This window comes from Numenius arquata, chromosome 3 (assembly GCF_964106895.1).
Source record: "Numenius arquata chromosome 3, bNumArq3.hap1.1, whole genome shotgun sequence".
Lineage (NCBI taxonomy): Eukaryota > Metazoa > Chordata > Aves > Charadriiformes > Scolopacidae > Numenius > Numenius arquata.
In genome coordinates this window covers 23,297,824-23,442,002 of record NC_133578.1, presented here as the reverse complement: position 1 = coordinate 23,442,002, position 144,179 = coordinate 23,297,824, and the positions used below count along the sequence as shown (strand labels likewise).

General features: G+C 42.6%; 4 protein-coding genes across 6 annotated transcripts; 1 reads left to right on the top strand and 3 right to left on the bottom strand.

Annotated features, from left to right (window-relative positions):
* Positions 1 to 46,924: 46,924 nt before the first annotated feature.
* DLX2 (distal-less homeobox 2) lies at positions 46,925 to 48,210 on the top strand. The gene is made up of 3 exons (XM_074145607.1): positions 46,925 to 47,249; positions 47,474 to 47,661; positions 47,917 to 48,210. Exons 1-3 carry the CDS (start codon positions 46,925 to 46,927, stop codon positions 48,208 to 48,210), a joined length of 807 nt encoding a protein of 268 aa, XP_074001708.1.
* Positions 48,211 to 56,724: 8,514 nt separating this feature from the next.
* Positions 56,725 to 58,412, bottom strand: DLX1 (distal-less homeobox 1). The gene is made up of 3 exons (XM_074145497.1): positions 58,051 to 58,412; positions 57,332 to 57,531; positions 56,725 to 57,021 (listed from the first exon to the last, which is right to left on the bottom strand). Exons 1-3 carry the CDS (start codon positions 58,361 to 58,363, stop codon positions 56,767 to 56,769), a joined length of 768 nt encoding a protein of 255 aa, XP_074001598.1. The 5' UTR covers positions 58,364 to 58,412; the 3' UTR covers positions 56,725 to 56,766.
* Positions 58,413 to 62,244: 3,832 nt separating this feature from the next.
* On the bottom strand, positions 62,245 to 113,281 carry METAP1D (methionyl aminopeptidase type 1D, mitochondrial). 2 transcript variants are annotated; one of them, XM_074145528.1, is made up of 10 exons: positions 113,241 to 113,281; positions 84,056 to 84,222; positions 81,363 to 81,512; positions 77,828 to 77,976; positions 77,121 to 77,163; positions 73,183 to 73,346; positions 64,366 to 64,463; positions 63,695 to 63,742; positions 62,675 to 62,753; positions 62,245 to 62,536 (listed from the first exon to the last, which is right to left on the bottom strand). In XM_074145528.1, the coding sequence occupies exons 1-10, from the start codon at positions 113,278 to 113,280 to the stop codon at positions 62,458 to 62,460; spliced, it is 1,017 nt and encodes a 338-aa protein (XP_074001629.1). In that variant the 5' UTR covers position 113,281; the 3' UTR covers positions 62,245 to 62,457. The 2 variants fall into 2 exon arrangements, with proteins under 2 accessions (XP_074001629.1, XP_074001628.1); XM_074145527.1 differs by lacking the exon at positions 113,241 to 113,281 and adding an exon at positions 89,491 to 89,554.
* An 8,425-nt stretch (positions 113,282 to 121,706) lies between these two features.
* Positions 121,707 to 143,570, bottom strand: HAT1 (histone acetyltransferase 1). Of its 2 annotated transcripts, XM_074145574.1 has the most exons (11): positions 143,478 to 143,570; positions 142,147 to 142,229; positions 139,432 to 139,507; positions 137,452 to 137,572; positions 131,477 to 131,656; positions 131,103 to 131,224; positions 130,498 to 130,602; positions 130,048 to 130,154; positions 127,416 to 127,567; positions 126,033 to 126,149; positions 121,707 to 122,117 (listed from the first exon to the last, which is right to left on the bottom strand). In XM_074145574.1, the coding sequence occupies exons 2-11, from the start codon at positions 142,205 to 142,207 to the stop codon at positions 121,950 to 121,952; spliced, it is 1,209 nt and encodes a 402-aa protein (XP_074001675.1). In that variant the 5' UTR covers positions 142,208 to 142,229; positions 143,478 to 143,570; the 3' UTR covers positions 121,707 to 121,949. The 2 variants fall into 2 exon arrangements, with proteins under 2 accessions (XP_074001675.1, XP_074001676.1); XM_074145575.1 differs by lacking the exon at positions 143,478 to 143,570 and having other exon boundaries at positions 142,147 to 142,565.
* Positions 143,571 to 144,179: the final 609 nt, after the last annotated feature.

Here is a 144,179-nt window from a genome sequence, read left to right as displayed (position 1 = left end):
CCATGTGACTCACATGGGGAATGGATGGGGCAATGAGGACATACACTAGTGCAAATAAATAAATCCATGAACTTTCTATCAATCTGGAGGGCGGGAGAACTGCAGTTTGACTTGGACATGCAAAGAAAGCTTTACATTGTTGAGATTTTTCTTTGGGATTGTAAATCATTGTCAAAATAACCTCAAATTGGGCCACTACCTACTACCTAGCATTGCTCCAGAGGTCAAGAACTCTGCAGTTTTGCTCTTCTGGCAAAAGCAACACTATGCAATAGGCTGAGCTGGGCAGAAGACAAAGTTATCTTGAGGACCATCTGGATTGTGAAATGTCACAAACCACACTGTTTCTTAGATCTTGACTTCTCAGCTTAAGTGCATAGCAACATGTGTAAGCCTGTATATACACACAGTTAAAAAAATCCCAAATAAAGCATCTCACTACATACACTTCTTTGCCTGCAAGCGAACAGTGAAAGAGCACACAGCAGATATTAGCCATATCACTTTATTTACTATTGCAGGATGATCAGACACAACAGTGATTAACATACAGTAGGAGTCTATACAATAGAAGAGACAACCTGAGTAAGTTTGTGTATTTTATAGCACTCAGAACAGCATCCTTTTACACAGATAGCAATGCTCAACTTCTCCAACAGCTGATCTGACACTTTGATACTATTAGGAGACACATCACTTTCTTAAGAGTCAAAATGCATGTTTTCCCCATTCATTCCCACCCAGAGCTGTGGTCTGAAAATACCAGTCTTTTAAGTAGCACAATGAGATTATTTAAAAAATGCATAGAAAGCAAAAAAGAACAAGATGGAAATTATATTTCCTGCATATTTATCATGTGGTTACATTCACCTTGTAGAAATGCAGCCTTAGCATTCAATACAGGTGCTTAGTGCCAAGGAAAGGCTTATAAAACCATGTCTGAGCATGTACCACACTCTTGTTCCTTCTAACAAGTCACCGAATCTTTATGACACCCTTTCAGAAAGGCATCCTCAATTCCCTTTGGTAATTTCCTACCTTACATTCAAAACATCGATTTCACCCAAGGACAGTCTGATGTTGAGTTTGGAGGACATAAAAAAAAAAACCCATTGTGGTTAGCATATTAGTACCTACACTTGCATCAGAAATTCACTTCCTTTTATATGCATATAATGTCAGTTAAAACTCCAGTTCTGTACATGGAAGGTGTAGATGAAATATGCACTGACACTGAAGAACAAAGCACCTCATTAGCTCTCCGAGCACAGTGCATTGCAGTTTGTCATTATCCAATGCATTCCTTGCAAGCCACTGGGCAGGGGATATGACAACCCCTGAGGCTGCATTGCAGAGAAATATTATTGACAGCCAAGCAATATCAGAAACAGGGTAATGCCAAAAATTATTTGCCATTGGCACCTCCTTTAATATTAGAGGTGGAGGGCAAATGGAACAAACAAACAAAAAAGCACTGGTGAAGTGTAGGAATATTACCTTTGAGTTAATTTATTGATAAAAGCCACCTATAAGACACCTCTCTGCCTCATCTAGGGCCACACATATAGTATATCCTAGCATGAGTTACACACCAACATGTTGCAATGTGAAATTCTCACTCTTAATAGGGAATTCAACAAAACAGTAATACCAAGAGAAATAAAAAAAGATACCATTGTACTTTATAAAGCATTTATAATATGACTTTTGCTCAAATATGACTGTTCTAAAAATGGTAAAGTTTTACCTGCTGTACAAGAGGGGTATCTGAAATGAGGCCCACAGAGTCTTCGTATATAGCTGCAAAGTGATGTCGGTAATTCCAGCACCGATCAGGATAGTCTCCAATGTATAGCACCAAGGATTAATTCCTCCTCTAGCCCTACCTACCACTGTGAACTTGATTAAACACCCTCTGTAGGGGTCATTCTAAATGTGCCACGTCACCCTCCAAAATCTGAAAACCTGCAAAGCTATTCTGCTATATATAAATTGTCTAGGAGTCAACATATAGAAGAATCCACCAGCACTGCAATAGAAGATCAATTCCAGTGCTTTTGCCACAGGAATTGAACAGTTGGACTTTCTGGGTAACCTTGAATAAACAACATTCTCCTGTCTCTCAGCTGTCATGCAGGATAGCACATCCTCCACTTGTAGGGGTGCCGAGAGGCATTAGTGCTCCTGATACTGACAGCTCCACATGGCCAAGCACAAATACCACGGGGGCACCACAGAATACCCTAGTCCTGTATGCACAACACCATACTTCTTTGTAAACTACCCTTCTTTCAAATACCACTATAATTATTTATTAATCCAGTCTCATTTTTGTCTATTTATTTTGCCACTTTCTGCTGTGCTACAGAGGGTTCTGTATATAACCAAGCCACAAACATGTTTTTCTTTGTTTTAAATTTTGTTTAAAAATTGTTTCCTGACTAGCTTTAAACAAAACTAATCTCATGTGCACAGACATATATACACAAAAAACCCCACTGTTAACTCTTTTTTTTTTTTTTTTTTTTTTTAAAAAAGGACCGTTCAGTTATTAAATGTTGTAAGTAAAATCATTGCAAAAAAAAAAAACAAACCCAAAACCCCAAGCATCACAGAAATGCAGAAATCATGGCTCTCCGGCCCAGAAAACATCCACCTTTGAACTAAATTTCCTACCAACAAGAGACAACGTATTTTCAAACAACGTATTTTTCCCCTCGCGCAACCTATTTGTAAAATCCTCCACCGTCTAGAAGTTCTAGAGATTGAGTGGAAAGAACAAGATAGAGTGAAAGAAGCAAAAAAACAAATCTATAACATGGTTGTTATCTGTCCCCTGACTCACCACGTAACAAGTCCTGCTTCCTGAGAGACTTACTCACATATTGTGCCTCAAAGCTGGCAAGGAGGGACAGCAGCCCAGCGCAGCAAGTACACAAGGACGAGCTACCTTAGGGCTGGATGTTACTGGTATCACAGACTGACAGGCAAGCTTGTGAGGACACAATTCATTCTCCTAAAGCTTGAACCATTCACAACACAAAATAAAAAGGATGGCTTCAGGACACTTTTTTCGAACATCCCACTGCTATAACAGTTCTTCCCTCTCTGTATTTTTGGGTCAGCCCCTCTCTTGAGCATTGTAACTAACTTGCTCTTTGCTGGTTGAAGTTAATACTGTTTCCATACACATCTGTGACCCCAAGATTTCTCCCCTTGCTCTTTCGTGACACTAGGGGCACAGGAAGAGGATCTCCTAGCAGTGAGCCAGAAAAACAGTTACAAACTGAAGTCAAACAGCAAATCAAACTCTGATCCCCCCTTCTCCATCGTTCACTTTTTAATTCTTCTTTAGTTAGTAAACACAGCCAAAATAGACCTTTTCCTTGTTTTAATTTGCTTATTTCTTTGTTTCTGACAGAAGAAATACATCCTTCCTGCAGGAGAACCAACTCGACTCTCCTATAAATAAAATCCACTTGGGTAGACGGAAGTTTCTTTGAGAGGCTTCCTAACACAACTAATTTTGAAAATGGAAGACTAGACGAGCCAGAAGCAGAACTTTTTTTGTCTCACAAAGGTATTGAGGAGCAAAGACATTATCTGGATAAGTTTTCAGTGGAACATTTAGGGAATGTGAAGCCACTACTTATTTTATGTGAAGCACAGCAGGTGACAAGCATAGGGTTAAACCTATCAGTAACCTAGCAAAACAGAGTAAAGATAAATTTACTAAAGGGCACAGTGAGACACTATTAACCAAACACTGTTAACCCTAAATAAATGCTCACATACAGAAATATATCACCTATTGCTGTGCTATGTAAGTAGGTTTCAATACTCAACAGCCCAGTGATTTACAGATGCCTGTGTTATAGTGAAGAGAGAGCACAGATGGCTCTTGTCAGCACTGTAGAAGGGTTTGCCAGAAGACCTGAAAAGACAGGGAAGCTACCAAGGATGAGCTGAACACACCTGTGGCCTTTTCATACCATACCTGAATTGTGAACTACAACTGTGAATTAGTCCAAGTCCATGTAAGTTCTTGAAGTCTTTAGCATCTTACCATTTTAACCATATAGTCTTGATTTTGAAATTTGACTTTTTCACACGGAAAAAAAAAAGAGAATAGTTAATTTACAATAACAAAGGTGCACAAAAAAAAAAAAATAATTTACACACGTCTCTTTCTGCTTTGTATGAAAGACTGATGTGTGAAATGTGACCATCCCTAACTCTGCTAAGAAATAACACAAACTAGACAACTGCAATCGTACATAAGTGGAGGGGGAAGAGAAAAAAAAAAAAAAAATCAGCGTCAGGCACATGGAATAGGTATTTACAGTGAAACAAAAAGAAAATGAATGTCCCTCAGTCTATGGACTGATGATAGGTTTGCCATGATTGTTTTTTCCCCCTGGGATATTATGTCTCTCAGGAGGTGACATCCACTTAAGGGACAATGAACCACTATTTATATAAATGTCCATCAAGCAAACTCTCTAAACAATTGCAAATATTGACCGACATGCAGCAGATTAATTTGGCTTCACTGTCACCAGGATATATTGTAGACAGCTATTGTGGAATGGCAGATCTTTTACATTCATACTTGACACATCACAATTGAACACAGAATTTCTGTCAACAACAAAAGGAGCATTTAATAGTCACTTTGCTTCCCTAACAGAGACATATGCCTTCCTAATAATATAAAGACAAGCAGGATTTTTTCTAACAAATACTGACAGATTTTTGTGTCATAATACTAGACATTACCTATGTAAACAGTACAATCCCATGCTAACAAAAGGTTCCTGCTTTGTCTCCACAAGGAGTATCTCCAGTAGATCCCGAAATACAAATCTGTGTTCTGCCATAATCATTTAAACGTGAGGTGACATCAAGGTCTGTAACACGCAGAAGCATTTCCCTCAGTTGCAAGAGCTACTTCAATGTGAGGTTTGTTTGTTTTTATTAATACATCAAGTCCTTGAACTCAACTGCAAAGCAATTAAAACAGTCTCAAATCTAAGTTAAGAAATTGACTGATGTCAAGCCTTGAAACAGGCCAAGACAGCACCGAGACAAGTATATGGCATCCTGCTGCTGCCTCTGAGCTAAAGATCACAAACTCTGTATCTCCTCATAGAATCGTCGAATTCAGACCTTGAAGATCATCTAGTTCCAACCCCCCTGCCATAGACAGGGACACCTCCCACTAGACCAGGTTGCTCAAAGCCCCATCCAGCCTGGCCTTGAACACCTCCAGGGATGGGGCATCCACAACTTCCCTGGGCAACCTGTTCCAGTGTCTCACCACCCTCACAGTAAAGAATTTCTTCCTAGTATCTAATCTAAATCTCCCCTCTTTCAGTTTAAAGCCATTACCCCTCATCCTATCCCTACACTTCCTGATTAAAGAGTCCCTCTCCATCTCTCCTGTAGGCCCCCTTTAAATACTGATAGGCTGCTATAAGGTCTCCCTGGACCCTTCTCTTCTCCAGGCTGAACAACCCCAACTCTCTCAGCCTGTCTTCACAGGAGAGGTGCTCCAGCCCTCTGATGATCTTTGTGGTCCTCCTCTGGACTTGCTCCAACAGGTCCACATCCTTCTTATGTTGGGGATCCCAGAGCTGGATGAGGTACTCCAGGTGGGGTCTCACCAGACTCGAGCATAGGGGCAAAATCGCCTCCCTCGACCTGCTGGCCACGCTTCTTTTGATGCAGCCCAGGATGCAGTTGGCTTTCTGGGTTGCCAGCGCACATTGCCAGGTCATGATAAGCTTCTCATCCACTACCACTCCCAAGTCCTTTTCCTCAGGGCTGCTCTTAATCCATTCTCTGCCCAGCCTGTATTTGTGCTTGGGATCGCCCCAACCCATGTGCAGGACCTTACACTTGGCCTTACTGAACTTCATGAGGTTTGCACGGGCCCACCTCTCAAGCCTGTCCCGGTCCCTCTGGATGGCATCCCTTCCCTCCAGCATGTCGACCGCACTGCACAGCTTGGTGTCATTGGCAAAATTCCTGAGGGTACACTCAATCCCACTGCCAATGCCACTGACAAAGATGTCAAATAGCACCAGTCTCAATCCCTGAAGAATGCCACTCATCACTGGTCACCACTTGGACATCAAGCCAGCCAATTCCTTATCCACTGAGATGTCCATCCATCAAACCCCTGTCTCTCCAATTTAGAGACAAAGATGTTGTTTGGGACAGCGTCAAATGCTTTCCACAAGTCCAGGCAGATGATGACTGATCCTCTTCTCTTATCCACCAATGCTGTAACACCATCATAGAAGGCCACCAAATTTGTCAGGCACTATTTGCCCTTAGTGAAGCCATGGTGGCTGTCACCAATCACCTCCTTATTTTCCATGTGCCTTAGAGTTTCCAGGAGGATCTGCTCCATGATCTTGCCAGGCACAGAGTTTAGACTGACCAGCCTGTAGTTCCCTCAACTTTGCAACTTTCATTATAGAACTGTAGCTTTACAATCCTGGGACAAACAGAAGTTTGTCAGACGCACTGCAAGACACTCATTGCTAAGACACAGGCAGGACATCAGTATTTGGATATAAGTTATTCTGCTGCATCCTATTCTAATTTTCAGAAACATCAAGTACGTACAGTTTCTTTGAACTCTGTACAGTTTTGGATGCTCAACACCTGAAAGCCAGACCACAAGAGGAACTCGGAAAACAAAGCCAGACAACCACTTTGTCTTGCTCCCACTTAGCCACACCCCTTTTGGGTCTAGTAGTTCTAGCATTATACTCTTAATTGGCATCATACTCATATTCCCATCTGAGATTTAAAGGAAGAGTTTGTGTGGTGTATCCTAGTGTTAAACAGGGGGATGTAGCAGCAGGAAACTGATAATCAAAACATTTCTCTTTTGTAATGCATTTTAGTTTGGCATCAGGACTTGATTTTGAATAAGTTTCAGAGATGTAAATCCTTGCTTTATTCTACTTACTTCACCCTTCCAAGCACTCCAGCAGGACAGAAGGAAAGTTGTTGTGAAGCAGGATAATTAGGGACTTATTCTGTAATTGTTAAGAGCACTAAGTACAAAGGCAATACTAAGACAAGCCGCCTGAAGCTTTTTTGGCCGTGGGAAGTGGCGTTACCAGGGTAATCACTTTCAAACTGTCCAGCAAGACTGCTGGGGAACTCTGTACCGAGAAGGATGTGTAAGCCAAAGCGTATTTCCTGAAAAAGAGAACACGGGCATTCACTGATGATTTGTAGGACTTCCATGTTTTGTCTTAAATACGTATTTCTAGCTTGCTGAAAGTTGGAAAGCTCAGTTCATTGTGAACATTTAAGATCCTTTCCTATCACATCCTGAGTCTTGCAGTTGATTTGAAAATCAGATGGGAGTAGAGGAAAGTAACTTGAGAATCACTGAGATGCTAACCAAATTAGAGACAGGTTGGGTATGGCCTATATATAAACGCTCAGGGATGAAAGTGCATGGAACCATGCTTTTCCCACACTACAGATCAATAAATCTGCAATACCTGTGCTTTCCTGCATTGGCCCCTTGCAGCAGCTCCTTAGGTGCCAGTCCTATTGTGTTTGGCTGCAGGAATGCAGCCCATCACTCAGCTGCACTGTCCCTCCACGTGACAAGGATAGGAGCCTGACAGCTACTGCACTTAACTCTCAGGATACGCGCAGAGGCTGTGCTTTTAATTCTGGAGATCCACAGCAAAGCATCTGGTCTTCACCAAGATAGCAGTTGTTACACTAATCTGAGGCCTCACTGTGCTAATTGCTGCATGAACAAGTCACGACAGAGCCAACTCCTGCCCCATGCTATCTAGCTGTTAGATTACCCTGCCATGGAAGGTGGCCGAAACCACACACATCATTTTCAGATGGAAGGTGGTGACATGAAAGGAATGGTGACAGCAACAATTAAAGGGCAGACACAAGTTTTCTGACCAGCTGCAAAAGAAAAGGGGTACAGTGTTGCAGCAGTGGCCCCCTGCTTTTCACATGGTGGCACGGCACCACCCCTGCCTGCTGGGGGATGTGCATCTGAACACTACAAGGGGGACACCAGAGCCTAGAAATTACTCTGCTGGCCCAACATCCCTGCAAGGAGCAGGAAGGGGTTTCAGCACACTGTGTTAATGTGCCTCCTCTTTGCTGTGTTTTCCACTTTCAGATAACTATCACACTCATTATCCCAAGGTATGAAAATAAACAAACAATGCACAGAGAGAAGATGCAGTCTCATTTTAGATGATGTCTAGATTCATCCATTTTACGTGAATCAAGCCATGCCACAAAATTATATAGGAGCCACTTAAAAGGTTTTCAGTTCATTAACAAAAGTTGCCACAGATCGCATTTGCACAGGACCTATGGATACAGTTCCACAAAGGTAGAAGGATCTCCAACATTTTTCCTCCTAATGCCCTGCACTCAAAGCTAGAAGTAACTATCTTTATGTACATGATTTCAACTGCATTTCTGTGTGCATGCTGCACAGGACATTTGTCACAGTATGTATTTCTCAAGCCTATGTATCCTAGCCTCAAGTTACCAATCAACCCTTTACCTCAACACTAGAAAGTATCTGGTAAACAGCTTCTTGGAATTTTCTCATCGTAACCAAATGCAAACCCCCATGAAAGGAGGGAAGCACATTTTACAGGTAAGAAACCTTTTTTAAGGACATAAAAGTTGCCATGACCTGTCTCTCCCTAAAATTATACAACTGTGAATTCAGCACCTCGAATTATCACAGCTGCCACGACATCCAACTCTGCATCAAGAGATATTCCTGTACTTCCAGCATTTTTTCTCTACTTCAGTTCTCTAGAAGTTTACATTTTTAAAAGACTCAGTAGAATGATCAGTCTTAAAGATACTTGAATGTCTTCTCTTCCCACCTTTAAAATTCTTTGTTGTATTTTTGGTGGGATTTTTTTGTTGTTTTATTTATTTATTTTATTAGTAGGAATGACTATTGAATACCATTCTTTTTCATACTTAAACGGTCCAACGCCATCAAATTTCAAGCATAGCAGAGACAAGACACACTGTAAAACTGTAAGCAGTTTCCATTCCATATTGACATCTTTCTTGAAAAATGGTAATCCTTTAACCTTGTAACATCATTTCTCAGGGGGCTGATTAAATGAAAAGTCTGTTTTGATCAATGGTAATTATAGCTGTAGTCCTCAAGGTAACCTTTAGTGTATACATTCTGCCTTGTACACAATGCCAATTAAATGGTTGACTGTCATTCCTTGGGTTCATCTAAAATTACATTCTCTTAGAAGATAAAATATTGTCAATACAATTTACAATATGTCTCTTCAAACTGCAATACCCAACTTAGATTTATTTCTTCCAGGTCAAGAAAGGTTGTAAATATATATACATATATATATAAAACTTAATTTGCACAATACCTTTAAAATAGAGGAAGCACACGTTTAAGACATAGGGTGGTTTGAGGTTTTTTTCCTTCCCTTCATAGAGCGGTTGTTTGGGTTAGAGGGGGGCTGTGTGCTTGGGGGGTCTGGGTGGGTTTGTTTCAGTTTGGTTTGTTTGTTTTTAGTTTCCTGCCATTTATCTCTCTCTGTGTGTAGCCAGCTCTTCCCCTGTTGCTCTTGTCTTAAGCTAAATCTCTCCAAAGTTCAGAGAAGTACTGACCTTTCAAATACACAGGATAAATAATATTTATAATATCTATTATGGATAATATTTATCCATAATACACAGTGTCTCAGGCCACATAATGTCCCTCTATCTTGTCATCAGTGTTGTTAAATATACTAACAATGTTCTAGGAAAACCTAATTTGCAAATTCGTACCAGAGACAAATCGAAGAACTTACTTATGCAAGGAAGTTGCCGAAGAGTAACCCAGGGCATCAGCTCACAGAGCATCAGTTTACTGACCTTTGCCTTCCCACACAGGAAAGCCTAGGAAGTTTGCATTTGCTTTGCTCTTCCCTATTAGTTCTACATGAGTGAAGCAGAGGTTGATAATGCATTTCTTCCAGCTGCTCCTAATGGGAAAACAAAGTGAGGCCCACAGTTTTCCTAACAGTTTCACTTGACAGTGATTTAAGAGCCAATTTCAAATTTCTTATTGAAAGTGTTTGTTCTTTACTATTTAATAACATTATTCTTCAAAAATAAAGCAGATTTTAAATAGCGTGTAGTTAATTTTGTTAGGCTCTGCTCGACTGTTAGGGATTTAAATACCATTACATTTTCACTCCATTCCCCACTACGCACAAAGAAATATAGTACTTTACAAAAGACAAACTTGTAAATCAAGACAGGAGTCAGAGCAAAGTGAGCATCATTTCAGAGCACAGCCCCTCTTTCAGTATCTCACCACAAACATCAAACACATTTGCCAGTCTCACACAGATTTTCTGTTGCTTTCAGTTAAACTTGTTCCTGCTGGCCTAATACAAAAAAATATCCTTTTCACATCCCTCTCTAATAATGTCCTTTGCCTGGCTGTTTTTCTGTCACTGTTTCCAATTAGGATAATTACATAGCATGACTTTTGTCAGCTTCGATCAGCTTCCACCCAGAACACTTTTATTCATATTCTTTTACCTCCACTTATTACTATAAGCTTATGTTTCAAGAATTTTAAAACCTATTAAGTAGCACAATATCACATAACCCTGGTTTGGGGCATCCTGGCTCAGCAAATGAGAAAATTTGTTAATGAAATTTATGGCGGTAATCAAAAACAAGAGTGTAAAACCTCAAAAACATTTAAAACACAAATACAGAAGATCTAATTGAATGAGACTAACAGGTACTTCTGTTAGCCAAACATGAGCATGATTATGAACATGAAGTCATCTTTTTTTATTGTTGAAAAATGCACTACATTGTCTTAAACTCAAGATTATGGTTTCTTCTTAACCCTCTCCCCCTAAAACCCATCTTCAATGTTTCAGCACCTTTATTTATCATTAATACAGAAAACAGTGCTATCAAGCAAATCTCCAAAACTTCCCAAAGTGCAGAGATGATGACACTCTACACATACTGTTTGCCTTTTGTTCATTTGCCTTACAAAAAGACCAGACACTCACTTATGGTGGATGTAAGTATAGAGTATTCATCACCAAATAACGGAAGGGCATTTTCTGTTCACTTTTACTGTACTACCATCCATCAATTTCTATTGATTGCTAAATGAATTTGAAAATTACAATGTAAAGATTCTGCTAAACAAACAATTCTTTGGTTTGCTACATGCTGTTTTTTCCAATAAAATAATAGGTAAACATAGGCAACTATAGCACTTGTAAGGTCAGACTTTTGCTTTCCATCATATGGCATTTTTCAAACACTCTCCAGGCTCAACTGTGAAAGACACAGCCATATCTCTAGAAGTGCTACAGATATCAAAGATACAGTATTTACACTGTAAAAATATTTGAGCTCCATCATTAACCAGTATACCCTACTGGTGCCAACATCCTGCAGAAATTGATGGTTTTAATTTTACAATCCTTTGTAGTTTGAAATACATCACTGCATGGCAAGTGCATGACAGCAAACCACCTCTCATCCACATTAAGTATGTTAATCATCAGTATGTTTAGTCCTGTTCACACATACCTGTGCAATTAAAATAAAGCATGCCTTCCAACATAAGACAAATTATCATAAAATCAACTGCATTTATATTTCATGTAATACTTAAACTTGTGTATATTTCAATGGAACTATCATCAATGAACCCGCAAGCCAGAGTAATCTCTTGTTCATAATCACACTAGTTTTAAAGGTATTTAAGGGAACAATTTCCCATGTATTTACACAGATATTCCCAAGTGCTTGGTAATAATCTCCTAACACCGCTGAGAAAAGCTGGCATCAATGGCATCATTTCCCAGATAGCATCACCACCCGAATGACCACAGCAGTAAGGATCACCATCAGCCATGTGATTATTATGAAGCCCCAAGGGAGAGCAGACTAATGAGCACTGTCCCCATAGCAGGGGGATGGGACGGGGGCAGGAGTCCCCACAGCCTCTGCAGTGATCACTAGGTTCCCTCCCTCTCTCCAGCACAGGACAAAGACTGCCAGATTCAACCCACGCAACAAAGACTGGAATGTGCACTACACCAATTTTAGAAACTGGCATTTTGGCACAAACACAGGAACATCACAGAGTGGAGATGTGCGTTGTATTAGAGCTGTCACCCCTGAACCAGAATGGCAGTGACAAAGGGGGCATCGCTTTGGAAGTCCTCACAGACTCTGGTTCCCTCCTGGTTCTTCAAAGAATTTATAGGTTTATTAGGGGGTTCCTCTCCACTCTCTTCATTAAAATCATCTTACCATCTCACCAATATACCTTTCTATTCGGAAAGGTTTATCTGGGTAAACTGAATAAAGAATAAGAAAGTACCTTGATGCCACAAAGAGTAGCTACAGAGAAAAGTTGCATCAGCGTAACTAAAATGGAAAGTGCATTTCCTCAAAAATATATTGGCTGAATTTCTTACTCCTTCATTCAAGTAAAGATGATTTAGCATACATTAGGAGTTTGAAAAATGAAATCTTAATAGAAGAACCCACTAAAAACATCTGAAGAAAATATACTATCAATCAAAAAAAAAAAAAAAAGTGCTAACAGCAATATTTACTGCATTTTTCTCCATTTCTGCATCTTTCCTTTGGCGGCATCGCCACAAAAAGATGGAGAAAATTTGGAAATGTTTCATATCACTTAATGTCTAGATAAATATAATTTTATTCTATGAAAAGTGAAATGCACATGCATCATGCATAAATTGGCTGACATTACTGCAATTAACAACACAGTGACAACTCCTCCTTCTTCAAACCAGAGCAGGAGCTCCAGCAGTACTTTCAGAGCCTCTTCCATCATGTGAGACTTGACTATGAAGTTCTCAAGATTACACATCTAGAAGCTTCTAAATGCACATTAGTTGAGAAGAGGTAAGACATCACATCTTGGTTACTACTAAAACAACACGTTGTTCCATGAGCCACTGGAAACATGATGCCTCGTAGACGTGTCCTAGATTTCTTAACCCGCTTATCCCCAAGCACTCTGTTCAACCAGACAAGTGACATACGGGCCACAACGTTTTCACAGCTACATGTGGGCTGGCTGACCGGCTGGTGCAGGATGCGCCTGCTCACTGACCAGCTGGCTGATGCCTGGCAGAGGTAACTGAGAGCCAAGACGTAGCTGCCTTTTCTCAGCAGGAAGCACTAATCAGGCTGTTCTCTTTCACCGAGCTGCTGATTTTCATTAAATTTATAGGAACTTAAATATATTTGAGATACCTCATTCCCTGTTAAATTTTGCAGCCAATAGGTTCAAGAGTTACAGTGGACTAAAAGGAAGAAAATGAGAAAGAATCTGACAGACATGCAGTACAAACGTATGTGTTTCTTTGCCATTGCAAACCTGGCTGCATACGTCATCAGTGTTCCCCACATACCTCTAGCTAATTTTCACTTTTTTTCCCCACTTGTATACTTTTTGCTTTCATTACTCTCTCACAAGTGCTATCCATCCTTACTAAATCTTGCCCTACTATTTTTCCCTTTTCCGAAACTCTCCTTCCTCTGTTTAGAAGCTATTTCTGTTTCCAGTTCAACCAGGCTTAATAGGTAGGTCGCAACTAGACAGCAGACACACATTAAAAATATACAGTTAACAGAGGTATAATAATATACCTCACATTTAAGTGTTTTAGATAGATTTGTATCTATAAGATTTATAGGTATTTTAGATAGAAGGAGAGAGAAATATCTGTTAATCATGGCATTTTTCAACCACGTAAAGTATACAAGTGGGGAAAAAAAGGGAAAATTAGCTAGAGATATGTGGTGAACACTGATGACATATATGCATCTAATTGTGTGTTTGTTATCCTCCGATGCTGATTACTCATACAGCTGCAGCTCCCTGGCCCTACAGCAGAGCAGTACCTGTACTGAATAGCAGCAACGCAGGAACAACCTTGTGCCCAGTTGCCGAGTGTCTTGAGGAAGAGTTGTCAGCATTTCAAGTTCTGAATATTCCTCAACATGACAGCCTGAGCACAGTCTGCCAATGCTGGAAGCTTCTTTCTAGCCCTTGTCCATCAAAGTGCTGTTTATATAGACTTTTAGAAATAAAAACCCTAGAGTTTAAGTCCATCAAATAAGCCTATAGAAAACACAACCCCAGGTTCACACCTACTACACAGTAAGTGTTTCCATAATATAAAATGGTGTTTCTAATATTTCCAGCAAATGCAGTCAAGCATAAGTGTCCAGGATTGTACAAATAAGGGTGATTCTATAGAGCTGATAATAAGCAAGAAGAGGCCTTGTGAATCTCACAGGGCTCACATCCACTGACATACAACAGTAACTTCTTTTGTTATTCAAATGTATAGCATAACTGAATGCAATTGCTAGAGTGTCTCTAACAACTTGGACAAGTGCAATAAAACTAAAAGTGCAGTTTTATAAACAAATCCACATGAAGATACATCCAAGATGTAGCAATGGCAGATTTGCATGGTATTGTTTATAGGAATATTACAAGCAAGCCACTTTAATAAGACTGCAGAAAGTCCAGATGATTGTTTTTAAATAACTAAGTCCAAACTTTCTTAAGAATAGGTATGACTTCAGTATTTCCACTGTACAAAAGACCAGATTCTTTCACTTCAGGAGGGGAAGAGAGTACTCCTAGCCATTACTTCCCTAAAACCTGGCCTGGGGTTATGATAGTTCCATCAAAACATCAGGTCAGTGCTTGGCCATCACCAAAACCCCATTGAGTTATTAAGAACAGAACAGTGAGCAAAAGAAAACAACGTTATGCTGCTGAACAAATCCATGCTTTTTCCAGACCTTGAGCACAGTTCAGACTAGTCCCCTTATCTCAGCAAGTTAAAGGTTCAGAGGAGACAACAGAGAAGAACAGAGGTGTGGATCAACTGGACAGGTTATGATCCTTCAGCCCAGGAAAGTGACGGCTTCAGAAGCAGGTGGCAAAAAAATGGAGAGGAGTAAGGCGAAGGTGGAGAGGGTTCATGGTTTTTCTGATATTGGAGATCGGCTTCATTTGCTGGACCCTTCAGGAGCCAGTTCAGAACAAACATGCACAGTATTTCCTCACACAGCTGACCAAACTGTAGCAATCTGAAACAAGTCATGCCCTGGAGACATTTAACTAGAGCCGGGGTGGTGTGTAGGAGCAAACACATACTTGGAAGGGAGCCTGCCTCATACTGCTAGATAGACAAAGCACATCAAGCTCAGGAAAACATCCTGGGCTGAGAACAGTCAGAGCTGCCAGCGGAGAAGAAGGGTGGTGTGGGGAAAAGGCAGTGCCATGTACATTCAACTATTTGCCTATGAGTTACAGTCACTGTTGGCCCAGACAGGCCGTGATAGCTGTTACTGCTTTCCCAGGTTCATACTCACAAGCTGGCTTGCAGCACAGCAAAGTCACTACTGATGCTTTCTAACATGGGTCCAGCCCTGTTGCTTTGGCTGAAGTAGTTAGAAATTGTCATGAATAGAAAATGTTGCCCTAAAACGGAGTCACCAAGGCCTGTCCTAGCAGTGTTCTCAGTGCTCGTAAAAAGCTAAGGCCACAGAGGAAAAAAAGAAAAAATAATACCAAACCAGACACAGTCCTGAATAAGCCGTGCCAGATAAAGTAATAATAACATTTTCCAAGGACCATGTTGGGTCAATGTGCTGTCAGCTAGAATGTGCTACCCAACCTTAAAACAAAAAAAAAATAGTTCACCATTTCAGTTTTCAGAAAGTCATAATGATACAAACCCACACTCAGACATCATCCACTAACCTATCAGGCCAGATTTGCCACTCTGCTGTTGCAGAGCAAAGTCGGAGTAACTCTGCTGTAGTCTTGGAAAGTGTAAAACAAAGTAGTAAAGTGGGGAAGCAGTCCTGGGAACTGCTATTTTGAAGGCACAGAGGAAGGGGAAAAAAAAAAAAAGAAAAAAGTCCAGGAGGTACTACAGCATTTCCATGTGTAACTAATACAACTGAAAGTGAAATATTCACACTGCCCACGGCTGCATCAGCAAATCTCCTGCCCCAAAAATTTCCAGCCAAAAAACCACCATAGCACCACTCAGCCATACTCCCTTTTGGCCCTGCATTATCATTCACTACGCACTGAGCCAGGCTGATGTGGAGTAGATTACCAAGACAATTCTTTACAATACAACTCAAATGCATCAAAATAATTTTGCTGGTTTACACAAGAAGATTTGTACAACCCTCCCTCCATGACCTGTTGCAGAAATAGAGTGCAGCTGTTTTGTCTTTCCAGCTGTAGGCTGTGTGTTTTCTATGATAAAATTGCACAGACAGTTTCTTTCAGGCAAAATCATGAAACCATATTAAGAAAGCTTATCACTATCCTAAACCCAGTGCATAACCTTTTTATATATATATATTTGTATATATATATAAATATGTATATAAATGTGTGTGTATATATATGTGTGTATATATATATTTTTTTTTTTTTTTTTTTTTATATATATATTCTCACACTCACGAGGCAAAAACATTACCAGACACAGGAGCAGACCCAGGAAAAACATGAGCTAACAAATCTGTGTTGTAAATTCATAAACTGAAATGACTTAAGCCTTGACAACCGATAGAGATCCTTTTGGGAAAGGCAGAGAGGGCCAGGTGCGGTCAGCACTTGCATGGGAGGAGTTCCAGCTTTCTGTGCCACCATCTGGGCAAGGCCCACTTCTGCTGCACTGCATTCATTACTCACTGTGTGATGACTATCACAGCAGCTGTGATGTTTGTGCAACATCCAGGGGAAAAAAAAAGGTGGGGGGGAGAGGGGACAGGCTATTATTGGAATAAGTCATTATAATGAGAATTTTATCAACTTTAAAGGATGTATGTGACTCTCAAAAATGTACCAGCTGTTACACTCAAACTCCTGCAAGTTACAATGCCTGCTACGCAGCTGACATCTTTGGAACATAAAATAAAATGTAGAAGCAGATTACTGCTGTGTCTTCCAATAATAATTTCAACTGATGTAGCATGATAGTCTTCATAGGAAGTAAGATCTTGGCTTTCAAATTAGAAGCCAGTTGAGAACATTGCCTTTTGAATACAGGAGGTTATTTGGCTCTTATCAACACCGATAAGGAAGTTGTTTCTCTATAGGGAAACACAATATAGTAGGATGTTGGATTTCAGACTCCACTGCAGATAAAGTGCAAGTTCACATTGGCTGGGGAGAAAAATAAAAGCCTTTTGTCTTATTTTTAAGATCTCCTAAACCCACAAAAAGCATTTCTAATACCATCAGTACTGCCCACTAGCCGTAAGATAAACACCTGCATTTCCTGGCAGAGAGTAGTTTCATATTGCTGGGCTGCACTATGCCAGTGCTCTATAACCCTATGTGCAAGCTCTACAACCCACTGCAGTCATATCCCATTTTGTAGGCCCACAAGACACCACACTATCTCCTAAGCACACTCACAGGATGTTACAGGACAACTTGTCCGTTTAGCCTTGCAATCGTAGGAAGAAACGGTCCAGGCCTGCAAAATCCATTTCCTGGCAACAGGCTACAGCTGCATGGTATAAACTGCTATGTGTTAGGGAAATCAATCCTACCCACCCTAATTACCAGAACCAAACACTGCTGCTTTTTATGAAGCCAGTATTTCTTTTTCCTCGCTTCTACACAACCAACTACCACATAAGGCTGACAAGCCTCAAATGCTAGTCTGAGGACAGAGATACAGCTTGTGTTCAGAGCAGCTGAGAGAGGATACAGAAGCAAGCTGTGCTAGTGCAACCACACTGCAAATGGACACACAGCAACATGCACTGTGCCCAAAACTTTCAAATAAGAGAAGACATTTTCATGAGGCTGTACAAGGGGTTTACCTCACATATGTTAGCAAAGATCAGAAGAGGATTGATAATGGCTCAGCAACTCTGTGACAACCAACAACCCATACTGTCAGAGATGTTAGCCATCTGTCCACATATGGTTAAAGTTTAGGGGTGGCCCAGATTTTCTGGATGTTTGCAAGGCCATTAGTCCACCACCTGTCAACACTGGAAGCGCTCCTGAATTAACTGCAAGGTTTGAAGGGCGAACTGCATGCCCTGCAGATGTATTAACAGGATGAGTACAACACTCCTATCCTTGCTGTATCCAGTAGGGCAGTAAGTTCCCTGTAGGGAACTTACAAGCAAGGTGAATCACCTCATGCACATTTTCACTGTATCAGGAGGTTGCTGGAGGAAACCATAAAAGTGGCTTAAAATACTTATTCCAGCCCTCTCCAATATTCTCCCCAGTTACATTCTCACATCAGCAGAAGTGATATGCTAGAGGGACATTTTAGCTGTTCAGAACTGGGGATCTGACTCTCCCCTCTTACTCCACTCACAGACACATGAACTTTAAATTCTGTTTAAGGAACTTATGCTTCTGGCAGTCACAGAAGCTGATCTCGCTTATTTCATGCTGCCTTTTGCTGAATAGTATTTTGTTGAAGGGAGCCTGACCTTGCTTGTGGGCAGTTTCTTCTATGTGAGCAGCTGCAACTACAGATGATTCCTAGCAGTACCTTATTCACAATTAAACAACTTTGTAAATGAAGATCTAAAAATTCACATGGATTTAGAACCAGCAAGTTTACCAAAAGCCTGGACATTCTCACATCCCAGTTCTCCTTTGAAAAAAATGCAGGCTCAGAAAAGGGGAAAAGGCAGAAGCAGTGAGACAGGTACCACTCCTGCTCCCAATGCTCAGAGGCTCAGGCACATACCCCAGCCAGTCTGCTGCAGCAGATCCACCGCTGCAACATCAGTCTCCTCTACCACTAAGTGCCTCCAAACTGGTGGCTGATAAAGAGACATTGCAAAGATGTAGTATTTTCCGAACTACCCCTGTACAGTTCATAGTACCTAACCAGGAACACAGTATCTGCGTTCAGGTCTTTGGCAGGTTTAAGACAGCTCTTTATACCATGTCCATAGCACAGAAATTGTATCATGATTTTCAAGAATTCCAAGTTATTGTACACTTGATAAATGTATATAAACCACTTATTCTAAGTCACCGGATTATTCCAGGTTATACGCCAAGGTAAATGCAGTATTTTAACTATGAATCAATCACTTCCATCTTTTAAGTATAAAAGCAGTGGAGTATACAAAAGCTACTTTCATTATGGAAATATAATATGGAATTCAGGACAGAACACCTTACTGGCAATTACATATTAATATAACAACATTTAAAAGCTTCAGTATGCATTACAACAAACAGAGAAACAGAAAATATTTCACTGTATCCAAGCAATTGTTTCAGGTTTATATACCAACAAGAACTAATTGTATTGCATAGTACACAGTGGCAGTGAAGGCCATTTCTTATTCATATTTCTACAGAATCCCAGAAGCTGAACCAGAGAATAATAATTTATGTTCATTTAGGTTATTATGTCTAATAAAGTGACTCATTGAAAAAAAAGTTGATTAGACTGCAGACACACCCAAAAAAAGTTATACGTGCAACCTCAGGTGACTCTCTTTGCATATTCATTAGGCTGTAAGTCTTTAATTACAGTATTAGAGCATTTTTTTCTCCATAACACTCCCTCATTTAGTATTTGAGTGTTCAGTATATATTTTTATTCTCTACAGTAAGTACATAGCCAATGTCTCTGTCACTCGCTCCATCTGAACTACAGAACCCAAGTTACTCAGGAAAATTTAATTCTGGTATTTCCAAAACATGCTTCACTCTGCATTTAACATATGTTCTTTTAACATGATTTCTTCAGATCTGATTTCCTAACTCGTAAAAAGTAAATTTAAAAAAAAAAAAATCTAAATCTCATTATATGGGATGAATACAAGTCACATGTTTTCCCTAAAATTTATGCACATAAATTTTCACTCTCAGATACAGATCAAACATAGAAAATATCAGTCCAAAAGATTAAAATTTGGTAGTTACAAGCATCTGAAAAGTAATCTTTTACAGAAGTGCCAGACAACCTTCATTTCAAGCAATACAATCAGCTCTATTATTAACACATTAAGTACATACATTACATCTAGTACTCCTGTATTTTGCACTCTTAGAAGACTAGTATTGCAGTTCTCATGCTTCATGACCAAAATCAAACACCCAAAAATCAAAGCACATGACATAATGAACATTAGTTAATTTATGCTTATATTGTATTTATTGTTAAGAACAAAGCACCTACAAAATTCTTGAGACCTAAAAAATTTACTTGTTCTCAACCAGAAAGGTAGGTATGCTTGACTTTACTTTCAAAAAAATAATGCCATTTTAATTTTTGTGTATGTTATTTAAGATACTTTATTGTTAAGAAACCACATCCTATCATAGTCACTATCAGTTTCAAGTGCATCTGCAAAGAGAAAATTGTGCCTAGTCCACATTTCACAAAAGGTCATCTGCCCATGGCCATTTTTCATAAGTGGCTTTTGTCACATATTGCCATAATGTCATTATTATAAGAATGAAATGTATAGCATATAGCTCAAGGCAAACAGCCGCAAATTCTCCTTGCACCAATGCAGAGAGAGGAAAAATCATTCTCAGTCTTCCAAACACACTAAGGTTAATGAAGTGTTAATGAAAATCTTTTAAGAGTCAAGTCAGTTTGATCTTAAGAAACCTCCCAGAATACGGGTAGCTTTTCCTAAGCTAAACTCTCCTGTTTCATTTCCACTTCATCCTACTATATTCAAGATGAAGCTTTAGAAAGTCTTACTTGTAGCATAACACCTTCCAGCTTGCAAATCTGTCCTTTGCAGAGCCATTCTGATGCAAGGACAAAGTTACCACTGAGGCGGGTAGTAGTAACATGTCACAAGGGAAAGAGTAAAACACCCTGAGGCTCTGTAAAAGCAGCCCAAGAATTTCTATTCATACAGTAAGTTGAACCAATGGCAAAATACTGTTTTTTCTGAAATGTTAATTTGCATAAACAGTAAGCCAATTTAGACAGTCTTAGTAATTGATGGGATGAACGCAGAACAAAAGAGACTAGGAACGTGTGCTTGCATGGTGTACCATGCCCAAAGAACATTCCTTTAGCAGAACATTTCTTTTAGCCTTCTTCCGCCAGGCCTAGGAAGCTGATTCATCATGATATACGTGAGTCAGGTGTCTGTTACAAAGGCATCATGAATCACTCCTGGACTCTGGATCATATTCAAAATGCACACACAGCACAGGAAAAGCATTCTTACACCATGAGTACGGTAAGCACTTTCAGCATGCAGTCACTATGACATTTTTATTTAAAAAAAAACAACCAGCCAAAATAAAAAAAAGAGAACCAAGGGAAAATTTCAAACAAACTCAGCAATTCTGATTCCTCCACATCAAAATAGTGCTAATATTGTGACATTTCTCATTAAAAACAAAAGCAGTTTCTCTGCAAGCTGGCTGGTTAGCCAATAAACCTAACTGTGCTGGCTCAGTGACCGCAGCCTTTGCTCAACTGAGACCACAGTCCCAGCCAAGCAGTGCTAGGGACATTTATCATTAGTCTCCAAAAGGCATCCTAGAAGACTTTCTATTTCTACAGGACTTATTCAAATATGACATCACCACTTCTTGGCTACATGAAGGCAAAAGAAATAGATATTGATATCCTATCGATATACCATACCATTGAAGTGCAAAACTCAAAGCCTTATATAAAGTACTCCCAAATTTTATAATGCTCACATCCATAGAAGGGACTCAACATTTTCATATATTATATCCTATCCTAAGGTCCATACTGTCATATAGTTGTCTCATAAAACATTAAGAGATTTTCGCTACATTAACCAGCAAGGAAGAGCAAGGGTCTGAAGGAACTACTACCAATTCTCTAGGTTCAGACAACACAAATGCAACAAACAAAGCAATATTATCTTTAGTAAAAAACGAGCTCCCATTTCATTTCAGGGCACACTCAAGCTATCCTAAATTTCTACCACTTTCACCCAGAATAGCAGGTTGTCCTCTTGTGCTACTCTCCCTGCCCACATGCCTAAATATGAGATGAGATGAAGTCCTGACACAGAGACCAAAGCCAAAGTGCAGAAGGTCTGCTTGTAGACTTCTGAGTGTGCCACAGTTGGAAACATAAAGGAAAAGCACAGCTCTTACAGCGTTGCAGATCAACAACCCAGACCAGCAAAAGACTTTACAACCCCCTAGATTTTTTTCCCCCTCTCAAACAAGGAAGTCAGCTCTTGGTGGATATCCCCAACAGCCTCCTCAGTAACCACCCCAAGGGGATCCAGGACTCAGAGGTATTATCACAGTGGGTAGGAATCAGCTGTGTTTACACAGGTGTGACAGCAGGCTATTGCTTCACAGGCTGTCACTGCACCTGGACCCCTTGCTGCAGGGCAGTGGCTCTAGGCAATGTAGGGCAACAAGAGCTCATGCAGAAGAGGGGAACTGGTGGGTACAGTAGTACTGCTATTCCCAGACTAGGAAGGTTGTTACTTAGAGAAAGAAGAAGTCTGACTCAGAAACTAAATAAAACCCCAGAGAAGTTTGATTGTGGCTGAAGTGTAAACCAGAAGAAAAAGCAGCTTAAGGAAAGGATTCCTTAAACTAATTTTACTGCTGACAAGCTAAGTTTGGCAGAAATGCTGAAACAACTACTTTGTGACAGTACTGTTCTCCTCCCTGTAGCTTTAAAAATAATTCTATGTACTAATGCCAGATTATGTTATGCCAAGGGCATCAGATTTCTTTACAGTGTGCCTGCTCCTCCTTCAAGCCATTCCCACTTGGGTTTACCATGCCAGGAGATAGCAGCAGTTGTGTCTCTCCTCTGTAAAGCTGGCCAAAAGATCTTCCCCTTCCCAGAGCGGAAAGGGCAACTGGCAGTTGCTAACTACGAGCCTCACAAACTAATTAAGTATGGTCTTCCTCATCTGAATTGTTAAGGACAAGCACAGCTTGTAGCAAGTGTTCTGCATCCCAGCCTGTGGAGAGTGGGCACCAGCCCCCAGATGCCCCGGGCTGAGGCAGCTTACTGAGAGTAGCAAGTTGCTCACCAAGTAATCCACTGCATTCTTCAAGTGGTGTAATTGAGGGAGGCAAATTGTTCTGCTTCACATGAAACAACCTCCAGAAGGCAAATGCTCACAGGACTTCACTTCCAGTGTCTTTTTTGATAAGGCTACAAGGGCATTATTTCATTCAATGCAGACAGGCTGGTGTCATTTATGAACAGTGGGAAAATGCTGAAGCAATTATTAAGACTTTTCTCTACAAGCTTCCCAATAACTGCTTCCATTCCTTCTAAATCCTGTCCTTCTCTTCTGAATCAAAATAGAGGGCAATGAGACAACCTGTGCTTTAAGACGTTCTCACAGAATATGACCACCACTTCCTTCTCTGAACCACAAAAGAAGTCCAAGTGCAAATTTTACTTAATCTCAAATAATAATTTTTTAAAATCTCTTATTTAATAAGAGTGTTCTTCTGCCACTGTTATTAGGAGTTCATGGTATCAAAGCCAAGTCAGGCATTCCATTTCTTCAGCAGTAAAAGCAGATGTCTCTGTACCTGAAACATTTTTTGTAAATATAGTCCAAAATATGTGCAAACATCCCTGTTCGCATAAAAGCAAATACCTGAAGGAATATTCTGTTTCCATGAGTTTGTTGATGAAGGGACTGTAATGATTAGGATGCAGGCATTGTGGGTCCTTTAGGGTTCCTCACCCTAATGGGTCAAGCTATGATTGTCCCATCAGTCTATGACTGTGAAACAGAGATAGTGACAGCTAGCATTCTTATGGCTGAGAAAATATAAGGCATCACTAATGTAGGGTATATCCTACACACAGGGTATGGTGTTATCCCTAATAACGCGTATGCTTACCAATAAATAGCTACTTTATGACTACCTTGTGTCCCTTGACCCTACATCTCTTGCATACAGAGGACCTTCTGGAGTGAAGTCAAATTGTTGGTATGCTCCAACAGTTACTTATCATAGCTATGTCATGCACAGAAAGCTGATTTTTTTTGGTGGCATACAGAGCTGAGGGCTATCTTTCCTTAGTCCTTGCCATCACTGCCGGTAGTACTAGAAGTAAAATTTGCCTCTCTTCTTTCAAAGATGAGCAGGGGACATAAAGGCAGTCTGTATAAGAGAAGCTGTGCAGGAAATAACTATTTGGTCTCTCATAAATGTTTTTACTCACCACTACTAATTCTCATCAAGTGGCAGAATTTAAACAAACAAAAAGGTTTTTTTCATGTAAAGAATATTTAAACCTCTAAGCTTTTAAGTTTCCATGGTATCCTGTGTCAACAGCATAAACGCTTTCAAAGAGTGATTAGACATGTTCTTGGAGGGTAAGTCGATCAGTGGCTAGTAAAACTTAGAAGTTCACATGCAATTTCTCACCCCGGCATCTCTTTCAGCTGCTGATGGCTTCAGACTGGAGAACACAGAAGGGGCAATTCGTAGTTCCCTTACTTTGTTTTAACATGCCTCCCCCAGTCTGCCACTGGCAATTGCTAGAGAAAGCACCCATGTAAGCCTTTTCCTCCCATGACCATTCCCACATTAGTGTTCAGCCTTCCTTTCAGCACATTTACCTTCAGCATTCATTGAAACTTACAGCTGTTCATACCTCTATTTCTACAGGCTACTTAGAGGTTTTCTAAATCTCATTATCCCATATCCACACAGCATATGTGAGAAGTATTTGTGCTTTGAGAGCAATTTTAAAAGTCTTCAGTGCCTTTAGCATGAAGAAAGCAGACATTAAATTGTTGACTGAGATAGCCAGTATTTCCTTACTAATAGCTGTACCATATTCACTGCTTGCATTTAATTTGCATTGTGCACTTCTGCAGTAACTTCTCCATCCAGGTAATAAAACAAGGCATGGCATCCCCTGGCCTTCTTCCCCACCACCAACTAAGCACTCTTCAACCACAAAACACTTAATCAGAAACTGTACTGACTGCTGGGGATGTGGGTCAGCTGGGAATGATGAACCCAGACTAACCCAGCTGGTAAGATGGAGCTGGCTGCTGGTGGCCTGGGCACACCGCACCAGCTGGGGCCTCCAGACAGGGCACCACTCAGCCAGTCCATGAGTAGCACCAGGCCAAGCATCATAAACATGCAACACAAAATGAACCAGAGAAAAAGGACCCAAAGACGGCATGTGCAGGAAGAGGTACTTTTAACCTCTGTAAAGCAGGCTCACACTTAAAGATAGCAGACACAAGTGAAGAGACATAGAAGACAGGGCTGTATATAGACATCAGTCTGACACTTTTCTCAATGCTGAGGTTGCAGAATCATGGAAACTGCACAAAATATAGAAGGCGAGGAACAAAAGCTGAGCTACCCAGGAAAAGAGAATGCTTGATACTTCCCCCAGGCTGGTCCCCAACACTCTCCTCCAGTCACTGTTCCTAATTCCTCTTTTAGACTAAATCAGATTAAGTGGCTGCAAAAGTGTGTCTGTTGTATTGCGTGGGCTGCTTCTGAACGACCTTAGTGTCCATACCAAAATGGTTTCTGATTCCCCCCCACCTCCCCTGTTAAACTAAACACTCTCAGTTGTACTGGAGAACACGATGATACTCCAGCTGATAACAGACTGTAGCACTCTTGTCTGAACAGACAAATGGTCAAGCATAAGATCCACCACATTTAGATTTTGGAGATTTGAGGCAAAGAAAGAGGAAATGGCTTTCTTCAGATTATACTAAATACTTGCCTAACTCAGGCAAAATGGACAATCGTAGTTCATCTACCCAGACCCCACCATGGCCTTAGCCACAAAATCATACTTCTTACACAATGGAAGTTTCTTGCAGTATTCACAGTTGTTCAGTAGGATGAATCCTATGCTATCACTACTAAATGTAGTTATGTTAAATATTATGAACATTTTAGTTATTAAAATTAAAAAAAAAACAAACAAACAGAAAACAGAAAGATGCTTAACATCATTATAAATCAAAGGTCTTTCAGTTGCAACTCACAGTATGGATACTGGGAAATGCAATTAATGTTAACATTGAAGGCCAAAGCAATGTACTTGTGCTAGAAACACTTTTATTTTTAAGTAAGCGCAGGTAAATAAGAATGCATTACATTAAATGGATTCTGTGAGATATCATAGTAAATAGAGTGGACTGAGTTCACACCATGTAGAGAATTAGGAAGTACTTTCCCTCCTTCTCCCAAACTACTCTTTGCCTCTACATTCAAAAGTAAACAGACATGAAAGCCAACTCTTACCCAGCTGGTGGTCTGTTGCTGTTATTCCTACATCAATTTCCACCTTAAGCCTGTGCAGCAGTTTTCTTTCAGTCTCAAGCTCTGCTTTGTCACTGGTCAGCAATACTGTTCTTTTAATGATTAACTTAATAAATTAGCATCAGAGTCACAGCTGAACATTGTGGAACAAGTCACTATCACAAAGGCTTTTAAACTATGAGAGCAAATAGTTCCTCACTGTTAGGTGAACAGTGGTTAAGAGATAAAAGTGCTTATGGTCCTTTTCTCTTTTTTAAAAGAAAAAAAAAAAAAAAGAGAGAACAAAACCCAGAACTTAAAAAGCTTTAATCAGCTTTGCTACTTAAAAATCAGTCTTCCAGGGAAGAGGCAACAAGAGATTAGAGCATATCTAAAAATCCACATAACAACTCTAAGGATAATCATCTGCTAATATACACTCCAACATCTTAAGGGCAGCTTATTGCTATGCACATCCATCGACATAGATTCTAAGTGAGACCAGCCTACACCAAAACAAGATCCACCAAGCAGCTTTTGAAATCAGAATAAATATTACTGGCTATTTAACATGAAACCTCTGATAAGCTACTGCAAAAGGAAAAAAGATTATAAATGGGCAATGTAGTTTTGCAAATCTGTTGAAGTAACTGTATTCATCAATAGCTATTTACTGGTGGCCTACAACTCCTTGCATCCATCCAGCACAAAGCAACCAGAGTCCCCAACTGAGTCCTAGGTGTCAAGACAATGCAATTTTTTAAAATTAAACTAGTACAAAGGGAAGCAGACTCTTCTTGTCACAGAGATTTTATATTTCTGTCTTCAAAACACACAGAATAAAGCCTTCCTGGGAATGTCCGAATTTCATCTGACAATTGCTCATGGACAACACAGTAGTTATCTGAGCCCTGGTTTAGCTGCAGCTCCCAATACTGCTGTGTTTCACACCATTCTGCTGCTTCTGTTTTTTATTTTCTGATCTAGTACAATGTCAGAGTGTGGAGAAAAACTCTCAAACTCTAGACAAGGCAATTTAGCCTTGTTCAACTGGCTGCTAGGCTTACATGTCTGGAGGTGATACATTTCTGTGCCAATACCTTGCAGGTTGTTCTGTCTGGGGGTAAGATGAAGACATTGCTCAGCTGAAAAGCAATTTTCCTTCCTACATTTAAGCATGTCCAACCCGCACTTCTTGTCTTTCCTTTAATCTTGGTACAGAGCTGGAAGCTAAAGTTTAACCCAGAACTCTGTCACTCATTTCAGCTCCATACACACCCCAGGCAGCTTTCTACAGATGGGTCAGAACCTCCAACCACCCAGCAGAAGTTATCACTTGGCAGCCACCTCCTGCCTTGACATGCTGCCGCAGTCTGAGAGTGCACCATGGCGGGTGCTCCCCAGCCTCCTTGGGCACCAGAAACACTCTGCTAGGAGTACAGGGCCTTGCAGGCACATTCAGCCCAAGTGAGACATTTTGGCAGTGAGAGACACTAAATGCTAATTTAACACCTTTTCTCTCCTCTTCATGAATAGGTCCAAGATGGGGATTTTCTCTCCTTGCCAATTCTTGTACTGCTGAAGCAAAAAGGTGGCAGCCTCTCCCTGGGCTGATTATCATTGCCACATACCCAGCTCTATCATTTGGTATGCTTCACACACCGTCCTCTGATCTGGCAACAGTCCTGAGTACAAGCTAATTTACACCTTCAGTATAATAGCTTTTGTGTCTTCTGCTAGTCTGGAATATATTACATGCAGCTGAAACAGAAGTCCAGCAAGCCACTGTATGTCATCATCTTGTAAAAAGAACAAAAAACAGGGAAAAGAAAGAGAGCGTTTGAATTTTTACATAGCTGGTTTTGTTCCCAGACCTTTCTGAGTCCATGACAGCCTCCTTACTGTTACATACTTCTTTCCCGCATACCCCTGGAAGCAACCCAAGGGAGGGTACAAATATCAGATATGCAAGAGATGCCACATTTCAGTTAGAATGCTTCTGAGTATTAAAATGTCTTCCTTGTTTAGAAAGAGTTTGCACTTGCCTTACTGAAAGAAAAATCCATCTTCAGTTCTGTCACTCCAGAGACACAAAGTGCATAAAGAGTGGGATTTAAAGAGCCTAGTGTTGAAATCTTCAAAACAAGCCTTACAGCTCAAACCTGTGCTCCCAAGTCACGGGAAAAAGCCGGGGGGGGAGGGGGGAAGGCCAATTCTCCCTTTTTCTCTGCCTCCCCCTCAGAAATTTTGCAATACATTTCTCAAACCTAAGTCCTACGCCTCAGGCCACACAATTGCCTCACTCTGCTTCTTGGACACACCTTCAGGTTTACGTAACGCCATGTGTGCCAGCCACACACGAAAATGTACTACTCAAGGGCACCTAGGCTGCCATTTCACTATTAAGCAACAGTACTATACGCACAGTTTACCACAAGTACACTTATGCCAGCAGACAAAGGGGTCGGTACAGCAGAGGGGAGAGCAAGCGGGGCAGCAGGACCACCTCTCTCAGCCACAGTGCCAGCCTCTGCCAGGCTAAAGTGACCACCAACCTGAGGTGTTAGTGCCCAAAGACAAACTTTACCAGGAAAGGAACAGAAAATAGCTGGATTATCTAATTCCCTCAGATAATTTGACTTCCTTTAGGGATTTATTAAAGCTTTCTCCACGTGCTCTGGAGCCAGTAGTGCAGCCTCAGATATTGACAGAGGCCCAACAGTGGGCCCTTGGGAGAGTTCAGGGTAAAAATGATACTGCAGCCAACCTGTGAAAGATCTCAAGTGCCCCTGCGTCTTGCGCTCAGGTATACAAGAAGCACAACATAAGGTGGAAATGAGCCATACAAGGCTAGAGGAGCAGATGGGCTAGTTGAGGCCGCCTGCCCCCCGCGCAAGGGCAAGCAGCAGTGATGCTGGGAGAGTTATCGATCACTAGAGACAGCCTGGGCTGAGCCCCAGGCCCTGTCCTGGGGTCCACCTTCCTTTCCCCACCCTGCACAGGAATGCCTCAGCACTGCTTCATTACTGATTCAAACGATCAGAATGACTTTACGGTTGCCTGGGCAGGTTTGCCCTTTGTGGCACAAACAGAGCACTGAGATCCCAGCCAGCTTTGGGATATGGGGAAGTGCCTTTGCACGACTAAAGCAGTGGAAAACTAAAAAGGAAGAGAAACACCACCTCCAGTGTCTCCATCGCTCCAACTCCTCACCCACACAGCAGACTAGCTGGGCTCAGTAGCATAAGTTATTGGGTTTTAAGAACAGCAGGCATGCTTCTTCCTGCAGAGGGAACATTCTGCCCACTCTTGGTTTCCAGTGTCCCACCTCACTTTACCTGTTCTGAACGGCACAGACAAAGCATGCTGACTGCAGTTTTTACATACCAAGCTCTAATGAGGACTCTCTGTACCACAACCAACTTTCAACAACATGCACATGCAAAATGATTCCCAACCAGTAACAGACCAGATCTTTACCACACTCAGTTCCATGGGCCTCCACTATTCCCAAGCAAAAAACTGGCAGTCACTGCAACAGAGCAGCCAATTTTAGCAAGAAGTTTGATCCCCCTGGGCTGGCTATTTGTTTCCATAAACCCACACAGATTAAACCTAGTGTGGCCAAGGATAAGCACACTAGCTGCACAGCAATGCTGCAGTGAGACAAGCCAGATTCACAGGGCTGCAGGTTCCTTAATTTATTAAAGAGCCTTAACCTTTTAATGCCATGTTGTCAGGCACTGTGATGTGCTGCTTAAGTGATAGTGCTTAAATAACAACAACATGAAACAAATAGTTTCACTTTTCAGACTGAACACAGCAAGATACAGGACGTAAAATTAAGTGCTGTGACTGACAGCAGTAAGTTACTGAACCAGCTCTTTGAACCCAAAAGGAGGGCTGCCACCAATTGAAATAAATCCGCAATTACTGGATTCTATTAGAGGTCTACCACTACCAGGACTGTCAGAGACAGCTGGCTCTGGACAGGGTATCTGCAATATTCCAGTAAGATTTTCAGTCATTTCCTGGTAAATACTCTCTGCCCACTGACCGTGTAGGAAGATACCAAATCTTAACAGGAAGCCTAGATGTGCTGTCATGCTCCTTTTTTAATAATGGAAAAGCACCTGATTTCCAAATAGAGAGATCTTTGACAGTGATCTCAAAGAAAACAAGAAGATTTTTCTATTTTTTTGTTAATTTTTTACACGGTAGCACTTTAGACACCATCCCCTGATTACAATGTGACTCCCTAACTTTCCTATTGTTTTTAATGCCTACACTAGTCCTAGGATTCCTTCTAATTATATTTTATTACACATTTTGTCAGTTTCGTTTGCTAAGTAAGTTGGTAGATAGGCTAAGTGTCAGATAGTGACCAAGGCAGATGATCTAATGGTTCCCTTTTGTTTCTATCCTTAAAAAAATGGGGGGGAAAAAAGATGTAATGTCACTGAACTGAACTGGCTGAAACATTTCACAACACAGCCCTTCCAGCCTCTGAGACCTTCAAAAGATTTCAGTATTTGACTCCACAGTTACATCTTTGTTTACAGCACAGACATCCTGGGACTCTCCTCTGTAACCCCATGCAAGTCCGGGCACTGGTATGTGGGACAAAACAGAGCCTGCCAGCAGTTAAGCCAGAGAGGCAAGAGTGAGCTTGAATGAGTCTGTCCTGGAGTCAGCTCCAACATGCTCTAAGACCCTGCCAGAGCAGAGCCCACAGCTCCTGTTTCCATGACTCAGTGCTTTTCCCATCACTCCCTGGGCAGGCTCTCTGAGCAACACCAGGAGGGCTCATCTAAACTAGATACAGGTGAGGAAGAAGAAGAAGAGGTGCTGCAACACCAACAAGAGTTGGTCAGAGTTGGTAAGCACTAGCACAGCTAACTGGTAACTAAATGCAAGTAGCTGCTGCTGTAACAAACAAGGAAGAAACTCCTGTAAGTAGTTTGAAAGCTGTGCTCCTAGGAACCATTAGCTTACTAGACCCATAGTCCAGATTGTCACTGGTGGTGGAGCGCAGTAAAAGCAAAGATAAGAAGAATCAGGCATTTCCTTAGAAGTAGGAAGGGGGCAACGTGTTAGCAAATATGAAAGAGAGCAGCTTTGGGTAATCAGGCAATACAGGTATTTCTGAGTCCTTTTTTTTCACAGGCGGGGGAAAGAGGTTAGAGCCCCCAGGTTAGCCCTACTCCAGAACAACCTCAAATACACTGGGGAAGCCATGGTGTTTCCAATCTGTACATGGTACTCCCAAATCTACAGTGATGCTCCTGAATGGTCAGTGATACCCCATATGGTCAAGAATCTTGCCCATAAAAACCAACAGGGAAGGTAGTCATGCACGGCAACCACAAGAAACCACTAAAGACACTACTACATAACTCACCCAAATACCGAGGGAAAAACAAATGTTTTCTGAAAATTAAACAGGGGAATCCTTCTTAAGGAATACATACATCCAGCATCTCCCACCCTGACCCAGAGGACACACTTCTCCCTGAGATACCAGTAATTTCAGGTTAGTCAAGTCTCTAATTAATCCGTTCTGCAGAACTTATTGACTCTGACATTTTTCCAGGCATAACATTATTGGGAGTTGCAGCAAAGGTGTCCATGTCTTGTTACAGTTATAACACAGTTCAGCATTGCTGGTCCGAGTTTTTGTAGTCTCATGTTGTTGCCCCTCATTCTCTCCCAAGAGCTTTGCTCTCCAACAGTTCTGACTTGACAAACAACCCCCTCCTCTCTGCCTAACGTGTCCCAGGGGAGCTTACATTATCCATCCCTTGTCTCGAGGTGCATCTTACCTCCCCTGCAAAAAAGCTCTGTTTAAACAAAAACAATCAGGCCTTATTCACTTAATAAAGGCTGTTTTGAGATGAATATGCATTGTACAATGTGGATTGTTGCATTCTTGCAACATAAGCCACTTCTCTGAGTCTTCTGTGCTGCATCCATATGTGGGATGCTTAGTACAATGGCCTCATTGTAATCACACAACTTTGGCCTTGTGTTGGAAAAAACTGAAGACAGCTTCCAGAATCACAGAAAGATCAAAGGTTGAAGCCAGGCACTAATGACCTAATAGGCAGAGGTCTAAAAGTCAGCAAACCCCCTAACCCTGGAGGACAGTTCTTAGTACACTTGCTGCTGTTTTCAGATTACTGCTGCATCTTTGTTTCTTCTCAGCTCTCATTCCACATTTTTGTAGCAGATCATAGAATCATAGAATACTTTGGGTTGGAAGGGACCTTTAAAGGTCATCGTGTCCAGCCTCCCTGCAGATTCCTTTATTTCCTTAAAGTATAAAAATTAGGATCCTAGAACTTTATTGCTTCTCACTTACTGCTCTTTTGCAGTCATGCAGTGACCTCATCTGAGACCTGCAGAAGCCTTCTGAAAAGCAATGTGAAATTGTGGTGTTTCAGCAACAGCAGCTGTGGTTGCCTGACACTACTACCAGCAGCTTAGTCAGCTTTGGAAGAAAGCTTGACCGCTGAGTACTGCTGGTCAGCTTGAATGCTATCAGTGACAACAACAAAAAAAATCTTAATGGCTAAACACGGAAACAACTGCCAAAAAAAGTCTCTTGTACAGTTAAACTGAAGTGCTCATATAGTATATAACTAAATATACATGCTACCACTATTTATTTTTAAGCTGTACAGGAAATAGCAAGCTGCTATTTTCTGCTGCATAGCTTTCTGTGTAATATTAAGATGTTAATGTTCTGTGTTTAATGTAAAAGGTGTTAATGCTCACTGATAATAAGAACTGTGGGATGGAAGATAAAGTTGTCATAGACTCTGGTGGTTCTCAGGGTAGCACTACAGTGTTTGAATGACCTCACCTGTAAGTTTCCTGAATGCTCCAGACTATCTTGTAAAACAGACTCCTGATTTTCCAGACAGAAGAAAGTATTTTGGAGAAATTACTGTTCTAAGTTTTTATAGCTGAAGTCACTAATTATTGTTGTTGGTTTGAAGTCAAGCCACTGTTTTGCCTAGTTACACAGACACATGCTGTAATGTCTTTGATTCCATTGCAATAACTAAGATGTATTTGAAGTAAACATCATCGATACGCACAAGGAGAAAAGTGCTATACATCTGTATAATAGAGAAGAAGCCATTTGATTTTATGAAAGGAACTCTTTTTGAATTAAAATATTTGTAAGAACTGTCACTCTCAAATCATGATCAAGCACATTTTGGGAGTACAAATCCAGGTAATTTATGTGTACTAGACATCTGGAAACATCAGGTAAGAAGAATAAAACTTCTTTCAGGAATTTGGCAGATGTATCCCAGATAGATAGCTAAGGAAGAACAAGTTTAGAAAGTTTCTGCTCCTTGTTCTGACTGGTGCTTAGTCAAAATTGGCAGTAGCTAAACACAGCAAGTATTAGTGAAAGTACTCAAGCTCAACAGCTAAGAAAATATTACACCAAGGAACACAAGGAAGAAGTTAAACATGCAGCCATCCACTCACACACACAATCAGTCTCAATCTCTTTGATGACTCAGCCAGTACTTAGCACTTCATCTATGATAAGCAGCGTATAATCTTGTTGCACAATGGTGTAGCCTGTTATTTCTATAAGTCTTTTGCTCTCACAAGTTTTACACAACCATGAAGCAGTGTTGTGGAAAGCATGCTGGCAGCAATACAAAGATCTCACTGATGTGAAAGCCAAAGCCTTTATTATAAGCTGGGTGGTCAGGCTGCCAAGTAATGCTGTTTATTAATGCTATGCATTACTAAACACTGTTCCTCTATGCATGATCTTTAAAGCTCATACTGTCTTTGATGGAACAATATGTAATAATAATATATAATATCTGAATGAAGTAATCCATAAATTGATAGCTATGCTCTGCTATCCTAAGAAGAGATTATACTGAAATATAATTCCCAATTTAAAATATTCAGTGCTAGAGATAAGAAACAAGTAGAACTGTTAGCATCTATCAAAATAATTTTCAAATCAGGTGGGGTGCAGATCTTTGCCTGGGAACCCATTAGTAGAGATCATACTAAAGATCCGCAACAGCGCGATGCTCTTGTTTTAATTTACCCATACCTCAGAAGAGGTTGCAGCGTTATGAGGCTACTGATCAGCCACATCGCACACAATGCAATAGATTTTGCAGAATACCAGCAAGTGGGAGGAAAAGGATGGAGACTAGGAAAAGTCTGCACAACCATCACAAAGCAAGTAGGTTTCTCACCTCCTTTCACCCATCCTTAGTGTCCCCATAGCGCACAAGACCCACTGGCTTTGCCCAGCTTGTCCCCATAAGGCCCAGTGGCCTGCCAGGGTGGACACTAGAGCAGCTGGGCCCGCTGGGGACCCAGGAGCATGGTGCAGAGCCCGCCTCTGCAACTGTTTTGGCTGGTGGGAGGCTCTCCCGTGGGTCCTACCCATCCTACCCAACCAATACATGCATTCAGAGACAGAGGTGGCACCCCACGGAGGTGAACCATGCCAGTCTCTGTGGCTTTACCCAGCTCACATACCCCCTACTCTAACTCCAGAGCTGGTTTAGCACCAAAAAAAAATGCTTTTGCCCAAAAACTATGCTGAACATGACACACAGGCAGCCTAACAAAACCACTTAAATTTACAATTTCTATATTCAACATATTATATAAGAGCAGATACAAAAATCTGGCAGAGGAATTATAGACCTTTATGCTACGTTCAGGATGATTTTCCAAAGTCTTGTTGTCACAGAACACCTGGTACCAGAACTTTGGAAACATCCCAAGAAATTAAAAGTTTTTCAAGCTCAGGTGAAGTACTAATTTAGGAAATCAGCCAGGAGAGGAAGACTTTTAAGGCAACATTTATAAATCTACAGTGCAGCCAAGTGGACACACTTAGAAAACACTTAGCAATTAATCATCTTGTGATGTTTGTGCAAGAGATGCTGCTGTGCTCCAGTGACAGAGAGAAAATACAAACACACCAGACTCATTCGGTAACACCATGGTTTTGAAGTTTCAATTTCATACGGAAGAAAGCTCAGGCATTGCTCTTCTCCTTGTAAGAAGAGTGCAAAAACCTGATGCAAACAGGGAATACGCCAGGGATGTTTCTCTTCATGAATTATGTGCCCAGATTAAGTCCTAACACTACTTTCAGGCAACCTCCTGAAGGAACTGCATTAAATCTGCAAGATGGTTGCTATTCCCTCTGCAGGTTCTGCAAAGGATCACCTGAGATTTCCTGATACTACCACTAAGCACAGTTTAAAGCTGCTTGGCAAAACCGTTAAAACTATTTTTCACATTTTTCATTAACACTATTGTGGTTTACAGTGACTGCACTTTCAATCATCCATTTTCAATAGTGCATAGTGGGAGGGAGTAAGGATGCAATAACCATTTTTGCAATAACCACTGTTATTGCAAAATAGATTTTTCTGCCAGTTTTCATAAGTATACAGCTGTACTTTTCACCTTCGAACATCATCACCAGGGAGAAAGCCCAAGCTTCCAGAACGTCCTGTTAAAACTGTCAATGAAAACCCCACATTTGTGTACCTGGATGAACTGAGTATTGTTACATATCACTGTGCAATTAAGCAACAGTTACAATGTACATTTGTTTTTAAAACGTCATGTTATATTTAACTGCTTCCTTAACAACTGCCATAACAATGTGTCCCACCCTTACAGTAAAAAAAAAATAACAGTATAAGAAAGAATGGATACAGCAATGAGAATTTAATATTAACAGAACTTCAACAGATGATGCACCGACTTCCTGGCTTAACAACATACACTAGACTTGTGCTAAAGATAGCACATCAACTCCATCAGGTAAGCTGCTGTCAAAAAAGAAAATGCATGAGATGCAACAAGAAAACAGCTAGTTGTCAAATATGTCGCCTGAAAAAAGGAAGGTCCAATTTATTTACCTCCCTATAATATGCTTAAGTAACTGCTGGGCAGCACATCAGGCAAACAGGACAGAAGCTGGCACAGCAGCTTATTTACTTACCTTTGCTATCAGTTCACTGAGCAAATAATCATGGTAATACATTTGTTGAAGGTTGGTATTTCTTTGAAGAATTGCTAATTACAATGCAAGGTTATTATTAAGTCTCTGCAGAGCTCTAAGAATCTTACCTATTTAACTAGGTCATGCAAAACAGGGATCAACAAAACCACATTTTCATCTAAAAGACAGATAGTCTTACACACTGGTAAATCATCTCTATCCAATCTTCCCCAGAACAGTAAGGACACTCTTAGAATTCAAAAATATTTAGTGTCTTCATTGCACATAACAAAAATGAAGTTAAATAGCAGTAAAGCAAGCTCTGGTTCAACTTAACAGCATTTATGCTTTATGTTTTAGGTAATTAAAAGCAAATCTCTGGACTGCAAAACATATTGTTCCCCCACCCCGCTTGAGTGGTGAGAGTGCTCTCTCCTTCCCATTTTCCCTCCAGAGACAGATAAGTTTCACGCTCAACAGTACTCCCTTCTCCCCTCCCCAGCTTCCCAGCCATTGATATAACAACAGAATTCAACATTTACAGGTATGCTAGGTGAGTACCAACTGGCAACCACAGCTAGTTACCAGTTAGAGGAAAGCTTCCTGTCATACTTACTTTATCTTTCCAGAGTTTGCCAGGAAAGGCCTGGCTTCATCACTGGATGAATGAAAGGTGAAACACAGAATTTCCTTCTCGGCCAGGGGGCTGGAGTCTCTCTGCCAACACAGCTGTGCTGGCACAAACCTGGTGGAAATGTGCCATCTCCTGGAGGAAAGCTTTTTTCCTGACAATATGGCTATGAAGTCACCTTCCTATATGGTCTCTGCTCCTGGGTTTTGTTAAGACTGGACCAGCTAACAGAGGGCAATAACCTGGACAGGCAATGCTCCCCACCCCATTTTTCTTGTCAAGCTGGCTGATGACATGGCACGCATCTCTTCTGGTCAGAGATGGCAACATCCAAATCCCCATTCCCACAGCAAGCTGGGAGCTGCTATACTCCAAGCACAGCACTGCTGCATTCCTGTGCCACACACACACACACACACAGCCAAAAGAGCCATGCCAGCAATGCCATACTGTAGGTAGAGGGCCTGAGACGACATCTCTTATTGCTGCCTTCTCCTAACCATTTGCAGGGCCAGATACACAGAATGAGACATAGTAAGTGTCCTGGACCCACCCAAGCAGGAACACCACCTCCCGCCTCATTCCCACTAGGGAATAAAGAAAGGAGAGAATTTATAACCTCTGGGCAGCTGGCTCTCTTACTGAAAAATTGCACTAATTATTCTCCATTCCAGAAGGGTATGAATTTGCAGGAATAAAAAAGGAAGGCAGCAGCCAAAAGGACTGTCTGAAGGGCAATTATTCCTCCAGTACATGCTGCCTCACATTGTTCAAGAGCAACTGTTCAGAGTTCTTCCATGTGAGCACAAAAACATCCTCTGCTTGTAAGGCAGTCTTACCTGCAGTAATGCAGGTACTCTTCCAGCACTAAGACCCATACAAGAAGATTCTTGATTAGCAGCACTGCAGGCTCCTTAAAAAACCTGACCGCTCCAAGTTCAACAGCCCAGTTGCCCACGCATCACATTCCCACCTCACAGGTAGCTTGCACACACTGCACTGCAACTCCAGCCTTTCAGTTCTGGCAGCACTGTAAAAGTTTTATCTACTTGGTGATCACCTTTCATCATTGGATCACTTCACATCAGTCAATATAAGAGCTGGAAGACTAGGTTCGAGTCAAGATTTGCAGTCTCTCGATACATAAGAGTCCCATTGTTTTGATCAGTGCTAGCCCCACTAACAACTCCATCAGAGTTTTGTCTTTCATGCAAAGCTACCTCTGATGTCAATGAGCCAGCTGACTAAACAGGCAGTGCTAGCAGTAGTATGAATGTGGTCCAGTGAGAAACTTGCATATACTAAAATGGATGATAGCATATGCCTCCTGTATAAAAATCCTTTCACACGGGTCATGAAAATCATAGATGCAAAAAAACCTAACTTACATTTCCACACGAAAAACACCCAGAAGGCATAACTTGCTGGAAAAGAGAAAACATTTGTCTTCCCCCAAGCCCTTTCAATAATCAAAGCATAGACAATCATACAGATTTGGGTAGTATGTCCTCATGGACAACAATAGACTTAGTCTATATTTTAACTCAGTGCTGCACTCCAAGCTTACTTCTGGAGTAAGAAAGTACTTTCTTAAAAAGTAAGTTCACATTCACCAACTCCCAAGGAAACACCTCTAGGTGAAATGCCAGTCATCTGTTGTTTGTAGCATAATTACTGTAGTTATTTAAACAAGTTGGGTCTACAGAGCTATTTAAAATAGGATAGACAATCCAATCTTGGAAGCTACCAGATAAGCAAGACTGCAGAATGCTGCCAGTATTGCAACATTAAATTCAGTAAGAAATGGTAAAAAAAAAAAAAAATTCACACCTCCTGCACTGCAGAAGGGACAATCATAAGCAACAAGTTGCTTGGAGGAGTTTCCTCTTCCGGCTTTCCCAGAAGGCTGAATGGCCACATGCATGTAAAAAAAGTATGAATGTGGACATATGTCTGTCTGTACCCAGTGTACAAAGCCTCAATGCATGGATTTCCAGGCACAACAGGCTACCCAAAATGATATTGTTCCTCATCTCAAATACTATCTGGCTCCAAAACACAGGCTGGGATTTTCAGAGGTGCTGAAAATCTGAAGTAACTGGATGTAGTTGCAGTAGCTATAAAGATTTCCTAAGGAAAACATCACTGCTATAGCCTACATGTAACAGCATGGTCTTTGACTCAGGAGTCTATTTTCACATAAAGTCCCAGCCCTAACATAAAGCTTCTTATGCTCTACACTTTTCCCTGCATGTATCCTTGTGCAGCATCAGCCACAGTCTGGTCCATCGCATATGGTATATAAAGAGTTTTGGGACACATGTTATTCAGAAGCCAAGGTGTACATTTTATCATCATAGCTATTCTCTGCACCAGCTTCCTGCATTGGTACATTTATTTAACGCCTCCCTTCTGTTCAAATTAAACCACTTCCACAGTAGTTTACCCTAACAGCCCAAAAACATTATTTGTACTCTCACACCTTAGTTTATTTGATACCACCAGCCTTGTTCAGACAAGCCCTTAGATAAGTTTGTCCCTTCACTTTCTTAGTCAACATGCAAACCAATGGTAGGAAGCTTTTAAAAGTGGGCAGAAAATTACCTTTCAGAATAAATTCTCATTCTAATTTGAGCGACCAAATTGTATTCACATGGAATGAATAACTGTTACTTAAAAAAAAAAAATCAAGTCTTGTCTGTTCCCAATCTTTGGAAGTTAAAAGAGAACTCAGACGTAAAGCAAGTAAGCCAAGCAAAGCATTCCCCTTTTCCCCTTCTCCCTCCATCAGACCAGATATTAATTGGTTACCTTGTCAATTAATAAACATTGGGAATATGCAAATGAATGCCAAACCTCTAACATATAAAGTATCACACTTAAGAAATGTGTCAAGCTTTGTACTAGGATAAAAGGCCTATCAGGATGCATCAGCATGGAACAGTGGGGACATCCTGTGGCCACTTAGATTCTTTGCACTTTAATGTTCCCATTATTTTTAATCCATTTGTTCAACCACTTTTGCAAATCAGATGCAAAGTCACTTAATAATTTAAGAGGGCCTGAAGGCAATAGAATTTGCTTAGCTAAATTCCCACCTACCACTTCATGTAATCCCTTCTAAGCAGTTGCTGTGCTCTTCCTCAATTTTCAATACCTTCTCTTTTTCTGGGTTACATAGTTTCCAAGTCAAAAACAAAAAAAAAAAAACAAAAATAAAATTAAAAAAAAAAAAAAAAAAAAAAAAACCAAACACAAACGTTTAGGTACCTTGAGCTGGTCTAGGTGGCAACACTAACCCCTGACAGCCATGCACTCAAGTCAAGAGTGACATTCTAGTATAATTTATTTAGATTTATAGCAGTGTTCATAAAAGGCATGTAATTCTCAGATCTAGGCATTCTGCCAACAGGAAAAATACTATCAGATTAAATACATGCATAAAGCACCTGTCAATAATGTAAGCTAAGCAACCACAAGAAAACAAAAGGCCAGTAACTCTTATGAATCTGGACACAGTTCCTTTCATCCTCTTCTGTCCAAGGGAGGAACAATTTCAGGATAGATATATGTGCAGACTGTGAGATTGAATACTCCTCACAAACAACTTACTGCCCAAAACTCCCACCCTTTTCATACTTACATGATGGACTTCAGCTATACAGCTCGAGGAGAAGGTCCCCCGGCCAGTTCATGGGACAACTGTGGCTTCACAAGTCAAGATCATCTCAACTCACTCACTACTGATCACGGTGACTTCACCACTTTTACAAACAAAAAGGAAATGAACTTCAAGGACAATTATTTTTTGTGGTTTATATGTGCATATTTTCTCAATACAGGAAAGAAGATTTTCTTTTAATGTACAACTTCAAGCAATTCACCATCTCTACTCAAGCTGCCTACGAAGACTGGGGATAGCCAGTGCCAAGTCCCAGAGCTCATGTCCAAGTGTTCCCATGAAGGGGCTCTGCAGTTTGCATGGCCCACAATTTGAGTCCATTTAGTGTGGCATTCCAGATGGAAATGCAGCCATGTAGGACTTGCCCCAAGTGTGTTGCAGCTGTATAAACCACTCAGGAGGTCTTTTCTTGAGCATATTTTCTTTAAAGCAAAACAAACATCCCACCCTTCCAAGCAAGACATATTCATGTTTTCCAGCAGGAACAGACCCTGTTATTTGCCAGTCAGAGGAGGTGTCAGCTCAAGCAACATGCTGCAGGAGAAACTGCACTCCACGCCTCTGGCAGTTCACTGGCACTACAAATCAAAACTCATCCAAGCACACTGAGGTGATACAGCATTTCTCAGCTCCAAATGCCCTTGTCCACTAAATTGAACCCTTAAAGTAATTGCCCTTAAACTAAAATCAAAGTGGTATAGGTTATTCTCTGTGTCGAACAGTTTGCTTAAACTATGGTTAGACTGCACAGGTAAAGGTTGTGCAGATGTCACAATCAAGGCAAAAAAATCTGTTCTCCACTACCTTTGCAAAATGAGAGTTCACAATGACACAAATGATCAACTCAGCCTAAATCTGCTCCCAGAAAATACGCCTCTCAGCTTCTCTCACATTTGTCATCTACAGCAGTATTAGAAATTATCTAATGATTCATCTTGAAAGTATTTTTCCTGCATGCTCTTACTAAAGATTTTTTCCATCTAAATGTTCATGCACAAAACACTTCCAACAAAGATTTACCTGTGGGCTGAACCTGAGTTTGCTCAAATCCACTATAAAGTGGGCTCAGAACCATCTGCTCTGGAGTGTACATGTACCTGCAGCCATGGTTGTCCAGCCTGTGGCTGTTTAGCATTCCTGTATAACACTATTAAAAAGATTACTTTCTAGCTGTTCTACCAATCCCCTTCTATAGAAAAAAAGCATATAGCTTTTGTCAGTGCTGTTACTTATGTTACAGCCGGTAAAGAAAAAAATGAATCTGGAAACACAAGATGTGGCCAGAACAGCCTGAAGAGTCCTACTTAAGCACGGAGTGGGATTTCACAGCCATAAAGGAGGCAAGAGGGACTGCTTGGGCGTGCTCTGCTTTATTCCCAAAAGCCACATGCCACACATGGAGTACTGATGCTCTTCTGCCTTCCCATTCTGCACACAGACCTTCTTTCCCCCTCGCCTTGCATCTGTAGCAATAATTAGACCCAAGAATATGCTGATATAAGACACTCACCCCAATGCATCAGGCTGTGTACTTCCTCAATGTAGTACAAGGAAACAAATGAGAAACACCTGTGCTAAATAACACTGGTCTAATCGACTATTAAAAGTCACAGTTTGTGCTCCACTCTGCAAAGGTTTCTACTGAAGAAAGATGCTGAGCTGCCAGTGAATCTTCACTCAGAAAGATAATCTGAGGCCAAGACAGCTTAATAAACAACTCTGAAAGGATTTTACTGAGCCGATGTCTCCTATCATGCTTGTGTAAGCTGTTTACAACAAGGGGCTAAGAAAGGAAACCTCAGGGAGCCACGCAAGGGGGGCATATTCGTACCAGAAGAGTTTTGTGATTTTTGGAATGAAGTAATCTGATACACAGATGGATGAGACAATAAACAGTTTTTAGAGAAGAAAACAGTAACACCAGATTCTGAAACTAAACACAGCAGGTCCAAGCTTCCGGATGGGTGTTGAAAAGACTCATACAATTTCCTAAAAGCTGATATGCTTAATCCCTTGGAAAAGGAAGATTTAACTGTTACCATTACTCCAGAGTATAATACCAGATGTCATAGGTACAATGCAAGCATAAACCCTCCTCATGGCTTCATGTGGCACATGATTTAAATGACCCTTCTATTATGAAGACAAACGATCAGGACTATACCATGGATTGAATCACCATAAACCTACTGGAAAGCATTTCCCACAGCCATGAAAAGAAACCAGTACTTGTTTACATGACACTGCAGTAGAGACTACTATGCAATTACTTTTTTGGTAACGTTATCAGAAATAACAGGCAAATTTCCCAAGATTCGCCACATTCCCACTGAAGTAACTGAAATGGTTCAGGTAGATGTGGATCATAAACGATAATATTAACAACTACAGCAGATTAAAAATTAATCTCTTTCTTAATGCTGATTGTGGTTCTCTTCAAGTCAAACTTGAGAGAGAACACCATGGAACAACTTGCTCTGTTAAATCTATATAAAGACTGAGGACACCGGCTTTTAAGTGCTTTCATTTTTTTTTTGAGTGAAGTCTGTTTTAGGAAGAGAATCATAGAAATAATAGTTAATAAAAAATAAAATAAAACATACCAGACAGGAGTTTCTGTAGCCATTTCTATGAGTCATATACAACTGGCCTGTTAAATAAAAAAAATTTAAAAAAATAAATTAATGAATAAAACTGAGCTGGAGAGATGATGATTTTGAAGACTGATGGTCCTTTCTTGTGTTTGTACACACTGTGCTTAGTATATTTGATAAACAAAATACATCCACATACTTTGAGAAGCATTCTCATGCTTCTAAAACAAAAAAGTCAACAACAACAAAGCCAGCTCAACTGTTTTGCAGCCTCTGGCAATAAGTTCTGTACATTTACATAAACCTCATGATCAAAACTTTTGAACACTGAACTTCTCTGCAACGAGAAGACAAGCGTATTTCTCCCATGTGCAACTGAATTACTAACCTCCATAAGATACATATTTTGGAACAACCAAACATGCCTTCTCACAGGACATAAATAATAACACATGATCTATTACACTAAAACCAAGCAAGACTACCGAGTAGCGATAGCAGGTACACAAAACACTCCTCCTCTCCTCTGAATTTTACCTCATGCCCTAGCCTCCCTGGGTCCTTTCTAATTAACCATCTGGACAACATTCGCAATTCCCAAAGCAGAGACAAAAAAAAGTAGAATTAAAATGACCAACCCACCATGAGAACACAAAAACACATAAACAAGGGCCAGCCTAATGCCATTATTTTTTAAACTCCTCATTAATACCAAGACTGATTCAGAGGAGCGTGTTTTAAAACATTCATGTTTTAAACTCAGTTCTCTTACCTATTACAACCCTTCCTCCTTCCTTCCTGCTACCTGATGTCTTCCCTCCCTGCATTGTAACCTGTTCATGGCCTGGAGAGTCATGCCCTCATTTATACAAGCTGGTGTTTAAAACAACCACCTTACTCATGGGAAAAGTCCAGGTAAATGAGAAATAATAACATCAGATCTACAAGATCGGCCATGTGAATATATGCCTAAGTAACTCTCCAGTGACCATTCCACACAGGCAAAGAAATTGCAGGAACAAAGTCATGTGACTCTGGAGCAGCTACCATGTGACAGTTCCCTGTGCTAATTTACAAGGAACAACTTGCATGAAGAAGACTGCTCATATAAGCTGAAGCAGACAAAAACTTTACTTTTTGTGTAAATCACCATGAACATGCATGGGGCTATATGGCACTGAAATACTTATTTTAATTTTTTAATAAAAAAAAGTTTTGCACATAGCAAGACAAATTTTCAATAAAGTCTTTAGCATTGCTAAGTCCTCAGAATGGGATAATATAAGGTGACATGTCTTTTCTCCTCTCTAGGTTTGTTGTTTTTTTTAAACCTCGCAGGCTTCAAAATGTGACTAATGAAGAGTATGATTGTCCTGATCTCTGCTGTTCATCACTAAATGCTGCCTGCCTCTCATGCGCCCGTCAGCGGCTGTTTCAGGCTGGGGGCCGCCATCCAGCAACGGGCAGAAAGAGTCGTATAAAGATGCAACTCGGGACAGCAGTAAGCTCAGACCGCGGGTTTTATAAACCAGCCTTCTTTTTTTTTTTTTTTTTTTTTTCCATTAAATACTAACTATATTTGAGAGAGACAACAATACGCGAGCCCACCAGCACAGGGGCCGGTGCCCCCCTTTCCGTAACCGCCGCTGCTCCTTCCCGGCCCATCCCCGGAACCCCGCGGGCCCCGCTCGCCCCAGCAGGGCCGGCCGCCAGGTACCGGGGCGGTATCACCTCGGGTTCTCGGCACGCCTCTTCGTTCGGTGGCCGTACCCGCGGGCTTAACGCCGGCCGGGCCGAGCGCCCCGCCTACCGCGGCCCCGCTCCCGGGGCCACCTGCCACCGCCGGCGTCGCGGGGCCCCGCCCCGGCCCCGCTCACCTTCGCCCGGCGCCGCCCCGCCGGGCACAGACGGGCAGGCTCCAGCCGCGACCCGCTTCAAAGCGACCGCAGCGGGGCCGCAGCGGGGGCGGGACGCCCGGCGGAGCCTCCCGGCACCGGCAGCTGCGCCGTGAGGGAACAGCTCTCCCGCCGCGCCGGGCGGGGGCGAGGGTCCTGTGGGGGCACGCGCGAGGGTCGCGAGGAAGGGTCCTGAGGGGGCACGCGCGGGGCTCGTGGGGGCGCGCTGGGACCGCCATCCCGCCCCGGCTCCTGCAGATAACGCCCCGGCGGCCGGTCGCTCTGGGTTTTTTACCCCCTTTTTGTCCCATTTACAGGCGCCTTCGCACCGGTGCCGCCTCCCTCCCTGCCCGCTGCGGGGAAGCCCACGCTCAGCACCCGTGAGATTTCCCGCTCTCCTCCCCCGCAGGGACGCGGCCACCCCACGCGTCGCAGCCCCGGCGGGGGGGGGGAGGGGGGGGGTTGCGGGGACCGTCCGCCTTTTAACGTCCCCCAGCGAAAGAAACTCTTTTCCTGGTGAGCGACGGCGGGACAGCCCAAGGAGAAAAGTAAAATATAAAAATCAAGTTCTGAAGCCGTTTCCCGGGGCCTCCGAGACACCATCCCGGTTGGCGACGGGCGCCACGCCGGTTGCTGCTGCCCCGTGGCAGTGCCCCGGCAGAGGGCGGCCGCGGCCCGCGCCCGCCCGCCCGCCCTCCCTCCCCGACGGCCGCCGGCGTCCTCGGTGCAGCCGCGCGCCGGCAGGGACGGGGCAGGGAGACGGGCGGCCGCTCGGGGGTGCCCGGCGCCGCCGGTCCTGCGGTCGTGCCTGGGCTCCAACAAGGCGCAGTCACCGGCTGCCCGTGGATGCCGTCTGCATCCGCTGTATAAAATACACGTGCGTGGGTACCAGCCGGTGTGTCGCTCCGCCGCGTGTAACATTGCGGAGGTTTCTCTGCAAAGCGCTCCCACACTGGCACGGAGCGCGAGCGGCAGCGCTCCCCACGCGTGGCTGATCCCTCGGGCGAAAGCCCCCGACCGCGGCACCCTCCTCCCAGCTCCGCCCGCCGCTTGCCGTTCCACGGGTGCCCGCCGCCAGCCGCGCCCACGCGGAGATGCCGCTCACGGGGTGGGGGGGGCGCCGCAGGCCTTTCCGTGGGGTCGCCGAGCGGGCGGGGACACACACACACCGGGCACAACGCGGCAGAAGCGGCCGGGCCGAGCCGAGCCGCAACCCGAGGTTCGGACCGCCCCGTCGGACCGCGCCGCCGGCGGCGGAGAGGGGCGGCGACATGAGCCGTATGGTGGGTCCGGGGAAGGCTCCGGTCCCGGTTCCGGTCCCTGTCCCGGTTCCGGTCCCGGCGTCGGGGCGGTCGATGGCACCGCGCAGCCCCGCGCGATGCACGACCCCGCGGCCACTCGTGCCCGCGCCGAGCGCCGCTCCCGTCCCGCGCCCCGCCAACCCGCCGGGATACGGCGCGGCCGGGCGCCCCATTGGCTGTTGCTAGGTGACGTGCGCCGCGCCACGTGACCGGTGTTAAATGCCGTCCCGGCGGCGCGCGGCGCCGCAGAGCCCGTCCCGCTGGCGGCGGCGGGAGCGCGGTTCTTGCCCCGGCCCGGCCCGGCCCCGCCGGCCCGCGGAGCGCAGCGCGGAGCGGCGTGGCGAGCATGGTGGCGCGGCCCTGACCGCCTCTCCCCGGTGGGGACGGCCGCGGGGCGGCGGTGGCCCGTGCCCCGGCGGGCGGGGGCACGGGATGACCGGGGTGCTGGAGAGCCTGGTGCCGGACATGCACGCCAGCCAGATCTCCGCCGGCAGCTACCACCAGCACGGCGGCCTGCACAAGCCGCAGGAATCCCCCACGCTGCCCGTCTCCACTGCCACCGACAGCAGCTACTACACCAACCAGCAGCACGGCGCGGCGGGCGGGCCGCCCTACGGCCCGGTGGGAGCCTACCCCTACGCGGGCGGCGGCACCGCCCCCTACTCTGCCAAGGCCGGCTACGACCTGGCCTATGCGGGCGCCTACGGCTCCTACGGGCCTTACGGCAGCAGGGCCTCTCCGGCCAACAACGACTCCGGTACGTCCGAGCCCCGGGGCGGGCGGCTCGGGGAAGCGGCGGGAGCCGGGCGGCCCCTCCGTGCCCGGCGAGGAGGCGGTCGGGGCTCGGGACCCGGGGTGGGACGGGAGGGGGCTCGTCCCCGGCGGGCCGCCCCGACGGGGCGGGCGGTGCTGCCGGGCTGCGGGCAGGGCCCGGAGCTGCGGGGGCGCCTCTCCTCACCGGGGCCGCCGTTTCTGCCGCAGCAGAGAAGGAAGACTGCGAGCCCGAGATCAGGATCGTGAACGGGAAGCCGAAGAAAGTGCGGAAGCCTCGGACCATCTACTCCAGCTTCCAGCTGGCGGCCTTGCAGCGGCGCTTCCAGAAAACCCAGTACCTCGCCCTGCCCGAGAGAGCGGAGCTGGCGGCCTCCCTCGGCCTCACCCAGACACAGGTAGGGCTCTCCTGCCGCGGGGCCCGGGCACGTCCCGCCGGGGGCCGCTCGCCATCCGTGGGGTCGGGTGCGAGGCGACCGGCGGCGCCTCGACGGCCCCGGGGTGGGCGTGCGGGGGAAGCGGCCGCGCCGCCAAGGCAGCGCGGGCACCGCTCGGGGCTGCGAAAGCTGCTCGTCCCTGCCCCGCCGCGGGCGGCCCGGGCGCCGGGGTGGCCCCGCGGAGGCTGCGGCCGCCTGACGCCTCTCTCCCCGCAGGTGAAGATCTGGTTTCAGAACCGCCGCTCCAAGTTCAAGAAGATGTGGAAGAGCGGCGAGATCCCGGCGGAGCCGCCCCCCCGGCGCAGCGCCTCTCCGCCGCCGCCCCCCGCCTCGCCCCCCGCCTGGGACTTCGCTCCGCACCCGCGCACGGCGGGCGGCGGCGCCGGCACCGCCAGCCCTAGCCCCGCCGCCGCGTTCCTCGGCAGCTACTCGTGGTACCCGCCGGCCGCCGCACCCCTCCCGCAGCCGGCGCAGCCCCCGCACCACCACGGCGGCGGCGGCATCTTCTAGGCGCCGCAGAGACTTGAGCCCGCGGGCCCGCGCCCGGCAGCCGCGGGGCCCCGAGGTGCAGCACTGGTGTTCGAGTGAAGGCCGGCTCCGGCCGTCCCGGTGGAGAGGAACCGATCCGCGCCCCGTCCCGTCGCGCCACCGGCGGCGGACCCCGTGTGGGCTCGGCCCCGCGGCTCGCCGCCCGCTGACCTCCAAAATCACCACGCTCCCTCCGTCCCTCTTCCTCCTCCCCGGCTTTTTCATCAAACCACCGGTGCAGAACTTTGGTTAACTTTATTTTTTATTTTTTTAAAGTTGATAGGTGCCTTTGCGGATAACCTCACTTTGAGGATTAAAAAAATAAAATGTTAAAAAAAAAAAAAGATAAATAATTTTTATATGTAGATTTAAAACGAGAGCCTCCCGTCTTTAAGTTATCCTTTTTAGCCGTGAACGACACAGGCGGCGGTGCCGGGGCGGCTCTGCCCCTCCCGGCGGGGGAGCTCCCACCCGCGCGGTGCCTTCGGGCGGGTTTCGTGCCCCGAAGGGGCTTCTCCGGGGCGGGCGCCGAGTCGCAGCGAGCCCTGCCCTCCGCCCCACCGTCGGCAACCCAGCCACCGGTCCTGCCCCTGCGCCGTTTGATGTCTAGGAGTCGTGAAAAAAAAAAAAAAGACAAAAAAGGGTATTTTTGGTTATTTATTATGGAAAACTTAAACAATCTTTAATGTTTCTTTTACAATAAGCAGAGATTATTTAAATAAATTATTGTTTCCATGGTGCCCGCGCTGAGTTTCTTTGGAGATGGAGCAGGTTGGGATGGGGTGTGGAGCCGGACCCCGGCGCTCGCTGCCGGGGGGGAGGGCTGCGTCCCCTCCACTCCCTCCTCTCTGCAACTGTTGCCGCAAGCCGGCAACCTTCCCCCCTCCTCCCCCTCCCTTTTCCCGTCTACAATAAAATCTCGCCCCTGCCGTCTTCTCGGCGAGGCCATGAATCACTCAGCGCTGCCTGCAGCAGCCCAGAGCCGCCCCTCCCGCCCCCTCCCCTTGCCTGCTGGCGCCAGTGACATTTCGCCCGGGACCGGCTCCTGCCGTCTCCCAGCTTCCCAGACGGGCCAGAGGGGTTCGGGGCAGGGCCGTGTCCGGGGGCCGGAGTACGCCTGCAGCCGGTCCCCGGGCACAGCCCTGCTCCGCAGAAATTTCGCGCCCCCCCCCCCGTCGATGGCACCCCGGTTAGTAGCCTGCGTGGAAGATTTGCTCGGGCCGGAGCTGGTGGGTACCCCCGAGCGCCTCTGTGGCCCTTCGAGGGCTGGAGGCACTGGCTGGACCTCTGTGGGATGTACCCCTGGAGGGCTGTACTCCTCAGGATGTGCCCTTGTGTGATGTAGCCCTCCAGGCCTCGCCCCTGGAAGCTGAACCCCTCTGGGATGTATCTTTCGAGGGCTGGATCCCTCCAGGATGTAGCCCTCTGGGAGGCTCCATACCCCTCCCAGCACTACTCCGAGCTGAAGCCCCTTCCAGGCTGCAACCCCCCCCAGCTACCCCTCTCGGGATGTACCCCTCCCGGATGTGCCCCTCCAAGCTGTAACCCTCCGGGATACATCCCTGGAGGTCCTGGAGGCTGGAAGAAGTAAAGGGTGGTCTCTGTCCCTTGTCGCCCTGAGGGCCCCAACCAGCCTGGGAGAGTGCGGGAGGGAGAGGGACCGGTGTGGAGGATCCCGCTGCAGAGAAGATGATGAAGAGGCCCAGCCCAGCTCGCCCGGGGCAGGGAATGTGCACCCCGGCCGGCACTCTCTCAACCGGCCTTAACATGAGGGAGCCCGGGCGGGGCCGGGGAAGGCGCGGGGGGGGGAACTCAGCCCGACAGGGCACACTTCGGGGGGGGGAGGGCCGGGAGGGCGGATTGTTCCTGAGAGCTTGAGGAAAGCTTGAGGGCGAGGGGAGGGGGGCAGAGGGGCAAAGGAGGAGTGAGGAAAAGAGGAGGAAGAGGGGGGTGTTGGAGGACCAGAGAGGCGGCTGCAAAGGAGGCGAGAGGAGGGAGCGGGAGAGACAAAGGGGGAAGCGGCAGCTGCCCGCCGGCCCCGGCGCTGCCCCGGCGGCGCGGACGGGGAGGGGAGCCCAGAGCCGCCCCGGGAAACAGCGCGTCCGCACCGGCCCGCACCTCTCCCCCGCGTCATCCCCCCCCCCCCCCGCCGGCCGCGGCCCAGGCCGCCTGCTCGGTCCGGGGGAACGAGCTTCATGAAGCGCTGGGGCGGCGGGCATGGAGCGGGGCGAGGGGCGCAGGCAGCGGGGCCACCTCCAGGGAAAGGAGCACGCCTGGCGGGGACACGCGTAGCGAGCAGCACCGCGGAGCCTCCCGCCCCCGCGGTCTGGCGGGGGCTGTGCTTCCAACGGCAAGCAGTGCCTCCGCGGGCCCTGGCGGGGGGGGAGAGGGGGGTGTAGGGTGGCTGGGACACCCCTCTGCCAGGTGGCAAATTTTGCTAAACCGCTCGTCCGGGATGCAAGAGGAAACCGTGGGCGCGGGACATGGCCGGGCCGGGGACAGTCCCCCACTCACCCCTCGCCCCGCCGTTTTTACAGACGCTTCTTGAATAAAGTTCCCCCCAAACACCTTCCTCCCCCGCCCCCGTCACTCGGTCCCCTCCCCGCTGTCCGTCCTCGCCCAGCGACTCCAGCCCGGTGCAGCGATGCGGTGCGGAGCGTGGCTCGGCCCCGTGGGGGTCGGGCAGGATGTCGACAGCGGCGTGGTGGTCCCCGGGGTGGGGGACGTTTGTCGGCGGTCAGCAGAACACCCCGCCCCAGGACGGGGAAGACCGCGGGCTGCCCCTGTTGACCTCCGCCCTTTCCTCCTCCTATTTAGTTATTTATTGTTTTATTATTTATTTATTAGTATTTATTTGCCGCTTGCCAGCAGCAGCTCTCCCTGGGCTGCCCGCCCCTGGTGTGTGCGTGTGTTCGTGCTTCACCCTGCAGCATCCCCGCAGCTCCCGGAGCCCTTCCAGGCTCCGCGTTTCTCCCGCTGCTCGTAGGGGCTTGGGATGCGGTTCACACCGTGCTGGGGGCGGCGAAGCCAAGCGGATGCGTAGGCACCTCCGCACGCCCCGTAGGTGCATACGTATAGATGTGTGTCTGTTTGCAATCTGCTTTCTCATGCTCTTTTCCTGTCCGGTAGGACGGGGCAGGCGCCGCTGTGAACCGTGCGCCCCCGCACAGGGCGGGCAGCTACGCGGGGCACGGGCGCCCGGGGCCGGGAAGAGCGGCGGGGAGCAGCGCATCCCAGGGGGAGAGCTGCCCCTGCCTCCCCCCAGCACTCCGGGAAGGGTTGGGGGGGGGGGAAGGCTGGGCCGATTCCGCCCCGCATCCCAGCGCCGACGCCCCCCCCCCCCCCCGCGCCGGGCCCGGGCAGGGGCGGCTCAGGGGCGGCTGAGCGGGGCCGGTCTCCGGGGGGGGGGGGGGCTGGCGGCCGGGGTAAATGACGGCTCGGCGGGCAGCCCGGTCAGGGGGGGCCGGCCCGGCCGCCGCCCGGGCGAGGGGCACCCTCTGGCTCCCCGGCGGACGGGCGGGGCCGGCCGGGCTTGTGCCGTGGGTAGGCAATTTACTCATTTGCCCCGGTGAAAAGAAAAAGCACGAGAAATTCAATTAAAGCGGCTCTGGCAAAAGGAGTTATTTGAGGCATGAATGTCTCCCCTAAAGCTGCAGCAATCATGTGGCATTAGACACTTCCGGAATCCTATAGCCAACTTGAAAAATCCCAGACCCCTTTTTTCCCTAATTTTTGCTCTGATCTGTAATTTTATCCACATTTGCACTAGTTTGAGCATTCTGGCTCTCCCATCTGAAAGCCTGCAATTACTATATAATTCTTCGCAATTTCACATGTCCTAATATGGACTGTAATTTTTGCGCAAGACAATTTCCTGCTATTTCAAGCATCAACATTGTCAAAGTTGTATGTACATAATAAATGGGAATATCAATGCATAGTTTTTAGCATAACATCTTGACTCCTCGATAATTATATCCGTTCGGAGCCTACGCAGAATTAGCCTGAATTGCATGGTAACTGCTGCTGCTTTAAAATTTTTAAAAATTACTCATAATTTTCCCAAAGATTACCAAGATCTCGAGTGCACAATGTCATCAGCGTAATGAAGAGTAAACATTTATGCTAATAATCTGCAATTTTTTTCATCAGCTATAAAGACAGAGGCTATATAGCAGAAAATTTCAGTCATATTCTGCAAGAGCAGAGCTGCAAAAAGGCTGCTGCGCTCAGAGGCATGTGCATCTCTGGGGGATCTCAATCCACATTTGCACTCTCAGGATATTATTATTGTGCTCGGCTTATCTTTTTTTTTTTTTTTTTTTTTTTCCTCCTTCTTCCCCTTTCTTTCTCCCTCCCCGATCCTCTCTCCCTGTCTCTCACGCTCTCTCGCTCCTGTAACTTTCGTAGCAAAAAGCCGCGTTGGGTCCTTTGGTTTGTTGTAAAGCAAAGACTTGTGCCCAGAGCCTCAGGGACTGAGGCGGAAGGTAAGGGTGGCGGCGACACAGGCTCCTTTCTCGCGGGGGTAGGTGAGTGCACGGGGCGCGGCGTGGACGGGTGCCCCGCGCGGGCCGCGGAGTGGGGAGGGCGGTAGGGGGGGGAAGCATCGGCGGCGGCTCCGCCGGCCCCATCTCCCCGCAAAACTCCCCGCCGGCGGCGTCGGGGCGAGGGAAGCGAGCGGGGCGGCGGGGATGCCGCGCACGGCTCCGCCGAGCCGCGCCGGGGGCATCCCGCGGGCCGAGCCGCGGAGCGCTGCGCGGGTCGGAGCGGGGGCACTCGCCACCCGGGGCTTCCGCGGGGGCCGGGGGCTGCCGGCGCCGGGGCGCGCTCATTTTCAGTGGCGGTTTCGCAGCGTGCGCTTGTCGGTTCCTTGCAAAGGGGAGCGTTACTGCCCGGTTCCCAGACGGGAGACGGGAGGCGGGAGGGGAGGGCAGCGGCGCGGGGGAGGGGGGGACACATGGCACTTTTTCGCCGGCGAGAGAGCGGCGGCGGTGGCAGGAGCGGGGCTGGCGGCCGGCGGGGACTTCTTATCCCCCTCTGTCAAACGAAGGGAGCAAATTCCGAATGCAAACGGGCTCGGGCTCTGATATTTGATTTTTTTTTCTAGTTTCAGGGGCCGCTGTGTGCTCTGCAATTAGATTGACACATGTACAACATCCCCAGCCATTCAAGGGGGTTCGCAGGGACACTCCAAAGGGATTTTTTTTTTCCTTTTTCTTTTTTTTTTTTTTGGGTGGAAGATATTAAAGAGGTATCTGTTGTTTGGCAATTTTGCTAAGTCTGTCTTCATTACTTCAACATTGTGCATTTGCTAATTTGGAAGCCCCTTCCTATTGACAGCTCTGCTCCATACACCTGCAAGCAATTTGCAGAGCTCCAATATAGGAGAATTGCAGAGATGGCAGCTCGCACCTATTTTATTTTTTTTTCTTCGCTTTTCTCAATGCACAGCAAATTTGGCTTTCAGTGCGTTATCTCTTTTGTTAATGCAAAAAGATTCCCTGGGCGAAAAAATTGCTCATAATTACCAGAGAGATGGGGAAACTGCATTAGAATAAATAAACCTGAAATTACTGTAATTATGTTGTGTTTGATGGGCTCGGCTTGTAATCAAGAAGAGAATACAGTGAAATGATGCTGACCCTCTTGGGTTTGCAGCTGTACGCGCACTTTGGGGTCTTTTTTTGCAGAAAAGAGTCATTTTGATCATCATTAAGCTGTGTGTAACCTATTTCAGAAGTGTTTGAAAATGAGGGGCACTTTTTTTTTTTTTTCCAACAAGGAAAAAAATATATCCCAAAATTACATTTTGCTATTTACAGGCTCATCCATAAGGTTGTGTTTGCGGGGTGACAATTGTTAAAGGTATAATATTCGAAATCAGGACTTAATCATTGTAATGAGGTATTGTTTCAATATAAGCACCTTTGGATTATTCATAGTTTAATTAATATCCTCATTATGAAAATCTTCGAATCAGATATTTGATGAACTACTTGTCAGCAACAAGGCAGAATTAATTAGGCCTGTATTGAGATTAACATTTTCAAATGTACGATTATAATAGACTTTAACTCAAGACCGCCTCGCTGAGAGAAAACTAATAATTTCTCTATTTGAACTGTTGGCAAGACGTTATTGAATTAGGAGAAGCTAATATATCTTTAAAGCGCTCCGAGCTGCTTGACCACCCCGTTCCCGTCCGGTCAAAGACGTTTGGTCTCCGGCTGCAGCCGGCGCGGGAGCTGCGCGGGTGCTGGGGGGCCGCGGGGCCGCAGAGCCGCTCCGCTCGGGGCTTCGGGCTGCTCGGGACCGGGCTCGGGCCGCGGCACCGGCTCTCCACCACCGAGATGGGGACCGTTTTCCGGGCCGGATCCAGCATCCCCGCCGACCGCCGCGTGTGCGCGCCCGGGCGGAGGCTGCGCCGCCGCGCATCGGCTGCGCGCCGGACCCGCGCACGGGGGAGCGGATGTGTGCGGCGGCGAACGGCGGGGCGGGTGAGCGTTGCTCCCGCGGGCCGGCGGGCCCGCTCCCCCGCGCGACCTGCGCGCGGATTCCGCTCACGGCTAAGCCCAGCCGCTTCTCCCTGCCATCCGCTCTGCAGCGCTTGACCCCCGGTAGCGGCCGCGGGCTGTGCCCGGCGCTGGGCCGCCTCGGGCAGCGGGCACGGCTGAGCGCGCCCACGGGAAAGCCGGGGCGGCACCGGAACGGCCCCGCCGTCGAGGGGGTGAGCGGCCCAGGCAGCGGGCCTGGCTGTCGGGGCAGGGGCCGGGGCTGTCCCGGCCCACCCGGATCCCCCTCCCGGCCCGGCAGCTGGTCCCGGGTCCCCCCCAGCACCCAGCCGCCCCTCCGCGGAGCGTCCCGCGGCCCATGGCGACCTCTCCCTCTGCCTGGCTGGGCCCGGCCGGGAGCGCCCGGGGACGGGCTGCCCGGTCCCGCCTCGCCTCCCGGTTACAGCCACCGCCGTCCCGCCGCGGAGCGCGGAGGATGGCTTGGGCCCCGCTCCCGGCCGCCCTTCGAGACAGGGAGCACGCGTGTCTCTTTTTCCAAACCATAATTTTACTGTCTCAAAGAAACTTTATAACTTATGTACAAAGATTTGTGTGTTGTTTTTTTTTTTCCCTTTCCTTCCCCAGATACAAAGCAATAAGTTAACATTCTCAATATAAAACTAAACTTTGACATAGAGAACACTAAACACAGCCGAGCTCAGTTTATCACATCTTCCGAGTTTCACAAGTAAAATGTCAAGATCTCAGTACACAAAGCATCATGTTTTACAGCCACACGAAACAGAACGGAAATAATAATTAATAATAATAATTAAAAAAGGCTAAATTTGTGCAACATGTTTACAGAACAATAATAATAATAATTAAGAATAATTAAGAATAAAATATGTACAGCGAGTAGCTCCTGCACGTCGGCTTGTGCATTTCGACTTCGGGCCGGCTTTCCGCGGTAGAGCCTCGCCGGGGCTGCGCGGAACTGCGCGGCTGCGCGCGCTCGCCCGCCCGCCCGCCCGGCGGGTCCCCCCGCCGCCGCCGCCGCCGCCGCCGCCCTCGGGGCTCTCGTTCCGTCCTCCGCGCCTTGTTTCACCTCAGCAAATCGCTCGGCAGCTGCTGCGACTCCGCTTCAGAGTACCCAACAATGTGCATTTATTTCCTTTGTTAAATACGCGAGAAATGCAAACCGTTCGGACCAAACCTCTCCACACCCGCGAAGTATAAAAGTTTTTTGTGAAAGTTAAAAATCGCATCCTTCTCTTGTGGTGATTTATTTGGGGGGAGTTGGGGGGGGGGGGGGGTGCGAGGCCGAGGGACCGTGTGTGGTTTTCTTTAAAGTAAACTGTGCGTCCGAGCAGTGCACGCAGCAAGCCCGATTGTCCGTTTGTTTCTAGCACTCTCATAGTGGTAATTTAAGTCAATAAATAAAACCCCTGTCTTCCCCTTTTACCAACAACAAAAAAATATACAGATGGAGAGTGAAAGGTACAGAAAAATGTCGAGGGAAAGCAGCTCTGGGAATCGTACAGCTTCCTCCCCCCTCGCAATTGAAGAGACCGTCAGATCAGGGTGGTAAATAAATGACCTACATTTCAACAGACACAGACAGACAGACAGGACAGAGGAGAGGGCTTCCCCCCCGACAAACATCTTTTTCTGATTGTCCCACAAAGCCGCGGCCGGCGCTCGCTCTGCTCCCAGGCTGTTGTGCGGTGCTCGGGGCCGCTCCGTCAGCTGTCAGCGCTGGGAACCGGCCCGCATCACATCTGTGCTCTCCTGCGCCGAGCTACAGCGCAGCGTCCTAATGGCTGGTTGGGCAAGAGACCTCCTGTTTGTTTGTTTGCTTGCGTTTCTTTTGTGTTTTTTCCTCTCTCTCTCTTTCCCCCTCTTTCTTTTCTTTCTTTTTTTTTTTTTTTTTTATCCCCCACCCTCTTCCTTTTGTTTTACTTAATTTCTTTTTTTTTTTTTTCGTAATAATTTTAATTATTTTCGGGACAGATAGTGCTTGCGGTAGGGGAAAACGGGTTAATAATCACATCAGCTGCGGCTGCTGCATAGCTTCTTGGTGGGCCGAAGGATACCACGACGTGTAGCTGGGGATGTAGGTGCCCGGGGTCCCCGACGAGGCCTTACCGGAGGCGGAGGTGGTATTCCACACCGGTGGCACCGGTGGCGAGCTACCCGAGAGAGCCCTGCCGTTGGTCAAGCCGCTGCTCTCCAGGGCGGCCCCTCCTTGCTTCATCAGCTTCTTGAATTTGGAGCGCTTGTTCTGAAACCAAATCTTCACCTGCAAACGGGAACGGGGCAGGGCTCAGCATCCCTCGGTACGGTCCGGCATCCCCCCTTCCCGCTCCCTCCGGTGTCCGACGGACTCCCAGCTTCTTCCCCTGATCCCGCCCGTGGCTGCTGTGCCCGTTGCCATTTTGTGATGCCAAACCACCCGGTAAGACTCCCCCACCGCCCGCCCCGCCGAGGAGGCGCGGCGGGCCCCGTTGCCCGCGGTTGTGACCCGTCTGCATCAGTCGTGGGGTCTCCCACGCCGGCGATGGGAACAGGGAGAGGACACGGGAGAGGGGCCGGCTCATTCGGAGCTGTACCTGGGTCTGGGTGAGTCCCAGAGATGCTGCGAGCTCGGCTCTTTCGGGGAGAGCCAGGTACTGGGTTTGCTGGAACCTCCTGTTCAAAGCCTGCAGCTGCAAACTGGAATAAATAGTCCTGGGTTTGCGGATTTTTTTCCCTTTCCCATTAAAGCGAACTTCCCCTCCTTCTACCACAGTGCTTTTCTCCGATTCGGCCCCTACAAACCACAAACGATGCAGAATAAATAATAATAATAGCAGCAATAGTAATAATAGCAGTAACAGCAATAGCAGCAGCAATAGTAACAATAACAGCAGCAACATCAACAATAACAGTAATGAGGAGGAAGAAAAGTGAAGCTCGAGTAACGCTAACAAAGGCTCCGGGCGATTATGGCAGCCCAGGCTTCTTCCCAGAGAAAGTTTGCTATTTTTACAGGCTGCAGTTTAGGTTTAATTACCCTTAATTGCATACATTGTTTATAGCGCTACGCAATAAATAATTACGAAGACTAATACGTGCACATCTGGGTTGATTTCTTTTCCAGCCGGGCATTGTGTGCTCTGTGTACTGCTCCCCTGTGATCCTCAGCCTCTCCTGACTAATATTTTGTAATTTAATTTAATTTCCATCCCCCCCTAGATTTTTTTTTTTTTTTTGATACAAGCACCCTCCCTCCCTCCTCGCCTTCCCTTCCCCCCTTCGCCCCCCCCTCCCCAAAGCCGAGTGCACCTACCTGTCTCCTCTAACCGGGTCTGAGTCAGGCTGGAGCTGTTGGGGTAGGACTGCACTGAACTGATGTAGGGGTTGGTCGAGTGGCTGCTGACCGAGTTCACATAGGGGTAGCCCAGCGGTCGGGAGAAGGACGAAGCTGTGCTGTACGAGCTGTCAGGCTGAGAGTGGCCCGCGGAGTGTAAACAGTGCATGGAATAGTGTCCGTGGGACATGGGAGAAGGAGACATTTGCTGGCTGGGCGGCCCAAACTCCATAAAGACAGCCTTCCCTGAGACGGGGCTATTTAGACTCTCTGGCATGGTAGTCATGGTCATTTCTTGTCGCTTGGTCTGTGTGTGTGTTCTCTCTTCAGCTTGCCTTTTTGGGGTCTGTTGTGTTTCTCAGGACAGGAAAGAACCCAATTTAAGCGGAACAGGGTTTTTCACTTTCCATTCATAAGAAAATGGAGTTTGTCTCTTTGAAAAGTCTAAGCATGATGCTGTAGATCTACACAAACTCGCCTAAAAGCTTTGACTCAGCCAAGGCTATGAATATTCATGAGCTGGCGGAGCTGATTGGTCCGCCGTCTTGCATAATCGCTTTGGATTGGTCCGAGGCGCTCGGGGCTCGCCCGGACCCCGGTGAGCGCGGAGAGCCGGACTGGCAGCGCCGCGCGTCCCCGAGTGCCGGCCGCACGCCCCGACGGCACCGCCGGCACGGCTCGGCGGCCTCCACCACGCTCCGCCGGCTCCCCGGTACCGCTCTCCGGCCGGCCCCGGGCCAGGAATCGCCTGGACCCCCCGCTCCCGCCGCAGGCGACGGAGGGCACGGAGCCGGAGCTCGGCAGGAGGCAGCGCACCGCCCTCCGCCCCTCTCCTTCTCCCGGCGGCGCGGAGGGGACGGCAGCCGCGCTCCGCCGGCCCCGGTGGGCTGCAGAGGTGCTGGTCCGCCGGGCGGGCCTCGCTCGCCGTCCCGCTCCGGCCCGCGGACAAAGCGGGCGGCCCCGGCCTGCCCGGCCGCGCACACTCCGCGGGCGCGCAGGGGGTCTCCGCTCCGGCCCGTAGGTCCCAGCGCCGCCCGCACCTCCGGAACATGCAGCCCGGTTATTGCCGTTATTGTTCTTACAAAGGAAAAAAAAAAAAAAACCAACAACCAAAAACCCCAAAAAACAAACCGAACGACACAAAAATCGCCCTGAACAGATCAACCGGCGCATTGGAGCTTAAAATGAAAACTTCCGCGTGCGTGAGCGGTAAATGAGGTGGGACTTGGGAGATCCTCCCCAGAAAGCCCACGATGAATCCCAAATTACTTTGTTAGATAATTAGAAAGTGTTGATAATTATTTCTTTCATAATTCAGCGGTGTGACTGTAACAGGAAAATGATCTTGTGAAAGTTCACACGTGCAGATGTATTAGTTACTGATTCATTTGATTAAATGCTAGTCTCAAGTGCTCTGATCCACAGCTGAAGGCGGCCCCATTAGCATAACACTGATGTTTAATTTTCATACGCATAATTAGCCATATATTTAACACTAATAGCAACATGCAGCCTTCCAGCATTAAACAGCCTGGGATTTGATCTGGCCTGGGCTGAACTTTCCCGGTTACACCTAGGCTGTCTAGGGTGCGCAGTTATCACGGCACCACATTTATGTAATCAAGCACATTTTGGCAAAGGGAGAACACCAATAAAAGCGAACATTCAAAACAAATCGCGGCGCTGATGTTAGAACTATTAGCGCCGACCCGTCTTCCCTCGCCGCCGGCGGCGGGGCCGGGGCACCCCCGGCAGCTGCTCCACAGCACGGTGCGGAGGCTCCGTCGGGCGGCGACGGTCCTTGAAGCAACCGGCTAATGACTGTGGAAAGCTGGCAAGACCGAGCCCCTCTGCTCCTGGTCTTTTTTTTTTTTTTTCATTAGTGGCTCTGTCGGTTTTAATTGCCCATTTCCTAACGCCTCTTTTACTTCCTTCCCCCCTCCTTTTTTTTTTTTTTTTTTTTTTTTCCTGTGCCTGTGCCGTTGTTGTTGTTTTGCTCGCGATGCGCAAAGTTCATTTTCACAAAATCGCCGCGGGTCGGGGCGGGAAGGGGCAATGGCGGCGTGTCCCCACACGGACTCCTCCGGCAGCCGGCTCTGCCCCCCCTGGCCATGTAAGTGACCACCCGAGGCGGGTCTTCGCCCTTGTCCGGCCTCGGGCCCGGCGGCGGCGGGGAGGGGAGGCTGCTCCGTGCCCTCCGGGTCTGCCGCTACCTCCGGCGGTCGGCCGGGCACGGGCGGTCCCGGGACGGCCCACGGTCCCGCCGGCCCCGCCAAAACCCCGGGGACCGGACTCTGCTCACACCCGTCCTCCGGAGCAGGGCCGCCGCCACCCCTCCGCGCAACGGCCGTCCCGGGCAGCGCGGCTTCGGCGGGCGCGGAGGGGCCACGGCCGCGGGACGCCCCGACCCTGCGCGGGTGATCGCCCCGTCGGGGCTCTCATCGTGCTCGCCCGGCAACAGCTCCTGCGTGAAGGGCTTGTGCGAGGCGCTAGCTGTCCCCGCGCAGCCGAGGCACCTCTTTAGTCTCGTTCATAATTAGGATTACAAACGTGCGCCGTCAGTGCCAGCGCCTGGCCGCCGCCGCTCCGCAGCGGCCGGTAAAATCCGCAGTCCCGTCAGAGTTAACGGGGGGACTTCAGAGCAAACAGTGACTACCAGGAGCTGCCAGCAGCCCCCTTATTACCCGTCTGCGGGGGGGTTCCCTGCTCCCGGCCGCCCCGTTCCCGCCTCACCCCACGCCGCGGTAAGCGCGGGACGGGAGGCGGAGGGGACGGGGAGAAGCCGTTCTCTGCTCCCGCCTCTCTCGCTCAGCACCTGCGGCGCCTTCCAGGGGCTCTCGGCGGGCCCGAATCCCTCGGTAGGCGCTCCTGGTGAGCCCACGGGAGGCGCGGGACCCCCAGCGCCCCTCGGAAGGGGCAGCGCTGCCGGGCGGCGGCGTGTTAGGAAACAAAATATATCCCCCTCCCCACACCCCCCCGGCAGCGGTGGGTGTCCCTCGCCTCCCGCGGCCACAGCGCGCTGTTTAACCTCTGTGTATTTGTAAACTTGTTGGCTGCATCGTTTGTTTTTACAGGTTTTCAGGCCTTCCAAACTCCTCTCGGGGAGGATGGAGCTGAGCGGTGTTAGCCGTGTTCGGAGGGGGGGGTCCTGCTTTTTGAAAAGATGCTGTTGGAAACTATTAGAGGTGACAGCTCCCTGTACTCGAACGAAAACAAACAGCAGAGTAAAGCTGTAAGAAAGCGGCTTATTTCTGCCCTGAACCACTGAGGGAGCCGGTACTGAGCAGCCCTGGCCGCCTCCATGCGCAACCGGCCAGCCCTCGGCACGGGATCGCATCTGCCTACAATTAAGGGCAAGTTATTTGTACCAAAACCGCACCGCTGCCGCCGCGAGTCTGGGGCATTTTTGGATGTATCTTGCTTATCTCCAAGGCCACTTCGCATTTCGCAGGACCGGAGCCTCTAAGTACCAAGGCCAGACCCGTCCGGCTCGACGGGGCGGTCAGCAACCAGCTCATTGTAGATCAAACCCTGCACGCCCGGCAGGCCCGGGACAGGACTGCAGCGAGCGGGGGACCCGCAGTTCATGAGGACCATCAGCTCTAAACTCTCGGTAGGAGCCGGGGCTCATCCTCCAGACCGCAAACTCCTCCGTTTCTGTTAAACGCTGAAATTGCAGAGTGCCTCTTCCATAACTAACGTGGGCACCGCAGAGCAGTGATTACCCCAAACCGGCTAATTCTTCAAGCGGTGCAATTATTGATCTCCAGAGAAGCATGCTTCGCATCTCATTTTTAATCACTTTTTGTGCTGTACAAAGAGAAATTAGCCGAGTCAGGAAGGGGGGGGGGGGATACTGCTGCTAGGAAGGCTGTGGGGAAAGAGGCTGCTGCCTCTGCCTGCCACCCTTGGGAAACTTTTCTCCACCCAAGTAGAAGTTGCAGCCTGGCAAACAGCACTGTGCTATCGCAGTGAAGACAAATTGACTCCATAGCTCAGCTATAGAGAGAAAATACTCTGTTCCTCTGTCCTCTCAGCTGTACTGAGACCATGTCATCTGATACGTGTTTGTCCTGCATAGGATTTGGAAGCGAGGGGACCCGCTCTGTGCCCCTCACCCCAAATAACCCAAACCCTTTGCCCTTGCAGGCTGTGCATGGCTGCTTCCAGGGTCACAAACAAGCCAAAAGACTTTTATTAAATACTCACCAGGTAACACACAGAAAGAACTATATCCACAGCTGACCCCTCAAGCTGCTTTTTCTGTCCGCTACAGCGACTTACACAGCACCCATCCCCACAGAAATCACAGAAATCTCCTCTCTGTCCCGAGTGAAACTGGAAACGCCAGAACCACAGCGAGTCCCTCCACTCCTTGCTCCATCTTTAGTCTTCTTCCACCACTTTAGAGAGGATTTCTGCTCCCTCTGAGGTAATCACAATGGTATGTTCAAACTGTGCTGATCTGAAATGCACATTTAGCAGTCAGTTAGTAGGGGGTAAACGCGGCCACCACGCCCGTAAAACTCACCCGGTTTTTTTTTCGGCTATCAGTGATCAGTTCCACGGCTTAGGAAAGATTAAAAAGAATTGCATCAGGCACCTTTTATTGTCTACAGAAACTGCAGTCCATTTATCCTTCAGAATCTTAAATTCGGGGGATCCTTCCATTATTATTGGCTCTGAAACAAGAAAAACAAAATGTTGTCTGAAGTTAGCCGCACTCCTGTGCGGACTGTGAGGTTACCAAGAAGGGAGGGGTGTCCCAGCAGGTAGCTCCCCTTCCGCACAGGTCCTGTCCTCCCTGGGCCGGCACTCTCTTGCAACACTAAAATGTGAACTAAAGAGGAAGACGAAATATCAAGGTAGGAAGTTGCCCATTCCTCTTTTGTAAAAGCGGGGAATTTTAATCAAGCTTTAATTAAGACCCCGTGGATAATAACCAAAGCACCAACCACACTTACAAACAGCAGATAGTTTTAAATATTTGAATTTTTAAAACAGGCTTAAAATGTTCATTAAATCAGCAAAACAACAATTTTCTTATTTCCCTCTAATTGCCGCGCCATTTAGCCACACAGTGAGAAAGAGGGCTTTTCCCCCACCAGCTCGCCATGATTGGTATTTAGCACGTTCAGTCTGCGGGGCGAGGCTCTGACTGGTTATCGGCGCTGCAGTCCCCAAACCCAAACAGCGGCTCTGGCAGGCAGCAAATGACATAAGAGCCACCAGGCAGCTCGCTGATAAACCACGGCTTCGGGGACACAATCGCATCCTTCTCATCCTCCGCAGCCCAAGTGTGCCGGCTGAGTCAAATACGCGTCAAAAATATGCGTCAAATATGTCATTTAACAAGATTTGTAATTAAACATTTCATATTTTATCCTTTGGAAGCTATTTCACGCAATTGGTTCCTTCATGCTTTCTTTTTTTTTCTAAATGGTATTTTAATCTGCTTCCTCAGGGGTCACTCTCACCGACATCCCCTTATCTGCATGGAGATATATATATATATATATAACCCAATAAAGAAATTGTACAGATCTGGGCTGCTCCGTGTGTTGGTTTTGTTTTTGTTTTTGTTTTTTTTTTAAAGAAAAAACCATAACAGAGAGTTACTAACCTATTGTGAAAGCCATTCCCTCTTCCATTAACAAATCACTGTCATTGGCTACAAAAGAAAATAAAAACGCGTTTATGGCTGTTGGGGTTGGTTTGGGTTTTTTTTGTCTTTCTTTTTTTTTTTTTTTTTTTTTTTTTCAGTAAAGGCAATCAGCACTTGGTTTAAACCCCATTTTACCCCAGGTACCGCGCACGCCGGTCGTCGCTATGAACCGGAGCACCCGCTGGAAGCGATCCCACCCCGGCCGCAGCCCGACCGCCCCGACGTCGGCTCCTTCCGGGCCGGGTCCGGGGGCTTTAACGTTTCGGCGGCGATTTTTCTTTGCCCCGCGACAAACTTTGCCGGCGCGGCAAAAAACGGCTGCGGAGGTGCGGGGACGCGGCACACGGCGGCGGCCGCCCGGAGCGGGGCGGGGGAGGCGCTGCGCGGGGCCCAGCTGCCCCGACGGCTCTGTTAAACGCGCGATTCGTCCTCAAAAATACCCGCGCGACTCTCAGAAAGCGTGGCCGGGGCGGAAAGCCCCCCCGGGCACCCGCTTCGGGACCAGCAGCGTGCGTGGCTGTGGGGGGGGGCTCTGCTCGTTTTACCCCTCCTTCCCCCAGAGTCCTTTCACGGCCGGCGGCGGGGCGAGTGGTGGGGGGAGGCGGGTCCGGCCGGAGGGGGCCGCTTACCGTGGTGCCACACCTCGGGGTGCCCGTGGAAGTACGACCCGATGCCGTGGCCGATGAAGGAGGGGCAGACCTGGAAGCCGCCCCGTCGCGCCACGGAGCTGCGGGGCAAAGAGGACAACGTGAGGGAGCACAGCCCGACCACCAACTTCGCTCGCCAGCCCCAGCCCCTGCAGCCGCATTGGTAGTGGCAGCAGCATCACCCGGCTTCCACAAGCTCTCATCCCCGCCCCAGTGCCGGGTCACCGCTTTGCGCCCTCTCCAAAAGACAGTAGCCAGCGGCGCTAGCACTGGTGAGCCATTGTTAGGTTTCAGAGTTAACGCACCTGCCAGCAGAGGCTAGTAGCTCCTGTGCCAGCCCTGCTGTCTAAGCAAGACAGCAGTGTGTTGTCTCGCTGTCAGATGGAGAGTAACCTTCTCCGCAAGCACACTGGGAACTCATTTTAACACGGAACAGCTAAATGGCAGCCAAGGCGCCAGCAGAGCACCAAACCGCAGCCTCTGCGGAGCCCTCCCTAGGCGCAGAGCCCATGCTGGGCTGTGTACCCACTGCCTGCACCGCGTTTCCTGCAGGAGAAGAGGGTCCTGCTGCCGACAGGGAGAGTTAAAGAGCCCTACCACTTCCTTTTCAGAATATTGCAAACATTCAGTACCAAAATGTATTTCGACTCCAGCGAATATGTTCATTCTAATTAGCAACGTATGTCTAATAAACCCATCACCACCGTAGCAAAACCAAATCGTAACAGTTATGGCATTTCAGTTCTGCCTGGGTGATCTGTCCTGTCTGTAATGGCCTGCCTCAGAGAGGAGCATCTCCGAGAGCTGCTGGCAGGAACATGTCCCGGCACCGATCCCTATCCATGTTGGGAAAGCAAAGCCCTATCCTGATCCCTAAAAAACGGAGGACCTGGAGATATGTTGGGTATCCTCTGGCTGCTGCCCCCCCCAAGTCTGCAGGCTTCACTCTAGGGCTACACCCTTACTCAAGCGGTGGTAGAGGCAGTGGTGGAGGAGGTGATTTGCAGCAGCTCAGCCAGGAGAGCTGGCAACATCCGAAACAGGAATGTGTGAAGAGTTGGGGGTACCTGAAGGTGGATTAGAAGTGACAAGGAAGCTGCTCCCGCCCCTGCATATCATCCCCACACTATTTTTAAAAGCAAACAGGAGCAAGACAGGAAGGTACTTGGCCCCAAAAGATTTTGCCTACAACATTAAAAGCTTCACTTTGTTTTAAATCAAGGTAGGCACTCAAAAGCTTCAGGTTTGTCTATATTTACACCCTAACAAATGCTTTCTCAGAGTTTGACTGCAGGCAGAAAAGCGGGAAAGTTAAGAAACTCAAACAAAAGTGCAAGCTCTCACAGAAATTAAAGCATGTTAAACCCCATGGGAGGCCTGTATTCAGGTATAAGTGGCCTCGGCTTGCTGTACGCAGTAATCCCTTTGCACACCAGGCTTCACAGACCCTGCAGTGCTGGCTTCAGTGCCCGTAGGTCACCGTCCCAGAATTTAATGTCACTGCAATTGTGGGACATGGTGCTCCACCACAGTGAAACGGCAATGAGGGAAGAGAACTGGGGCAATGGTTAACAATGCTGCACTGTTCAGACCTTAAGAGCATGTTTTAATAGGTTTTGTATACTACCTTTTACCTACACATCACCTTAAAACAAAGATTAATCACACTGCTTTCGTTAACTCTGGAGAAGAACAGAAATTTCAAGATCAGCTGTCCCCAAACTCCTAGGTACTGGCAAAGAAGGTTATCGGTAAGGCTAGAAGTTCGGCTTCATTTGGTTGTATTCAAAGTCCAGGCTTTTACCTTATACATCATTTATGTGGAAACAAAATCATGAAGGTTTATGCAGCGAAAAGTCCTACTAGAGATGGAAAAGACGTTCTCCCCTGCCTTTCTATCACGTCACCCACATTTGAGTCAGAGGCTCGGCCAGCTGGCTATGATGATGCTGAAAGCCAAGGAAGAAGCACAGGGAATGGCGAGGAGTTAGAAAGCCAGATTACTCAGACACATTCACAAAACGAAATGGAAGATCCCTGATGACCAAGCCCAGAGCAATGCAGATAATGATTCCCATATGGGTGAAGTGATTCTCTGAAGAGAGATGGGAGAAGCTGTCCACGCAACATGTGATAAGCTTTTCTTTTGCCTTCTTCTGCAAGTCTTTTTGGAAAAGCATAAACAATCCTACTGACTATTCAGCTTCGCTGATGTCCTTACACAGCACCCCTGACCACTGAAAGAGCATGGTCATTTTTTGAGATGTTTTGTAATTATTATAGGATTTTTCCCCCCCAAAAAATCCATCTTCTGTATCAAGACAGAAAGCCTTTTCTCTGGGCAGCTCTTCTTCTGAGGACCACGGCTACATACTCTCCTGCGGGCAGGGGAAGCTCTGGCCCCAGCACTCAGCTGGTGCCGAGGAGGGTGGTAGCAGCAGCTGTGTGCTGAGCACTTGGTGTCCGCGTGCTGGGGCACACAGAAGCCAGTGTTAAGACAGAATCCCGTCCTTATGCGGTGAAAGAAGTGGTTCTCGTGCATTTCAATGGTGAATTCTGCCACTTTCTTGCCAAACAGCTTGAAAACAACTCTGTTGGCATCAGTACTTCAGTGGTTACTGTCTGTGATCAAAATAGGGAATCTTGGAGCTCACAGGGCTTTGACATCTGCACTGACAGACGCCTGTGCCCCCCTCCTAACCACTTAATAATGTCTACACACAGAGCTTGGGTATTCTTTACATAAAATGTAACATGGCCAATGAACCTGAAGTGACACAGAGAAAACCTGTGGGGAAAATAAGCTGAAGGTATGAAACTCAGCCACCTTCAATCTGGTTTTAGTATTTGCATGTGCTTCAGAAGCACATTACGGGGAATTTCATTGCACAACTACTAGCTTTACTTTGCAATATTTCAAAAATCCTAGTGAACATCCTTATGAAGTTATAGTAAAACATACAGCTTTCATAAAAAACAGAGCTACTAACCCCAGTTACAACTTGCAAAGTCAATCCTGTAAATGTACATGTACACGTTGGCTGTAAGTGCTGGCAGGGAGGACTTTGAAACAGCTCTGAGAAGAGTGAATTGAACTCTTGATCTCGGTCAGCCTCTTCAGCCTCCAGGACTCCCAGGCTGTGGAATCTAGTTAAAAAATTGGGATGTCATGGAGTAGAACATTTTTGCCCAAGTTTGCCATTTGCTGTTGATAACAGCTCAGAGTTTTGGTCTTGCTGTCTCATTGCCCAGCTCAGGATCTGTCAGCGGTGGCCTTTCTTTCCAGCCTTCCCCGGAAGGCAACCTGACAATATCGCAGCCCCAGCTCCATGTGCTGCTCCTTGCAGACAGGCAGCGTGAGATGAGGCAGTCGGAGGAGTCCTGACAGCAAGTGGGAAAGCAGCAAAGGCAGGAGTTGGCACGGCTGAGCTGGGCTTCCTGGCACCTGCTGTGGGAAAGGAGAGCTGCAGCATTGGGTGGATATGCCAGTCTGCCAGTTGCCCTCAGCCATGGGGTCTGCCCCAACCAAATCGCTTCCAGAGCAAAGGCTGGGGCAGCAGAGCCACAGACAGCATGAAGGTAAAAAAAAAAAAAAGGTTCTTCAGGATAATCATTGTTAAAAATATCTCTTGACAACATTCACCACACTTGTTATTCTTCGAGACATGTCGCATGCTTGGGCAGAGGTGAATTGGGCAGGATTAAAAGCATAATCATTTAATGAGCCCAGTACTTGATTCTATGTTTTGCTGCCACGTGTTCCAGCCAGTGGCTGTGGAGTCAAGAGTACCTGCAGTGCTGCTCCTCTTTTGCTGATGGCAAAGCATCTGGCATCAGGATGGACAGGCAGCGGCCCAGCTGATAAAGGAACATCACTGAGGGCCAGGCTGTCCACCTACACCCACAGGCAGAGCCTCTCGTACAGTGTATCATGCTTCTGAGAGTGGACAGAAGCAGGAGAGTTGGGTGGCAGTTTCCTCCTGAGCATCCTCTTCCCATGTTGCCAGACAACAGCTAGTTCTCCGAAAGGAAGGATAAGTGTGGAGACATGCATTGCCATCCTGCCAGCAGCCCAACGGAGAAATTGCCATGGAGCAGCAACAGGCAGTACCAACTTTCTACAAAGCTCGCCCTGATACTCTGGAGCCTCCCTGAAAGGAGTTCCTGGGGGAATGGGATCAATCCCTCCTGCTAAGAAGCTGGAAAGCAGGTTGAAAGAATTTCCTTAGGGGGCTGTCTCTGTGCAGACAGCCTCTAGGAGCATCTACCAGAAAACAGGCATCCCAGCTCCAGAGGAAAAAACATCCATTTGGTCTTAGGACTGGAACTCCCTATTTCTTTTTTTTTTTTGGAGGTGGGGGCACACCACCCCAAACCCTGCATTTTCTTTTCTTATTACCAAATTTTGTTACTTTTTCCTTAAGGCAGGTCTGGTCCAGTACTCTAAGCCATCACCAAAGAAACAAAGTGAAACAAATCCCATTTTCAGCACCGACAGCAACTGCCTTTCTGGGCTCTTGGTGGCACAAGGAAAGAATTTGGCTGATCAGACGAGATGGCACAGGCTGCTCCACTACCCAGGCTGAACACCCTGGTGAACTGATTCCAGCCAGGGAGGCTTCCCCCCCAGTGCCAGCTTCTCTCCCCAGGGATGAAACTTTACCAACAGTGGTCTTGCAGAGCAGCACGACATAAATGGCTGAAGTTGCTGAACAAGCCTGTCTTATACTTTTGGGCAGTGAACACGCTTGGGAAACACTGAAAGCAGTAACAGACCTATGATAATTGTTTTCTTACTTAAGGATCCATATGGATACATCTTTTTTTTTTTTTTAAATTAGAAATAATCACATATTTCTTTGATACATTGTTAGCAAAATGACCACTGAATGGCAGGTTTACTTTTTTCTTTTTTTTTCTTAATTCTTGAAAACAGCATCAACCTAAACTACATTTGCTCGTGATAAAAATATTAATTTTGAATAGTACCATATTGTCAAATTTGAGAAATTTCAAAATTCTACTGGGAAAACATTAAAGTATTTTTCTCTGAAATAGTAATCCAAGACTGAGGGAATGCACAAGTTCAGGGATTCCCTATAATGACAATAAATGTTGAGGTATAATTAGTAATATTTTTGAAAGCCAACAATTGTTTTTTGAAAGAAAGGTACATTTTAGTTTCAAACTGGAACACAAATTACTGTATTTTTCTTACAATACTGCTGAACTTTTATTTGAGGTTCTCTGTTTCTGAAAGCAGACATGATGGATTGAAATAAAAGATAATTTATTGCAATGCTTACTTTCAAGTGCAGAGAGAAGCAGTGTAATTGTAATTTACAGTAGCTGTCAAGGAAAATCTATCACAGATGACATTAAAATGACTTATTTTGCCTGAGCCACTTATTGTTTAAATGTGCATAATCTGATAGAAACAGATTTTTTTTTAAATCTGCTTTATATTGTTCTAAATTAATATCAAAACATATACTTAGGAGTTAAACATTTTAAACCATTTATTAATACTTTCATCACTACTATTTTTTTCTAGGAGTTGGAAATCGGTTTATTTAACAATATCACATTTATGTTTTATAGCTCTCTACACTCACAACACTTCCACGTACCTCAACTCACTGTCTAAAAAGTAGATTAAAAACTAGATTTGTTTCTATCTGAAAGGGAAATGTCAGAAATGGTAGAAGAAAATGGAACACCGGGCCCAATTCTGTTTCCACTGGATGTGATCAACAGTTTTGCCACCACCCTCAGTAAGAACAAGCTCGCAAAGATTCAAATTTTTGTAAGCAAAGTGACTCAAGAATCCATGCACTCTTTTACGTGGAACTTGTAGCTGATGAGAGAAGAACTGCTAGCTAAGAAATATCCATTGTCGGCTATTGAGCTCCCATAACAAAGACTATGTTAGAATACTGAATGCAAACTTACCTCCGCGACATAATTATTCCCAAATCTACTGTAGAAAGGAAATATTCTGATTATTTGTGCCTAAGATATGTTCTGCATATCACTTGAGCACTTTTACAGAAAATATTGAGGACAGAACCCTAGACACATTTCCATTCTGATGGACCTAAATGTTTTCAGCTTGTAGGTGCTTGTTCTCAGGTATTTATGATATCTAACCCTCCCGAAGCTTAAGATTTTGATGTATGTATTATGTACGTACCTCTGCTTGCAAATGTCAAATGACAAATAACCAGAAACACACAGCTTCACCAAACCAAGGCAATCTTTCAGCAGAGGCAGTGTTAAAGTAGTTCTAAACAAATCAGCACATTTAAATTGTCTACATGATAAAATCTTGAGAAATAAAGTTAATGACCTGCTATTTCATATGTAGTTTTGAACAGCTACTAGCTTTGATTAATCTGCTTTTCAAAGGGGGCGCTGACTATATATTTACACTTTGCAAGTAAACTGACCTCAGTACTAACACAGCAAAAATCCAATGTCACATTCAATCCTGTTCTTTTTCTTCTTCTTCTTTTTTTTTTTCTTTTTTTTTTTTTTAATACAGCTAGAATTAATGTAGTGAATCTGTAATGAAATCCATTATCCTGCATGGAGATTTATCAGATTTTCCAACTGAATGCCATGCTTTGCTAGCACTAGCTGGAGTTCACCTGCATGTTGGTGTGGCGTGTGGCTCTTTTTTGTAAAGAGTTAAGTTGAACACAAAAAAAGGGAACAAAGGTCAGCACCCAGCCGCCACTTGAATGTGAGATTTTTCTTTTTATTCCCCTTGATGTATACTAGGCTCTGTGTTATTAGTCTTAATGATGGAAAATTGTAGTGTTGATACAAATCTTTTTTTCAAAGTAGTAGGCGGGAGCTCCATTTGTTAGTAAGTTTTTTTGTGACTAAAAGCCACGGACAGTACATTTATGTAGCAGTAAAAGGCCTAGATGCTCTTTCCATAGCAGAGCTAATTATTCCTACTGTGACCTTACTGATCTACCCTGTTCCTAGTACATCTCATCTGCACGCCTGTTCCTCTGTGTAGATGGTGTCAGAGAATATGAAAAACCCTATAATGAAACCATTTTCATGATGGAGAAAGGCTACTGGAGTTGCACTTGCTACAAAGAGGCTCAATTATATGAGTAATTGTGATAATTTTCTACATTCATAGCCTTCAATGGGGAAAAAAGAATGAGAGCCACAAAGGAAAATTACTTTAACAAGAAAGTACAGAGAGTAAAAATGGAAGAAGAGACAAAAAGGGGGAAAAAAATAACCAGAAAAAAAGTTTAAAAAATAGATCTGGAGGGAGGAATAGCAAGACAGGGAGAACAACAGAAATGCTCAAAAAGCCTATGTGCAGCTGTGTTGCACAATTAAATTGAATTTTTTTTCTGCAGTTGATGAATGTGACTACTGCAAATGTGCCTCTGTAGTTAGCTATCATTTGTTGTTCCGTGACAGGAAAAGGATAATTACCTCTCAGAGAGAATCAAAGGCTGACATGCCCTTTAGACACAGCCATGAATGCAGAGCTCGATAGAATGCTTGAATAAGAATCCAGTGTTCTGTGCCCCCTTCTACTCAAGAATAAATTTTGTTAAAATGCAAGAGCACCACCAGTAAATTTGTTGAACCCTAGGTGTTCAAAAATATGAGGTGCATCTATCGACTCATCCCATTTGCAAAAATAAAACTACATTTTGAATTCACTTCTATTATATTCATGGACAGTAAGATAGTGAGATATGCATTAAATTTCTTTTCCCAGTAGGGGTCTGATTCAACATTTCCTATGAAAGAACAGAAAGACACTATCTTTTTTCTCCAGGCTAGTTAGCCTATAATTTAAAACTGTCAAAAACACAATTTTATACAAAGTCTTCAATAAAAGCTTCTCAGATATAACCCAAAGAGGTTTTACTAAAGTTTGATTCAGACTCTGTTACAATATTTTTAAAGCTGTAAATACATCTAACTGATATTTTGCTGTTCTCTTTTTTCCTTAAAGTATTTGAAGATTTACAAAGAAAAAAAAAGCAGCATCCTTTCAAGGTGACTAAGCCTTGCAGCTTTTAAGTAATCAGAATGTATTCAGTAGCACGTTGGGACCATTAATAGTCCAGTGAAGTATTGCTTAATGAAATGTATACGATATGTGTCTATTTTTTTTTGGCAAACATTTTAAAATAATCCATAGGTACCTTCAAAAAACTAAGCCGTATTTTTATTCAAAACTGCTAGCAGAAGACAAGCCATGACGGCATTTATGTGAAGACTAGAAGAGATGCAAAATAGGGAAAAATCTCTGAATATGAGCTCTTCTTTCCCTGTGACGTTAGCATGCACTGCTCTTTGTAAGATCAGAAGCTCTTGAGTTAAATATTTTTGTACTTTTTAAACAAAGAGACTTATTTATGTTGACTAATTCCTTTGTAACATTCATTATTGCTATACAATGAAAACAATGGTTTCTAACCTTCTTACATCGTTAGACAGATGTGAGGTAGTTTCACACGCAAATAAAAAATAAACAAAAACACACTGCAAATTACATCTGTTAATTTAAATCTACCTTATGAATATCTTTGACTCTTTGTACAGTCTTTGTTGACCCTAGTGTAATTCACTTAAAAAAAAAAAAATTTCTCTTATCCAAGGAACAACATTATAGCTTGGCAGTTCACATACTGATATCAGACTGAAATGATGGTTTTGAATCATAAAACATGTCATCAGCTTTATACCAAACCACCAATAACCTTTGTCCCACTTGCCAGCCCTCCCTTTACTTGTCAATATAAGGCTTACCTGATTGTGTTTCCAATTACAGAGAAGGGAGCCCCTGGTCTGCAAGCTGCAATTGCTTCATCTCTACATTTCCTGGCAACCTCCACTAACTTTTGACCAGATTTATCCACATTGCCCACCAAAAAGGTTTCAGAGGTGTCACCATGGTAGCCATTGTAATACACCTAAACATATGCAGAAATGTAAAGACATTTTCTTGTTTTGCATCCAGAAACAGATCGTCTCCTTAATTAAATCCATTCTTTCTAAGATCGAGCTCCACATTGCAACAGATAGACTATGGGTAAGCTGTATTTGCGAGAATGAGATTGGAAAAGCAAAACATTGCAGAGAAAAAAAAGAAAAAAGGCACAAAAGACTGCAAGGTACACAGGAGTTGACAATTAAAAATTCAAGAAATGCAAAAGCTGTGCGTATCTGCCAAGCAGTGCACCAGACAATGACATTGCTCAACCACAAGACATGAGGCTAACTGGGCTGTATATGAGAAGACGGATGGGGGCCATGCATGGGCGGAAGGGAGCCTTAGGGACCCTCAGGTGCCCACCTGCCCACCCCTGGGCCCGGGGACCTGCTGGCACCCTGCAGGGGTAGGGCATCGAGCCCTGGTGCTGGCCATGGGCACTGGGAGACCTGTCCCTCTGCAGCCAGCACCCCTCGGTGGGGTTTTGAGGTGATGCTGTGACAGCTGGGTGAGAGGAGTACCCTGCTACCAATGTCCAGAGTGACCCCACGGAAAGCATGGGCCAAATCCACCACCAGCCCTTGCATGTTTTCTTTAGCCTCATTTTTAAACTACAATGGGGCATTAACATTGGGTTTTACTTCTGATTTCCAGAGTTGAATTTTGAAAGAGAATAAATGTACTGTTCTAGCACCGCAAAGTTTCACACTGAAAACATAGCATCCTGTTGAATTAATTACATTTGTGAGTTGGTTTTTTTTTTTTTGACATTTCATAGGTTTTAAACCTCAGTTCTCCAGAAATTCTCTGACGGGCACAGGAAAGCCTGGCTGTGCACTATTGAGCTCAGCCACACTGGGGTTTGCAGCTCTGCAGTATGGCAGGCAGGCACATAATTGCAAGACCAAGCCAAATTTCCTTACAGAAAGACAAATTATAATGGTGCACAGTTTTGATCTTCTAAAACATTTTTTCTCCCCCGAACAGTGGGCAACTATCCTTCTAGGACTAATAACTCACAAAGCTCGAAGCACTGAACTTTTGCCACTGGCAAGCTATTTGTGAAAGACAGACTCACATTCTTTTTGGTCGATTCCAAACTCAAAAAAAAAAAAAAAAAAAAAAAAATTGGCTACAGATAGTTTACCCAAGGCCAGGTTCGTGTTCAGGCTGAGATGTAAAGAAAACGCAGGCAGTTAGGAGTGAGGGGGAGTTTAAAGATAGGTGAGTGCCAGCAAGGGCCCAACTGTGTTGTGACTGCTCCGGTGGAGAGCGGCCGCGATCCCCTGCTCTACACCTTCCTCTGCCGCCCAGAGTGCCACTAAATCTTTTTTTTTTTTTTTTTTTTTTTTTTAATTTAATGCCCATTGTGCGGGTTTTAATCTAGCTAGTTCATATTTAAGCCAAACTGGTTCATTTTTAGCTCTAGCAAGTACAACATACAAAACCCCAGCATTAAACATCATCCTCCTGGAAAAACAAATACAGATTTAAAACATAGGAGAGCTTAAAAATAATAATAATAATAATAATAATAATATTTACTGCAGCCCATCAACTGCAATTACATATTTTTGACGTTAATAAGTTACAACCACAGCAACTGTAACACACTAATTCCTTAAAAGTCAATGAAAGAACCAAGTTGTAAGAAACATTAACCTGGTAATGGCTGGCTGAAAATCGCACCATGCTGAGGATCCAGTGATGGATAATGTTATTTTTCTACACTAAAATACATTTTAAAGGCTACATGATTTAAGCCAATAAAATTTGTATTTCATGTATGAAATTCTACCATCTTAATTGTGCAAAAATGGATTTTTTCTTCAAATAATTTGTACAAAGTGTGAAGTGTTTACATTTAATAACCAGAATATTATTTAATCTTTTTATAGAATCTGTACATAATTATAAACAATTTGTTGTGCAGTATTTACTTTGATTTTTATTCTGTCCACCTATGAAACATCCCAGTTTTGCTTATTAAAAATAAGCTAAAAGATCAATTAGCAATGCTAAAAAGTATTATTTTTTTTTCTCAGCTATTTTGGAACTGAGCAATTATCAAACATGGCACAGTTCAGTTTTAAATGATAAAAAAAAATCTTACAATGATAATCAGCAATTCCCATCCTTGCAGGAATCTTCACATTCACAGAAACATCAAGATTTATTTTCTTTTATGAGGGTAAACAGAAAACAAATAAAAATACATCTTCAAAAAGACCAGTAACGTTTCGTCAGACGTTACTTGTAAAGCAGAGTGGACAAGATATGCACACCACGTTAATATAAAAATGTTTTGTTTAGTTTATCGTAGAAAGTATCTGTGATATGAATCTACACTTTTTTTTAAAATCTAAGCCGTCATTATTATCCTGACAGATAAAAAAATAAAGTGAACCTTAAGGAGATACAAAGAAATCAGATGTTAAATCCTTAGCTGTTGCAAACTGATTTAGTCTAATAAAATGAGCAAAGACACACCAGTTCACCAAAGTAAAAATGTAGGCCAAAAATATACTTTAAAAATGATAGACCACACTGTGCAAACCCGATAGAATTCTACAATTAGAAAGTATGGAGATGGGGAAGGATTTAGAAAGATTAAAAAAACAAACCAAACCTAACCCAGTTCTGGATCACACATGAGCGTACCATGGGAAAAAGGTCACTGACCCTAATTTTGATAGAAAAAATATTTTACAAAGGTTGAATCTCATGCTCAGAGGTAGGTCTGCTGGAGGTTTCTTTGCTTCTGTCAGTATGAAATTTGGGCCCATAGAAAATAGTATCGAATTACCAAGAGTTTCTTTAATGATTAAAAAAGCCTGTTTTTATGAGATGTTACTTCCTTGTTTGTGACATATTATTGCAAAATAATGGTGGGATTCAAAAGACGTCTGTGTTCATATTAGAAATAAACGACACTTTGGGAAAATAAAAACATGTACAGTAAAAAGAAAAAAAGCTTCTGCAAGAGACATTTTTTTTTCTTTTTTCATAAATGAAACGAGAATTAGGTTTCCAGTTTCCATACTTTCTTGCTGCTAAGAAAATCCAGCCAGTGTTTATTTAAATAGCTATAATTGACCATTCTCTGGAAATATTAAGTCACGGTTATATCACACTATTTCTGTTTCTGCGCAAAAGGTTCAGGGCTTTTATACCAGAAATGGAACACAACACTACCTTCGGGGATTTTAATAAATGTAGGGAACACTGCTAGCAAAAGAGTTGCTGTCCAAATAGACTGACATACACAGGCCAATGTAGCCTCTAATGACAGAGTAAGATAATGACAGGCCCCACTCAAAATCAGCAGGAAGAGGAAGATCAATCTTGGCAGAGTGAAGGAAAAATGCTGGCTTTCTTCATGTTAGCTCATCTCATACATATCTATCTTCAGCTGCTGCCCAGTACTGTGGTGCTCTGCATTAACTACACAGTGGATCAATAACAATTACACCTTCTCAAAAACATGACACATAGCAGGATTGGGTTGACATTTCACTTAGGCCAACATTGATCTCAGTGCATCTGATTCCAGTCCTAAATTCAAGTCAGGCCTGGGTCTAGCTGGAATAAACACACAGTTAAAAACAAAAAAGGAAACCAGCTGCTTGTGCCTTGGCTCAGAAGTAAACAGCACATCCATCTGTGCTTCCCCCATCTCCAATCCACTATTCTTCCTGTTGCTACTAGTGATTCTAAAGTTGATCAAAGACTATTTTTTATATGAATTACTCACCGTGACATCAATGTTGATAATATCTCCATCCTGAAGAGGTCGACTGAAACATAAACAGAAAAAAAAAATAATAATGGTGACAGACAGTTCCCAACAAAGGGAATATAAGAATAAACACCTAATGGCACATACATAAAAAATCAGGGGGTAGGTATTTTGTGATGGAGGAAGGCAGAGGCAAACAGAATAACCATTTTTAATGTTCAGCTCTCACTACTTAGAGAACAAGTGTAGCTGAATATAAAATAATGAGAAACAACTACCAGAAAAAAAATATCAACAGCTGAAAAATCTACCATTATATTTATTCTTTTTCTCTCACTAGGGTTCATATTTTACTTTGTGAGTAGCTGAATGTATTGAAAATAAAAAAAACAACCCACACATAAATTCAAATATATTTATTCCTCACCCTATACTTATTTTGCTGGAGAAAAAAAAAATCAGACTGCACTGTTGTTTTTTTTGCACACACTAAAGTCATTATACTATTTTTTTAAAGTGTTTGGACAAACAGGATAATATTTTTTTTTCTATTTCACATACATTTCTATAACATTTATCAGCATCGTGTGGTAACATGATATGCATCTGCAATACGTTTACATTTAGTTAAGATGAAGTATGTTCAATATTAAAAGCAATTTATTAATTTCAGTTTAACATTTTCATTCCTGGTGGTAAAATGTATATTATTGGGGAAATACCTGTCAGGAATACCATGACATACCACGTTGTTTACAGAAGTACAAACAGATTTTGGAAAACCTCCATAGCCCAGAGGTGACGGATAGGCATTCTGTCTGATTATTTCATGATGAACAATGGAATCTATTTCTTCAGTTGTCATGCCAACCTAAAATAGCAAACATAACATCCTGTTAAAACAGCAAAGATAGTTTCTCATATTTACTGAATGTGATTGCAGCCAAGTGTTTCAATGAAATCTTGGATGTTTCAAATAAGCTACTTTGATACAAAACACTAAACTGCCTGATATACTATATTGATATATTGGACCTTTTTTTCTAAAAAAAGAAAAAACAGTTTAAATAAAGCACGCAGTAGAAATGAGCACTCAAAGGCTCCTAGAAAACGTAAAATACTCTCTACTTTTCCATTCTTTTTTCCACATTTACTTTCTCAAAGACACCAATTTTCCATGGCATCTTGTTTCAGTAGCTGCTATAAAAATGTCTGGTTTCAATGCTTTCAGTCCTTTAAAACACAACATTACTTTCCTCTTTTGTTTTTAAAAGAAAGGATCTTAATTCTTGTAACTGCTCAGCACATTTCTCATAATGTACTTGTGCATTTTACGAAATTGTTTTCCAAATATTTAATTTTATAAAACATGTAAATATTTGGCTTCATATCTTGAGGATATTTTACCTAAAGTCGCCATAGCCTGGATGATCACAGTGAATGAACAAGCGTTTATCCATCATTTGTAGAAATCTCCATTTTTATGCTTGACGTTTTCTAGATTCATCTTTTCCTCACGATTTTACATATTAAAAAAATCTCTCATAAATCATTCAGCCATTTTCTGAGTATCCATGGAGTGGAAAACGCACATGCTTAAAATAACATTCTTCTCGCTTTTCTTTTGGATTGACTCTGTGTCTGGAACAGTTAGAGCTGAAATTTGAAATTTGGTAGGGAAACCTCCCTCATTGAGAAGAAGTGCCTTTGAGGGTTCCTCTGAAAATTGATTTTGATTTGAATGAGTTTTGAGCCTTTGAAAATCATACTTCGTACACATACACTGCAGTGGCTGTGATTTTGGAGGACTTTTTAGTAACACATGGAATATAGGTAGGCTGTGGTGCAGGAAGCATACTTATCCATATATTGAAATATTCAGTCATCACGCACATCGAATACAGCAGAGTGCACTTGTGTCCTGTGCTGAGGATAAAACCAGGTCTATTTGCTCGGCTTGCATCTTATTCAGCACAAAAATGTGGTTGGGCAGATGAGGAGCGATGAACTCGCTCATGACCGGTATTCGGGGTTACTGGGCAGCCTCTGCGCTGGGATGGCAAGCCGCAGCCCCGGCGCCGTCCGTATTGGATACTGCAGCCATTGGTTCTGGATAAATACAGGTTTGCTGCTTCTGCCTTTGCTCACCCACCTATCATCTTCAGCCCATAGACAAACTGAACCGCCGGGTGCTGTCTGCTGCTGCTCTGCGCAAGGAGTTGGATGTGGCTTTTGGACAGTCGGCAGTCAGATCTGTGCTCTCTGCATGGCAGGCTTACACACTGTGAGAAGTTCTGCTTTTAACAGTATCTGCTTTACTTTTAAAGGAGCTTTTGCTAGCTGGGCAAGGTTGGGGAGGCACCTACTGTGCACCTCATCCCTTACTTGGGACGGTACAATCTGATGGTATCTAACAAAATGCTTCCATGTCATAGAATTTGCTGCTTTGTTCCCAAATCTTTAACTCAAACCCAGGAAATTCTATCATATATAATAATATATTGCATTTTTAAGTCACAGGAAGTAAATGGTAATATCAAAACCATGCTCAGCCCAAACTTTGTCTCTCTGCATCCATGCATTATAATGCACCTTTGTTATACTGGAGGATGTTACTGCCATTAGATGAAGCACAGGCGAGAGCTGGTTTGAAAAGCTGTGTGCAAGGCAGGTTCAGCAAGACAACAGGAATAGGTGGAGAGATAGGGCTCTTCAGATAAAATAGGAATGCAGAGTATACCTTAAGAGAACAGCCTAAAAGAGCTTGGTTTGTTTAGTCTAGCGCACTGAAAGCTGTAATAGCTCTATTACTGTGTGAAGGGGACAGGCTCAAGGAAAGGCAGGAAGCTGTTTAAATTAAAGAGTGGTGTTGGCATAAGAACAAATGAGTGTAAACTGGCTACGCGCAGCATCAGGCTGGAAAGCAGAAGACACTCACTGTCAAAGAGGGAGTGTTTTGGAGCATCCTCCCAGTCAGGGGAGTCTTGGCCAGACTCTTACTGGTGCCAAATGGAGCTCACCACCTGTGGACAGCTGACCTGGGCAGCGGTCTCAGCACTGCAACTCCAAATGCCACCTACCTCACAGTTCATAGCTCCTGGTCACCTTCTTGCTCCAAAATGTTCATTACGTGTATGTAGTATTTTGCTATTATGTATGATTTGGCACGTACTATGAACTGCATCATAAGCTGTGTGCTGTATACATATGCATTTTACACATGATAATAACCAAAGAATATTAGTGAAAAACGGTTCTCATTCAAAACCCACATTGCACCCTGATCCTTCAGAAACATGTGTATGCCCTTAACTTTACATGAGTAAGCTTTACTGTACTGGGAAATAATTGCACATAAAGAGGTGAAACATGCATGACCCTACGTAAGATTAAAGCTTCAGGCAGTTTTGTTATTGCCTACCCCAGCTCCAGAATTAAACCTCTGGGAAAGTGTGATGATAGCTGAAACTAAAAAACACGGTAAACTGATAATTTTTCCCCTTTTAAGTCAATGGCATTGACCTACAGTCCCCATCTACCTCTGCATCTCATAGCTACTCAACCCATTTTACTCTATCCAGTATGCTATTACATGAAATACCAAGGCAAGGCTAAAAAAGCACTCCCTCATCTGCAAAACCTGGTACTAGGCTCCTCCCAGTACATTTTAACTTGGGAGATAGCCCAAAAAGCATACTGTAGAAACATTACTGGAAACTATGAGGCTTTATTATCAATGTACTCTGGAAAATTGTGTGGAATTTGGCAGCTGTTTTTTCCAATGGCAGCTCTACAAGTCGTGCTGGACCCTGTGGGACAGCAAAGGGCTGAAGGATGGACATGAACAGAGGAGGCAACCCAGCCCTTTGGACTTGCACACATGCAGAGCCAGAAAACACAATGTACGAGGAAGATGGGCCATGAAATGAAAGGAAAAAATGTAGCATGGCCCTTATGAGAAACTCGCATGATTTGGCACAATCTGAACAGAGGGAGATTATAGACAGAAACATACTACACCCGAGCCAGCAACTCGTATGTATTATGTAGGTCCAAAATATAGAAATAATTAAACAGGCATATCATGGACTGAATCAAAAGTTAATAAATCCTTCTTTTTTTCAGGTTTTAACTTAAAGTTGGATGCACATTAGGGAAAGTTTACAAAATAAAAAAGAAAAAAAAGTAGAAACAAACCCCAAATAAGTGAAAGCATAAAAGATATCCAAGCTGTTATGGGACTTCTGTAATTGTTACCTTTAAGCCCTTTCCAGCCAGAAGCAGGACATGACGGGCCAATTGACAAGCTTGACGAAGCCCTTGAATCTGATCTTCATTCTTAATTTCTATGTCGTCTCCCCAGTCTGGTACAATGCCTGTCGTCACATAGTCTGGCTTCTTTATATGCTTGGAGAAAAAGGATTGAAAACGAAGATCAGAAAACTGAGCATGACAATGGGATCATTTTCTCAGATACTGCCTCCTGCTTCATGGCAGCTTGCCCTTTCTGTCGTAGTATCGACCTTCCTAAGCCATCAGGGCAAACCCTCAAGGCTGCCTCAGTATTTCTTCCACTGCCCTTTTGAACTTAACATTGCCTGTTACTACTGACTTATCCAGTCTGTTAGCCTTCCAGTGCTGAAACCCCACATACTGCAGCCAACTTCCAGCACAGTCAGTCACAAGTTTTGAAACTGTGAGAGAGAGACTTAAAAACTCTTTTTTTTTCTTCTGCAAAGAGGCACATTTTCTACAAAAGGCATCTAAACACTGGAGCTGACGGACAAATACAGAATTAGGCTCAAAAATAAAACTGATCAAATCCTTAGTTTCTTATTCAGACAAAACTCTTATTAACTTCCACGAGATTGCTTTTTGTCTAAGAACTTATTTAATTTTGGCTTTAACTTATTTTAATTTAGAGGGGTTTGCTTATTAATTTAGTTCATATGCTGTCCCCAAGCTTGTTCATCTACAACACTATGCAAGCGTATCCCAATTCACTGTGTCTAGGCAAGTGTGATAAACTTCATTTCTTCCACACATAAAGTTCTCAGCCCTCATATAGAGGTGAAATTTCATTTCTGATTTTTTAAAACCCACACCAATTTCATGACACGTGTATAAACACAACAAACTAATAATAACAGTAACATCTTGCACAGAGGTGGAAATGCACTGTCTCTCAGAGGGGTCCTGGGCTGTTTCACTGCCTGGGGAAGAGTCCCTTTGCCCACCACAGCCGCACTGACTCTCTGCCCCGCCAGCCACAAGGCAAGTTTTGCACTGACTTCACGAAATTCAGAATCAAGTTGGCAGGCAGAAAATGAAGTGGGCACTTGGGGTGTACATAACAAGACCGTACAACAGCAGGGTGTAGGAGTAAAGAAGAGTGGGACAACTAGTTAGCTCTAGCGGGACTTTAAATAGTAAGACTATTGTTACTCCTATGGGTATTTCATTTCTACTCTGATAAAAAGTGAAACTATCTTCAGTGGACTTAGATCAACAGAACTCTAGATTCACATTCCGCTCAAATCAATGACATATCAACCCTAAGAACCCTATTGCAGTACTTTGGGACTTAACTTAGAAAAAAACCCCACCATTTGCTGGATTAGCAACTCCGTACACAGCAGCACCCCCGCTTTCCCCTTGGAGGGCGCTTATCTAGTAACTGCTGAGACCTGACTCTGCTGACCTGTAAGATCTGTTAAGGGAAAAGCCCAAAGCAGCATACATAAAAATGTCTATCTATATAGTTTCACACCAATAGCTTGAAAAAAACATGTTATTTCAATGTGATTTCTGGCATACTCTGTATAAAGTAATAACACAAGTTTTCAGAGTTGAAGAATTGGACTCATTTTTAGACAGCCTGAGAACTCTGATCTGTGAATACAACTTTTCAGTAAGACAATATATTTCTCCCACTTTATCCTAAAAGAAGCATCTGAAAACAGGAAAAAGAAAGGTTTAAAGTTCTACAATTTTTAAACGTTTGAAAATATATAAAGCATGTAATCCTATGTTCTCCTGCACACAGAGCTTCCACAGCCTCTTAGGTATAGGAGCCCTACATCCAACATCCTTATCTGCTTTCCTATCTAACAACTTCCTAGTATTTTTGGCCCATGGAAACACTCTATATATTGCTTAACAAATCTATAATAAAATGAAAAGTAAAATTTTAAAAAGTGCTAATACACATCCTGAAAAGCACTGTTTAGTAAGGGTATTTTGGTTTTCTTTTGGCTAAAGGAAAGATACTAAACAGTTAATCTGTATGCTGTAACTAAACAGGAAAAAAAAAAGAAAAAAATATGGAACACAGAAGAGGAACACATGTTAAAATTGCATGAAAAAGTTCATTTTGGCTCTAAAGTAAATAAAAATAAAGTATACGTTGCAAGAAAAAAAAACCACTCAGGCACAGTAAAGATGAGTTCAGAACGAGCAGTGGAGTTGTGCAGCAGCTACCGGCAGGTATTGTATGTTCTCTTCTTAAATCTGACATAACCAATTAACAAAACCTTCAGCAAAATATAAGCATTTTTATAATTAGCTTGCTAGAGATTTACAAAGAAAAGGACTCGGATGATCACGAATGATTCCTACTGACTTTTGGTAGGACCGTCTATAATTGTCCAAAAAGAGAATCTGGACCCCAAGTGTTAAGTGTTGACAGATGATTATAATATTCCACATTTATACTACCATGACTGAACAAGCCCCAGGTTTAAACTCCCTAATAACTAGATATGCTACTGTGTTTAACATGATAGGCAGCTGAAAACTTCTCTTACCAGCACTCCTATTTCAAATGCCAGACCAAGCAACAGGACGGTGATTCAAACCCTCAGCTGTCGGACAACGAATACACTTGATCACGTCTGCAGTCAAATTCTATATTGACTGAGGAACAGATTAGATAATAGAAATTGCAGTACCTTAGGAACTGGGTGAGCTGGAGAAACCATGGCTGGACAAACTATACTATAAGCAGTATTTCTTTGTCCCTGAAAAAAGAAGCATCTTCGGTGTTGATTGCTTGACTGCCTGTGCAGGTAGATACGATTGCACAAAGAAAAGATTATGTGGCAACCAGTCACAGAACCTGTTAACAGATAAGTTAAAAATGGTTAACATTTTTTTTCTACTACCACATTTACAAAATGGAAAGTATGCAAAAAGAAGGGTATGACGTAAAACAAACCACAGAACTCAAGTAGTAGCCAAGGGTAGTTCTAATTGTTCAAGAAAGAGCATTAACACTGAGAAGCAATGAGAGAAAAAAAACTCCCCAAACAATACTTCAAAGCTTTATAAAATACCAGATCTATTTTGATTTGATACATTAAAAAGCAGTGCAGGTAAATTCCCCAGAGCTTACAGCCAGGAGCGATGCTCCAACTGGCCCCTGCTTGTAGCAATTTGCACGTCTAGAAGCTGCACTGTTCAAGGTTTGGGGAAACAGTGAATAAGGGACAGTAGCAAGAAAAGAGGAGGAAAACATAATTTAATGTTGATTTCAAACAATATTTTCACCTGTATTTTTGCAGAATTGGTCACAGATTCGAGCACAACCAAGTTAATGTTGCCCTCGTCATTTGCGCCAAGACACAAGGAATGGGGTTCCGTTTGTCCTGCCTACCAGGGCAACAGAACAAACTTCAAGAGATATTTTTAATCTTGGCCTAAGGTAATTGAAGGGATTAAAATTTGTAATTGACTTGGAATATTTGGATTTCCTTTTAATTCACATGGGAATTTGGGACAACAGTTTGTTAGAGTATTCATTGCCTAAACTTAGTTGTTGGGCAATGATGCATTTTGCCATCCCCCCCACCAAAAAAAAAAAGGAAAAAAAAAAAGAAAAAAGGGGGGAAAAAAGTGCACTGAGGCCTAAGATTGTCAGAGACATCAAAACCAAAATAATGCATCACAAAAGACAATGTTAGCATCAAAACCTGGAAATATACTAAATTCAAAAGGATTAATGACACTGCCCAATTAAACTACAATTACACATAGTGCATATTTTCATTACTCAAACATTCTACAATCTCAACAGAGGGGTTTTTTTGAAACATAAGTTTCACATAGCAGTTAATCTACTTCTGAAAAATGTCATATGTATACAAACACAAAAGCAACCTTTTGTGGCAAGTAACACATACGAATAATTACTCTTTAGTAAAAATAAAGTGGTTTTGTTTAAAAAGAAGTAACTAAACATTTTTTATATGACAGAAATTAAGAAATTAATCTACTGCATATTTTGTAACTATGTAGAAATGATTTTTTTGAAGAAGAAGAATTTCTTCCATATCTTGTATGTTTTTATTTTATTGTACCTTGCTTCCTTTCCTTTGGATGCATTTATCATGTCCAGATGCAGAAGTTATCCTTCCACATGCACACTTAGCTTCATACACAGCACTTTCACATCACTCCATGGTATACAGGAGATTCAAGTTACACACCTTTTTGGAGCCACAAAACCCAGAATGAATGGAATGGAATGGAATGGAATGGAATGGAATGGAATGGAATAGTTGCATGGGGTTTGCTTCAGAAATGTTCCCGACTGTCTCTTTGCATGCTGATCAGTGCTATGTTTACTTACCAGTATCTGAATTTGTGTAACACCTGAGAGGTTGCAGAGACTTTTACTCAATGCAAGCAAATTTTCACCATTATTTTAAATTGTTTATAAGTAATAAGGCAGAGTTGGAGAGTGAGGCTCAGATCAAGCTCTCAGTATAACCTAGGTACCCCAATGGAAGTTGCCTGCTTCAAGTGTCTCCATGGAAGTGGAGCTGCCCAGTTAAGAGAGGGTGGATTGGTTTGGCGGTGTTTTAATTACCATTTAATCAACAACCTCATCATCTGCTGCTTTCTTAGGGCTTCCTTCACAAGATAAAAATCACTGTCCAATTAAAAGAAAAATAAACCTAGGCCATCTAACCTGCACAACACAGAAGTGCATCCAAAGAGACCAAAGCCTCCTACACACTCCCTGGCCGGTTTGCACCCACTGCTGGAAGCAGAATCTGATGAGGCAGCAACTTTTGGGCCATCAGAAGTAGCAATCAGTCTGCCAGCATAACTAAGGTAGCTCTTTTACGGAGTGCAGTCAAAGCACCTTGCTCTTACCGCAGCTGCAGGTATTATAATAAATATATCGAAAACCCACACTCACTGATGTGGTCAGATAAAGTCCACGTGGACATCAATATGTGAATGTGTATTTCAAATGATCTCCTTGACGCACAGCATACTGCCCAGGCACCTAGTCTACTGTGTAAAAGTTTAATTGGGGAAGAAAAGGTGCAAGTGTGTTTGTCAATTATTCGACAATAAAACTCCAAATGTCCCAAATACACACTCTTAAATACATTAAACCAGTTTATATTCATGGGTGCATGCCTACTGACTATCCCACATTCAGAAAGGATACCTTTTTATTTGGAATAAAATTTTTACCTCTGTTCTCCCAAAGATACACTGTAAGTGTTGTCATAAGATAACAGGATAATAAGATACTGTAGTCTCTTGTTATTCTACTAACTACTCATTATAAACCAGACGCATACAAAAATATCTAATACTTGAACAGGTGAAATGCAACAACCAAATAAGTATCACCATAGTATAATATGACTCCTAAAATACATCACAAGAATTATAAACACAGGCCAACTAAACCTTTATTTGAAATACAAAAAATTATAGCAGAAAACATTCTCCTACAAAGTAAAAATAAAATGAAATAAAATGGCATTAAAATATAATGAAGTTACCGTTTTATAATGAAAATCTGGACTCTATCCACACACTTCCTTCCTTAAGAAGGCCTTCCTAATGTCTCCACAGCTCCTTTTATTTTTAAAGCTCCCATATTCACAGCTAATTCGATATAGCAACATCATCAATCACCGGAGACAGGAACAACTGGCTGTATTCTCCAAGTCTGGCTCAGATATTCCCTCCTCCCCATCCCTTACACCTATCAAAGCTTCTCGCAGTGCCTTATTTACTTCTGCAACACTGGCGCTCAAGCACACCCTTTTTGTTAAGCTTTCCGTGTATATTAATTACTGTAAGATAGTTCATAAACGTGGGATTTGCGCAGCTTCCAGCGGGAACTGCAGCCGTGGGAGAGAGCCCAGCGTTTGCAGGCGGGCAGCCTGGTAACATACCAGCACCGCCAGGATGCAAAGTTGACCCTTTACGCCTTTCTTCTCTCCCCCAAGAGCAAGGCTGCGTCACTTGCCACGAATAAGAGAATATTTACTACCAGCTGCAATAAGGAGAATTTTTACCAGCGTTACTGAATCGCGCCAGCAGATCCGATGCACTGAGCACAGAAAATTACAGACAACTGCTCCTCTGACTCGACAGTGAATCACACTGTGCAATCTGCATGCACGCGTGTCCTGCCGGAGCCGCTGGATTCCTCAGCATACCTTCCAGACTTTAATTTGTATTAATAATATAAATATGCACTGTGAGCTTTTGTGAATTACCAGATGAATTTATCTTGTGGGGAAATTACATTTTCTTTTAAACGAGTCAGGCAAAGGGGCTGAATACAGAATTCAAGTATGATGATGGGTGGCAGCATTTTAAGTAACTGATTTTGCAGCACAATGTGCCCTACATTTATTAGCCTTTTACTCTAGGTCTATTTTAATTGTTATCTGTTCATGCATGCTACACTATATAATGAAATGCTCCCATTTCACTCACAGAGTAGAGAGTTTTTTATGTGTATCTCTATTAATGACCCTTAATTAAGTTGATTTTAGTCATTTAAATGTGATTTTCCTCTGGTCAAGAAGTATTTTTAAAGGGAGATGTTGGAAATGAACTCTCACATAAGACCCTTTCTAATGCTTCTTGTTGAACAGTTACAGCAATGTATCAGCTATGTTTTCAATGAATGAGGTGTGGGGTAGCCATGCAAAACACTGCTCATCTACACGATTCATCAAATGGGATTGCTAGCAAATATTTTTCTGGTATTTATTTATGAAAGACTTCAAATTTCCAAGCAATTAGCAAAAATGTTACCAAAAGATAAACTTCATGACAGTTCTAACATACAGTAAATACAATGGTACATCTTAAACAAGCCAAGAAATAAAATTAACACATTTTAAAATAATTTAGTCATAGTATCAACAGAACTACAGTACCAAAATTATTTAGGACTACAAGAGTGAACATCCAACCCATTTAGGAAATAAAATCATCTTTCTCTTAATAAAGTAAATCTTACTTTATATATATATGTGAACAATTAACAATATAAAAAGCATTGTTCTGATAATTCTTTTCAAAATAAGTGATTTAAACTCTTCTTTTAAACTGAAAAAAAAAGAATGACTGTGGAGATTTTCTTAGTATATAAGCATTTGAGGGTAAAACACTAGAGATCTTTAATTTGGCTTGTCAGGTCACCTTAATATTATATCATAATTTTGCTTCTTGTGCAAATACACATTTTGTTGAAACTTCAGAGGAACCAAGTTTCAAGTGGGGTATTAAAAATCACAACGGGTAATAATATGCAGAATCCAACCAATGTAACTAGGTAAGACTATATAGCTTTGTACTGTTAATCACCAAATGTTCCCATTTTTCAATCTGAAATAACGATTGTGGTTTGAAAGACCTTTACTTGTAATTGTAATTTTAACTGCCTAATAAAACACTGACTTCGTAATCCTCATGTTGCAAAGGTATGTCCAAGCTTCAAAAATAGGATGAGAAAGATTAAAGGTTCTCTCCAACTCCATGTAACCTGTGTAGCAGAAGAGCAGCTCACATTTCACAGGCAATAACCTGTGCATTTGCTATTAAAAAAAAGGGGAAAAAAAAAAAAAGAACAACATCGGGAAATGCCTGAGGCAGAAGTTGAAGCTGATTGGGCAAAGTAGAAGAACAAGAGCCCTTGAAATTAAACAAAAGCAAATTCATTCTGTTGACAGATGTTGATTACATCAAAGCCACGAAAGAACTTTTTTTTCTGCTTCTTTTTTTTCCTTTTTTGCAACTAATATCTCCACGTTTTCTGTACATTAAGGATATAACGTATCTTAATCAACATAACCCAACACGTAATAATTTTTGAATTTGGTAAAAGTATATTGTAACGAGGTCTTAACGACAGGCTTCTCCAAACAAGAGTGTATTCACATGGTCATGTCTGCATACCCGTGCTGGTCACGCCATCATCAGCCCCTTACTTCCAGGGGTTAACTGCTCTGGCAGCCAAATAAAATACAGAGAGCGCTGTGTAATTATGGAGACAGTCAAAGGGCAGACTCTATTTTGAAATCTATTTGCACAGACAAGGTCTTCCAATTTCGCTTACAGGAAACAAGCTGGTAAAGGGGGTCTCCTCCTCTCCAGATGCTTTCCACACGTTTTTCCCACATCAGGAAATCGTGGACATGGACACCATGCAGCACTGTTTCCTGGATTGCAGGACTATGTCATTACAAGGAGAAGAGCAAGTCCATGCTTGTGAGAAATATTTCCTCCTAATTGCCCATATTAGGGGAGAGCAAAACCCACAAGGACTACTGAAAATGCGACTAACAGCAATTTGTAAACAAGACACAACCACAGCTGTCATGATGGTACTGGAAAAGAGAAAACAGGAATGAAAGGGTAAAACCACTCTGTTTTTAATAGCATGATTGGGGAAATGAAATATTCATCAGGATAGATGTGACTTCGGTTATAACAGCAATGCATTGGTGAAAACCTAGATAACAGCATGCTTATGACTCTACCCCTATACAGCGAAACACAGGCCAGTGTCTTGCAAACATTGTATTCTAATTGACATTGTTTCATTTAATTATTGAAATTAACTGGAAATTAACAACAGAAGTTGTTTAGTTAATAAAGGCATTAACAGAATTGCTGTTCTTGTTACTCTCATAAGAGGCAATAAAGCAAAGCAACGGCCAAACGCCAACTGACTCCAAGGGAACAGAGTCAGCCCCTCTGCGACCCCACTGGGACTCCTCCACAACACTGAAAAAAGTCAAGTTTGGTCCTCAGGACCAGTTATGCTCCTTGTTAATTACAATTTTGCCCTTACTTCACAGAGAGCGAAACCAGGCAATTTGTTTGCCATATGCCATTATAAATGAGGGTTTTAATTTGGTATAAATTTATAAAAACTATATGGAAATACATTCTTGTTTGGCTTTACTTATTATGCCTTCGTCTAGATCAGCACACTAAAATGATGAATCAGTGCTTTCTGGAATAGTGCCGTTCTTCTAATTCATTATTCAGTCAAACTTAGGGCCAACAAAATAGCTGTTCTACAAGTTGGTAAACTGGCAAACCACAGAGAATCAGAACTCTTCTATTTACAGGAAGGATGACAGCCTAAGGGTACTTCATCCCAATAATAACAACATTCAAGTAACGGTGCCCAGGTCATGACAAGCCATGACCCTCCCCATAGCTCCTTCCAGGAAGCTGGCTCGATGCCACCTCTTATCAGCAGCAACCAACAGTGCAACTTTAACAAACAAGAAGAGAAGAAAAAATTAATTTTGTATCCTTAAAAACCCTTTTGACTGACTGAACAGTTGTAGATATATACATAGATATACACATATATACACAGAGTCACACCAAGTCAGTACTTTCCCATTTTATTATAGGATTTAAAAAATACAGAGTACAATCTGAATTATTTTCATTCAGATACCAAAGGAAATTAATTGTCTATCACAGAAAATGGGACTGGGCTGTACAGGCTTAACTTTGGGAACAGGACATTGCAGTTTTCCAATAGAGCCTTCCATCCTAGTGTTATTTCTACTCTATTTTCTCTCTCCAACAGAGTAACACAAGTAGAAAATAAAAAAAAGAAACTGTTGCATAAAGCAGGATCACAGCAAAATGAAACAAGTTAGGTACAAAAGCAGGACAAGGCAATATTAAAGAGTTTCACACACAGTTAATATCAGGGGAATTTAGGCTCCAGATCACAGCATCTGGCAAGTTTCAACTTCTGTGACTAGCAGGAGAAACATTCCTCTTATGTTACTGCATTCCTATATTGAGTAAATTAATTATAATAAAGTGAATAAATTAGAGCAGGAAACATATCTGCTCAGGTTTGCATATTTAAATACATCTTTTAATCACCTTCTATCTGTCTTTAGTTTTTAAAAGATCAGAGGAATTACTTTCTCTTGAAAGACTGGTTATTGTAGTCATTATTTTGATTTTGTAGGGAAGTAACAACTGTTGGAACAAGTTACTCAGTTTAAAAAATAGCAGTTGTTTCAGATTAAAATAATAAGCTATTCAAATAGTCCTTACACACACGCACAATACTGAATCTTGTTGTTAATATGCACCCACCCACAGCTTCAACATTCATTGAATCCTACTGGGATAAAATCTTTTCAGGTGCTCTGTGAAACAACTGTTTTTCAGCTGGCATGTTTATGTCCTATACGCACGCCCGATACGGTATTAAATGTTAAAAATAAATCCTACTTAACCTCTTAAATTTCCACCTGAAATGGAAAAAATATGTTCGAATCACCACAAAAAACATTTCCCACAGAAACCGTTTCAGTGGATAAGCAAGGCTGCAGAAATAAGAGTAACCTTTGCATAGAAAATTTAGGAGTGCTCCTGCACATCGTATCAGGGTTTTCTGCATAGCCGGAGTCACAGGGAGAGAATGGGCAGTCAGGAGTCTTTTCCCTGCACAAAATATAAGACCCGGTGCAATAATTATTTTCAATACACCTGCAGCCAAATCTCTAAGGTTACAAGATGATTTCTGAATCGTAACCCAGTCTTATATCAAAATTGAAAAAGACGTGTACGCTTCTAGCAATATTGGGATGAATACCTTATTTTATTAAATAAGATTACATTACTACTTGTTTGGAAAAATGACAGCTAGCAGTGTTTCTTGCCTTGTATTAGATGTTGTTAATCACTTGTATTGTCCTGTTTTCACATGAAAACACAAGTTACATCAGGACAGTGAGTCTTCACTGTGAAAACATGTATGTGTCCTTGGCTAGAGTGATGAGTGCGAGGTTGGGGAATTACATCCTATAACCCACACTTCAAAATATATGAGCAGAGAAGTGTAAGAGTTTACAGCTGTTTCTATTAAACTCCTGTGGTGGTGGTGGTGGAAATAAGCTCTTACTTTTTTTTCCCAAGAAGATGATCTGCACAAAGAAGATGTTCCAATCAAGAGCTTGCTGTAGATAACTTGTAGCATCCTTATTAAAACATTTATTTTTAAACCTGTCAGTCACTAGTATGTGCTATTAATGCGTAACTTGGAAGCTTATTCATAAATATGTGACATTTGGGTCACTGAATGAATTATAATGATAGGATTGTGGATTGAATTTGGAAGAGTATGATATAATTTTTGGGAGCTGTTTTAATTTTTTTTTTTAAATACTTTTCACTTATCTCCTTGCTTAACATTTACAAAGACCTCTTTCTTATCATAAAAGTCCCTGTTTATCAAACAGTGATACAGGAAGAAGTTGTTTACATTTTCAGAAGTACCAACATACATCACTTAACGACAAAAAAAACAAGCACTCCATAAGAAATGCTCAATCACTGTCAATCACATGCACTAAAATATACATAAACCAAAGCATGTGGTGTGAACTATATTAGATTCAAACTGAACAGAGAATTACAACTATAACAAACAAAAACCAAATAATTACAAGTGACTCAGAAGCCTATTTACACATCTCACCAAACTGCTGGAAAGGTAGGTAACCATAGAAACCTGACAGTCTAAATTCAGTACTTTAAAATTTGCATTTAGTTTAAAATGTTGAAAATGATGTTTCTATTTGATAAAATCCATATTTTTAAAGGCTTCAGTTTTTGCTTTGGTAGATAAATAAATGCTTAAAATTACTTCATCTCTCAGTTACTTATAATTTGCCTTTTAGATTTGATTTTATCCAAGTAAAGATTACGGTTTACTCTTTGTAATATAAAATGTTAATACATGTTAATACTGCAAATTAATATTTCTAACATTTCTTTAATGACGGAAATTAAATAATGATATAAAACACACACTCCTGCACTTAATATTAAATGTTTTGCATATAGACTTTTCTAAGCTGCACACTAGCAAAAAAAAAAAAAAATTACTCAAATTAACTGTTAAAGCTGAAATGCTAATAGCCTTTTCAACTTATAGCTCTTTTTCAGTGACAATTACAATTTGCATGGCTTAAAATTTAATACTATGATTAGTACTAATATCCTATATTTTACTTCATAATCTAAATGAGTAAAATGTTATTTTTGTAGTTCACTGGCTCTTATACTTAGGCTATAATGTTCAGTGTGTATTTCATTATGCAGATGAGCAATGGATGTCGTCTAACATGATTTAAATGGGTCAACAGTATTTTCCTATTCACATTAATCACCCAGACAGCCACAAAAAAAAAAAAAAAAAAAAAAGAGAAGAAAAAAAGAAAAAAAAAGAAGAGCCTTGAAAACTAACCTAGGAAACCTCTTTTCATCACCAACTCTTCCCACTAGTCAAACAGCAGCAGACACATGCTGCAGGAGACGGGAGCCTGGCAAAGCCGGGAGCCAAGGCTGGGCGCTGCTCCTCTCGCTGGTGCACAGCTCCCACCGCAGCCAGGGCCGGCAGCGCTCCCCGGGCTGCCTGCGGCCCCGTGCCAAGAATGATTCTCCTCCCGCCAAGTTCAATGGGAGCTGTGTGTTGACAAACTGAGCAAATTTGAATCGGCAAAATTCGCTCTTGGCACGGGGACATGCGAAGGCGCTGAATGCAAAGGCGCGCTGCTTGCCGACGCTGTGCTGGCAGCCGGGCTGTTCTTGCGTAAATACACGTGTCGGAAAACTCCCACTAAAGTCAAAGGACACTGGATCCAGCCATTTATTGCCAATTGTTTATAAAACACATCAAAATTAACGGCTCTATTCTCAAGCCACGGAACCATCATCTATGGCCCATTTCATGTATGGCATATTGCAAATAAAATGGTAATTTATAAACATAGTGCTTCTGTGGAAAGGGAAGCTGTTCTAATAAATGCTTAAGGGGAAGAAAGTAAGTACAAAACAGGCAGAAAGTAACAGGATGATCAAGTACCAAACACTCAGACTCATTTATTCAATAAATATATTATTAGGATTAAAAAAATCAACCAGCTATCAAGATCGCCTCAAACACAAAAGTACTGCCGTGGCACAAAATCTCTATCAGCGCAAAGATGACACGTTTGATTATACTACGGTGTAACAGGGTTGGCAGAGCTTGCCTGGGAAACCCAATGCTGTTCATATCATGGGACAGATCCCGCTGGACAACACAGGGGAGGTCTGAGCTTCTAGGAGACGGGATACACAGGCTGCAAGGCAATGGGCAGGCAGGCGGTGGGATTTCTTATCTCCTCCCTTATCGCTGCTGGACATCCAGTGATGGATGGTTAAGCTTTACCAGTGACTGCTCTCTGCATCCATCCTTATTTAGACACGCTGATATCAGCACAGCCATTGATATTTCAGTTTATTTGATATTTTCTAGTAGTAAACTTAAACCCCTGAAACTGGTTTTGGTTACCATTGAAAGTAGCTGTTATTTGCTAAATAGCTGTCAGTGATACAGCACACGTAACACCTCTTCTCCATAAGCTATGCTGGCTACTCACTTGCCAACAGAATCCCAAATCACTGATTTTGAGATACAAAAACCAGTAACATGGCTTGGGCACTGGCCACTGGCGTTCTCTGATGATCTTCACCATGCTTCCTCTTCCAATCCATGGACATAAATGCAGGAGGGTAGGAACTGAGCTCCAGCTTTTAAAGTAAACTAATCAACATATGGCAAAGTAGGAGGTTTCGAACTATCCAGACCTCGTAAGACTTGATTTGTAACACTCATGCCCTGGACAAGTGTTTCACCAGTGCCTAATAAACAGGTGGGTACAGCAGGCACCTTAACTGGATGCAGTAACTGTTCAGTGCAAAGAGCTAGGGCAGCTGCCGGCACTGTAACGCATGTCAGGAGGAGTTAAGACAACTGACGTTCAACAAGTTTCTAAAGCACGTCTTTGGGACTGGCCCTAGCCCTGCCCACCTGGCCCCTTGCTTTTCAGTGAGGAAAGTCACATTTGGATCCCAAGAGCGAGCTGGGAGCCCTGAGTGGTAAGGAAGGACCTCTGGGTTTCTCCACTGCCCCACACCCCATGGTCAACACCCCAGCTACTGCTACAGGAGATTTCCTGGAGCAGCACTCATCTTGTTGAAACAAAGACAATAAAACACAAATTACAGCTTAATTCCTAGAGAGAGGATCATGCAGTCTAGTTGCACTTTAGGCAGTGCTTCTCACCTCCGAATCACAGAATCACAGAATATTTTTGGTTGGATGGGACCTTTGAGATCATCGAGTCCAACCAACAACAAAAAAAAACAACCCACACCAAAACCAAACAAACCCCCCCCCCCCAAATCCCAGAACACCAAACACCAAAACCAAACCAAAACAAACGCCCACAACCACGCACCACCCCACCCACAAACAGACACAAACCAACAATCTCGGGCACTAGAGCATGCCCTGAAGTGCCATGTCTACATGTTTCTTAAATGCCTCCAGGGATGGCGACTCCACCACCTCCTTGGGCAGGCTGTTCCAGTGCCTGACCACTCTCTCAGTAAAGTAATTCTTCCTAATACCTAATCTAAACCTCCCCTGCCGCAACTTCAGACCATTTCCTCTGGTCCTGTCATTATTCCCTTGGGAGAAGAGGCCAACACCCACCTCTCTACAACCTCCTTTCAGGTAGTTGTAGAGGGCAATGAGGACTCCCCTCAGCCTCCTCTTCTCCAAACTAAACATGCCCAGTTCCCTCAGCCTCTCCTCACATGACTTGTTCTCTAGACCCCTCACCAGCTTGGTGGCTCTCCTCTGGACGCGCTCCAGCAGCTCAATGTCCTTCCTGTAGTGAGGGGCCCAGAACTGAACACAGCACTCGAGGTGAGGCCTCACCAGGGCTGAGTACAGAGGCACCATCACTTCCCTACTTCTGCTGGCCACGCTATTCCTGATACAGGCCAGGCTGCCCTTGGCCTTCTTGGCCACCTGGGCACACTGCTGGCTCATGTTAAGCCGGCTGTCCACCAATACCCCCAGGTCCTTTTCTGCTGGGCAGCTTTCCAGCCACTCTTCCCCAAGCCTGTAGCGTTGCCTGGGGTTGCTGTGACCGAAATGCAGGACCTGGCACTTGGCCTTATTAAACCTCATCCCATTGGCCTTGGCCCATTGATCCAACCTGTCCAGGTCGCTCTGTAGAGCCTGCCGACCCTCAAGCAGATCAACACTCCCACCTAGTTTGGTGTCATAAATCTTGGCCTCGCTCCCAGCCCCCTCTCCTGATGCACACTTTACAGGTGTCAGTCACCCCCATAACAACCCCCCAGCTGCACGCGGTGCTCCAAGGACGGGTACAGCAAGGCCCATGACAGCCACTCCCCACACAGGCCAACTTAAAAAAAATAGAATATTTCATTTCTAAACTATCTTCACCAGGCTATTCACTCACTTTGTACTGTTTATTGGACTACTCTACCATCTGACTTTGTAACATAGAGTAAGCAAAGGGTCTTCACAAGAAATTCAGTCTCCAAATCCTTTTTCTAGACAGAAAAGGGTTTACACAGCTCTTTTCTACACAGATAATAAATCTATATGAGGCAATAAATGTTTTGCTTCCCACAAGATGAAGATAGTCTACCTTGCCAGCTAAATATGACAGGCGTTTCTTCAGAGCAGGCTTAGCTACCTTGTCTGCAAAGCTGGGGAGTAATCCATGAAATTCTCCGTGGGGACATCCCACTTAACCAGTTACGCATTTGCAAACTCAACTCAGAACTTTTAGATTGTCTTTTGTGATTTGTCAAACATCCACTTCACCTCTCTTTTGTTGTTGCTGTTGTTGCTACAGGTTTGTGGTTAAAATACACAGATTGGCAATAGTATTGCAAGCTGGAGAGACAGACCTGCGTGGGCAGCAACCGGAGCCCACAGCTGGATCTCCCAGTTGCTCTGGCAGGAGCCAGCTCCTTGCAAGTGAGGAAAAGTTTCAACAAGAGCACAGTGTACTTATGTGTTTATTTGTGTGGTGCTTTGGTTAGACAGAAACAACTCCAGAGGTAGAACTGACATGAGAGACAAAATTTGTAAAGATATTAATTCCATAATTTTTTTTTTATTGCAAAGGCCTCCCATTCCATTTGATACCAAAAAAGGGCATATTTACCTCTAAGTAAAATTTAACATGACTGGAAGGGAAGGCTGCATAGCTATCTGTGTGTCACCCGAGACATGGGCACATATTGCATTCCTCATGGGGAGGACCAAAAAAGCAAATAAAGGGCTAGTAGTAAAGCTGTGCATGTGGCGAGGAGTATACGTTGGTGCTATTAAAGGCCAGTGATCCTGGCAGCCCCTGGTAAATCCGATGATAGTGCAGACCCATCTTGACAGTGCCTTACTAAACCTGCAGATCTGCATGGGGAAACATTGTTGTCTCAATTTTTCTGCTGCAAAGGCACTGTTTTTCTAATTAAAAAATCAGGTCAATGAAGTCCTATCCAGATGTGATTCATGATGCACTATAAATTATTCTGAGAATTATAAAGTAGAGTTGGACAGGGACAGTAGAAAACCCTTAACTTTGGAGCGAGCACTGGTGCTCCCACATCTTTCTTCAGAAGCCCAGCCACAGAACCAGGCACCTTCTGCATTTGATTTTGTATCTTCCGTCTGTCTCTTGGAAGACTTTGGTCCAACACCTGGATAAATTCTGAGCGAGAGGCTTTGGTGTTAAAATCTATGAAAGATATGATAACAGAAATTATGTGTATTGACAAAATCATAGCCGAGACATGTACAGGAGGAGGTCTCAACTCCTTTTGACTCTAAAGTCATTCCCAAATCAGCAAATTCAGTCACTTACGCACTAAGAAACCTGCTGCATATTCTAATCATGAAGAATGTGAAGTCCATTTCAATCCACCCACATGGCCTGCTGCAAAGTGATGTGACTGTGAATTCGAATTTTATGATCCTGGCCACAACTTTATAAACATCAGGGCTCCCGATTTGCATTCACCAAGCAAACAGCTACAGCAAAGTTGATTCTGAGGTGGCTGCTCCCCCTGCACCGGCACAGTTGGCAGAAGCAATGTACCCAAGCCTCCACTGTGCCTGCTGATGGTGCAGTGGTTAGTAGTCCATCACCACTTGTCACACCAGGGGGGAGAGGAGAGAACCGGTGCCTTTACCCCAGCCACCCCAGCAGATTATTTCCAGCTGGCTAAACTTCCAGCTGCCAACCTCCCACCAACCCAGCTTTGCAACCTCTAGCTGGCTCCCACAGCTGGGGATACTGTTGCAGCAAAAGCTGTCTAAGTTTGTCTACCAGCTACCTTATTCTACAGCTGATTTTGTGAAACAGTTTTTACAAAAGAGTTATTTGGACAAAACAGACCCCAAATGAACAAAAGCAAGACTGTCTTTATCAAGCAGGTCTTAGAAACAGCCACTTCTGCAGTCTTTGGGTTCTTCCGCAATTAAAGTTTTGCCAAAAAACATAGAACCATAGAATGGTTTGGGTTGGAAGGGACCTTAAAGATCATCGAGTTCCAACCCCCCTGCCATGGGCAGGGACACCTCCCACTAGACCAGGTTGCTCAAAGCCCCATCCACCCTGGTCTTGAACACTTCCAGGGATGGGGCATCCACAACTTCGCTGGGCAGGCTCTCCTTAACATGTATTAGTTAAGGAGAGTATTCTTAGACCATGTAATGATAGCACTCAGAAAACCACTGGGACAGAGCTATACCAGCAAAATAATTCTTGCTGGTACAACTTGATCTTTTTGAGGAACCAAATTAAGTTTTCCCAAAAGAGAACTCTTCTCATGAGCTGAGCTTCTGCTGAATTAGTGAGGTGTGCCAGAGCATGAATAAAGCTTTATAAATGCAGACAAGTTCCGGTACTTTATTTATTTCTTTAAAGAACACACACTTCCTTTAAGTCTCTGTCATGAGCCACAAGAAGTATGGTAATAATTAGTGAAGAACAACGAGAAATAGGTCGAAGAGGTGAGACCTGCCTAATCACCTCACTGGTGTTAGTTCAGAAAACACACGGCAATGAAATTAAGCCTTGCCACCACCTACCATTTCATCCACAATGCAGGAGTGTGACTCGATTCTCAAACCTGCACAAACCACTGTGAGCACCACCTCATCCCGGTGTCAAACCACGACGCCTTTGCAAGATGACTATCCACTTTGTCCAGTGGAGAAGGTCCTCAACTCAACAACTCTAGATGAGTTTACAAGCACATTCAAGAGCTACGAACCCAAGCAACATACAAGCAGTTCTGCAGTGGCTGCACCAGCTATTACAGAACACTAATTTTTATGCCTTGTAAAAGGAGGTTGGGAGCCCACTGTTGCTTTTTCCAACTCCATCTTCACCTGTGCCTATCTGAAAATCCGAGACTGAACAGCTGGACATTATGTGAGAAACAATCAATTTCTTTGCCATTTTCTTTCAATGTTATGCCACATCTGTTGACTTTCATAATTTAAAAAAATACATAAGGCAGGACCTAATTTCAGTTTATGTACCACTAACATGAAGCAGATAATCTGAAAAGTACAGGTTCCTTTAGAGAACATCTGACACACCATAAGTATTAATGTATAAATTTAGATTGTGTTCATTACTGCAATAGTCTTTCATGGTTCAAAGTTATCTTGATCTAAAACTGAAACATAGCTTTAAACAGGTATTTTAAGCATAAATCATTTTAAACATATTTAAATAAAAAATTAAAATAAATTTTAAACATCTTTAAAATGTGAAAGTTGGAGACTTTATACAGCTGGTTAGAGTGGCTGGTTATTTATCATCTAAACTCAAAAGAGAACAGTGCGACTTTCAAAAACACTCATGAAAGTTTTCTCAGGCTGCACGCTACAGAGTACGCCTGCCAAAAGACCTCTGAGGAGCTCTGAAGAGCCCTTTATTCCCCTTTTCTAAGGCTTCCATGCAGCAGGGCAGTTTGTTGAACACTTGGTTTCCAACATTTTCCTCTTTGTTCAGAAATTAAGAACTTAAGGGAAAGACATCTACTGATTTGGAAAGGACAACGGCTCTAAAAGGACAACTCCGCAGGGAATAAGTCATTTAAAAAAATAAACAAACAAAATTTCTATGTTGTAAAACATTTCCAGATTGTTTTCCACTCAAATAATGTTTTTAATATGAACTATCTGAAAGGAATAATAATAATAATAAAAAAATAATTCAAACTTCCCTTGTTCAGGAACATCTGTAGTAACTAACTTTCAGGAAGAGCCAGTTATCATACAGATAAAGCTCTTTGCCAATGAACAGTTCAGCTTGCAAATATTACCTTAAATGATTTCTCCTAGATGCTTTTAAAAACATAGCAAGATAATACAATAACTAAGAAAAAATAGAGAATTCTGAAACCTATCATACTAAATATAGCCACATACTATATTTTGCTACCTGAATTGCATCCAATAAACTACAAGACCTTACTCTGTGGTATACAAATTTTTATGCCTATTCTCATTTTAGTCCTACAATTAAAACATGCACTATTCTGGTTATAAGACACATCTTATACAGTGAAGGGGACTAAAGGTAAGTATATGAGTGTGAACCTATTTAAGATGAGGTATTTGTTTCTTACTATCTCTAACCCGATGCAGTAAACCAAGATTGGGCCAAAGTGAGTATTTTATCATCCAAGCTGGACAGACTATATAGTGCTGACATAGACACAGTTTTTTTCAACTTGTGATTTGAGGAAACCTGGGAATTTGATGGCCACATCCAGAGATCGTGAAAACACTTTTTTTCTTTTTTTTTTTAAAGAAAGCAAGTTCATTATCAATTTATTTCAGCTCCCTACATGGGAGTCCCTGTCACCACTGGAAGATGCCTAGAAAAATCCACGCTCAAAAAGCTTGAAGATTACTGAACCAACAGGTCACAGACAGCGAGGTCTGCTCTCAAATACAGAGCAGCATTGCCCCTCTTGTGGATGTTTTTGCCTGTCTGACAGGCAGCGCTGCCATTTATCGGAGAAGCATCCTGAAGAAGAGCACGGTGCCGTGCAGCACTGGGTGGCAGCGAGCACCCAGAGCAGGAGACTCCTTGGGGCAGGAGCGCAGGCGAAGCCTGGGTGCTGGAATGACCAAAAAGATGAAGGGCTGAGGAAATGTGTGCAATGTGGCAAGAGTCACCTAGCAGAAGCAGCACAAAGAACAGGAGCTTTGGTGACAACCGTGGAGATGGATGGAAAGGTCAGGGAGAGAAAAGTTACAGCAGTTCAGACAGAAGCTTAAGAAGGGACAGAAGAAGCATTTGGCAAAATGAGAGAAGGTAGAAGATCTGGGAATTTGGCAAACAAAACCCAAGACTTACAGAGAGGGTAAGAAACGACCAATTGATAAGAAACCTGTATTATAAAATAACCTAGTTTTAAAAGTTTTGAAACAGTTCCTCTTAAAAAGTCTTCTAGAGTCTGTTTTCACTCTAGATAACACCAAAGACCAGTGGTGTGACTCAACTGCTGAACACAAAATAAAAGTGACTTTTCTTAAATGGAAACTAGAACTTGACTTCATACAGTGCCTTTCATACTTAGTGTGCCACAAATTGCTTTAAATACTGGCAGGCAAACAGCCATTATGCACTCAAGAGCTCATACATAATAATACTTAGCATTTTTATAGTGCTTTTCATCTTCAGAGTGCTTTACAAACAACTCATTAATCTCAACCAACGCACCTGCAAGGTAGATAAATATCTCCATTGTCGGTGTAGAAAGACACAGAAAGTTCAATGGCTTATCGATGCCATGCACACCACCACCAGCCCCCAAGTCCCTGGCTCCCAGTTCCATAGAGGACCTGAGCCCCATCCTGTGTTGAGATCATGCCTTCTCTTCAGCTACGCAGCTATAGAACTTGTGTAACTGTGAGAAGGACTGTGGCAGACTAGCAGGAGAGCCTCCTGTTAACGAAAGCTGGTGAGCTCCCAAGGACCGCTAGCTCCCGCCACAATCACTGACACAAGGAAGTGGAAGTTCACAAGACACCAAGGTAGGACTCACGATGTAGGTTCTCAAACTCATTCACCACCGAGCAGTGAGCTGAGAAAGCCTCAGTGTTGCCAAAAGCCTCTGCCTCTCTCCCTTATTTATTTGCAAACTGCTGCACAGTCTCTGGGGCAGGAGAATCTTACAATTCAGGCAACAGAAACCTGAAGCCTGAGGCCTCCGAGTACGGCCATAATGCAAGAAAACAACTTCAGCTTCACTCCTCAGGCATTCTCTAACCATCAAAGACTTAGAATGAACTCTGTCTAGCAAGAACAATAACTGCCCCCCTTGCTAGTGACTAGAAAAAAATTCTTAATGTGATTATACCACATGATTATACTTTTACCTTTTTGAGGTTCAAAAAGATCTGATATGATTTTTTTCCTACTTTTTTTTTTTGTTTTAAACCTCAGCAATACCAGGAATGTTAAACCTGGAGCAGACAAGAAGCCTGGAAGATGTGAACACAATACGGCCCACACAATACACAATACATGTACTGTGCTACAGCAGACCTTATATTCCCTTACTGAGAGGAAAAAAATAATGAAGTTTTAGTAATGACATCTTTATTTCAGATGTTTATTACTCACTAGATTTAAATAAGTAAATCTGAGAATCCTTATCTGTTCAGTCTTCACATTTGCAATCCCAGAGCTTAACATGTTCTCCAGCCACTGTAGTTCCTCCCAGGGTAAACGGCTCATGTTTAGAAAAATAAATGTCAGACAAACTGCAACAATAACAGAAAAACAAGATCTAGATCAAGGCAAATATTTCCACACTTTTTCTTAAGATACCAGGGAAAAAAAAACCCTCTCTACAACCAACGGTATAACATGTTAGTTAAGTAATATGAGCAGTAAAAGATAAATGAACAATGACAAAAATATATGTAGCTAAAAGAGCAATTCACATGTTCTGCCTGCCTGTCGAGTTGACCTGGACATAAAAGCCAGAATAGGAAGAAACAAGCAGTTTTTAATTACTCTTCCCCATCTTAATTTTTTAAACTTACAAAAGACAAAACTAATAGGATCACACACTTGAAAACAACATGAAGAAAAAGTTCTTGATCATTAAGCAGAAACTACATGTTCCCCACATTTAGAAGAATTTTAAGACAATTATTTCATTGTTTTAAGGTGGGCTTGTGTCTAACTGCCAACTCCATGCTTTAAAAAAAAAAAAAAAGTAAAATTTACAATTCCTGATGAAAATAAAGGCATATAAGAGCAAACTAAAAATAAAACATACAGGGAATGCAATTACATTTAATTGGATTGAACACTAACACTCACTCTGCAATCATAAAAAAATTCAAAAAACATTTCCTAAATGAAAAATCCGCCATGATAATATTCTGCAGCTAAAATAATATACGATGTTTATATAATGCAGCTTTTCTAACAGACTGAAACAGATTAAAGAGAAACATGCAAGAACAAAATTAAAATACACAATTACATCCATTAAACTCTGGAAGCATAAAAATTATAATGTAGTAAAAAAACTCCAACGTGATAACACTAGTGCTGTAACACTTTTTGTTATTTTGTTTAATAACTTGTCACTTTATTTGCAAGCAGTAATCAAGAGATGTCAGAGTAACTTCTGTCACTGCCTGTGCTCTTTCCTGCTTCTGTTTTCAAGTCCAGGTTAAAAATAATCTTTTCTCTTAATTATCAACAAACTAATACCAGATTTTACTTGTGGTGAGGTATGCTACCCATCAATACCACATAAAAACAACGAAGACAATTAAAAAAAGCAGGAGGCGAGGCTTGAATACAGTTTTCTTTCAATTCCCTTGGGAATTGTGGTACTACAGGTCTTGTATTCCCAGGCAGAGGGGATCATGTTCAGTTACGGCAGTTCCTCTGGGCCTAAGTCCAGGTAGACTGCTTGTCTAAACTTGATGAAATATAGGCGCCATCAGGTAACAGAAGTGGTATGGGAGACTCCAGAAATGTGTAACTAAAACCTAAAAAATTAAATTAAAACACTGCTGTAGCCAAACAGCCTCTTTCTACAGGATGCAATAGCTGTAAGGCAGAGAGTGTACAACATACAGACCACTCCTTGTATACGTTCTCTCACTTTTTCACATATGGATTATGAAAGTTAGACCAGACACACAAGTATATTTTAACAACATTAATTTAAATAGAAATACTTAGGAAAGAAACCACTGCGAGAAATGCACACAGCTTGAACAGGCACAACATCAAAACCAAAAAATAAAAAACAATTGCCCTGTAACCCACTCCCCCTCCCACTTCATTACTTCAAAATATTTTCAAATTAAATTTTAATGCTAATAAATACTGCTAGATTGACAGCACTGGGATGTGGTGTCTCAAAGCACTGCAAGCTATCTGGGGTTGGCACATCACCACATCAAACTGTCAAAGAGAAGAAGAGGCAGCAAGTCTGTCTCACCAGAGGTGCATTTCCAAGCGCTATAGGAATGTGCTTGTTTGGGAGCTGGGGAGGAGGAAGCAGGAACATAGGAAAAAAAAAGAGGGAAAATTATACAATCCCAAATTGAGATCATTGTAACTAGGGATCCTATAGGTGATTTTACCTCAAAAACTCCTAAGCTTTCACTTAAATTTCCTCATGATTCACAACTGTCTCAACCAGAACATCATGTCTAGTATGTGTGAGTATCGTGGAAAGGAAAACCAGTTTAGATTTCATGACACAGACCTCTGCTGCAGCTTTAGCACCAGAACAAGTTCAAAACCAGTAGCCTGTCTTCAATGTGACTTCAGCAGAAACACAGGTTTCTTCAGAATGAAAAAAGAAAATACCATGACAGTATAGCAATATTTTTTTGGTAGCCTCAACCTTACACTCCAACTCCAGCTATACATAGAAAACCACGCAAGAAATGAGGGTAAGCGTGCCAGACCGGCTCAGTTCAGTTTCCCCTGCACAGCTAGAGAACACCCACAACGCACTTCCCAAACTTTACAGACATGTGCTTCATTGTTTTTACATTCATCTTAAGGCCAGCTTCTGGTCTAGGTAGGGTAATTCAGTGCAAAAGTCTGAGTAAAAGGAATACATTATTTAAACGTAGAAAGCCACTTCACATATGTCCACTGTTAAAACGTGTGTTAGCCTGGTAGCTCAGGAGCAGCAGGCATTAGGGCAGCCTCAGGCCCCGTTTCATTCTGCCGATGCTGCGCTGCCACAAGACCCTCCACAAATTACTCCCTCGGTGCTACAGTTTCTCCATCGTCAACTAGCGCTCACGATGTCAGTCCCTTTTGTCTGCCATAGCTACCTGCACTGCAAGCTCTCGGAGGCAAAAAAATGTTATGCTATATGCTCACATGGCATCTGACACTGTGATTTTGGTTAGAGCTATCTGCTCTAAAAATCAACATAATTCACAATTTGAGGTCTGGAATTTCCTTAGGGATGGTTAAATCCTTCATTCTTTCTGTTCAAATGCAATATATTAGAGTAAACAAGCCTAGAGACCACCAGAGACCTATGATATCCTATATCACTATTTGTGATGCTTTAAGTAACAGAACATGCATGAACCAAGAAGCCAGAGAATTCACTTGCAGTTGGATCCTGTACATAGGCTCAGCAGGATCGTAGATTTTAAGATTTTAAGAACCTGTATCTCTCTTTTCTTCAATTTAATTTAATCCCTAGAGATTGTGAAGTGGTATCCTTTATTTCATTGATTTGCTGTGTAAGTATAGAGAAAGTTAAATCTGTCATTTGGTCCTTTGCAGAGCAACACTAAAACTTGCATGTTAGTAACACTTCGTTTGTGAGCCTGAAGAGACCTACCCCTTCAATAAGAGATAAAGTTTGCCTTTTGTGCTGCCCAAAGCCAGCACTGAACTGCACACCTGGAATTAAAATCACAGCCATGACTTTCCGTTTCAGACTTTCCACCCTATTACATGGTATTATGTTGAGTCTTTGCTTCTATACCTGAAGCCAGGTAAGGAAAAGTCTGACAAGGACAAAAACCTCTGGCAGGCAATGCAGAAGTTGTACATGCAAACCGGGAGTGCTCCTCACTCATGGGCATCCCCACGTCTAACTGAAGACTGAGAGAGCACTGTAAAACCTATTTTGGAAACAAGGCAGCAAGCCAAGTCCCTATGATGGGGCATCCCTGTTTCTTGGTGGAGAAACTTTCCCAGAGCTTTCTGGTGTTTTCCTTCAGGGTTAGTAGCCTACACACACAGCTGGACATCAGCCCTTTCACAGAATCACCACACCAGGGCGGTGAGCTGCTGCAGACAGTGGAAAAGTTTCAGAGCTCTGCGATGGGAGTGAAAAGAGAAAGCAGCTCCTCTCTGCTTAGGGAAAGGTCCAGGTGAGCTTTAAGGAAAACTCTGCAAAATGGAAAATGACACATGTAAAATAAACTTCCAGCTCAATTTTGCCTGAAGGATTACAGCTCAGTTAACTTCTGGTATCTAAAAATGTACCGGTCCAATATATTTATCACAGGCTAAGTACTGGCAGATATAGGACACTGTCTGGGACCTGGCCACCCAAGGTACAAGGAATGCAGAGCAGAGAGAGCATTCACAAAAGGCTGAAACTAAGTACTCTTCAGGAACTTGTCACAAATTTTGTCTCTATGTGGATTTCAGTTGTAACCTCAATGGTAACGCTCTAGCACCAGGTCAACGGGCACCTTTCTACAGAGAAGAAAAGACTTTTTATGTACGGGAATGAATGGCTACATGAGTAGGCGTGGGTCAGCAAAGCTGCTGATGAGGCAGAAAACGAGTATCAGCATCTAGCCACCAACTAAAAACACTCAGGCAATGCCTAATATCTCGTATACAGATCGCTTAAATGTAACTGCATGTGAAAACGCTGCTGCTTTATAAACTGTCAGCTGTGCCAGCCGGGCTGTAGCCTGCTGACAGGAGCAGGGATGCCACCTTCCCTCCTACATCAAAACTGGACCCAGGAGCTGCTGAACCAAATACAGCCTCCACTGTGGTGGCTTGTTTTCAGGTATATCAACAAGTTGATGTCCACCACCACAGCTGGACATCAGCAAATGACTTTCCTTCATTTAAAGGCAATCGTAGCTAATGCTGGCAGATAGAAAAACCTAAACTCAGGGAAAGACCACACCCTAAAAATTCATCCACAGCCAGAAGTGATAGATCTTGTCAGAACAAAGGGGCTGTGTGCTGCCAACAATACATTACCTCTCAACTGAAAGAAGAGAACAATTAAACACTTTATTGAAAGGGGAATATTTTTTCTCTCGTGCCTCAAACCATGAAAGTGTCTGTCTCCCCCAAAGTTACTCATTGCTGCACTGTTGAAATGGGAATAATTCCTCGTCTGCCTGATTATTTCCAAGACAGGGATGAAACTACCTTAGGATCATTTGAAAAATGTTAAAAGTGTACTACAATCAAATGGTTTGAACTTCCACCATGCACCATTTGCAGCTGATAATGCTAATGTTAAATTCTGGAGACATAAGTCTGTCTGCAAATTAATGGAAAATGTGAATTAATATTTTCTTCCAGCTAATTGCCCAGCTCATATATTGCACACTGCAGCCAAGCATCATTTGATCTTGAAAACTCTCTAGTGAAAGTTTTCAACCACTTTTTCTCATCTGCCAAAAAACCTCAGAATTACAGGACATATTTCATTATCAGTCTGGAATACCAGGAAACATTTAGTCAAGTCTCTCCAAAGCTGTTAACTGTATATGCTATGGTTAATTTTTTAAAAAGCATTAGCTTAAGAGTATTGAAAGTTACTATAGATGAGCATTAATTTTTTGAGTTGTACATTTCTAAGTTTCTTTTTAACAGTGATGAAGATATGGATGAAGAAATACTTTTACCATTTGAATATTAATAGTGCTAAGAAGATTTTTATGATTAATTTTTAACATGAGAATAATCTCATATGTGTTGAAGTTTATGGTTAAATACACTTAACAATGGGCAAGTTACAACAATTTTTAAAAAATAAATGTAACTCCTATTTCAAAATGCATCATCAAAAAGATGGAAATAGATTGATTCAGTAGCACATGGCAGTTAAAAAATCTGGCATGTGTGTTTTGATTTTAGCAAAAAAGATAATTACTTTATTTTGTTCACTTCTTTCACTTCCTCTTAAAAATACTGAAAAGTTTGCATTTCATGAGACCACGAGCATTATCAAGGGCTGCAGACTAATAAAATGCAAGATATGGACCACGTGTATCAGAAATACTGCTTAGTAAAAGATTCAGTAAAGCTTTTACAGATAACTCAAGAGACAGGAGTCTTGTATTAGATAGGCATTAATGCTCTATCTTCTAACCCAAATTCACTCAATTTCTTAAGTCTGGTCAAATGTTTTATGTCAACTCCAATTCCAATGCAGGAGTGAAAAAAACAGGTTCCCATCTGGACGGAATGCACAAACTGGCTGAATATTGATAATGATAAAGGTCAACTCTAAATTAAGGTTAAGGTAATGAAAATTACATGTCCCTAAAATACAGTTCAGTACCTTATTTTTCACAGGGGTATCCCCCCTGCTTCCCGAAGGACCAGTAGGCACCCTCAGCTGCGTTCATGAAACAAAGATGACCACACGCGTTTGATGAAGCCCGGATAATGTATAAATATTTCATGAATGTAAGTAAAAGGAAAGGAAACTAAGGACACTGTGGGAAGGCTGCCTCAACTCAGCTCAGATGCTGATTCTGCTAATTATTCAGAAAGATCCTAGATCCTCCGTAGCAGGCTGTGCGGGTGAGGAGGTGACATGCCAGGAAGTCCAGGTTCCTGCCTATGGAAGAAGTGGGTTAGTGTTGGCAACAGGAAATCAGAAACCGCTGCAAAAAAGATTCCCAGAGATTGAAGACAGTCCTCTCCCCTTGCAGGTAGTGGAAACTGTAACAGTTTTGGGTAGATATTACTCAGTAAGGTAACCAATTTGATCTTGACCATAGTTCTGGAAATCAAAAAGCCATGGAAATTCGAAGAGATTTACAGCAGGCACTTTATTTATTTATTTAACCACCTCCCAGCTGGAGACTCCATACCACGCTTCTGTACACTGACATGCGGAGTTCAATATAAAATGGTAATTTAGAAGTTGACTACCAGTTTTACCATCCTAAATGGCAAAGCCATGTCTGACCACAAATAAAAACACTACATAAAACTATATATATGTGCACTGTATGTAAAACATGTAAACCAAATCACTTCATATTGCTTCAGTCACTTGCTACACCTTCTATTGGTCCACTCTCTGCAGGGTCCGAACTAATATTTCTAACTTCTTTAACGCTTCAGAATAGTTTGATGATTTTTATGTAAACACCCTGCTGCAGAAGAGTTTTATCATTCCTTTGAAATACTCAGTTTTGCCTAGACTAACTGTGAAGTATAGATAGTACTCAACCATGCATTACTGACAAGACCCATGAACCAAACTTGTGATATACATGGCCTAAATATGAATGTTTTGTAATACAAAAAAAGAAAAAAGTCTAATTGCTAGTAATACTCACTACTTCCAGGCAAACCCAGAAGTACAGGGCTTTGAAGCTGTATTGCAACAAAATCAAACTCCAGCTATGCCCCCCTGCTTTTTTTTAAAAAAAGGTTTAAAGGACATTTCTGTATCTCCTCTTCATTTTACTTATGGAGGGGAAAAGAGTAACATTCCCAGAAACATTTTGGAACCTCAGAAACCTAACCCTAATTTTGACAACAATCATTTCTAAAAGGCTCTGCATCTGCAGCAAAGTATCTCTCAGCCATCTCCCATACTGTGGTACAGCTACAGCTTCTACCCAAGAGCAGTTTCCAGGTTTATTGGTACCTGTTCAGGAGCCTGTGTACAAATTCCCAGCTCCGTAAGGGGCTTAACAAGGCGATGAACAAGCAAATGGACAGCCTGGGAACACAGCTGACATATCTAAGAGGTGTATCACACACCGTCAGTCTACAGTCACTTAACTTTAAAAGTCTGGCCAGTAATATGCCACATAGGTTACTACGGAATACTCATTCATAGTTAGAGATAGGGAAGCAAGATCAGAAATCAGTTATATCAGTATTTAACACAGTAAGTAACTCATTTTACAGGGGATGTCTTCTCATCAATTATTTTCCTGTGGCTCAAAGTCCTGAAACTTCATTACAAGGAATTAGGGCCTTCTACTCTACAGTAATTTACTTAAATGAATAAATCAATAAAAGACTAATATGCCTTAAACCATCTAAGTTGTATTTGTAGACGTGCAGTTCTTTGATGTCTTCTACTTTATTATCAATGAAGTATCACAGATGCAATTATTGTAATACCTGAAACTCTCACAATACGTAATTAGACCATTTACAAGCCAAATGACTCACCATATAATCTGTACTATTTATGAGTACAAACTGTGACATGACACACCAATTCAACGTGCCTGTGTTCTGGATGTTTCTTAGTTTTCTTTTACAAAATGGTAAATGCAATTCACACCTTTACGTATCACCTCTAAAATTCAAATACCGTTCAAGAAAGGTTGGCAGCTAAAATGCAGTTCAACTCACTGCAAGGTCACTCTGAAATGCAGTGGTTGAGCCTAAGGAATTTCACAAAGGTCTGTGCAAGCCACTCACACTCTTACAAAGTTGTGTTCCTTCTCCTTGGGTTGACAGTGTTGCAATTCTGACGCTAGCAAGGCAGAGACTATGCAAATAAATTCCCTATATGTCTACTGAAAAGGCACAAAACTTCTTAACTTCCTACAACCTTCCATTCAACTTATTTACTTTTTTCAAATATAATAAAGATTTTTTAGGCTAGCCTAAGTCCTTCTGATATGTAGAGGAAGTGTTTAACCAGTATAAAATCTTCTAAGATCTCTGCTGTTCAAATGCACTTATCTAGAAAGACTTTCATAATAAGAAAACTTTCCTTTCATCATTTACAAAAACATAACCGGAAATATGAAAAAAAATCACAAAAGAGGCTATAAAAAAGTAATTTTCATTCAATTTAGGTAGAACAGATTCCCTTAGGTGAATAGAAATCTAATTTAAATTACTTCTGTCCTTCAGTATTTGCAAATTAAATTATACTGAACTGTCCAATTCAGAGAAAATTGGATTTAGTTTAATCAGTCTTGTCTGAACTATGACAGTTTTGCTTTTTCAACTTCTGGAAATGCATATCCACTAGGGGAGCTGAACAAGGTTTGATGCCTGAAGGGAAGGTATGAAGGCTTAACAAATTTAAACAGTTTGGGTCTTTTAACTGGATGACAGACGTCAGGTTTCTAGGTGTGGAGGGGGCTGGAGGCAGCAGTAGGGCACGGACACATGACGAAAACAATATCCAGAACAAAAAGGTTACAGACACAGAACTGCTGAAGCAAATAATGAAGACTAGTATTAAGCTGTATCCTAAATTTCAATTCATTTGAGATTCAAACAAATAAATCATTATTTGTATGGTATTCTATACTAAAAAATGTGATTACGTTCCACACGTGAGAGGGAAGGTTCTGACAGCTGTTAGAAATAAAACAAATAGGAGACTCTGAAGGCCAAATGTTGCAGCTCTTCTGAGAGCTCAGCTGATGCTCGGATTCCAAGAGTCCAGACAAACTTAAATTTCCTTACAGATATGAGCCTTCACCACTGAAAAAAAATAAAAAAGATGCAGCACTCCTGCCCTAAAAAATTCACGATTAACTATGAAGAAAAGTACTTTACATTTTCCAATAGTTTTCAAGACTATTGGATAGAATGAGAAATAAAAGTACAGTAGAAGTACAGGATTCATAACATGAGAAAAGGGATTGAAATTTTGTTATGCCAGGTATAAAGCTTTGCAATATTATGCTTTAGCTGAAAGCACACAGCATTCAATTTAATGTTTAAGGTAAATAATAATCTGGGATCACTCTACCTCCTATTCCTATAGTAAGTATTTCACAGTCTTAAAAAAAAAATTAATCATACAAGTCTTTAATCAAGATTATGGTGAGGTATTTCCTTCCGTTCACACATTTAAGATTTTACCACGGGTACTAAAACAAAACAGTCACAGAAGGGTACACCCCAAGAGCTTCCCATCTAATTTAACATGAGACAGTAAAACACTGAGGGGAAGGAACGAGAGGGAAATAATGTTATGCCAATAAGACAGTGCGTTTTTTCAGCTAAGTACAGCATCTTGCACAGTTGTTCTTATGTATTAATAAGTCATGGGCTGATGGGAGCGATTCACTTGTGAGAGGTTACGTGGTAGAGAAGGTGCCGTGTGGGATTACGAGGGGCGAGGGGGCCTGTGAAGCCGTGACACACGCCCAAGTGCCAACACCAACCAAGTTCTGCGGTTGAGTGCGTCGGTAGGAGCGCATGTACTTCTGTCACATTACTTTTTCTGTCAAACGCTTAAATTCTAACAGCAAAAACGATCACAGCAAAACACCCCTGTGGCCTACCCGTACTGTCCACCACTGCCCAGGCCGCAGGCGCTGCCTGGTGTCCGCCCGCTGAGGGGAGGTGAGGCGGCCCGGTCGGCCTCAAACTCCAGCACAGCGCCAAGGGAACACGCAGCCGTAACAGCACCGACCGAAGCGCTGCGGCTGCTGTTGAGGGACCCCGCTCCGGCTGCCCAGGCCCCGCCGCTCCGGGCCACCTTCCCGCGTCCCGGGCACTTCAACGGGGCGAGGGGTCTCGCCGCTTTTGCTCCTCGGATTATCCAGGCAGGCCCCCAGCTCGGCGGCGGCGGCCGGTGAGAATGGCAGGAGGAGGGAAAAGCGCCGCGCCGGGCCCGCGCCTCCCCCCTTCCCTCTTCCCCACCCCGCCCCCCGCGGCGGCGGCGGTGGCGGCGCGCGCTAACCTCCGCTCCGCAGCACGTTGACAGCTCTGGGCGCCGCCATCTTGCCCATGTGAGGAGGAGTCACGTGGCCGCGAGGGTGCCTCGCGGGGCGGCTGTTGGGGTGCGCGCGCCGCCTGAGGTAAGTCCCCGCTCCGGCGGCGGGTCTCGGGCAGGCCGGTGACGAGGCCGTCCCCTCAGCGCCGCCCCGGCACCCTGCCCGCGCCGGGCGGCGGCCGTCACCTCCGCGCAGCCCTCCCTCTCTGCCCCGTAGTTCTAGCAGGGCGCGGGGCCTGGCCGCTCCTCGGCCGTGGCTGTGGCGGCGGGCCGGGAGCGCCCCCTTCCCGCCCTTCCCCGGTGGAGAGCTGTGGGTGTTTGAGCGGGGCGGTGGAGCGGGCGGCGCGGTGCACGGCGGGCTGTGTCGCGGGGTTTGCAGGTGACAGCCCTCAAATGTCGGTGCTGATCCTCGCTGCCGTCAGTGGCAGCCTCGGTCTGCCTTACGGTGGATGTTTGGGGGCCTTCAGGTTGTTGTTCCCCTGAAGTACTGCTGAAGGGCCCTTCTACATCGTGTCCATCCTGCTCGGCTTTATAACGTGCCTAGCAGGCTTGGAGACTATGCTTTTCCCACGAGAGATGTGGCAGAGACAGCACTTCACAAAGCGGGACTCGGTCTCAGAGAGTTGCAACCGTACTATTCCATGAGTGCTGGAGCTACCTCATAATTTCTTCCCCCCTGACTTTTCTTAAATAAAAAAGCCCTTTTTGTACTTTTGTGAATAAAAAGATGAACTACTCTATGAACTATGTTTTTTGCTGTTACATTTGTTGTAAAGGCCTGTGCAGAATCTGAAGGATAAAGCTTGAACCCTAAAACTCAAATATTTTTTCCAGATTTCTTCGTCTGGTATAGCTGGTAGTAGTTTTTAACTTCACACGTGCAAATTTTACAATTTAATTAAGAAGAATAGCCTCAAAGCTTATGGGAATAGCTGATGTTATTTACCTCCCTGTACTCTAGAAAAAGCCCCAAAAATGTACGAACTTAAAAGCTACAGTATTTCTGCCTTTATACTGTATACATTTTTCTGTATACAGTATACAGAAAAGCTAAGTATTTCTGCCTTTAAGGAGCAAATTTCAAGAGCTCTCTGATCAAAAAAATGAGCTGTGATCGTCTCTGTGCCCCTATACAGACATCGCTAGCAAAAGTGCATCAGCTGCCACAGCGCGGCAGGCAGCCTATCATATAGCCTGTCTCCAGACCACAAAGTAGTTTAAAGATCAATACAATACCTTGCACGGCCTCCAAAAAATAAAACAATCCACTTCTTAGAGCCACGTTCTGCACCGACGCGTTTCATCATCGTTATTCGGTGAGGGGAGAATGATAGGATTTTAAGAGAAGAAAAATAGAGCTAGAAATAAATGAAGAAACAGCATTGCTAAGCTGCCCAGTTACAGCGCGTGAGCATCATTACCCACTGGTGAGAGGTATGCACACACTGCACTTGCAGGGCAGAAATGCGCATGTCTTCACCTCATTCCAAGTTTCTGCAACATAGTATGGTCTTTCAGGAGTTTGATTCTTATCAGGTATCATTTTATCTTATTTTCTATCTTGGCAAGGCTTTAGGAATGCAGCCAGGCAGCCCTTGGTTCTGTAACAGCCGTGTACAGAGCAATTGTACGTTATTGCTGCTTGGCATAAGTAACTACACATATGCTGGAGTGGGGGTGCTTGCATGTGCCTGAAGAGAACAACACGCATCCCATGGAAGTAGCCATGCATGACGAGTTAATTCGCCGTCTCTTCCTGAACTGTCACAAAAGGAAAGAAACGGAGTGCTCTAAGGTAGTCTCACCTTTCTTACATCAGTCAGTATTTCCTACTCGGTGGAATGAGGCCACTGTTAGAGAAAATGAAGTGAATGCTTGGCTTTTGTCTGCAGCCATGAGACCAAAATTCCCTGTTGTAACAGCCTGAAAACTGGCTGATGGCATAACAAAATGCAGGAACTGGAGACGACACTAGTTATGCTGCTACCACCTTTGTAATTACCTTGTCCTTAAGTGTCAGGTTATTTCCCAATACTTGTAGGTATGTGCTGGTGGTGAGACCTGATTGATTCCTTTTGCATATTGGAAAGCAAGAGGGGATTGATTGAATTATGATCGATTACATTCCAAGAGAACAACTGTGTAATTTTTGCAGTCTCCGGATGAATCTTAAGCCTAACAACAGTCATTATTCAGTAGTCTCTAATTTATGCTTCGGTGCAGGTTTTCTCCTTTTACCAAGAAATATAAATATCAGATACAGGTTTGTTAGGAGCTATATACCAGTAAAATGGGGATGAATATCTCAGAAAAGGAGAGATACACCATATCCTAACACAGCAAACCTGAAAAATCATACTTTGCCATGTTCAAGTTCTGTCCCCAAAAGAAAATACACCACTTTTTCCTTCATGTATATAATTATCTTTTGTTTACATTTGGCAAATCCTCTGAAATGTTTAAGATGGACAGTGATGTCTCCAGCTGTCCTGAGCTTCGGGTTGAGAGGCAGCTTTGGAGAAATCACTTTTCAGCCCAGGCTCTTTTGGACACATCTGTGTGTTACATTCTTCAAGGAGAGTCTTTCGCATCTCATCTGACGTAGGCTGGCTCTCTGCTGTCAGAGTTCTGCTGTCAGATGTTCTAAACACAGAGTCTCAACTTTATTTCCTCCCAAGACTGGGCAGGCTGAGACTAAAATAAGCAAAAGATGTGCTAAGGAAGACATAAAGCTAGGCTTTTACGTGCCAGTTTGATAGCAGTCTGTAATAGTCGATAAAACAACAGTTATGGCTTACATATACAAGAAATTTTACATAGAGGAATATAGAAATATGCATCTAGTTTAAGTATAGCAGCTGGACACTTCCGGGGTTAGGCTTAGACTTTCCTATCTAAGGTTGTCTCAAAAGATGATTCAGTTCCACAGCAGTTTTTGCTGATAAGGCTGGTGCTGTTTGAGTCCTGCTGTAATTACAAAGAGGTGCCCTTTTTTCAGCGCTGGTGCCATCTGATCCACCGTGAGACAGTTTGGAGTCCTGAACTTGCAAAAACAAAAAAACCTCCTACAGCAGTAATACTATATATATATATATAATCAGACAAAGCTGCACCAAACTGTTCCATCACAGCTCTAGGGAAAGCAAAATGACATTTTTATGGTCCCTATCATATTAAATTCATTCTGGGCAGATTTTATCTTTTCCATGAAACTGAAAGTTTTAAAAACATGAACACCCGATACAGCTCTGAGGAGGGCTCAGCTGGAAGAAAGATGAGCATCTAAAAATAGCAGCCGTTGAACAAGGAACACCTCCCTTATTGCCTTAGCATTTAAAAACAAAAAAGGGGATGTCAAGCTCTTCCCATTGATCTACATTTCCTTTACATTTTATCTCCTCAGCTCAAACTGTGCAACAACTGCAAACGGAGCACACACCTATATATGCAATGTTTACAGCATTAACATTTTTATGTTTTCTTTATTTACTAAAGAAGCTGGTGCTACTTTCAGGGGAAAAAAACAGCGCACAGTACTGCTCCTGCTGTATAGATCTCTTCAGATCAGCAAAGAGGGAATTCTGAAACACTCTTCCAAGGGCTTTGTCTTCATCATGTCATTACCTGAGATTCCTTCAATTTGGGTGGGAGCCTTATCTCTGAAAAGAGCTTTGAAGAGTGAAAGGGGGACATTTTTTTCCCCTTTTCTCTTTCCTTCTCTAGTCTGGAGAATTAAAAATATGGTGAACGTAGAAATCTGGAAATTGTTAGATTCCTGATCCTTTTTATACTAGCTTGTACCATTATAAATCTAAGAGGAAGCTCAGATACAGAGCGTGTAGTCTTGTTTCTCGCAATGCCTGTTACTGGAGGCTTTAGCATAAGGAACAAAGAACCTAGTAAGCGTGTATTTGAATGAGTAGTTTTGGGTAGAATCTGATATTTGCATTATTTTTTCTTTTTACATTGTAAAAAGGATTTGAGTGGTAGGGAGGGAAGCCCACTCCTACAATTTTCCCTCCACAGTTATATGCCAGTATGATGGCAGATAGTGTGCCCTGCCTGAGCAGAGCTTGCATCTATTTGTATTGCTTTGTGTCATAGCCTTCCGTTTGCACTGGTTGCACTGAATTTTTAGCCTCACAATTCTAAATACTGCCACTGGTGTGGTTAATAGCCTTTTGTAAATGAAACATTTTAATAGATAGAACTCAGGGTTCAATTGAAACCTTTCTGATCATTGGAGAAAGAGCTAGCAGTGTAAAATGGCTGGAAATACTGATGGCATGGGGAAGAAAAAATGTTCCCCGTGATTTTAAGTTGATTTTTTTGAGACAACAGAAATATCTGCAACAGATACTTGCTTATCACGTACACATTTTAATATTTTACCATGCTGTCTTTTTGTCAACTTCAAGTCCAAATTACCCTAGCAAGTGATGTTTCACAAAGCAGTAGCATTAGAGAATAGTATTTTTCAATCTGAAAGCTGAGATTCCAAGCTTTTAGGTGATAGGCTTACGAATATAACAGTTTGATACTGATGAAATCAGGTCAGAACTGACACTGGGAGAAAAGGTAAAATGGCAAAATATGCAACATAAGATTTTCAAGCCTTCTAGTGTCTGACAGTCGTACAATATGATAAAGGAAAAACATAAAGAGCAACAAAGTCTCAGTGAGAGACAAAAAGGAATTGAAAAAATGATCTATATAAGCAGACGTAAATCCTTCGTATAGACATTATGGGCTGCTTGCCCTCCTGCTGACATCCCAGAGAGAGACAATAGGTCAGTCCTGAATTGCCGAAGCTGCCACATAGCAGCTCTGTGTGTTTGCTCATAGGAGGCACGGACATTTACTGCCCAAGATACTGCTGCAGCTACACAGACCTTTATTCCTCCTACTACAGCAGTTAAAGTGTCCTTCAAACCCTGCAGCTTCAGGTAGCTTGCTTTTTCGGTTCTGAAACTATTGGTATTCTGTTGTATTTCTTCGGGTTATTAGTTTTTGAGCTAGAAGTTGTTCCGTAGTATCTATCTGCAGTAGGTAACTTTTATGTTTCGTAATACACGAGAGGGAAGAGTTTGACCCAGGTTTCTAAACATAAACATTTTTCAGAGCTTGATTTACCTCTTCAGACAAAATCATGGATTAGCACCATTGACAATAGCTTTGCATCGAAAGAAAATTTGTCTGTACCAGTTGAACTCAATTCAGCATTTTAGATCACTGAATTTTCTTGAAGTAGACTCACTGTTGCTGTGACTGGATTTTTAAGTGATGAAAGGGCAAACCAGAAGCCCGATGCCAGCAGTCTACAATGAAAAACTTCAGATATACTTCCAAATGTTACGCATAATCTGAAAAGAATATTCAAATGCACAAAATTCTTAAATGCTGTATCAGTATATTGTACAAAGTTTCACTTGATTTTCGAGTGAAGTGACTGAATAATCTGGATTTAATCAAAATGCAGGAAAAAAGTCATAGAGTAAATTAAAACACATAATCCCATTATTAGTGTTTGCTCTATGTTCCTGATAGTATGTTAACAACTCAGAAGAACAAGAGCAGTTTAAGCTAAGAAACCAAGGATAACAGATTATATGTTTGAACAAAAGCAATTCTTAGCCAGGGTCACTTTAGTGTCATATTGTGCCCAGAATAGGAGAGGGCTCTAACAGCGTTCAGCTTCTGCCATCCAATTCCTACACTGCTACATCTAGAGAGGAAAGTTGCTGCTCAGCCTCAGTGCTCATTTGTCAGCTCGCAAATCCACAAAGTAGGATCCCCCCAGTATCTCATCGCAATTCTATACAGACAGCAGTTACTAGTTCACAGGTCCTCTCTCAGCGTGCGGAAGTCAGACAATACTCATGAGAGCTATGCTGTTTTCTGTACTACGCTAAGAAGTATTTGTTTAAATATAAGAGGAGGTCCCCGTTCTTAATTACATCAATACAGGAATATAAACAGGAGCTACACAAAACTTAAACTTTTATAAACAGCATTACATGTCTTTATTTCATAAATACGACTCACTAAACTGCTGGAGTTGCTACTCCTGTACATACTTCAGAGACAAGAATCCTGGAGCCCGCCTGCAGGTGAAATTTGTTACCCTGCTGAAAACCATGGAACAAGACATCCAGACTGGCAAGTCAGAAAGCAATTGTCTGTTAGCACCCACTGAAACTAAAGTGTTTAGTCAACTTTACCATTAATGCTTAGTCTCTAAAATGTCAGTTTGAACAGAGGTGCCCCAAAAGCCCACCAAACTAAACCGGCATAAACTCCCTAAGCAGTAAGTAGCGTCAGTAGAACTATTGCTTTTTTCTAGCTTTTACACAAGAGATTATTGCCTCTTTGCCAAGGGATAGTAGACACTTCTTAGACCACTTCAGGCAAAATCAGCAGGGCTAGTTTAATTTGCTGATGAAGTTTGTTTCAGCTAATTGGCTTAATTAACTGTAACGGATTAGGGAGTACTCACATGGTCTTTCCTGGCAGCAGTGCTGCAGAAGCTGTAATCTGCTGCAGGATGGCAGGATTCAAAATTTCTGCATCTCTAAGAGGCTGTTTATTCATATCTTTGCTGCCAAGAATTAGTAACAAAATAGTTCCTGTAAACCAGGTTGTATGTTTGCTGTCCAGAGGCAGATCCCAACAGCTTAGAATGTTTCCAGACCATACTGGAATGAGAAACCATGCTCAGCTAAGACTGCACCTTCACCAGTAAGGGAACTGGAGGCACTGGCTCACCTCTTTCAACGGTGTCAACATAAAAAGGAAAAAAAAAATATTCTAATAGGTTATGAAAATATTAATCTGCCCTAATCGCTGTGTGAGAGAAGTTTTACCATTTGTCTAAGGAAAGCAACTTTGTCCTTTTCACATCCATCTCACACCATCAGTCGAATATGGCAACCATCACTACTTCTAGCATCAAGCCTACATTTTGTATTTCTCACCCCTTTTGGGACATCCACATAACCTTGGGGTGACAGCAGACAAAACTCCTCTCCCTTCCCACATCAGGGACTAGAAGGATGAAGGGAACAGATACGCCAGACTCTTCTGCCTTGTCATGCTCCCCGGCCCCAAGAAAAATAACTTATGAAGAAGAACCAATGTTTAACCTCTTTAAGTGGGCAAGCAGCCCATTAGGCACTATTTTTTCTTGTCAGTCCTTCCATTTCTAAAAAAAGGTCTGAACTTCTTCATGAGTGGCTTCAGCCTTAGTAACGGAAAAGCTCAGGCAGTGTTAGTCTAGACTTGCCCAGAAGCACAAGAACCATCCTGGACCTCCATGCAGAAACTGAATTTAAGCACAGTTCTTCAGTTCAGCTTTCCCTCTTCTGGCTTATCGCCAACACCTGAATGCGTTCAATAAGAAACCAAACCCAACCAAACAAAAACCCTACCCCAACCCCCCAGATCCTAAAACTTACCTTCAGGCTGACTATTACAATCAAGGGAGGTTTTTTAAAAATTGTTATTATTAATGAGTATAATAGATTTGGATACTAGAGTAGATGAATGACATATCATACAGACAAGATATCCTAGCTAGAAGAATTAAAATCTCTAAAAAGAATTTAATAGGAAATTAAAAAAAAATCCACAGGAGGTTTTAAACATTTGGAAAACATTACACTTTTTCTTTGCATCGTATCAGGTGGTAGTAGAGAACTGTCAGTCTACAAACTCCAGTTTTGAAAGCCAGACCTGAATCCCATTAGGGCTATGAAACATGGTTAATAAGTTTCAATGATCCTTATTCAGATTAAGCCCTCTTGATTACAGGACAAGACAAATCAGTTCTTAAGTCTGAACTACAAGAAAAGATACCATAATTTATTCCTTGGAGGGAGGAGGCAGGAGGGCCTCAGGTCTGAGTAGTAATGGATAGCAGAATAGATTCAAGGAACTACCTAAAGACACTTGCTTCCTACAGATATGTATGTTTCTCACACAACTGAGGCAGAAGGGCTTTTGGAGTCCTTAAAGTCTTTAGCTGTTTCTCTGTGAGGTACCTTCCTGAAATTGTGAACCTGCAAACTAGGGGTTTGAAAAAGAATATGCTCAAGGCCCTTAAGAGGCTTAAGTAGAATGGGTCTGATAGCTTATGGGAGCAGGATCCACTTTTAAGACAGAGTAAAGAGCCTGTGGTGTGGTTGGCGTCCCTCCTGAGCACAGAACCAGCCTTTAACCTGCTCATAGGACAATAAACTGAAGATGGCACAGGCCCTACACAGTACAATAGGATCCAAGTAGAACAGCCTCAGGACAATCAAGTTAGGGGAAACTTGGGAGATGCCATATTTATATTGCTATATATATTTATATTGCTTAGATTTATGTATTAACTTGCTATTCAGGTATCTACCTTGAGGCAAACCAGAAGGGTAAAAGAAAATTCATACAATTGAAGCGATACTGTATCTGAGAATCTACATTGTTTATTTCAGCAATAAGTGCCCCCAAACCCGAAGTACAACATTCAAAAATCTACAACACAAAAATAGAAAATATTCAAAATGCACAGAAACACAAGTCACCTTTAATGTGATTAAAACGTCACATGAGATTTTTTTGCAGTTAAGTGGCAATTAAGGATGTGCTTTACAACACTGTATAGAAATTTGCCAGTTTCCTGTACAGGCAGAATCCTCATGCTTGTGCAAGTCGTTCTAGGACTCTTCGGTAATCTGAAACAAGTTGTTGGAAGCTCTCTTCTAACTGTTCATGTTGCATGTTTAGGTCTATTTGGTTCAACTGATTCGTCAGCTCCTCTGGTCTTAGACACCTTCTCATCTTGGCAAGCTCTCTCTGCTTTTTCTAAGCAATCAAACAAATAGTAGTTTGAACACAACCAATAATCATCAAGAACATGGTATTTCATTGAATTTATTCAATTTCAGTATCTAGTTCTTTAAGACATCCCTAATCCTAAGAAAAACAGTAATAGTGTTTGATTAGGACATTGTTTCTGTTAAAGCCTCATAGTTTCTGTATTACTAATGAACCAGTGAAGTGAAAAATGGTTTCAAAGCTTTTCCTTAACCAAACAGATTAGGTCTAATGGTACTTCTACTACTGAAGACGTATGGCATGAAAAACTAGACTGTAAAAAATTGACCAGGATATTTAGCTCTATGCTGACATCGATCACACTGGTATCCCATTATGTGTCTGTTCAGCCAACTAATTTCCCTATAATTGACTATCAAATATTAATTTAAAGCCTCCTGTACACAGAAAACATCAGGAATTGTTACAAGTTATTCATAAGTTACCAGAGATTAGCAGTAACAGCACTGAAATGCAGTAAGATTATTTAGAAGCATAAACATATTTGTACAGCAAGACAGGAATTCCCCTTGCTGTGTCACATATTAGATACTTTAAACTGTTTCTTAAATATAACAGTATTTTCAGTTGTTTTTCCTTTCCCGAGATACATTTTTTTTTATACAGCTGACATCTATTTCTGAACTGCTCAGTTCCTTAGTTACTTGCCATTCTTCAGTCTTCCCTCATTTTGTGAAAGTGCAATGTCATTCAACATTTCATTAAAAAACATATGCATTTTGTATGCCTGGCATCTTATCAGTAAGTCTTGGCAATGCCTACAGAATGATAAAGTTTGTTAAAACAACAAAATTTTCTCAAACTATTCTACTTTTACTATGAGTCTCAAAATCACAGCCCTTTTGTACTCTATTTAATCTTACACCTCTCTCAAAGGAAAATTTGTTTTCTATTATTGATGCTGAGGGTCAGGAGGAGGGAGTGGAGACCACAGTAAACTGTAAATGAGTAAGATCAGAAAAACTTTTACAGTCTCCCACAGATAGGCAAAGTTCAGTTCAGAAAAGCAGGTTCTGTATTGGAGCCCTGGTGAGGTCTCCAGCCACATTTCTGGCCAATCATCAAGGAACATTTCCTTGTAGAAAGGATGTCAAAAGCAGCAGAGCTATTCAAATTTTAGATTCACGTTAGCTCTATCTAGTCAAAATGAGTAAGATACTCAAAACATGCGACGAGATGCCCAAATGAAAATAGTGATGAGTACCTTCTAAGCAAACTTCTGTCAGAAAAACTAAAACCTCCTTACTATACAATAAATAAAAAGTCTTAGTTAACAGGAATATCTGTCAAGATTATAAGTATTAGCTCTGAAAAAAAGATATCAGCTTTTAAATGCCCATTACATCTGATACTGTAGCATTAGGCCATCTTCCTGGAATAAAGCAAACTCCCTCCCCATGTTTCAGATAACCAGTTGTTTCAACATCCATTTCCCACCAAATATAATACCAACATATCCAGGTACACAAGATTCCAAAACCTGTGTTCAGTGATGTTTTACCCAGGCAGTTTCAAAAGGATTCTTTGGGAGCAAGTTATTGAGCTGGGCAGAAAAGTATATACTGTACAAGCAGCAATCCCCAAAGTATTATGTGTGGGTGATGAGACTCTGGAACAGGTTGCCCAGGGAAGTCGTGGATGCCCCATCCCTGGAGGTGTTCAAGGCCAGGCTGGATGGGGCTTTGAGCAACCTGGTCTAGTGGGAGGTGTCCCTGCCCATTGTACCCATGGCAGGGGGGTTGGAACTAGATGATCTTTAAAAGTTCCTTCCAACCTAAACCATTCTATGATTATGATTAAGAAAAGCAGCACAGCAGTGGTATTTACTTCCAGAAGGGATGATATGAATAACAAAGACATGATCAAGAAGACCATCTACCAGCACAATCCACTAATGAGCATAAAAAGTAGAGTTCTTCAGAAATGGAGAAGTCATAGTGAAACTGAAATTTCACCAGCTGCTCACCCCTTTGAACTACCTTAGAGTGATGCTCTGTTCACTAGGATACCAAATCTTTTATTTCTTGTATTAGTAGCACTTATACAGAGAGCATAGTTGGCCACATCAGTCATTCCAATCTAGTGATGCCATATAAATAAAAAAAAAAAATCTCAGTATTTTTAGCAACAGCTTCCTAGCTAACATGAAGGCTTCAAGGGGAATATATCTGTTACAGTTTTTTCATCTGGGATTTCCACATGCAGTTTTATTTCTGCTACTGTTAGCTAGGAAATAGCTGTAAGAAGCAATATCATTTTTACTAAATTAAGGTAGTAGCAGGTTAGAATTATTCTACATCTGTACAGCACTGTTCAAATGAAGCTATCAAGCTCGTTATATAAAAAAATGATACCAGCATTACAGTATGCAGTAATATTCCCAATTCTTTATTAAAATTTGCTTTTCCTCCAAATCACTATATATAAAAAAATGTTAGTTTAATTGCAGTTCTGAAAAGTTCTTGAACACAGCACCATGACTAAAATTTATTGGAAATATTGTTTAAAATGAGTGCATGAGTAAGCTGTTTACGAGGTAGAACTACCATAAACAAGACAGCTGTATTTCAGAACATGAAACTTAAAATCAGGGAGAGGGTATTGGCTGCTTTAGGGATTCTTTTGAATCTTCATTGAAATAAGTGAAAAATTTAAAATGCAATATTCTGAAGTAGCAATATTGCATATCTAGCAACACAAAATCCATTCATTAATGCATTACTGTATGCAAAGACAGGTGGAAACAGCTGCTAGAAGCACTAGAATTGAAGCTGCTCATGGACTTTTGGATTTCCCCTGCAGGGCTTCAGTGCCGAGTGAATGAATTGAAACCATGTAACAGCCCTGTTAGCTGAAAAATCATGGCCTTATTTGTAGTGGACACTGTGTGAAAGTCAGGAAATGAGACAAGACACTCATGAAAGAATAGAAAGTGTTTTGATTAAGGTCCTGCCACTCAGTATGACATGGCATTATCTCCAGATCAGGCAAGTATTTAATACAGTGCTGGGTTCTCATATCTGCTAACAGCACCCTTAAGTCCAACATGAACACGATCAAAATTCTATTTTGGTATAACAGGGTAAGTGCTGCTTTAGGAAGGCTTGTGAGCTAATCAAGGTACTTCTCATACTTCGTGAAATTTTTCCAACAGAGTTTTGGTTTGCTTAGCAAGTACTAGTTACTCTGAAGAGAGTAACTAACATGCTAGTTATAGCAATAAACCTAGATTTATTTGTGGCCTTTTGACTCAATACAAAGACTGATACCTGTATCTCAAAAGGTCAGTTTATGCAACTCGGACCAACTATACTGAAGATCCTAAGAAGCACACTTAATAGGAAACAAGAAAATTACTTTGCACTAAGTTTAGTACTTGCTTAAACTTTACTGCTGAAATTATTTTATATTCTATCTGCATGGAATTCTACGTTGACATGGCTAGATTACAAAACAGCTTGCTGTAAGTAAAGACATAGCTACCAAGTAAAACAGGAATCTAAACTATCCCTAGTCTGCAGTGTGAACTTTATTACAGCATTTACCTCGTCTGAGATATTTTTAACCTTTTCAAGAAATTGACATTTTTTCCCCCTTTAAGCCTGCCTGGGCATAATGCCACTTGCAGTTAGATAACATAAGCTTAGTAGTAACTTCCTGCTGAAATCGGGCAGGAAACAGTCAGGAGCCAAACACAGGATTCTTCAGCGCTGCTACGCATGAACGCTCTCTGCATCTGTATACATGTCAGTTGAACACCGCATAACTAATAGTAGTTGATTGGCAACATAATTGGCATCAACTACATTTATGGAAATGAAAGTAAAATCAAGTATAATTAGTCTTGAAATAAGTATTAAATGATACTTAAGTCATATACACCTTATATGGGCCAATCAGTCTTCTTTTAATGTCCAACCGGTAACTTCTGGACTGTTCTGCATCACCCATGTCTGTTGCACGCAGTCGGAGAATTTCATAAACTCGTCTTGTGTGTTGCTAATGAACAGAAAGGAGAATAAACACCATGTCTGAATAAAGAGGTCACTCAACAGAACTCAGAGTGGAGAAATACTGAAATATTAGAGTAGTTCCTCAGCTCAGAGGACAGAGGCACAGACAAAGCCTCTGTCAAACCTATCCTTCTATCTGATGGGTTAAGTGTTCTTGTTTTTCCTTCAAAATTATTTTCTTCCACACAGTCAATGTCTGATCTCTCAGTATTGCACCAGCTGTAGAGATGCTTCAAGGACCTGCTGCAAACAAGCAGCAGAAATTCCAGAAGTCAGAGTTCAAAAACACCTCAAAGAACTGAAGGATTGCACTGGAGCGACACGAAGCAATATTTTACCAGTGTCTACTTTGCTAATTTTAATAATCTCCACATGCTTACTGCCCATCACAAGGTGCCCTGGAAGTTCTAAATATGAGAATGAAACAGCAATATTTAAAGCTTTCTGTTTACTAGGAAAGAAAATGAAAGAATCAGTAAACAGAAAAACTGAAGTGCTTTTGGAATCAGGCTCAGCTAGCATCACATTGGGGAAGAAAAAAATAAATCATTTTGCTACTATATAACTACTGCATCTGTTTGCAAACAGAATTTAAGACCAAGTATTCTTTTGCTGAGCAAGAGAACAAAAATAGGATGGCTTGTTTGCTACACTAGCACATGTTCAGATATTGTTAAAAAAAAACCGAACCAACTTATTTATCCTTTCAGGTTTAAGATATCAGACATAGAAGGCTGCAGATGTAGTTTCCTTATACAAGCTAAACCATTTTAATGAATGCATTTGAATATGGCTTCACACCCCCAATCCTCAAAGTTTTCATTAAACCACATTCAAATACATTTTTAATTAACCAACTCTGCCTTTTCACTACCATACTCACTAATGAGTTTAATCATTCACTGAGATTACCAGAAAATTTAATTGTTCAATTTAACTGTTTAGATCCCCAAGTGTTTAGAGTTTAGGTAGCAGTTGCTTGCTACTTTGTGTTCTGCGTTTCCAAAACAACTTGTTATTTGTATAAATATACTTGAAAGAAATAGAAACCACGTCAAATTCTATTACATCAACAGAATTAATAGGCAAAAAAAAGCACTTATCTAAAACCATGAGTATCCCTTTCAGATACATCTAAAAATCTGTTGAAATAAGACAGTGTGTAAATTTCAAGTCTTCGCCTCTATGTTTGACTTGTTATTCTACTAGTTTGATAAAAACATGTCCAACTACAACTGTTCTGATTTAGTACCTTATTTATTTTCAGTTTTTGTTGAGCTTCCATCACCATTTCTTGACTGAAGCCTTGCATTAACTTTCCTGGGGAAAAGCAAAGCAAATCTTGACAGAGCTTTACAAGAACAAAGTCTCTTAGCTTCACATAGTTTTCAGATGGATCTTCAGCTAGAAAGAATAAAAAAGCATATAGTTAATATCAGCATTATTTGTTTCTTTTATATATATATATACACACACAACTGTGCTTCATCGTAAGTACTGCTATCAAAGTTTTAGATGTTTGACAGTACACATTAAAGAGATTGCAGAAAGAAAATCTAATATTTTGTGTATATGTACAGTATTATATATACATTTCTAAGAAACTGACAATATACAAGTTTAATCCAATTTAACTCCTTGGCAAAAGAAAATTACTCTGTGTATAAATCCTTTTTCTGGTATGTTCAATCTATTCTATATTTGACAGAGCAGTAGAACTACTAGAATGCAAACTAATTATGTGGGAAAAGACTGGCAAAACCATCCCAGTGTATCCAATAAACTAGTCAAAGACATGTATTGACCATGAGTTATAGTCTTTGTTAGCAAGGAAGATGGGGAAAGGTACAAGGACCCAAAGGACAAGCTTATCCAAAATTAAGAGGCTGGAAGGACCTAAGCAAAAGCTGACCACAACTTCAAGTTACTTTCATCTTGCTTAAAATAGCAGCATAACTGTCAAAACCATTGCTTTAGAAAAAACACTGAAGGTGAGAAGTACTTTCACCGAACACCAGCATGGTCCCGTATGCAATTTTGTTCCCACTTATCAACTATACAAAAAGAAAATGTATTTTTTCTTCCGTACTTAACTGTTTAAGACAGGTTTACTACAAGTAAGTAGCAGGGTCACATTCCACCCCCCCCGGACTAATTTTTCCATGGACTAGCATTGTAGAATTTATTGCTAAGCAGTCTCTCAGCTGTGTTTTTCTTTAGTTTTGAGGACCACTGTAAATAGTTGATATTTACAGTTTAAGGACTACCAAAAGCTAGTAAGTTACCAAGAAGAAGGACTGGGATAGAAGTTTTTGCTGTGTATCTGTAGCACTGCACAACTGGCAATTTATTAAAAAATAATTTGGGGTTTTTTGGTTTGGAGAATGCTTATGATGATTCTATCAGTTAAAATGCTTTGTGCATGAGTGGTCTAATCTTGTATGGCAAGTCTTACAGCACTCATTCTGCAAAAGAGATTGGAGAAGCTATATTGAAATTAATTGAGTGCATTCCTTTTCACTCAGATTAGTTAAAAGAAAGACAAGGAAGTTTCTGTACAGTAAGCACCATCAGCACACAAATAACTTGTTGTTATAACTGATACAAGTGGTAAGCCGAACAATATTTGCTGTGTGAAACTCCAAAGTAACTTTAAAAAAGGCATGAGCTCTTTCAAAGAAGTTAAACAGATCTTCATCTTTTCAGAAAAGTAAAAGGCTTTACTTCACAATTTTAGATGCCCCATAACTAAATATCCTGGCCATATCAAGATGTCTAGCCTGATTTTCCCCTCAAAAAAGACAATAAATAATTCTGTAAAATTCTTAATTTCCATAACTTGAGTGCGAAGTAGAATATTGCAAGCTTTCTCCTGCTTTACTCCATAAAGAAATTAAAGTGTATTTTAGTTCACATTTACTGTTTGCTACAAGGCATTGAGCCATGAACATGTCACATGATTTATCCAGTACCATGTTAAGATCTTGTTTATCCTCAGCTATAAAAGTTATGTAAAGCTTTGTACTATTAAAGAAAGCATAAATGCACGATGCACTTGATTTCCTGTTATACTTCCTTAGGTTCCTATGAACTGGATTACTTTATGTTAGGATTATCCTGCAGCAATGCATTAAGAAAGCAAATGTTCTGTTGTATTTTGATTAGAATGGGGGGAGATTTCTAATTAAGTTGAGATCTGAGACAGCATGTAGAATTGAACGGTCAAGTCATGTTTGAACCGCACTTCTTCCTATATTGGACTTGAAACCACAGGACAGGTGTCATGTTTGTAGCTATTTTTATGTTATGTTTTTTTTTATACACATGCACCTTTTTTCCCCTTTGCTATTTCCTCAATATTTTTTTATTTTTAGGAATTTGTGCACATACCTCTCATATCACGGGTACCTTCAGCCAGCAATACATGCTCCTGGAGCAAAAATTCTCTACAGATTTTTACTGTCTGTGAACTTTTGTCTTGCACACTAAATTAATATGTTATTTATTATCCTCCTCCCCCCTACCCCCCCAATTTCAGTTTCGGCTAACAGGAGTAAGTTGAACAAGAAATTTGACAAAGCTTGATCTCTTGGCAAACTCAGCTGTGTATCTCACAATAAAATGGCTAATTAGCTGGTAATCCGTTCATGTCAGGGATTGAATTTTCCTGGTGTGCTGTTCTCCAAGTAAAGGATTTAAGGAACTACATTATATACAGTTCTTCTGTAAACCAGGGTACTATTAATCCTGAAGTGAAGCTAAATCTTCAAAAGACCATTTAATTTTGACAAATGAAAAGGGAAGTTAGTTTGCAGATTAACAACCTGCAAGTGCTGCAAGTTGCTTATTAAACAGGTGAAGCGAGTTAGAAGTTTAACACAAACCTGTTATATCAAGTACTGTAGGAGAAGTCATATAGTATCTATGAACTGTTTCAAGCAGCTGAGCACCATGGCCTTCTCCTTGGAATGGTGGCAAGATCAGCATCTGGCTACAGAAAAAGGAATGTATTTTCAGTTCAAATGCACGCATTTGCAAACATTGTAAAGTAAGGGCTTAAAAATTAAATGGTATTTCATTTTAGATTAAAGTACATGTAGCCATCTTCATGTTAAAATATATTTTTTAACAGAGTCTTAAAATTGCTAAATATTCAAAACTTGCTTGAGATTCCCTCTGCTTCAAGAAGGGAACAATGAAATAAATCAGTACATAGCCAGCTAATAATGGGGATTTTTTTAAACAAATCAACACCATTATAAACAAGTATTGGGAACTTCAGCAGTTCCCTCTTCTGAAATAAAAGGCAAGGCACGAGTTACGCCGCCAATTACCTTACACGTGGCCGGGTTTTGTCTGGGTACACATAGTAATTATAGACTGTCATGTAGCCTACGGTCGCAAAGAGCGTAGCTCCATCCTTATTATACTTCTCAAATCTGCAGATAAAACAGAAAGCCAAGCAGGTCAATTACAGTCGCGCTCCCATGCAGTGTCCATTTTCTTTTCCATTCTCCAACTGAATTTTCAGTGTCAGCAAGCTACTCTGTGAGGGCCCAATGGGTACACCTGCTATGTTCTGAATGTACAATTCACTTAATTGGTGTGCAGCAACTTGGATAAATCAGGCCTCTTTACAGCACTTCAGTGCACTTGCCTATTATAAAGATGAATAGGTGGCAAGTAAAAGAAAACACAGGCAAAGCTCATTTTACTGTTTAAGCCTATATTCAGGGCTCTAACGGACAACAGCATTTAATTCATCTCTATTCTCAAGGTTTCCCAAAGCATAATGGAGGAAAACTCAAGCCTCATAAACAATGGTTTTTCTTTCCTGGGAAAAATATCATTATACTGCTCCAATAATTGGCCAGCCACAATTAAAATGCAGGCTTTGTGGAGGTAATAAGGTCCACTGTTGCTTTAGAACTGTACTTACACTAGAAAGTAGTTCCATCTTTCATCATCTACATCAATAAAGCTAGCAGTTTCAATAAACCACATCAAGAACGTCTGAAGCCTTTCATGATATTCTCGAAAGCCTGGACATGTCATGTCGGCCTAGGGAAAAAGCCAGGAGAAGTCAGGTGAAACCTATCGCAGATGTAAGAGGAAAAAGATTATGCAAAACCTAATTAAATTCTCCAATACAAAAAAGCACGTTTATAATTTATAATAAATATATTATAGTAATAGACTGGTAAAATAATAGTATTTATATACTATAGTTGAAACATCACTGAAAGTGCAGCACTGCAAAACAAACTTTAATTTGGTTGCTCAAAAGCTGAAGTTTCACTTTTTTCCCCATACCTTGTATATCTGGTATGTTATATCTTCACCAGCTTCCTCATTATGGACAGAATATGTGTGTAGCAGCATTCCAAAGGGCTTGAAATTGACCTCCTTCTCCAGCAGAGACACAAAGTCATCTGTGTTTGTGCAAAAACCAGGAGGAATGATTTCTCTAATTTTACTTTCAACATCGTCTGCCTGGAGATTATAAAAAGGGGCAGGATCAGTGGAAGATTAGAAAAAGTAAGCATTGATGTCACTATTGTGCTTTAAGAAATGAATATAAAAGAGGTGCTACAGTGTAACAGTAATTTAAAAAAAAAAGTGAGCTTTCCTGTTGTTCAGCAGTGACCTTGCAGCAAGTAAAGGAGCTGCACTGATGAAATCCAGAAAGCTCATAATCCAGTCACTGTAAGCATCTAAAAGCTTGTAGTTATAGCTTCAGTTTATGAACACTTATGTTTAGAGATTGTTACATTTGTCCAAGTAAAACCTAGGAGTGTTGATAGCTATTCTGAAAGTGCAGCATATTGAGAAGCTAAACTTTCCAGCCAGCAATCCTCCAAGACTATTTCACACAGCCTTGCAGAACTCGGGTTCCCAAACAAGAAGCTTACAAGAAGTATTGGATGGTGCAGAACTAAGTGGAGGAAAACGGACAAAGACCAAAAATGGTAGCTCCCAAACAGGAAAGTGACAGCTAGCACACTCTTGCATTCTTAGGTCTCCCTGCCTGAAATGCCTGCTTATAGGATCAGCTGCAAAACACATTACAAACTCAGAAAACAACAACTGGCATTCAAATCAAAGAACATTTTGAAAACAATGTTCGACATGAAATAATATAAATATGACTTAAGGATACTGTAAGCAAATCTGACCTGTAGTCTAACATACCGGGGAAGAAATATGCTGGCACCAGAATTAAATTCAGAGATTAAAATTACTCTTTTCAAATAACCAAAGTGAAAGTTAGGGACTATCAGCTGAGCAGACTTCATAATCCTTTTCAGACCCCAAAAAGACCACTTGATTGAATACATTTACTACTTCTTTTTAACCATGAATATTTGATGAAGTTTCACAATAACGTATTACTGCTTCTCACCAGGCAATAAAACTTAATGAATTGGTCTCAACTTAACAAAACCGTACTCTTCAATACAACCCCTAAAAGCCTGACATTACATTCAACAAAATGAGCTTACATTCAATTCAAACTTTCCTCTGGACAAAGAATCCAGGTTTTTACTTAATGGAGTTTGCCGTGAGTTCAGCTGTAATGTTTGTATTGTATCTATTTCCACAAGGACTGACACAAGAACACTTTGTGTTAACTTACTAAGCAGCTCTTTCACACCGTTTACATGCATGATGGGTATTAGTCCAAAACCAAGACCCTTGCTACTTAGCATTCAAAACAGGGAAATTAAGATGCTTAGAACAAAATACACTACAAAAGGCTAATACAACATGCTACTAATTCCTGTCCTTTCAACCATAGTCCCTTAAGTAGAAGCAATGCACCTGCAAATGAATAGCACTTTATCATTCAGTTAAATTTTTAGTGTAGAGAAAGATGGATGTAGTTCAGCACAAACAAGTTTTATTCTTAATGGCTTGGTACTACCAACATTTATATTTATATTTGTAGAGAGAGCTATTAAGGAGTTAAAATCTAGCTTTATAATACTTGGTGTAAGAACCCAGTTAAAATGCATACAACCTTTACATCCATTTCATTCTCAAAACAAAGGAGACGCATTTATTGGAACCTTTGCTATTTTTCTTAAAGCATATTAGTTAAATATTTTCTTTACACTTATTAACTGCATTAAACAAAATCAGCCATTTTTTTCAGAATCAATGAATTACATAAAGAAGTATTTCCATGGAGCATATTTTAGAATTTTATTTTTTTTTTAAACAGTGCAAGTGCACGGTTTACACAGATTTTAAGTCTGCACTGCTGACAAAGCTGTAGGAAACCACAACTAAGAATCTGCAGTGACTCTCACTTTATGTATCCAAAAGAGGCATGTAAAGATAATCTAGAATTAAAACAAGACTTCCAAGTCTGAGTTAATGAACTGATGCTATGAGGAAGATACCTAAAAAGCGCGAATATGCAGTATGAAGTACTGTTAAGTAATTTGCTCCCCTCACATTTCTAAGTTTCTTCATTAATGATAAGAAGGAAGAAAAACTTTCACCTGCTAAATGCATGTAAGATAATGCATACATCACTGGCTGCCACCACAGAAAAATCTTGTTTTCCATAAAACAGAAAGAATTAAATCACGAGAGCAAAGGCTTAGCAGATAAAGCAGTAGATAATCCTTCTTAGTTCTATATGACCACAACCTATTTCAACCTACTACCTCCTAGAAGTTCTCTCCCCTTGAAATGGGACCTGACGTAATTTAAGAAAAGAAACTATATCCTTCTGTTACTTTTAGGGTTAACAAGATCTCCTTTTCTTACAGAGGAAATCCCAGAATCCTCAGTTTGAGTGGTAGCATAAAACTTTAAGCGATCCAATTTTCTGTTAGTAAGTACTGGAATATCAACACCATACAAATAATTTGCTTAATTAATACCTGTACTTGTTAATGGAAACATCCATTACATAGCAGGCACTTTCCAAACACTTCTCACTGAGGTGCTTGTAATCCAAGGAGTTACCAAAATTTGTTTACAGCCTTTCCCTTGTGTACTTCTTTGATACTGGCAAGAGGTTCATTTCTTTTATCAGAGCAAGGCACTCATATCTTATCAATTGGCATGGATGCACACGATGACGCACAACTTTCTCTTCAGAAAAACAATCCAGTTGACTACTGCAGCAGTGTTAAACATAGGCAAAGCCACTTACAATGAAGCGTGCAAAAACCCAAATGAAGCCAGCCACGAGTTGCTGAGCTTATGGTTTCATGGAAGTACAGCCTGTAACATATTACCTTCATAATCATAATCATGCAAGGTGATGATGGGGAATTTGGTACAGGTTTGTAACCAAACTCGATTTGTAGTAGGACTACTAAGTGGGCAGTGTCTCTTTGTACATTGCATTTGACTCTGGATAATTTTACTACAGAGATTATTATAACAGGTGGTTAAGCATTTGTATATCATGTAGATGCTGTTTTAAAGTGGCTTTATTTAAAACGATTATAGAAACATATTTGAAAGCTGAATTTTTCTAGCAATTATATGTATTGATTCCAGTGGGAAGCAAGAGTGATCAGTATTACTTAATTACTTAGTATTACTTAAAAAAAAAAAGATGCCCGATATTAAAATTACACTTTTTCATTAACTTTTGTGTAAAGCAAATGTATTAGACCAGCTGCAAAGCAAGATAAATACAATTTGTAGCAAAGTCTGTTTCAGAGGTTAGTGAAATACTTTCCCCAGCCCCATCATAAAATCCAGATGAAAAGGAGAATACTTGAACAGCTGCAAATCTCAAAGCAGCAAGCAATTTGGAGGTCAATGCTATTAATATTTACACTAGAAGAAAGCAGCCGCTCTTCAGATATTTGAAAGAATCAACTCCATCCAAGGGATAAATTCTGTCTATTTTCACTAAATTAAGTGCAGCTTCTGTTCAAAACATGATCATACTATGCTCAGCCTTCCCCACTAACATGGCTTGTATCCATCTTTAGGGAGACAAGACTGAGATGCGTGAACATGACTGTCTCTTGACATTTCAGGATCTTATCTTTTTCCTCATGTTTGAAAAGATCTTGGAGAAAAATCAGGAGGAATATTTCTATCAGTCCGTAGCAGAGACTGTATTTCGCAATAATGGAACCAAACTTAGTATCACAGAATAAAACCACCTGCTGTTGAATAGGTTTGTGTGCGTATTCAGATACAAAATCCTAAACTGTGAATAACTTCGCAAAGCATTAAAACTAACTTCTCACTTGTAACAAGTTAGGTTAAAGGCAGAGACTGCTGTCCTTTCCTAAACACCATCTATTCACAGCACAAAGATTACCTGTCATGTATGGCAGATAGTCTGCATCTTAGTATGATTTACCTGTAGGAGCTGAGATCAGCAACCAGTTAACTTAGAAAAGTAAATGTTAATTTGCATTTAAATTAACACCCTCCTGTAATTACAGCTTATGTTTTAATCTCTGCAAATGCATTTGTATCTTAAGGTGCTTGAACTAATCGCAAATACAAATACAGAACAAGATTGATGACCACCATATCTTTTTTCCTCCTAAAGTTTAGATATAGCTGTACGAGCAGCCTATTTGGATGCACAGCATTAACAATACCAAGGGAAGCACTGAGTAAGCTACCACATTGTTCCGATTCAGTCAAAGCTTGTAAATAACTCTGGAAAAGACACAGAAGCCTCACTCTAAAGATTCTCCTTTTGGTTCCAATTTCAAACCCTTAAGCAACTGGAGGAAAATTCAGTAGAGGAAAAAGGGCTTGAAAGAAGCAAGGACTCCGAGGTATCAAAAAAGTTGCAGAGCCTGCTTAGGGCAAGACAGACCTTGTTTACCTTGCTCATACCTCCAGAGAAGTAAAGTGGCTTTGTTATTTGTACTGAAAATATAGGCCGTGAGTAAAAATGTGCTATGGTGTGGATTCTTGTTGTGACATGATTTTGAAGTTAAACTGGTGAAAGGTTGGATCTATTTTACTTTAATGATTACTACTTTGCCAAGAAACTTTCCTTTTTTCCTTACTTCTAAAATCTTTCTAAAGATGGAAAAGCATGACCCTTTTGCTCCTAACATATGTTGTCCTAGCCTCAAAAGTATTTCAGACATGTCCAGGCACTTACCCAGTTGAACAAATCTATAAAATTCATTTAACAAAGTCATTCCAGTATTTTTTCATTTAGAATAGGCCTTTCCTTGAAAATATTTAAATAAACTCTGTTTAATTTGAAATTAGGAACTTAAAATACAACTTGAAATCATAAAGATGTTTACTTTTTTTTTGTTTATAAAAAGCTCTTCTCAAGCAGGGTAATTTGAAGCCAGTGCAAACATATAGCCATTTCACACTGCAGAGTATTACAAAGATTCATCAGTAATTTTATCAATAGCTCTTTTCAAAAGACATCAACTCAATTTTTTTCTTCCTTATAACTAAGTAAAACTCAAATGACATTGTTTTCTTAATGCATTAGAGGCCACTCTGAAAAATGGGATTTTTCTAAGTATTTGTGCAGATACTTATATTAAACAACTAAAAACATTGTTAAGAAGATACTTTATTCCTATTTGTAAGTTCTATATACCTTTCTTCAGTTGTCTGAAAGACTGATTTGCTTAGCTTTTGTGGGGCGCTCTCAAAAATATTCTGAGGTCATACAGGCAGAAGGATTAAAAAAAAAAGTTTTTCTACAAGTGTTCTATAAGCTTGGAAAACTTGTAAGCAAAGAGTGAAAAAACACCCCAAACCAAACCAAACATCCTGCAGGTAACTGTACTATTGTATTCCTTTAAGTAAGATGTAAAGTGCACACAATCCTCAACCAAAAGTTCCTAATCTCATTTCTGCCTTACTTGTTCTCTACATTTTCTATCTGAAGAGACACAGTCAAGTATCCTACCTCATGAAGGGTTTACAGAAACCTCCTTGTTCTTCTTACTGAATTCTCTTTGATACAAAAAAACCACCAATGCTAGTCCTCCTCCTGGAGGCTGTCAACATGGAAATACAGACTTGCTAAGTTGTTGTGGTTTTTTGTAGAACTGGCCTTGGTATTAACACCTCACATTTGACTGTACAGTTTGACACAATTTTGATGGCACTGCAGTCAAAGGAGGAACAATGGGAAAATGTGTAGATGAAGTTCAAAGCTTTTTCCAGCTTCACAAAGGAAGCTTTGTTTGTTTGCTTTTAACGTAAATCATTTCTGGGTAGGCAATTACTAAACCTAGAATTCTTGTCCACATCCCAACTAAACCCTCTCAATAATACATTAAGCGCAGATCTGGTTCTGTCTTTACCTCCACACAGTCAAACTTTTCATTAACTTTAGATGTATATTCGATGCGGAAGAGCGTTGACAGGTTACCAGCGATATAGTACAAGAGGATCTTCAGTCCCTTGTAGCCAAAGGCAACTTCACTGAGGAAGGAGAAAAGAGCAATCAGGAACTCTATACAAGTTTCACAGCAAAACATTCACATCACAAAGCTTTCATTTAATCAGCTTTGAAGTTCACATCATCTTTCCCAGTGAGGTATACTAAGCTTCCTAACACGAAAAGGGAATCAAACTGTATGTGCACTATCTAGACAGAGATAATGCCTTACACTATTTCAACTCGCTATTTTGCTCCTCTAGTGGAGAAATAGAACATGCTGCTGAACTCACTAACAGTGTCTCTGCATTTACTGTGACAGCTCACAAAAAAATATCTGAAATAGCCAATACTGCATTTATGTTTCTCAATATCTTAAACTCATTAACATTTATATGAATGGATCAGTAATATTTATTAAAACTTACTTTGCAGTGTAATATAGTATTTTGGAATACACTACTGCAATTTATACTGTGTAAGACACAGATGGATAACCAGTCATAGCAATAAGTGTGGTTTTGGTGGACAGTTTCTATATAATTATCCAATCTCGTAGAACTAAGTAAATGCAAGGAAAAAATGGTATGGAATGCAAAAGCCTTTTTTATACTTTGAAAAGATGAGTTGCCTCAACAAAAACACTATGCTATATGGAGAAAACACTATGAAGTATAGAGAATTTCTTCTCAGTGAAAAAACTGAACTGCAGAAAATAGTAATGTTCACAAAGAAACAGGTTCCTTTTTCTGTTGTTTTAATACCTGGTTGTTAGGTTGTTTTTTTTAAGTGAGGTTTTTCTTTTTCTTTTACAGCAGCACATTTATAATTTAAAATTTGAAGTATAAGTGCCAAAACAAGAATTTGCTTATTAGTTATACTGAGAGATTGGAGATTTCTCTCACTGTTACAAGTACAATTACTGTCAATGGTAGCTGCCATAGGTGTGTAATAGTATAACTAATATATATGAATAATTTCATTACAATTAATATAGTAGTTCATTGTACTTGGAGTACTTTGAATAGTTTTTAAAGGAATTGGAAGTTAAGAAACTTTATTTCAAGAAGTCCACAGACAAATGCATGTGGATTTTCCTTAGTGTTTAGTTTTTGGTTGGTGTGGGGTTTGTTTTGTTTTGGGTTTTTTTTTTTTTTTTTTTTTGTTGGTTTTTTTTAACTATGGCTAGATTGTTGAGCACCACTCTACTGAAAATATTAAATGACACTTTAGCACTAGGGACAGAGTAGCTAACTTCCCTGTAGTATTAATGAAAGTCAGCATACTTGGGGAAAAAAAATGAAAGAAACAATGCTTTTCTATAGTTTGCATGCCTGCATGTCAAAGCGGTTACAAGTACACATATCAGAGAAAATAAACCCCTGGATGCAATACAGTTTACATTCAGCGATCTAGAACAGCCAGTATTTGACTTGTGTTTTAGTCACTAAAAATCCCAGATAGAAATAAAAATAAATTGATATACTGTTGCTAGATACTGGTGGGTTTTTTTGTTGGGTTTTTTTTTTTTTGGTTGGTTGTTGTTTTTTTTTTTGTTTTTTTACACAGTTTTGGGAAAGTTATTAGGAAGAATTGATAATCCTTTCTTAATCTTAGAAAAATGCCATGAACACACAGCCCACTTAAACAAGCAATTCTATCTGCAAAATCAGGTAGTGAATTCTCTGCTAATCTACATCAAATATAGCATATAAAATGACTACAGGCTCAAACTCTATGAACTAGGCACTAAGGCCACTGTTTAACTATGCAGTCATAAAACTGAAGTACTGCTGTATCATTTAAAATAACTTGGTATAGCAGGATTTCTTGCTTTTAAATTGTTAGAAAACAACTTTCCCCTTCTGGACTTGTTAATTCAATTCTGGATACTTTAACTTACTCATCTCCAAACACTTGATGGCTATATTCTGGGTTAAATGTTGTGTTTTCATCCTCCAAATCCTCAGGAAAGCGAACTGAGAAGAAAAAGAAAAAAAGAGCATGACCAAGTCATCAATTTGTTTATCCACAGATGCCTTGCTAGATGTTCATGCATCCTTCCACTACAGAGTCAGACACCTTCAATTATGAACCTATCTAGGTTAGGCTGGCATACAAATGAAATAAAGACATCTTGTACAATTTAGATGCATGTTATTTGATCTGAGGAGATCAAATCATTAAGCTGAATAAAACTGAGAAATTGACACAGATGTATATATGTATGTGTGTGTGTGTATATATATATATGAAAAATATACATTTATATCCTGATTGTTACTGCCTTTAACTTCATCTTGAACACTGAGGACACCGTCCAGCTGGATATTCCCACAATAAGCCAGACTGATCATCTAATCAATGTTGCATTCTCATTCTGCCGTTCTTCTCCTACATGCGGGTGAGAACACTTCACTGTAGGGGTTTTTCATGGAGTGATGAATGGAAAGACATATTTATGTATGTGCATGTATGTTCATGTCAAAGTTCTGGAGAATCAGCAAGATACACACAAAACAGTTGCACCAATACTATATCAGTACTTGTACAAATGTTACCAGAATAATTAGTGGTTTTTTTTTTTCCCCAACTCATTACTTTTCCTCAAAGCCTAGTATTAAACGAGGTCTTTTCTGGTAAAAACAGTCACCATAATGGCATCTACTCAGACTCAGTAACTTACCGAACAAGCATTTTATTCATGCTTATGGAGTTACAGCAGATGCTCCACAGTAATTGTGACATGAGTTCTTCCATCATAAAAGATATGATTTACGATTAGTGGATGAAATTAGAGATTAAAATAGGATTTTCTAGGAAAAATTTTAGAGGACCGAGATACTTGATTCCCAAATATCCTCTGTGCATTTGCAGTTTAAAAAATTACCTAAAATTGGAAGGGATATAGCTCTTAACTTAGGCATTAAAGTGATTCAGCCACATTAAGAAGGCACAGGTAGCACAACACAACAGTTACACATTTTTAGTGTTGAATGAATTAACACTGCATTAGCATGCAATGTGTAGGAGTTAATATTGCCATTAAAACTTTTTTTTTTTTAAAAAATACGTTGAATATTGACCTACAGCTTCATTGCACCTTTACTCCAGTAAAAGCAGAGATGAAGAAAAAGTTTTTTTCTGATAATAACAGAAAGGAATTATTCAAAGAGAAAAATGCAACTGAGGAGTGTTCCAGTGACAAGATAAGTTTGGTATTCTCAAAAGCAAAAGAGAATGGTTGCTCTTGTTCTCTCAAGTTTAATTTTGAGTAACACATTTCAGACCAAGCAGCAGTATTAAGAAAAATAAAAACCACCAACAAAAAAGAAACAACACAAAAACCAAGGAGCAATTCTGAACTGTCACCAGGAAAGAAATTAGGACCCTGAAGAAGATAGTATGACTGCCTTTTTTTTTTCTAAACGGTACCGCTTTGTAGCTTCTCACGTTTTGTCTTAATATAATTTGTATGTGGAACATCTACACTCTGAATGAAAAAAGGAAGCTAAAAATATCAGCTGAGATGTGTGATAGGTACCTTAATAAAAAACCCTCTAGCAGTTTCCCTGAAACCTGATATAGTAGTTCCTTGGATTGCTAGACAAAATTCATGTAATTTCATTATCTCACACTCTTTCTTTTGGTTTTTGGAAGGTGGAAGAGAAAAATAAATGTGAGATCTAGTCATTAAGACCATTATTTGAAATAATGTTTCAGAGAAAGAAATACTTCACAATTACAGTGGCTTAAAAAGTTCAGTATTTTGGTTATAATGACATTTTGGCTCACAAGCCAAAGCTGATTGTGTATTAAACTATACAGAACAGATTGCTAGTAGTAGTTCTGAAAAAACGCACAACAGGTTCATACTTTTGTTTTCTTAATAAGTTAATATATTTGTATGACTCAATAGAAAAAAATTGCTCAAGGGCTAGAAAGATTAAAAGTTAGATAGATCCACGTTATTCTTCAAGTTATTACTGCTGCATGTAAGTTTGAGATATAAGCAAGTTTACCAAGAGTTCAGTAATTCTGTATTCTGGGTGTCCCAGTAAGCAAGTGAGCTACAGAGAGCAATAAGCAGTTCTCAAAAAATGTCTTGTGTATTCAAGATGTTGCGGGGCGAAGGGCAGCAAAAAAACCCAACAACACTTTCCAGTCCTCTTTCTTGCTTTTATTTTTATTCCCCTCAAGGAAAGAAGAAAGTGAAAGACATTAAAAAAATGTATTAGATATTTGTAACCCTAAAGAAATGAGTTCTGTTGTTATGGTCACCATGAAGACACATACTTAGGATTGCACCATAGCATAAGGATTAGAGAAAGAAAAGGAAACTCAAAAAACATAATAAATACTTCAAGAAAATAAGATGTAATTCCAATGCACTCTGATAATACGCTAATGAATTGCTGATGACATTATTATGCAGAGACAGGACTGAATTTCTGTAGCTGTACATTAATTGCAGACTACATATTCCTATTCTTGTGTTTGTGTATTTACATTATTAAGTACACATTAAAACCTGGGTGGATTTAAATAGAAGGAAGTTTCTTAACAAGGTACTAAAACATTCCTGTAACAAATGCACAATATTTAAAAGTGACATTACCTAGTTTCAGCTGAATTGCTTCATTTGTATTACACTTGTATTCAGCCAGCTTCTTCTCCATAGCAGTAAGTCCTGAAGAAAAAAGATTTTTTTTCCAGTTAGGAGGTGTACAGTCTGTGCATCTGTATTATTTAAGTAACACATTTAGAAAAAGGTTCTCAAAACCAGAAAAGACACACAAACCCACCAAAAATACTGAACAAGTAGGTTAAAAAAGATTCAGTATGCTACAATGTGTAAAAGGAATATAGAGATTTATCTCAAACACTTCTCTAGAACTAGAAACAAGAACTAGAAAACAGACCACAAGCATTCTCTTTTTAGCTTCTGAGAATGAAGGGCATTACAATGAAAATATTTAAATGTTCTAAGTTATTACCAATAAAACATATTTGAAAGCTCCAAGTAAAAATTAAGATTACTTCTTTTAAAGATCATGTTACATGTTTCAGGGCATTTCAAGCGTTTGCATTAAGTCATTTTCATAAACAGGTGGCATGAACTACAGTGGCATGTACACCACCAGCAATTATCTAGCTACTACTTCTCTTCCAGAGCGGATGTGGAAGGAAACAACAAACAAATTGCATCTAGTCTGCTTTTCAAAGCATAACGCAACACAGAAGATGTGCCACTTATCATGGTATTTTCAAGTGCTTTACAAATCCAACCTCTCCTTCATTCCGGAAGTCTCATCAGAAAGTTCTTCCTCTAAGTTCAGATAGTAAGTTTTAAGTAAAAACGAATTCGAGCTTTGATTCCCCCCTCCTCACTGAACTAGTGGACACAGAGAGTCACCCTGCCTTAACACTACTAAGCATGGGGAAAGCGAGCCTGCCCAGCAGCAGCACCTCCATAGCAACCGTGGGGCGGAAAATTAGCCGCACTCCCTACCGACACCCGATTCCCCTGTGGCCCGAGCTCACCGCGGTCAGCCTTCACCGGTACCCCCCGCCCGCCGGTCCCGCCCCAAGCTCACGCTCAGCTTCTTTGCCCCACGTCCAGCCCACAGCGCTTCCACGTGCGGGCGGCAGCAGGGCCCTGCCAGCGCCAGCATGAGCCCGGCAGAGGAGGAACAGTGTCGGCCGCCCCCGGGGACCCGCTCCCCTTCACGGGAGGCGCCGGCAGCGCCCAGACCTGTTCCCCCAAGCGGCTAAGTCGCCGCCACCGCCTCCTCCTCCGCGGTCAGAGTGGGCCCCGTCAGCCCTCGGGACGCATGCGGGCGGCGCAGGGCAGACCAGGCCCGGGGACTCACCCGCCATTTCCGAAGAGCGGCGGCCGAGTCAGCCGGGCAGAACGAATCAGCCCGCGCGCCCACTCACCGGAAATGAGCACACACACAGATACACTTCCGCTTCCGTCCGCCGAAACGCGGCGGGGCAGCCAATAGCTGCGCTGCGCGAGGCGCCTTAACCCGTGCGCATGCCTGACGCTGCCCAGAGCGGGAGCCTTTAAGCAGCGCTTCCGCGCGACTGCTCGTTTGCATAGCCCCGCCCCCGGGGAGTCACCGGCGGCGGCCCTAGTTGAGTCGCGCATGCGCAGCGCCGACCTGCCTGCCGCCGCCTCGCGCCTGGCGCAGCAGCGCGGGCTGGGGCCCGGCGTAACGGTGACACTTCGAGGAGGCCTAAAACAGAATCTCTTCCCGCTCCGGAGCGGGCAGAGCAACTGCTCTTACCCCCACTGTCTTCATGTGCAGGCCTCGTGGCTCCCTGCCACCCTTACACTGCAACTGAGGCGAAGGAAAAAAAAAAAAAAGAGTTTTATCAGAAAAAAAATCAACCGGTGTGCTGAACTATTTGTTGCCACCCCTGCGGGAACGACTGTGGAGACGCCTGGAGTTTTCTTCTAAGGGTCTGTGTTGTGATGCGCAGTTACTCTGCAACTTGCATATACATTGGGACCGGCTGCAGGAGGCGGTTTAGCGGTCAAATACTTACCCGTTAGGCAGATTTACAGCAAAAGTACTTCCGCTGTCAGCTGGTGCGTGGGCACATACCTAGGACATGGATTCCTCAGTTATCTTCAGGAAGCTT

Coding starts and splice junctions, on each gene's coding strand:
- DLX2 (XM_074145607.1), top strand. CDS start 46,925: ATGACCGGGGTGCTGGAGAGCCTGGTGCCGGACATGCACGCCAGCCAG. Junction 47,250..47,473: donor TCCGGCCAACAACGACTCCG/GTACGTCCGAGC, acceptor TTTCTGCCGCAG/CAGAGAAGGAAGACTGCGAG. Junction 47,662..47,916: donor TCGGCCTCACCCAGACACAG/GTAGGGCTCTCC, acceptor CTCTCCCCGCAG/GTGAAGATCTGGTTTCAGAA.
- DLX1 (XM_074145497.1), bottom strand. CDS start 58,363: ATGACCATGACTACCATGCCAGAGAGTCTAAATAGCCCCGTCTCAGGG. Junction 57,532..58,050: donor GACCCGGTTAGAGGAGACAG/GTAGGTGCACTC, acceptor TGTGGTTTGTAG/GGGCCGAATCGGAGAAAAGC. Junction 57,022..57,331: donor TGGGACTCACCCAGACCCAG/GTACAGCTCCGA, acceptor TCCCGTTTGCAG/GTGAAGATTTGGTTTCAGAA.
- METAP1D (XM_074145527.1), bottom strand. CDS start 89,554: ATGTGGGAAAAACGTGTGGAAAGCATCTGGAGAGGAGGAGACCCCCTT. Junction 84,223..89,490: donor CCTTTACCAGCTTGTTTCCT/GTAAGCGAAATT, acceptor ATCTGTTAACAG/GTTCTGTGACTGGTTGCCAC. Junction 77,977..81,362: donor TGGCTGGAAAGGGCTTAAAG/GTAACAATTACA, acceptor TTGCTATTTTAG/GTTGGCATGACAACTGAAGA.
- HAT1 (XM_074145574.1), bottom strand. CDS start 142,207: ATGGAGAAGAAGCTGGCTGAATACAAGTGTAATACAAATGAAGCAATT. Junction 139,508..142,146: donor AGCAATTCAGCTGAAACTAG/GTAATGTCACTT, acceptor TTTTCTTCTCAG/TTCGCTTTCCTGAGGATTTG. Junction 122,118..126,032: donor GACTGATTGGCCCATATAAG/GTGTATATGACT, acceptor TTGATTGCTTAG/AAAAAGCAGAGAGAGCTTGC.